Source organism: Dipodomys merriami, unplaced genomic scaffold (genome assembly GCF_024711535.1).
Source record: "Dipodomys merriami isolate MVZ:Mamm:240054 unplaced genomic scaffold, mDipMer1.0.p SCAF_2, whole genome shotgun sequence".
In the NCBI taxonomy this organism is placed as follows: domain Eukaryota; kingdom Metazoa; phylum Chordata; class Mammalia; order Rodentia; family Heteromyidae; genus Dipodomys; species Dipodomys merriami.
This window is the reverse complement of record NW_027203381.1, coordinates 6,293,796-6,430,000: the sequence shown is the minus strand read 5'-3', so window position 1 is coordinate 6,430,000 and position 136,205 is coordinate 6,293,796. Positions and strand designations below refer to the sequence as shown.

Genomic DNA, 136,205 nt, shown 5'->3' with positions numbered 1-136,205 from the left:
AAAACACTAATAACTTAATAGATCATTGCCCACAAAAAGGCACTTTGTGGAAGACATTAACATTTCATCCCTACTGTCACTTATTTTTTTAAGAAATAATCTCATTCTTGTTTCTAGCTGGTATAATTTTTTCAACAAAGACCCTTGAAAATAGTCCACTTCATTGTTAACCATTACCCAGTCCCAGGTTGTGCTTAAATGTTGTGTGTGTCGCATTGCTGTTCCTAGTGGTAACATTGTGGGAAAGGAAGGCAATTGTTCTGACAAAATGATCGTCACTGTGATCAACATGATTTTAATTATATGGCTTTAACCTTCCTTAGGCTATTGAAACTGTTTCTCAAATGCTAATTCCTTTTGACAGGCTTCAGAATAGCTATTACTTTACTTTTAATCATGTACTATTATTAGGATTGTCCACTTGATAGAACACTTGTCTGTTATGTACAGACCCTGGGTGCCATCCTCAGCACAAAACCACCACTACCACACCACAGCGACAACACAAAAGAAAAAAAATATGTTTGTAAATCTGTGCAGTGCACAAAGAAGATCACTCAGTAAGTTAAAGGATACACTGCATTTAGTTCTGATTGCATTTCTAGATCTAAGGTTAGATTTGTAATAGAAAATAGCATTGAAAGAAACCAGTAAGTTCAGAAGAGCAGAACAAAACAACTCAATAAATACTCTGGAAACTCCCCACCCCAATGGATGTAAGGTTTTCCTTCCATGATGCTCTGCCTATTGCAATTCAAGCATTGCAGCATGGGTATCTTTCTTACGGCCATTCAGGGAGCAGCAGGTCCAGGACCAAGTAAGCTGCTCTTTCTGAGGGGGATCTCAGCAAAGGAAAGCGATGGAGAAACTACAACCGACATTGCTGTAGTTAGTATCTGGGTAGCTGACACATTTGCCTTCTCTACTTATCATCCTAAATGTTCTCTTGATCAGCTATTCCCACAGCTGCAGTTTGTCTGTGATGTGTGATTGATATTCAGTACTTTAACGTTTGCTATTGCATTCAAATTTCCCTGAAGACTGTCAGATATCTATCCCAAAAGAAGCTCAGACTGAACTGTTACCTTTTTTTCTTCTTTTATTCTGCTTCTATTTTATGGTAGATTACTCCAATTCTCTCCTATTTCCCTGCTTTGTGTAGAACAACTAAACTTACTAGAAATGTAATGATTGTTTAGTGCCCTATAAGTCATTGATTCCTTGGAGATTCAATTTGCTTTTATCTGATTGGGACTGATGCTTGAAGGTGCATAAAGGCCTAGGGAAACTTTCTGGATAGGGAAATCTTTATCAGTTCTTGCCGTTTAATATTAAAATCAAGACTCTTAAAGTACTAAATATGTTTCATTTGACATCGTAAACATGGAATCACCATGGTTTCTCACTTTGAAGTTTGCTGTTCCTCTGTTTTCATCGTTGTTTTAATACAGATTTTATTTTCATCTCAGCATCTGGAATATTCTTATTTTTACCATTGTGCTTATATTTTTTCTAGATATTTTCTACTCTTTTGTTATTTAGCTTCTTTGCATGACTACTGGCCCTTGTGAATATTACAGGTATTGTGTTTTGAATATAGACATTCTAAAGGCATAGACTTTCTTCATAATATATTTTTTAGATTCTCCTTCTCTGCTGTGTTTCCCTTAGTTATTCTCTCTCTTCTACATTCATTTTCCTTACGTTCCATTATTATTTCCTCAGGTTGCATTTTCCATGACGAGCATCAGATCCAAGTGCAAAATTCTGAGATGAGAAAAAGCTGCTGTAGCTTAATGTGTGTAACTGTAGGTCTTGGATCTGACAGCATTCTGCTGACCCCCTAGCAACCAGGCATGAAGGCTACCACGAAACACATTTCTTCTTCTGGCACTCCTCTGCATTTCTTCCCCTTGCCTCTCTTTCTTTCACTCTGAGGTGAATGGGCATATAAAAAGTGAAGAACATTAACAAAATAACAAAGCGACTGTCAGAGTTAGCACTGGCGCTTCACATTTCATGTACTCCAAACCCTGAACGTTGAGTATTACTTCCTGACTCGAGACAAAGGCCGGAGCAATAATGTAGGAAATATGAGTAAGAAACAAACCGAACAACAAATAAATATAAAAAAAATTCTGAGACCAGTGTATCTATAAAATGTGCTCTTCTAAACTATCTGGCTATCTTTGTCTAACCAAGTTTCTGTTACAAGTTTAGCTTTGATTCTTGGATATGTAAGGCTGATTCTCCTATTATAGACATTATACAAGCTTAGTAAGAAAAGTGCTGAATATTGCTATAGGTTTACTTTTGATATTTGTTACTTTAAACATGTATTGATTACTTTCTTTTATTTTTGAAAAGTAAAAGTACTTTTTATTTCTGATCTTTTGCCTGTTAATTTCTTTTTTGTATGTTTTTTATTGTAAAAATGCTGTACAAAGGGGTTACAGTTACTTGAGCAAGGTCATGAGTTTCCTATTGAGCATTGTTGCTTCTTCCTTTGTTTCCCCCCTACCTTCCCTTCCCACCTACCTCCACAATTATTCCCCCCACCCCTCTAAGATGTAAAGTTCGTTTTCAACCTAGTGTCTTGTACATCTCATTGTGGCAATGATTCAACCTGTATCCTTATTTCAGCATTTTGTTTTTTCCTTTCCCCTCCCCAAATAAGAGACATGTATATACAAGATGCAGGGCACCAGAATCAAATACAGTGAAAACAGGGGTTATACTGTGGAGGAGGAACATACAAAGAAACAAAAAAATCACATGGTACCTTATAAATACATTAGACACAATAGAAAGAAAGAAAAAAGATATTTTTGTCCCTATATTGGGGTTCATTTAGCTTAACATCATCTTATATGCTAATATGTACATAGCTTTTGACCTCTTCTGCTTGTCCTACACATGTACTAGTTATTGCAAATAAGAGATATCATGGGACATAGGCTCACCCCAGTTAGAATGGCTATAATCAAGAACTCTAATAACAACAGATGCTGGAGGGGATGTGCCAGAAGGGAACCCTATTTCATTGTTGGTGGGAGTGTAAATTTGTTCAGCCACTCTGGAAAGCAGTATGGAGGTTTCTCAAAAGACTCCACATAGAGCTCCCCTATGACCCAGATATTCCACTTTTGGGCATTTACCCAAATGATCACAAACAAGGCCTTACTAAAGCTACCAGCACAACTGTATTGCTTATTTTCTAAACAAAGGGCTTCAAATAAACTGAGGTCTCAATCAAAAACTATATAAAACCCTTAAAAATTGGGGCTGGGGGTTTAGCCCAGCGGAAGGGTGCCCGCCCGGCGCTTGCAAGGCCCTGGGTTTGGTCCTCAGCCCTGGGGAAAAAAAAAACTACAAAAGACAAAAAAAAACAAAAAACAAAAAACAAGGCAAAACCCTTAAAATTTGATCACAGTAGAATGCATTATGTCCTTTAATACAAGGCCAATATGACCTTGTTCTACTATTATGGGGTATCACACTTGGGGCTCATGGCCTTTACTTTCTGCAATAAACAAAAATTAATTGGTGTAATCTTTCGTCTTGGCTCTATTTCCAGTGTTGGCTTCCAATATCAGATTTCTAGAAAAATTATTGCTATACCTAGATGTATACAACTTATTTTAAGTAGATAAAAATTATCTGTAAAATGAGTAAAAAGAAAGCAAGTAAGAGCTATAGTTTATATTTTATGGAACAGCCAACTTATCCTGTACTAGAACTACAAAACACTTTCATCTATAAATAAATGATACATGCTATTTTTTTAGCCAGTAGTCATTACTGATGATAGAGGATGATGAGTATGTTACTAAGGCATGTGTAGTCAGGGCAGAATTAAATATATCACCTTCCCTTTGCTTATTTGTTGAGCTGTATGATTATGAATACCCAGAATAGAAAGACGTATACATAAATTATTGAAGTGAAATATCATGAAATTCATATATTTCTTTCCTACAATAAATCTGTAGATTATAGATATAAAAATTGGAATACTTGATTTACTCTGAATGATAAAGGAAAACATTTTTATTTGTAATTGTAAGCCTAGTTAAGAAGAAATGTGCTAAAAAAATGAAAAAGAATATATTGACTAATCCCCATGTGTAGAAATAGTAACATCTCCAAAATAATGTATTATAATGATAAAAAACTGGAATAATAAATAAGTAGTATGAGAGCACCATGAATAATTCAACAAATTTCAAATGGTAATTCTGGATACTCTGAAGGGAAATTAAATGTAAAGGTTGACACTGAATCCTTAATTCACTTTTCTCTGCCTCAGTCATTTTATAAAACTGTATTTTCTACTTTAATTTATTTTCTACTGTACACCAGCAGCATGAGTTTATATTCGATAACGAAAACACTGGAGATTAACAGGCAGGCTTTTTAACAAACTTTAGAAAGTCAAACTGAAATAAGATAATCTTTCAGTTCAGTAGAACTGTGACTTGACTTTTAGTTGGGCTATGATGTTTTGGAGTAAAATAAGATAATGCAGTATTCTATTATCACAATAGTGATTTTTGTGATGAGCTTTGAGGCCCTGTCCAAATCTCAAGACTAATGTACTGCTGCCTTCACAATCTAATTGGGTAGAAAATTTCACTACTTGTTCCTGAGGAACACTCTAAAATTGACTATAGATGGATTTGTAACTGTATTCACTAAAATGATATAGTATTGTGTGCATATATTCACAGATGCATGGGTAGGAGTGGGGATTGATGTATTTCTTTACTCTTAACCTCCTGATTTGTGGTGGGTTTTCCAATTTTTGTCCCTCAATGGTGTTCTCCCCTTTAGATGATTTCTTTTCTATACCCTAAAAGATTGAATCATTTGAAGCTACACAAATAAAGTCAGGATAAACCGCTCTGTTCAGGATTTTCACAATAAAAATCTTATTAAAAAATAGAGTTCTAAAAATACCTTCAGTAGACACACCTAGATACTACAAAACAGTTCTTTTAAGTACGATGGTACCAACATCCTCTTAAAAATATGGATTTCATTTATATATATATATATATACACATAACACATAAGTTACATAATTTATATATAAATTATATAATTAGTTTTACTTCAATGCATAAATGATATCACATTTAATTAAGAAATACAGAAAAGACTCCACATTCCCTAGAATCTAAAACTAAAAGAAGTACTATTCTTAATGAGATCAAAGACTGTGTACCATAGCTAAATTTAATTCATTCTATGGAGATTTTTGTTTGCTTATTGTTTCTGAAGATAAATGCTATTTCTAGCTATGTGCACATAATTATCTTTACTACATTCTACTGTTGATTACATTAAGCTTTTGTAATGAAAATGGATAATTTGCATTCCAAATCAGAAACTGCCTAAAAAAGAGAAAAAACTAAGACAATTGTATTTCAAAAGTTTTCAGTCAATTGACAATAAAAATCAAGGGTATTAACTATGTACACACAAAGTGTTTACTCTTATGTCATTATTGAATAACATTACATTGATAATAATACAAAAATGGAATTTGACAACATAAGAATATATTATATGCAGCACAATTACTAAGGGATGTCAATGTTAATCTGCAATGTTAGGAAGGATTCATACTATACATGATAATATTGATTGGGAAATATATAGCCAATGATTCAAAGCCAAATTGAATTAATATGGTTTGAAAAACTTAGTAGGGTGAAATATGCTGATTTAGTTTTATCTTTGAGTACATATTAAAGACTATCGTCAGCAAACCCAGCATGGTAAAAGTTGCTGCTGAAGGTATGCTCTTCCCTAAGGCTTCCAGTCTTTGCTGAGTTTACTGTCATTAGCCACAGCATTAATTCCAAACTTCTGGGAGTGATTCTGGATTTGATCTTTCCCTTGGTATCATAATTTCAGATATCTGACAAGAATTTAATGCTTTCATTGCTTTCAATGGAAGAAAGAAAGAAAGAAAGAAAGAAAGAAAGAAAGAAAGGAAGGAAGGAAGGAAGGAAGGAAGGAAGGAAGGAAGGAAGGAAGGAAGGAAGGAAGGAAGGAAGGAAGGAAGGAAGGAAGGAAGGAAAGGAAGGAAGGAAGGAAGGAAGGAAGGAAGGAAGGAAGGAAGGAAGGAAGGAAGGAAGGAAGGAAGGAAGACACTAACCACTAGCTGCCTTCTTACTGGGGTTAAGACAATAGACTGAAGCTTTCACCTCTGGTTAGACCATCACCATGCTCTTTTTAAAATGGTATTTTGGGTTGAAAAAGCACCACAAAATGTCCAACTTCAGCAAAATGCTGCTGTCACTGTTTTCCTTGCACTAAGTGGCCTCAGCACATCGCGCTTTCCTGTGGGAACTGCAATGGCTTTCTGTCAAATAGCAAATTGATTTTAAAATTGCCTGGATGGCGTGTGAGGCAGAGCTGTGGGAGCTGTGTCTTTTTCTGAGTCGGTGTTGGGACACAAGCCTGTGTCTCTCCTGGTGGCCCTGAGGCGTGTTTACAGGGAAAAGAGACATGAAAACTTCACCTTCACCATGTTAACTGGAACTCAAGCTAATCACAGCTTTACACTAGTTCTACACAGACAAACTGTACATTCCTATGCAAAGTATATTAGAGCATTTACATTCTATTACCATGAGGCCTTTTTTTTTTTTTTTTTTTTTTGGTTAGGTTGTGACCCAGAGTCATGTCATGAAAAAGAAAAGATGGAGAAAAACACAAGTCTCCGAGTATAGCTAAACTCTTTTGCATTTTTGAATTTTGGAAAATCACAAAATATAAAGCAACACAATTAGTTAATCCTCTGAAGATTCAGTAGGCTTTAAAACAATTGTTTTCATTATACCAACTAACAGTCAGCTGTTCTAGGAAGCACACAATATGAAAAATTGAGCACGTGTGCTTCAAGAATGCATATAGTATAATTGAGTTGATCCATTAGTTTTAGTTTGTCATAATTTTGGAAGGATATCAATAACTTGGTTGTTTTATAAAAGTTTATTAGGATATTCAAGGCATTCAACATAGAGAACATGACAAAAGAAAAAGTACTGGAACTGCAACATTTATTTGAAGGAGAGAGAGGAAATTTTCTATATTCTGTATTCAACTTAAAAAACTACAGAAGAATTAGTATTTACTCTCACTTTTATAATCAACAGAATGCAAGATGTGAAATATGGAAAAAAATCAAAAGGCAATTTTGGTAAAGGCACAAAAGAATTTGTATTCATCGGGTTAGCTAGAATGAATATAAGAGAGAACTATGAAACATATTTTGAAATGGATACAGTAGCAAAGATGAGAAAAATTTGGCAAATTACAGACTGTGAATTTGGGGAGCATTTTGGAAGTTGATAGAGGAAGCTGTCTCTTGATATAGGTCTAAACAACACGAGCTAAGGATCCATTGGATAATGAAAGACCACGTGAAGCTTAGACTTCAGTGATAACAGGCAAGGTAATACGTAAATTTCTGTACCTGTCTCGGCTCATTCTTGCTTATGTGTCAGAGAGACTATGTAGATGGAACAACTTTAGACTTTATGGTTTTTCCTCATCTCCACTTCTGTCTATTTTGTACAGTCTATAGAGCATTCTGTCTATCTTGAACAGTCCTGCCATTGTTTCAGCTTTTGATAATTAAGACAGTCCAGTGTTATGTCTCAGACAGAAGTGGGTTTAGAAAGATCCTCCCTGAAGTTTTCTGTGGACATGATCGTGGCCAGGGAGTAGCCTAGGTCCCAGCAACTGCAGGTCCTTGCATGCATCTGCAGGATGGACAGATGTCTTGTTACTAGAGAAACTTCTTTCAAGTGGGACTGACTGACAGCCTAATAGCTAGCATCCTCTTTCCAACAAAAAAGTCCTGCCCAGGTGTGACGCTTCATACCCAAGCGTATCCCCAAGACTAATACAGATCTCTGCCAGCATCCTTTATGGGTTTTTAACATACTTTGGATGGGATGAGTATGGAAGTAGGGAAGATCTGTACTTTCAGTTAGTATTAAAAAAGAGACATTTTGATCTCAAAGTTATGCCTGTCTAATGTTGATTGCAGGCAAATTTCAAAACAAGCTCTTTTTTCAGTGTCTTTTATTCTCTTTATGCACTTGCACAAAACACTTGCCGTTCAACAAAGCAGTTTAGGAACACAGTGTGTCCGGATCAATGTCGCAAACTCAACATTCTCACCCACCCTTCACCACCACCCCTTCCCTCACTTTTCTTGATTTGAGGTGATGTATTGGATTTTTAAATTTTTTTGCCATTAAATGAATCAGTTTATGCATACGATGCATCTTGATCTGTGTCTCCAATTCACCACCATCCCCCCTTGAACCCACCCTTTCCCTGACAGTTCTCAATGCTGTGGTATTTACAATGAATTCCTGACTAATGCTCCCCTTCATTCCTCTATTCCTTTTGTCTCCCCCGCAACCCATCCCTCTTGCAAAGTACACATTTCCTGTTGGGCTTTGACTTAATCTTTTTTAAAGAATTATACTACTTAGGTTCTCCGTAGGATTCATTGCATTGCAGTTAATTCATTTCTAACCACTTGAATATTACCCTGTGTGTCAAAACAAGGTAATTTTAATGTAACATACAGAAGTGAATGAATTTTTAACCTTAACAAATGGCATCTGGTAACCTTATACTTTAAATAGGGCTGTGGCCATTGGAGTTAAAATTTCCTCCCAGGGTGATTAATCATTTGATCCTTGACCATAACCCATGTTAAGTGTGGGAAATGAAGCCAGCCCCTGGCCTAACATGTAAGTACTGAGCAGGCAAAGGAGAGTGAGATCGTGGGCACATACAAGGCATTACAGGTATGCATCTTTGGAACATGGACAAATTGTAACTCTCCAACTCCATTACTTGCAGAATGACAGTGGAAACTTCTTAAATGTCACATCGCACTGCAATCCTTCCAGACCGAAGTAGTTTCAGGAGAGTGAATGCTTGGTTATCTCTACTTGGAATCTGCTCAAGCCCAGGGTCTGAACTCTCCTACACTTCCCAGAAATTGAAAAAAAAATGATAGAAGCAAGAAATGCAGGGAGGATTCCAGACATTTTGAAATAATTCTAGTATTCATATGTATTCATATGTTTTCTTCTTGACCCTGTTCTAATCTCGTTGTTCATTTTTATAAAGACATTTAGAATAGAAAAGCATACATGAATATAGCTTGGAAGTAGAATTACAATCAATTTGGTTGTTAAATATAGTATTTCCATTGATGTATTTTTGTAGACTTACCCTATAAATCCTTTGACCCCATACTGTAAATCATTTTAAGCTATTGTGTCACTTGATCATCTACTTTTAGTACATGACTCAGTAAAACTTCAGGTTTCAGACAATGACATTTCCCACACTCCATTTTACTAAATAAATGTTAACATTTAAGTGTTTGTTTAAAATTGCTATTTAAAACAATCTCATCTATATCAATAAATATTTAATTCATGCTGTGTCATACTGAACATACAAAAACATTCTAAAATGAAAAACTACCATTTAATTGTGAATTCTCATGTAAGCCATATTTCTTTTCATTCTACCTTATTTTATTGTGAAGGTGATATCAGAGGGGTTACAGTTACATAAGTAAAATGATGAGTACATTTCTTGTCAAACAGTGTTCCCCCTCCCTCATTTTTCTCCCCTTCCCCCCCAAACTCCTCACCTCCCCACTAAGTTGAAAATTCATTTCCAACATAGTGTCTTGTGAGGAACACTGCTGCATTGGTTCACCCTTTGTCCTGTGTCTCACCATTTTGTGATTCCCCTTCCCTTCTCCCAATCAGATAAATGTATATACAACACACAGGGCATCAAAATACAAAACAATGACAATAGGGGAGAAAAAGGGGGGAGGACTTAATGAAAAAAGAAATAAGTTAGGCAAAATGAACCCCAAGATAAGGACACAAGTGTTTTTTCTTTCTTGTTATTGTTTTTAATGTATTTATTAGGTGATTTTTCATTGCTTTGTATGTCCCTCCCCCATCATATAACCCCTGTTTTCACTGTATTTGATGTTGGTATAATTTGGGGAGGGGAAGGGAAAAATTGTTTAAATAGGGATATAGGTGGACCCATTGCAACAATGAGATGGACAAGATACTATGTCGGGGTGGGGGGAGGGTAGTCTTGGAGATGGGAGGGCAGGGATGGTAGGGGAAAAACAAAAGAGGAGACAACAATGCTGGATAAGAAATGTACTCATTACCTTGCCCATGTAATTGTAACCCCTCTGTACAGTATTTTCACAATAAAAAACTTATTTAAAAAGAAAGAAATAACTTCACACAGTACAAGCCTCTCTTGTCAAGCTAACTTTACTCATATGCGTATACATCCTATCTACCAGACTTTGTGCTCCCTCCATGATGGACTGAAACCGCTGAATAGGAAGCACAGTTTTCTTCTCCAAGGTGGTTTCCTCAGACGTTCTTGCATAGGGATGAGATGCCTGTGACCAAGTTCCCATTATCCATGAGGCACAGTGTGAAATGGTCAACAATACTAACAGAATAATTCTACTTTTTAGTAGAAGTTGCTTAAAATGTGTGCTTTGCTTACTTCTCAAATTTTCCAGTCAATATTTTCAGACTCTAGTTGAAACTTGTAACTAGAATTGTGGAAAGTTTTCATATTTTTCAATGAACACTAATTTAAAGATTTCTGAGATAATTAATATTTTAAAAGATAATATACCTATTGATTAATATGTACATAAATTAAAAGCATATTTTACCTCATGGAGGTATGCAATTATTTTTTTCAATATGAGAATTTAAAATACTGGCTGCTAAAACATTAAGTGAAATAATTCAGAATTTCAAGTAGAGGACATGATGTAAGTATCATAGTTGATCCTACTAACATACAAGATTATTGTTAGTAATTTTTAAAATTAAATTGTCATGTAAGCATAGAAACAAATCTAAGAAGTCTTGTTTTATTGAATGAGAAAAACATAATAATCCAATTGGTTTGAAAAAAGTTCTAATGCCAGAAATTTAAAAAATTGAATAAGAATATTTGTATATCATAGATGAGACTGTAGAATGGTAGAATATTCAGTGTGACAAATTTTAAGCTCTACAAAAATTATTCTTTCTTCTTTAGCTCTTAAGTCCACCTTCTACTAAATAGAAATCTAATAATATTTAGGTCAAACACAAAGGAACATATGCATGAAATCTTTTCTGGTTTCTCTTTAACAACAGCTGACCATAAACTTGAATGACTATTGAGAAGGTTGTACATGCTCTGAAGAATATTTGCTCCTGAAAGTTTTGAAACTATAAAAAGCAATGAATCATACATGTGTCAAAATGACAGGTGGTAATCTAAAAGTCACAGGGTTCTCAACAAGAGGTAACTTGTTACTAGTAACCAGAAGAAGAGCTATGATGCTGTGCCTTTGGATAAGGAAATACTATATCTTTATACACATACCACATGCAAAAATTGAGGGAACAAACTGGCGTGCAAGTAAAACTAAACAAATCCAATAAAAACATCATCAGGTAAAAATGTGGTACAACAGTGCACTACATTTAGATTTTACAGACCTTTAAGTAATCTCTGGACATAAAATGATAAATCAAATAATGTAACTTTTATCTTGTGGGCAGTATGATGATACAGAGGAAGTGATCATCCAAAAACAACTCATAGTGTCTTGACATTATGTTCAATAGGCTATTCTCTTAAGAGAGGAAAAAGTAAATATATCAGTATCTTATTTATTGATATTGTTTTGTCTTAAATATTTATATTTATCTTATTTTTAAAATTTTTAGTTATTACAAAAGTTGATCTACAGAGGGGTTATACATACATAAGTCAGGAAAAGGGTAAAATATTATTTTAATATTTATTCCTGTGAATATCAAACAATAAATTATTGTTTGTTTTCAGATAAAAAGATATTGGAATAAATTTGTGTAGTTTTTTCCAAACACCCTGCAACTGAAACTTTGCATTGGACATATAAAGCAGTAAATATAGATTTCATAGTTTCAAATTAATTTTGTAGTACTTAGAATTAACTAAAAAATGAACATCTGAGTGAGGTTATCACTTTCTGTGATCAGTGGAAAAAATCCACTGCCACCAAAAAATACATAAGAGCTGTCTGTCTAACAGTGGGACATAAAATAAGGGAAAGCATAAATATTCTCTTTCTCTATAAGCTGTAGAACAGCATAAGATAAAAGTACCTCACAGCGTTATCAGTATTTGAAAATATATCACAGATGTAATAATCACACGATCAAAGTAACTATTAATAACAGAACTCCTCATTCTGTGTATCTAGGAATCTAAATATTCTACATGTCCTTTTATCGTGACTCGGGTGGACACGTGGTGTCTCTCATGTACTTGTGTAGGTGTCTTCTTTCCCAGGAAACATAGTCCAGCAGGCACCCAGAACTGGCTTTGACAAGCAACCAGTCCATCAGAAAATGTTTTTTTCTTTTTCTCTTCCCCAGTTGTATTCAGACTTGTTGGGAAGAGAGCTTTAACTGTGAGTGACTCTGTTGCATTAGCTGAGCTATTTCTGTTGAAGTGAAATCTGGCTCCATCATTTATAAGCTGACAATGTGTGTTCTCTTCGTTGAAATAACATTAGGGCACCATGGCACTGTCAAGCTACAGGAAAGCAGAAATCTCATTTGTGTATTTTGCTTTTCCTGCCTCTCTGGAAGACTTGCTGATATTTTTCTGGGATTTGGACACCAATCTATTTGTCTCAGGGCCAGGATAAATATGTTTGGTCTGATAAATGGCCACTCTCAAAAGCAGAATGGAGCGTACTCTGCTACCCACTTTGACTAATGATTCTGTCTTTATGAACCCTGAAGAATCTTCTCGTTTATTTTTATTGTTTGTTTATGACTGACTCAGAAGAGCTCAATCAAGAAAAAAAAGTGTGCCTCATGAGAAACAGCAAAATCAAAAACAGACCATGCATCAATATAAGATACTTTTAGGCTCTTTGGTCAGATGGAGTTATATTACTTCCCCTTAGCTGTAGGAGATGAGCTCCATGTCTCTTAGCGGAATGTACCACTGCGAGAGAAGTGAAGGCCATCTGGTTTATATTAGCATGCACCTGCATACATGATTAACTTTCATTTATACATTAGGCCGAGTAACAGGTTATCATTTTATTTATGGACTATGAATAAAATACAACAGTGAGAACAATATCTTAACAAATGCTATTTGAATTTGAACTCATGTTCTTTTTTATCATCTTGAAGTACTTGAACAAAGGGGTTTCAATTTGACATATCAACTAACAGTACAATGCATATTCTCCCCCCTTCCTCCAACTTCTCTCTCCCTCCAGTTATCAAATTCCATTTTCATATACGTACATGGAATAGTATAACGATATTCACCCACCCTTTCTCTCTCAATCCATCTGTCGCCGTTGACCTCACCCCTTCACAGAACTTCTTGGTATTCATTTGGTTAAACTATGAGTTACTTGTTTAAATGTGTGGCACCATTGCAAGCCTCCCCTGGTCATAACATACCATAGACAATATGTGTATATGTATGTGAATATAACCTTATATATGTTTATAATTTAGTTCAAACTTTACATACCTGAGAGAAAACATGAGCTTTCTGTCTTTGTGAGTCTAACTTACTTGATGCGTTTTTTTTAATTCTTTTCCTTCAAATGACATATTATTCTTTTTAATGGATGGGAGAGAAATGGCTATAGGTGTGAATGGACAAGAAGTGAAGTGTAAGAACCCGCTAGATAACATTTTTTTATACAAAAAATGAAGAAAAAGGGACAATATGCAATTTTCAGTATACTTAAATCTTTTTTCTTAGTTTCTTTTTGTACAAAATTCTATTAATAAATTAAACAGTTTGAAAGAAACACTCATAGATTAAAACCTCAGGATTGAAAGACAAAAAAAAATGAACTTGACTTCTGTAGATACACACTTATCTTCTGCTTTCTGCCAAATTTGTGCTTTATTTTCAGGCAAAGATGATGCTATTGTTGTGAAAATTATGATTACATTTTCTTGTGTTTTCTAGGTTAATTATCTTATCCACATTTGGACATTCTGTTATTCTGTAATTTATAAGGTGTGTGTGTGTGTGTGTGTGTGTGTGTGTGTGTGTGTGTGTGTGTAGTCATCTTAAAAACCTTCACTATTATCATTCAAGAGATAGTTTCTGGGACAAGAAAGGTGAACTCATGTTCAACACTGTAATTTATGTAAAAAGATTGCATCATTTTGAAAATAAGCATCAAGGTATTTGCTATTAATTCCTTTGTCATATCCTTGAGATGTTAAAGAATCAAAGATGGTAAGTGATGGTGGTTCACACCAGAAGCCCTTGCTTCTCAGGAGGCTGTGATCTGAGAATACAATCTGAATACAGCTCAAGCATAAAAGTCCATGAGATGGGTCTCCAATTAAGCAGCAAAAACCCTGGAAGTAGAACTGTGGCTCAAGTGGTAGGAACTAGTCTTGAGCAAAAAAGCTCAGGGACAGCACCCAGGTCCTAAATTCAGGCCCCAGAACCAACTGTCACACACACACACACACACACACACACACACACACACACACACACACACACACACACAAAGATTTAAAGACATTAAAAAAACAGTCATTGAGTTTAACCGAAATGCTACTTACTGCTACTCTGGTGCTAGTTACTTTATAGTGGCATATATGTGTGTGTCCTGTATGTTAGATATATTTTACATATGTCACAAGCATCATGATGCTAATGTGAGTTCTATCTCAAGCAGAAGTACCATCAAAACAGTCAAATAAGGCAGACTATAACAATAACCTATATGTTTGGTACAAGAAATCAACTAGAACTCCTAACAAGCTGACAAATTTCTACTCACTGAACAGGAACTGGCAAAAGGCTCTTTGGCACAGAGGATCTGCACTCAGATCAAACACCAAACCAAAGTCTAATAGCCTGGCTGGTCTCAAATATATTTAATTTGAGCTGTAGTCTTAAGCTAACGTTTTGAAATTGCTTTTTCTAGACAATCTTTATATGGAAGAAGGCATAAAATTGGATCTTCAAGAGAAAATACTACCTTTCTTGGATTAACGTTATAAATTAAGTTAATACAATTCAGCATCTTTTGGAAGTATTAATCTTGATAAATAACATTAAACCTTGCTTATAAATAATAAATTCTAGGTATAAAAATTTTACAAAATTTTACCAATTTGTAAATACCTCTTCACCTTTCCATTTGTTTACTGTGTGGGATGCAATCAAAGAGTTGTATTTGAGAAGCTAATGTGTATAATTGCCTAGTAAATTTCTTACGATTAGAAAAATAATTCTGTTCTTCTGAAGGAAAAGATATAATATGGTAGAAAATGAAGGCACATAAACATTCAATTATGTCAGGGAAATCAAGACTAGAATTCGGCGGGGGGGGAATTATAAAGGAAGAAGAGTTGATGATTTTTGTCTTATTTTATCATGAATTAAAAAGTGTCATGGTGAGCTGGGAAGGTGGCTCAGTGGTAGAGCGCTTGCCTTACATGCATGAGGCCCTGGGTTCAATTCCTCAGCACCACATAAGCAAAAAGAAAAAAGCCAGAAGTGGCGCTGTGGCTCAAGGGGTAGAGTGCTAGCCCTGAGCTGAAGAACTGAGGACAGTGCCCACCACCGGACCCAAAAAAACAAAAATAAATTTTAAAAAAGTGTAACCACAGCATTATTACTATCACAGGCAAACTTAAGCTCTATTTACCTCAGTATGATGAAGGCACCCAGTTTGAGAAGAAACTTATAACTTAAGAAATAGGTTTTCTTATGTATTGTGTCAGAAAGGACATAAACACACAAACACACACAGAGACACATAAATGCACACACAAAACAACCTCACTTCAGAAGAGTTGCAAAGCTGCAATTTTAAATTATGAAGATAAGATATGGAAAGATATGATACAGAATGAAAAATAATGCTTTGTATTTCAGCTTCCAAGTTTTATACTCTTGGAACCAAATGGTTATCAAAATATTTGTACATAAGTTTCCTGCCTAGGAATTACTTTGGTAGCCTAAACCTATATTAAATGTGATCTACGTAGATGCTTTTTAATTTATCCGGTTTTTCATTGTTTCACAATGTTAAAAGAACTGATGTATTGACATATTGAATAAACATAGCAAAATATTTATTTTTCAATATTATTAAGAATGGGATAGTTTCTTGAATAAATGCATTGTGTTATTGTCTATGTGAAAACCATGGTAATTGACATATTGTTTAAGAAAAAACATAAAAGGTGATAGTGAAGGTATATTTTCATAGATTAGTAATATATGTGATATCTTTCCATACGCAGGTACAATTTTGTATTTCTGTAAATTGAAAAGCTCAGGGTGGTGATTCAGTGTTGTAATACAGTATCCTGGATATTAAGGAGAAAGGTTCTGAGTTCAAGGACAGCATGGCTACATAGAAAGATGCAACCTTAAATAAGTCATAACAAAGCAAAACCAAATATCTCTCAACTTGTTCTTTTTATCATTTCTCAATCTTTGAAATGATTTCAAATGATTTTAAAAGTCTTTAAAATGAGAACAAACCACAAAGACATTGAAAATATGTTGTCTTTAGAAAGATATGAAACTGCTCTTTCCCACAATAGAGAGAAGTAAAAGAATCAAGAGAGAAAAATTAGAATAGCCAGGTGTCTCTGGCTCAAAATCCTAGGTATTTACAAAGCTGTGATCTTGAGGATCAAATTCAGAAGCCCAAATGGGCAAACATTCTGTGAACTTCCATCCCTCAAATAACCAGCAAAACATGAGGCTGGCAGAGCAAGTTCACCAGAGAGTAAGTTCAAGGTTCCAAGTTAAAAACCATTTAACAGGAGAAAAAATCCCATAAATGGAGGGAAGAAAGACTGCAAACTATGGACTTACCATTCTTCCAGCAGGTGCTCACAGTTTGCCTAGGCTGACCGGGGGGACCAGCACCCCCTGAGTTGGAAGGACAAGCCCATACCACCATGTTCAACTTCCATTGATTGAGATGGTCTCACTCATGTTTTGCCCAGGCGGCCTAGAAACTTGGTCCTCCAGCTCTCAGCTTCATGAGTTGCTTGTGTTACCGGCATGAGCCACTGTACTAGTCTCTAATGTATCTGTAATTTGTATAAAGCAGGTACTGTGACAAGTCATTCACAGAGAATCAGAGTGAGAACCAACATATTCAATCTGTAGTAATGAAATAACTGGAGAAAAGAGTGATCTGATGAATGAGAGAGAAAATTAAATTGAATAGAAAGGGAAGGTAGAGGATACAGCATTCTTGGAATCCAAATGTATCAATGGCCTTTATGTGACAAAAAATTTTGTCTTCAGTAAATAATGTGATATTGAATTATTGTTGCTGGGTTTATTTTTTTTTTTTGTCAGTTGTGGGTCTTATACTCTGGGCCTGGCTCTGTCCCTCAGCTCTTCAGCTCAAGGCTAGCACTCTATCACTTGAGCCACAGTACCACTTCCTGATGTTGAATTATTTTATGTCATCATAAAAATTTAACATTATGGCACTGAACATTCTTACCTTGCTACTGGAAATTTTAAACCTACACTTTGCGTTTTGGTTCTCTTTAGTTGTGTTCTTCAGCGATAAAAGGGAGAATTACTGAAATTTCTCTATCTTGATTTTATAAAGAATTTGTACAGTTAAAGCTTTTCTAACCTTTCTGTATTTTGGCAAATAAATTTGAGACACAGGGCAATTGCAAGTTGGCAGTGTTTATATCTTGAATTATTTAATATGTTTTATTAGAAATACTTGAATAACACAATCAGAATTTGTTACAAAAGGTGGAAAGGGATTTGTGTCTATTTAGAGGATATTTCCAAAGTACAGATCAAGTAAAGTTTTGTACAAAACACATAATAAACATATTTTTTAAAGTTACTTTGCTATCTTTTTTTTTCAGTTGAATTTTCAACAAAACCTAATTCCTTTAGGAAGTTTTCTACTAAATGTTCTTTGAAAATGGAAGAGATAGCTGTAAGATATGAAAAAGAAATGATATTGATATATCATCTTCTTTTTTCCCTAATTCTTTTTCCTGTGTGAATTGCCATTTCCTACATTCCTACTGTTAGTTTCACTTTAAAAGTAATTTTAGTAATTTCCATGTGGTCTCACACGCTTTGATGATATTTAAGTGATTAATGTGATTGTGTTCTTTTTTATCTTCGCTATTATTTCTTAATTTTATTTATTTTTAAATATCTCCTTGTATATTAATCATATACAAATTTGGTTTCTGTATGAAACATTTTTCTACCTACATATAATGTACTTCGATTATCTTTTCTCCATTACTACTTTTCCACATCTGATCCTTCCCAAGGGACATACTCACTCCATCACTGGGTAAAGCTAGAATGCTTAGTCTTTTATAAACAGAAAAAAAGAAACTAATATAAAATATAGGTGATTCATTGTCAAGATCTTATCAAATTACAATCCCAAAATACTATTAGATTTCCATATCTATCTGAATCGCTTGATGTATTTGCCATCTCTAAATTAGGATGACAGCTTTTATGACCAGTTTCATTTCCACTCTGAAAAAGCAAAGGAACAGAGAAGCTAGAACTGGCTCAAGGTCTCATGGATGGCAATTGTTGAGCTGGTAGTGCAGTCAGGAGTCAGCATCAATACGGTGTCCAATTCCTGTCACAGGAAATTGCTTATAGGTGGGAAGAAGTATGTTCATTGACTTTGCATTTTTGGAGTACATTTCATGAAATTTAAGCTGTCATGTGCATGCATAAAAGATTTGCATTAGAGAATTGTGTAAAGATCAACACCTCGTTTTAAGTAAAACAAATTTATCATTTACTGTTCAGATGAAAAGATAATGATGGAAATAATCTGGCTCTGTTGCTATACTTTCTCCGGGGATGAAGCATGTTCTAACCCTTTTAAACCATGCAGAATGTTTACATTGACTTTGGTTTTATGTTTGTGACATTAAAATTCCAATTTAAATATCAATATGAAACTCTGATATTGTGCACACTGGATACCACGGTAAGGTTTTCCTAAGTCAGGCCGCTGACTTTTATGTGATTTTTGGGGGTGGGGCAGGTGTGAAGGAACAGAGATTTGAATTCAGGACCTCACACCTTCTAGGCATTCTACCCCTGAGCCTATCTGCAGATCACCATGAATCATATTTGTATCTTTTCAGTCATGGGCAATGATGACAATGATAGTTAATATACCTACAAGACATCTGTGAATTTACTATAGTAAAGGAGACTCATTTTTGAGACCATAGGTTCATTGATTTTCTACTCCCTAGTACTATTTCAGTGACTATTTGTAGCTGTTATCTATTTGACTCATGACAAGACACAAGGATATGAGGTATTTAAGTGATCCATAAGAAACCAACCGTCTCCTCTTCTCATCCGTTACACTGACACATCAACACTTTTATCAAACTGTTTAGAAGTGCTTCTTCCTGAATGTCATTGACATCACTTCTCCAGTATAGGCCCGAGAGAAATCCCACGGGAGGCTAGTGCCTCTGACAGTCTCCTGTGTGTGCTGTTTTCTCTATCGCGTATTCACTGTACTAAGCTCATTTGTGAATACAGGATATGATCTTCTAATTCCATGTCCTTGTTACTGTTACCCATCCATTCTCTAGTCACTGTCTTCCAGTTTCCCACATATTTCTTCTCTAATCAAACCCATATTCATTTTGGGTCCAAAATACCCATCTATTGTAAGTACTCACTTTTGCTCTCATAGCTTGAAATGTGCCACCATAAGTAACTTCTTTCCTGAGATAAAGGCTAGATATTTTGTTTTCTAAATACTTCCAGAACAGAATATTGTCTTTTTATTCATTGAGAGATGGAAAAATAAGTATTCTCTCTGTGTCTCTTCATACAGCATGTTTGTATCACAGCTGGTGCAATCATTCTGAAAAGTAAATTTAATAATGAAAACTCATCCTACCTTACTGCAATGAAATCTCTGAATGAAATCATAGTGAATGCAATTGTAGTTGAATGAAATTCCATTCAACTCAGAATGAAATTTTCTTCTTCTAGCAGAGAAAAATTCATGGTCCAACAGAAGAAACATGGAAAATACATTTGAAAATTTTAAGATGGTAATAAGATATGTTAACAGTATGCGTATATAAACATATTGCATATTACATATTACCCACTAAGTCCTATGCTACACTTTATGTGTCTATATTATAGATGTATGTTTGCATGTATATATATATGTACACAGATGCCCATATAAATGTGTATGGCTATTTATTATACATATATACATACATACATACATTCCCTCAAAGAGAGATAGAGACAAAGACAGAGATAGAGATAGAGACAAATACGCAATGGCTCATTCAACTGGGTGTTGACAAGTCCAAACTTCTCTTTTGGGGAGACTGCTTAAAAGTAAGGTAAGACATGTTGTTGTATTCTTGAGACCAGATTCTTTCTTTTACAAAATATACTTTTTGTTCTGATAACCTTCAACTAATTGGTTGAGTCCTGCTCACACTACAGATTTAACTAGCTTTATTATAAGACTATTGATTTAAAAATTAATAACATCTAAATTATTAATATTTGATTAAACTGGGAGTCAAACTGTGCAGATTTTAGTCAATAATTGTTATAATGGATAGCTGCAGGATTTCATATACCAAGAAATAAAATAAAAAGTTAGTTCGATGTAAGATACTATCTAATGTAGATATAAATGGGAAAGTAAAAAAATATAAATGCTAGAGACAATATAATATATTCATTTTTAATATTTTTGCAGTATTATATTTATGGTTCCCCACTCAGGGAAAATCCTTGATTTGTGCATCTAAATCCACAAACTAAATATGATCTAAAACAAATTAATTATTTCTTTTCTCTACAAACTACCAAAAAAATTTTAAGCAAAATTGTTCTGTGTAAAGGTGGAAAACTATTATAAAACCCTGTTGAAATAAAGTATTGTTGAGATGGAAACTGTCAGTCAAGCTATTCTTCCATTAGCCAGCTCAGCTTATTTTTGCACCTTGCATATAGTCCCAGAGAATTTATACTACAACTTGACACCCAATTATTTCTGAGCATGAGTATTTAAGTGCCAGGGCTGAAAGAGCTGACCTATGATGTGGCACGATGCACACTGTGCAGAAGAAATAAACAAAAACAATTAAATGGGTCTGGGTCGTGGCAAGCCCAAGGCGCATCTGGAGGCAAGCACAGATTGCTCAGCGTCGCAGATGTGATTGAGTTGTGGTCAGCTCTGAGTTACTTGCTTCAGGTAATTGACTTCACCAAACGTCTGAACTTAAGATAAGTAAATCAAAGAAATGTCTGGCGGTAGTGACAGCCTTTAGTACGGATTACTCTAGCAATGGGTCACAGAGTTTTAAGTCAGAAGTGCAAGATTCATAGACTAATTTTAACTTTCTAGTAGCTCTATCTTATCATAAAATTTAAATAGGTAAAAATGATTGCGATTGCAAAGTATATTTTCTTTCTTTCTTTCTTTCTTTCTTTCTTTCTTTCTTTCTTTCTTTCTTTCTTTCTTTCTTTCTTCTTTCTTTCTTTCTTTCTTTCTTTCTTTCTTTCTTTCTTTCTTTCTTTCTTTCTTTCTTTCTTTCTTTCTTTTTTATCGGTCGTGGGGCTTGAACTCTGGGCTTGGGCACTGTCCCTGCGCTCTTCAGCTCAAGGCGAGCGCTCTACCACTTGAGCCAGAGCACCACTTCTGGTTTTCTAGTGGTTTATTGGAGATCCGAGTCTCACGGAGTTTTATTCCCCAGGCTGGCTTTGAACCGTGTGTTCCTCAGATCTCAGCCTCCTGAGTAGCTAGGATTACAGGCGTGTGTCACCGGTGCCTAGCTACAAAGGATATTTCCTTAAACCAGTATATCCAGCATATTGTCATTTTAATTTGAAATCAATACAAAGCTATGGACATGATAGTATACTCCAATTATGGTTCCATTAATCTTTGCAATTTTGTGTATATTTTATTTTATACAATTTACATATTTTATATGTAAACTTCTTATAAGTATTTAGCTTTCTCATGCAGACTAGCCTCGTTTCAAATACTTGAACAAATCTTTCCAGACGCTGTCATATCAGACAGACGAAGTTTGTTAGTTCTCCCAAAATGTTTGAACTATTAAACAAAAGTAATTAAGGCTGACTTCATAATCTGGAAATGAAACATGAATAATAAGACCAGTTGGTATTTCAATTTTGAAGTAGCATTAGGAAATGGACAGACTTATTCCTTTGTTTTTCCCCTCCCATCGCTTCCTTCCCCACCTCCCCAACTTCCCCCAACAAAGCTGTAAAGTTCGTTTTCAACGTACTGTCTTGTACATCTCATTGTTACAATGGGTCAACCTGTATCCTTATTTCAGCATTTTGTGATTTCCCTTCCCCTCGCCACATTAGAAAAAATGTATGTACAAGATTCAGGGCACTTTGTACAATAAAGTTTGGGGGAAAATTGGGTCATTACACATAGTTCTAGAAACAATAGCTTCTTTTGCCAATTTTACATGACATCCATGCATGGCCAACCAAGACAAGCACTGGTTCATTCCCTAATAATTATCAGTGACCACTCTGTACAAAGCTGTGTTCAAGGTACAGAGCTGATCATAGTTAAATACTGAAACTTTGGTGTCACTTAGAGTATACATCTAGAGGTGCATAAAATAAACTCTTGAACAAGAAAATATATAGTTAAATACTGTTTTAAATAAGCATCATTATTATATGCACATATTAACCTACATATCACAAACACATACAAATGACACTTGTATTACAAGTGCTATATTATCTTTTTAAAAACAGATAAGACCTATATAGTAAAGAGAATAAATTTACAAAGCTGATATGCAGAGAAATACATGAACATTGTCTTCCAAATCTGTAAATGAATGAATCTCTGTAGTGGAAATATTGTGAGTTAGAAGACAGCAATGAGTTGCTAAAGTGAACAGTAGCTAGTTCAGGCACAAACTACAAGCCATTAATACATCTTACCTGACATCTGAAGTGCCTAGTAGTAAGATATGTGATCCACTGTTCTTTCACTTTGAATGTGAATGTTTCCTGTTAATTGTCATAGGCATTTGTGATTATTCATATTTTTGTCTATCCTATAACTTTTTGATACCCAGAAAAAAACCTTTGCACAAAATTTTTTCTTAGACCTTTATCTATCCAAACTTTTAATAATTCCTTTATATAAATCTAGAAATTAAATATCTGATTTCAGGGCTGGGAAGGTGGCTCAGTGGTAGAGTGCTTGCTTTGCATACATGAGGCCCTGGGTTCGATTCCTCAGAACCACATAAGGAGGAAAAAAAGCCGGAAGTGGCACTGTGGCTCAAGCGGTAGAGCACTAGCCTTGAGCTGAAGAGCTGAGGGACAGCGCCCAGGCCCAGAGTTCAGGCCCCACGACCGAACCAAAAAAAAAAAATCTGATTTCACTTACCCTAAATATAAAATGAAAGCAGTCTATCTGTCTGTCTGTCTGTCTATCTATCTATCTACCTATCTATATACCTACCTACCTATTGATCTGTCTGTCTATCTGTCTCTCTCTCTACATATATCACCAACTCTTGTAATTTATGTTTTACAATTATAAGATTAGGACATACTATAAGGAACATTGTCTGTGGATTTTTAACTACAACAGTGCAGTTCTTGTCATATTTCCTGTGCTATTTTTATGAGTACCTTTGGGAATTAGAGATTCTGTGACAATGATATTAGAAAATATGGACATGCGAATGGAAATACCTAAGGTAAACGAACTAATTGATTATGTAAAGTACAATCCTAGTGATCTTTAATTACAGATTGTGGTTGCATTTTGCCATTCCAAGTTGTCCAAGAATGATTAAAAATAGGAGGCATGTTATCCTATTAGTATATGCAATAAAGTTCAGGGATTACAAGACTAAGTCAAGATTATTAAAGATTTTCTTCATCTTGTGATTAAACTGTTTACTATTTAGTTGTGGTTTGACATGTAAAATTCAAATGATTAGTATTTCTCTATTTATGGTATGTCAGTACAGGCACTTGACCTCAGTGACTCAATACTCTTGGTTAGTTTTATTTGCTCAATCCTGTCAGTCTAGCACTTGAGCCATACTCCCACTTACATGTATTACTTGTTTTTCTTTTCTTTTCTTTTCTTTATTTTTACAATTAATTGGAGATCAGAGTCTCACAGACTTCTTTGCCAAGGCTAGATTCAAATGGTAATCCTCAGATTGCAGTTTCCTGAGGGAAGGAATTACAAGCCTGAATCACCAGCACCCCGCCAACTCTTTTTTTTTTTAATAAGAAATCAGAAAATACGTTTACTTGGTTAGCACATTTTAACAAGTTTGACAAAGACTGAATAAAATCAACAGTAAAAACTCATGCAATACGCACACGTTATAACATTGTCTCATATATTTGGTTAATTCTTATTACCTTGCAATTGCAGGTATTTTTAGCACCCAAAGGGTAATCATCTCTATGATTTCTACTTTACTCATTTTTTGCTTGTTTTCCTCCTGACATCTGTGGGCTTTTTGTGGGTTTTCATGCTTTATTTTTATTTTGGTGTCACTCATTTTTTTAACTTAGGGCATGTGCTAAACCAAGTATCCAGTTCTGTCTTTTTTTGTAAACGTTTTTTTAACATAATGTATTCTTTTTCTAAGTGCTCAATTCTTGTCCTCATCAATCATTAATTAAGCCAGAACTATGGTTTTTCCTTGGTGACTTTTAAAGAGATGTCTGAGGCATGATGAAATAGTATCAAATTAAAAAAAACAGTAACATGATAAAACAATTATGGCCAACTGAAGACTTTTTTTTAAAAAGGTAACCACTATGTATTCATATGTCCTGCAAAATGTCGCTATGGGACCCTGCAAATGACGTGATTCACATTCAATTGCTTTTCCAAATGTACTTTTTAATGCATGTAGCGGTCTCTTGGAAAAAATGCATATGGATGGAGGAAATCCTTTAAAATTATTACAAAATAGAATTCTTCCTAATAATTCTAATACCTGGTAGACTAATTCACACTTGACTATGTTTCAAAATAAAATTGCCCATAAGGTACAGTAGTTACAGCCTGATAAATTCAGTTCATGAAAGAGTATCCATAATTCTTTAGTAAAGCATTAAAACCACTTCACTGTTAAATTATATAAGGAAAAAAATGATCTACAGTCCTTTGCTTTAAAGAAATGACAGAGGTGGCCACGACTTAAAGAAGATCTATCTCTTTTGAGCAGCACTGTATATGATAATCGCTCCACAGAAAATGTCCATTCAAAGAAATAGCTGCATTGGGAGGAATTGTGGATGAAATGTGGAGTTGTGTGCTAAAATTCTAGGTTACTTCAAAGTCAGATACTTTTAACTGAGCCAGGTTAAAGCAGAGCCAACTGATGGATGAGAAGTAAAGAACATTCTCTTTAAGAAGCAAAAAGACCATAGGAGCATAAGTGTAAGTGTGCCATGTTCATCCATTGATTCTTTGACTTAATAGTCTACCAATCCATTGAATTACGAATGAATAAACATTACTATATGTTATTTCTCAGTTGTCTTAGAACTCGAGCTGGGAAACTAGCTAATGAGTCAGTTGCTTAACTTTGTATTTCAAGTTTTACTGTAAAATATCAATACTATTAGCTTATGTATTATCTGTGGCTTTTCCACACTACAGAAGCAGAATTGAGTAATTCAATAGTGACCACATGAGCAACAAATCTACATTGTGTGACTCTTTACTTAAATATTTTTTTTCTGGCTGCTGCCCTGAAATTTATAAGAGCCACAGGCATTTTCTGTCAGTCAGAAAACAATCATAAAAATCAGGTCACAGAGTACGTTCTTTATCATAAGAATTCTGCATATTTTATTCTGGTGTCCATCTTTGTGAATAGATTTTACATGACTTTACTCATGGTGGCTGTGTTATCTTTTTTCATAATTGTATTAAGATTAAGTCATTATATAAATTTCACAATGTCATAGTATTGTCGGATAGTGATAGTTAAAGTCACAAACACATTTTTACCTTCACAAGGCAAATTTTCATCATGGTCTATAAAGTTTGAGAATTCTGAGAGCTTTGACAATACAATGTTTCTTCCACATTGGGTGATATGTACATGTCTTTCCTTTTGCTTAGTGTTGGATGTTCCCTCCTTCCCTCTCATTCCCTCCTTTCCATCCATCACTGGGTTGTTATCTTTACTGTCGCTCTAAGTATGGGAGAAGCAACTCAAGGATGAATTGCTGTCTAACGATTTCAGAGAGTTCATTCTGCAGTTGTTCAGTTCCTTGCTCCTAATGCAAAGCATAATGGACTCAGACGTGTGTGTTGGTGGTGCGTGGGCATGGCGGAGGCTGTGGACCACATGTAACCTTCACAGGCAGGACTCTAGTGGTGCACTTTTCCCATTGAGTCTCACTTCCAAAATTTCCCCAGATCTCCCAAAATAGCACTCTCATTGGATATCAAGCCTTCAAGCCCAAACACTGGTTTTGTTATGTTGTTTGTTTTCATTTGTTTTGTTTCATTATTTTATTGTTGCAGAGTTGGAAGTTGGGTCCAGTCTCATGCGTGCTTTGTCAGCCTCCTTCACCGGACTTCGTTCTCAGCTCCAGAATACACCTGATTTGAGTATATTGGGACATACATATGATTTGCCATGATGAACACGGTGATGTGTTGAAGCATAATGTGATTTCTGTATTAATCACAATTACATACTCTTGCTTAACTGTATGACCACAAGAAAGGAAAACAATAATTTCCTCCAGGAAGAATACTCTGATAAAGTTGCATTTTTAATTAATCAAGAGCATCTAGGTGATACATAAGGATATGAATATGTGGATACATAATATGTGGATACATAAAGTTGTGAAATGTATTACATTTTATGTGAGGTAAAATATATCCATAAAAGTTGCTTAATAAAATTTTCTGTATCATTGAGTCTGAATCAGCATTTACAAATCAGTACACATAACCCAATATGTTGAGTTAAGATGTGAAAGCATATCATATCAATTGTTTTAAAGAGATATTTGACAAAAATCAAGTCCTATTCAAATCAAAGGCCCCTAGCAAAGTAGAAATACAGGAAAAATTGATCCTCTAGATACAATACATGTACAAAAATAAAATAAACAGTCAGACACTGAAACCATGGAAACATAGACACCACATACTGTGTTGTACAAACTTATGCAACCAAAATGCATGGCTCCACTCCTGTTGAATAGCCTAATGGAAAGCTTATTTTCTGTGGTTTACAAAAAATTAAGATAGATACAATTTAAGAAGGAAAAGCACACTGAACGGTTGATGGTAGAGTTGCCTATATGAAAAATAATAATCTATTAATATCAACACAATCATCAGAACTGGCCAGAAAATAAAGTAAAATTCTAAACACAAAATATGATCAAAATACTCTATGAACATCTATAGAAGGGAAACAATGAAGCTTGCTGAGATTGGTTTGGAAAGAGAATGTGCGAGGATAAGAATGACAGAGGGCTGAAGGTGCATGTACCTGATGAAGATACATTGGTGTGCATGTAGGAATGTGTCAAAATAAAAACTCTTTGTACAATTAATTGAGGATAATTATCATCATGGGAGAAACTATGGTAATCCAATAAGCAAGGATTCAGTCCACATCAATAAAATAGAATTAAAAGTCCAAAAACAAATCCAGGAATAGATATTATACTATTTAGAAAATTAATCATTCATATTTAAAGAAAATAAAACAGAAAATGGATCATGTACCTAAGGATATAACTGAAAACTCTGATGTTTCTAGAAGGAAATATCAGATATACAAATATATAAAGTAAGGTTTCTTGTGCAATACTAAGACCTATGAAAACACTGAATAAACAGCATTTCCTTAAATATATATATATATATATATATATATATATATATATATATATATATATATATATATATATAAGATCAGTGGCTTTGATCAAGATGCACTCTATGCATAACCTAACATGTGGAATTGGAGTCATTTGTGCAATCAGTTAATAGTAATTTTAAAAACCTATTGTTCAAACCTTTCTGTTAATAGAATTAACAGAAAAAATGCAAAATGATGCAAAAATATCAGACACTCATTTCTTTTTTTTATTGTGAAAATACTGTACACAGAGGGATTACAATTACATGCATGGGCAAGATAATGAGTACATTTCTTACCAAGCATTGTAGCCTCCTCCTTTGTTTACCATTCCCATCCCTTCCCATCCTCCCCTCACCCCCCTCACCCAATACTCCCCGCGCCCCCCCCCCACCAAAGTTGTAAAGTTTGTTTTCGACATAACGACTTGTACTTCTCATTGTTGCAATGGGTCCACCTGTATCCTTATTTAAACGACTTGTTTTTCCCCTTCCCCTCCACAAATTATACCGACATCAAATACAGTGAAAGCAGGGGTTATACTGTCGGGGAGGGACATACAAAGCAACAAAGAAATAATCTTATAAATGTGTTAGAAACAATCTCATGAAAGAAAAAAAACATTTGAATACATATCTTAGGGTTCGTTTCTCTATCAAACATCACCTTATCTGACCTTTTCTGCTTGACTCAGATATATACTAGATATTGCAAATAAGGGAAACCATGGGACCTATGTTTCTTTGGGCTTGGCTTACTTCACTTAACATAATTTTTTCCAAGCCTTTCCTTTTCCTAACAAATGGGGCAATGTCATTCTTTCTGATGGAGGCATAGAATTCCATTGTGTATATATACCACATTTTCTTGATCCATTCATCTACTGGAGGGGCATCTGGGTTGGTTCCATATCTTAGCTCTGGTAAATAATGCTGAAATAAACATAGTTGTGCTGGTAGTTTTAATATGGTCTTGTTTATGAACATTTGGGTAAATGCCCAAAAGTGGGATTGCTGGGTCATAGGGAAGCTCTATGTGGAGTCTTTTGAAGAACCTCCATACTACTTTCCAAAGTGCTTGAACAAGTTTACACTCCTACCAACAATGCAGTAGGCTTCCGTTCTGTCCACATCCCCTCCACCATCTGTTGTTTTTAGAGTTCTTGATTATAGCCATTTTAACTGGGGGGAGGTGGTATCTCAATGTTGTTTTGATTTGCATTTCTTTTATGGCTAAGGAGGTTGAGCATTTCTTCATGTGTGAGCATTTCTTCTATTGGCCATCCTTCTTTCCTCTTCAGAGAAGTTTCTCTTTAAATCTTTAGCCACTTATTTATTGGGCAGTTGTTTCTTTGAGAATTTGTTGTTGGGAGATTTAATTTTTTGAGTTCCAGGTAGATTTTTGAAATGAGACCCTTGTCCATTGTATGGCTCGTGAAGATCTTCTCCCAATCCGTGGGCTTTCTCTTGATCTTGCTAGCTATGTCCTTTGCCATGCAGAAGCTCTGCAACTTCATGCAATCCCATTTGCCCAACCTTTCTTTGATTTGCTGTGTTTCTGGATCTCTTTTAAGAAAATTTCAGCCTGTGCCAAGGAGTCCTAGGGTTTCTCCTATTCCATCCTGCAATGTTTTCAGAGTGTCTGCTTTGACTCAGACACTCATTTCTGATAAACAATTTCCTATCCCCCAAAAATATTGATATAGAACTTAAAACTCAGAAGCCTAGCAAACAATTGAATCAAATTACGAATAAAGTTTGACATTGATGTGTTACCAAAGTTCTAAAGATCACAAGTAGACATAGAAAAACATCCACCATTTCTCATGGCTGAGAACTGCACATTGACATAATAATTGTCCTGGAGATGCAGATGGAGAGGGCAGCCCTCTCCCAGATGTGGGGATTGGAGATGGCACACTCACTCTGGAAAATGGCTTGGTATCTTCTTATCTCATCCTAAGATCCAGTTGTCACATGTGATTCTGGGGTCTAGCCAGCTTATTTTAAATTATATGTCCATGAAATATTGGTGTGGAGTGTTTGTTTCAGTGTTACTCACATTCACTAAAGCTGAAGCAGCACAGGTACAATCCAACCTAGAATTTTAAACCCTGGCACATCCCTGTAGTAGAATATGATTCAGTATTAAGATCACTATCAGGACATGAGAAGCTATAAAGGTATTTTACATGCAAGTTTATGGTGAAAGAAGTCAATTTAGATAGGCTGTGTACTGCCTGATGGAAAATATATGATATTCTAGAAAAGATGAAAGTATAAGAGAAAACAAAAGTTTTTAGTGGAGGAAATGAGCATTAAACAGGTTAAACTTGAGAAAAAATTCAAGAAAATGACATTTGTTTACAGGAGACTATATAATGGAGGCTACCTAATACTGGACAATTGTCATTATCACAGTGTTTACAGTATGAACTTTAATGAATAGAAATAAAAAAATATATTGGAGTCATTAAGGAAATAATAGTGTGAAATGCAGAATGTGGCAAAACAAAGTGACTGTATTCAAGATACATGAAGATATCTGAGGTGGCAAATAGCCAACTTTGTAACTGTGAAATGAGTGTGTCCGTGAACTTAATTAGAGATATTGTGAGCCCCATGTCTAGGCATTAATGTTTTATCCAAAATGGGTTCTTGTAGTGATCCTAATATTCCTTTAGATGCATTCTGGAACCAAATGAAGAAGTAAATGTGGACAGATACTAGAAACTAGTAATCCCACAGCAGGAGTAGAATTCAGAGAAAAGCAAGGCTAGAATGATCCATGCATTCCAATAGGACACAGAATTAAGTACATCTGTGTTTAATGCACACAGACTATTCACAGACACCTGAATAGACATGATGCATAGAGTAGTGGACACACACACACACACACACACACGCACACACACTTTTCTTCCTTGTTCTGTCATTGGAGAGCATCTATGTAGATATTCCTAGTGCCCAAGTACTGACTTCTATTATTATGCATCATCAAACTAAGCCAGTGCTTTGGAAAAAGAGCAAATCCTTTGAGTGTGGCAGTAACTAAGCAAGGTTACCTCGGAGCACTTACAGTGTGAGAAATAAGGGATTGCACACACACACACACACACACACACACACACAGAGGGAGGGAGAGAGAGTGAGTGAGTGGGAGAGAGAGAAAGATGGAGATAGATTGAGAGAGAGAGGAAGAGAGAGAGAAAGAGAGAGAGGGACTTACAGAGAGGGAGTGTGACAGAGACAAGGAGGGATAGAATGGGAGTTTAGAGTTATGACAATGGAATACAAGCTGGAAAAATTTGAACACACTAAAATGTTACTGGTTATAATTAAAAATAAATACTGATGAGTTTATATTGACTAAACAAGTGTTTGAATAAACAAGTGAGGGGAACACATTACTGTGTGCAAAAGAATTCTAAAAATGCTTGCTGTTATTATGTTGTCAATGAAAGAGAAAATAATTTTCCTCACTTTAGTTCCTTCCTTCCAAATGCTAATACATGGAAAGGAAATAATAAAAGAAAGAATGATTGTATAGTAAATGGAACTAACTAAGTCTGTCTCAGTCAGGAAACCAAAGCCAACTTTTGGTAGCAATAAGTGATATTTATTGTATAGCTTCCTTATACAGTGTGAATAAGATGGCATTTTTCTCTGAGGCTCTATCCCTACAGGACTTTCCCTCCTCTTAATCATTAGAAAATGATCAAGTGTCAGCACAGCAGCAGTCTACCAAATACTTTGACAAGTACCATTGAGAAGTGACAAGGTCATCAAAAGTAATAAAATTCTGAGAAACCATCACAGCCAAAATATTCCTAGGGGAAACTTGAAACCTAAAATTAAAACAAAAGACAGTAGGTAAACTTTAAGTAAACCTGGATAAAGTGTGGGTTTGTGAAGAATAATAGTGCATCATTTTTGGTTCATTACTTGTCATATGTGAGCTACTCTGATATAAAATACAAATAGAAAGAAAAATATTTGTCATGATTAGAACTATGTACTCTCCATGAATTTTTGTAAAAATGAAATTGCTTTTATATTTAAGACACATTGAAATTGGGCAGGAGTTGGGAATTTTAGAAACATTTTTCTTTGGAGTTGTTTTATGAACCAAGTAACTCCAATGTTAACTGAAAACAATGGTTCTCAGGGAGTAAATCAGTATGGCATCCACTTCCTGCAGTCTAATGAGCTACCTCCCATCTACTTTACATGAACTGACTGCAAAACTACAGCCTGGAAATTGCAATTTTTTCTCCGTGTGCAAGCTGAGCTTTCAGACATTGCTTATGAACCTGCAATTGAGCAGCTTGACATGAGAATGCTCGGTCTCCATCCATAGAACTGGCTGGAAGGTAAACATGTATGAGAAAGATCATACGTGTAAAGATCAGTACTCATTACCTTACTCATGTTCTGTAACCTCTCTGTACAGTATTTTTACAATAAAATATATACACAAGAAATCACAACAAAGGCTTCTCTCAGTGGTACTAAACTCAGCTCAGCGCCTATCTTCTCACAAAACTCTCCTCATTCACACTTCTGTACCCCTACAGGCCATGGCTCATAATATAAAGACTCTTCTTTTGTTTTATGAATATTTTCATATTTATCTTTGTGAGTATCTCTCCATTGTCTTACTTTGTTACATGTCCATGTTCTGATTAGAATACCTTTTGGTAATGAGACATTAGGATACTTGTGTTGGTGCTCCCATTTATTAACTAAGCACTTGCTTTGTGGCAAGTAATCTTTGAACACTTACTGGATAGATAAACACATAAGTGTTTGAATATTTATACTGGCTTTATTGGGATTGGTGATTTTCATTATCTTGTGCCGTGACTTTAATTCACCGTGGAACAGAGGGGCAGCATCTACAGTCACACACTACCTCACATGCTGTGTTGAGAAAATGCAGTGGAAATTACTGCTGGAAATGGTGTGTGTGTGTGTGTGTGTGTGTGTGCATGTGTGTGTGTGTGTGTGCGTGTGTAAAACTCACAACTTTGTGATACAAAACTGATGCTTGTATATGGAACACAATAGGAATTACATTAATAAACTATTTTTAAAAAACAATAGTATTCAGAAGCAAACAAATCCTTAAGAAAACCATTCCAAAGTTTGACTTTTTACTTATTTCACTTTTTGTAGTTAAGTGACACTCTGAATATATGTAATTTTTAGAAATAACATTATTGTCTGTTAGCCTATATGTGATTTAACTTTTAAAATGTTAAGACATCTATTTTCATTCTCTATGGTCTCAAAGAATACATATACCTCTTACTTGAGTATTCTTAATCAATATTACTTGATTCCTTGACTCTTGCATTATTAATGCAACACAGAAGAGGTAAGTTATTTTGAAATTCATCACTATAATTCTGATATTCTTAAATGTGATGTAAAGTCTTCAGGCAAAGGCTAAATGTAAATATGTGTGTACACACACACACACACACATATAGATGGTCATTTATATGAGCATAAGGGAACTGCTTAGAAAAAAAAGCATATTAAATTGCTTTACAAAGTTAATGCTGTTGAGGCTCATGATTCTCAGAGGGACTATGACCATGTTTAACATAGTTAATACTTCTAAGCATTCTACCTTTTAGGAAAGCAATTAGGGGTCATAATGGAATAAGGTGATTAACTTAATGCTCTCCACTATATGAAAATCAGTAAGTGTGATTAGGAAAGGGAAATCTGGGGGTGGAATTCAGCACAGGGAGTCATATATATGCCACAGAATGTAGCACTGAGGTTTTAGAATTGTGTGTAGGAAAACAAGAGGCAGCACAGAATGGAAGGCTCTGCCCCCAGGAATCTCTTCAGAGTTCAGATCCCAATGCTCCTCTAGCTTTGTGCAATCTAGTTTTAGTTTTTATTCTAGAAGTGAGGGCACATTATGACAGAGGGGATGATTTACAAGTGCAGAAGCCTTCTGAATTCTGGAATTTAAGTTCATCTATGAGGATTCATTCACAGATGCCTAAGCCATTACTCCCTGTGCTAGTTATGTCTATATATTTAATACATCTATTAATCCATGGTTATTAATGTTAGAAACAAAAGAAAACCACTAGAAATTATCAGAGATTTAGTATGCTAATGTAGTTGATACTGGGTTGGCACTACTTCAATCACATATTTGATGATTTTCTCTTTCTCTAAGGTGGCAATGATAACTGTTGTCTTGGCACAAAATGCAAAAAGGTGCCATTGCCTTCCATCTAAACAAAAGTGGATAGAATACACCCCCTGCTGGGGCATATGTGATGAGTCCACTTTCTATTTTTCAGCTTTGGCTAGATCCTGCCTAAATGCCAGTTGAGCGATAAGGGAAAAAACACACTCTAGTTCAGCAGTAGGAAAAAAACAAACTAACTACACATTCTAATTTCTTAGGTAGATTCAAATAAATGTTTCAATCAAAAGTATGCCTGTATTATATTCTTCTTTTTAAAAATATCAACAAGAACAAGTTTTAGACTGCTTTACAGCACACAGAGGAGGAAGAGAATGGAGATCAATGAGTCAAGCTTATTTGCAGTCTTGAAAATGTGTCTTGGTATTCAGCAATTGGTTTATTGTCTTTTCTTTTTGCTTATTTCAGGTTTATTATTTCTGAGGTCTGCATGACATTTTTGTTCCTTTATTGTATCATATTTAAGTAGCTGTGCTAAAGCTACCAGTTAACCAACAGCTTATGAATACCATATGTCTTAATCAATACCACCCCTTCACTCTCAAACTGGGGCAGAAGATATTTATAAATGTAAACTTTTAAGTCAAAAAAAATCCACTCATATTGCTTTAGGTTGTCCACGCTTAAAAAAAATCTATGCTCTATTTGAATATATAGTTTGGAAGGTGAATCGTTCAGATATGCATAATAAAGACTAAGCCTCATTGTTTCTCTCTGTCATTGATTTGCATCACACCTCAACCATTTTGCAGTAACTCTGTCCCTTCTGTGTAAAATGCGGGGTTCACACGCTAACCCTAACCTACTTGGATATAGGATCGCCAGAGCTAAGAGAAAACATCATTGCATTAAGTCCCATTCACTCAGTTTAAAGGTGAGAGTATGACTATATCCCTTATCTAGTCTGAGTACTAGTAAGAACATGTTTCTTTACTCACAAAACAATTGGCTATATAGCCAGAGTTGTGCACAGAAACCAATGGTACACATATCTACCATCTACAGATACATTTTCAATGTATCTACAGATACATTGCCAGCTAGGAAGCCAGGAAATCTTGAACTGGACTTCAGCAAGTCATAAAAACCGAAATTAGCATGTGCGATATGGTGAGGAGCATTGGAATGGGTCCCAGAAAAGGTGAGTAATATGCTAGCTGAAGAAGTGAAAAAACGACTCTAACCTTCACCACCTTGTTGCTCTGGCCCTTGGTGTATTGGATTGATGAAGGTGGATTGCCTTTGGCAATATGTGCTCCCATGATGATGGGGCCTACCCCACATACATCCAGGCAGAGACATCATTTTACCAACTGTCTGGGCATGCCTCAATCCAGGTAAGGTGTCACAGGCATCCAGCATCACTGTCTGCATAATGGCTCCCTTAGTTAACATGGGTGGGTCCGACATCTCTCTCAACATGGAGGAGTCAGCTTGACTCCAGTTATTTACATTTTGATGTCATGGGAGCTCACTGCAATGTGCCACTTGGCGGGAATACCTTCCAATTTTCTAGGAAAATACAGAGCTAGGCCAACTCCCTTTCCTCAATATTTTCTTACTCTATGTCTCTTAACTACGCATAATTTTAATTACAAAAGACAATGGGGAAATATGGTGTGGACTTTTATACTTTTACCTGAGTTTCTTTGTTCTTTATGTGTATGTTTGAAAATACCGTACAGAGGGGTACAATTACATGAGCAAGGTAATTAATATATTTCTTTTTTTTTGTTCTTTTTTTTGGGTCCAGTTGTGGGGCCTGAACTCTGGGCCTGGGTGCTGTCCCTCAGCTCTTCAGCTCAAGGCTAGTGCTCTACCACTTGAGCCACAGCGCCACTTCTGGCTTTTTACTTTTTCTTTATGTGGTGCTGAGGGGTCGAACCCAGGGCCTCAGGCATGCAAGGCAAGCACTCTACCACTGAGCCACCTTCCCAGCCCCATGAATACATTTCTTATCAAGCCTGTTGCCTCCTCCTTTGTTTCCACTTCCCATCTCTGCCCTCCCATCTCACCCCCCCATCCCCACTCCCATCGTTCCCCCCCCCCCCGTCAAAGTTGTAAAGTTCGTTTTTCGACATGACATAGCATCTTGGACATTTCATTGTTGCAATGGATCCACCTGTATCCCTATTTAAACGATCTGTTTTCTCCCTTCCCCTCCACAAGTTATACCAACATCAAATACAGTGAAAACAGGGGTTATACACAATGGAATTCTATGCCTCCATCAGAAAGAATCACATTGCCTCATTTGTTAGGATATGGAAAGACCTAGTAAAAAATTATATTAAGTGAAGTAAGCCAGGCCCAAAGAAACATAGGTCCCATGGTTTCCCTTATTTGCAATAGCTAGTATATGTCTGAGACAAGCAGAAAAGGTCAGATAAGTTGATGTTAAGTGAAATGAACCCCAACATAAGGATTCGAGTGGTTTTTCTTTCTTGCTATTGTTTCTAACATATTTATAAGTTTCTTTGTTCTTTAGCACATAAAAACATTGAAACTGTGTGTCTGAAACTTCTTTGAAGACTAGCTTCTGAGGAGAGCCTAACCATGACAAAGGATCACATTGTTACATTTCAGAATTCACCCAGCATTTACAGAGTATAGAGAAGACACATAAGGCATTTAAGATGCTGTTCTACATTTGTACAAGGTATTTTATTTCAGTCCATTACCTTCCAAAAAGTTTCAAAAATTCAATTTTAGCAATCCAGTTTTTTTTTATTGTGAAAATACCATACAGAGGGGTTACAATTAACATGAGCAAGATAGTGAGTACATTTCTTATCAAGCATTGTAGCCTCCTCCTTTGTTTCCCCTTCCCATCCCTTCCCATCCTCCCCCACCCCCCCACCCAAACCTCCCTTCCCCCCTCCCACTCACCAATGTTGTAAATTGTTTAAATAGAGATACAGGTGGACCCATTGCAACCATGAGATGTACACGCCGTTATGTCAAAAACGAACTTTACAACTTTAATGAGTACATTTCTTATCAAACATCGTTGCCTCCTCCTTTGTTTCCCCTTCCCATCCCCCCTAACCTGTACACCCTGCCCCCCTACCATGCGCCAAAGTTGTAAAGTTCATTTTTCGACATAACATCTTGTACATCTCATTGTTGCAATGAGTACACCTGTATCCCTATTTAAACAATTTGTTTTTCCCCTTCCCCTCCACAAGTTATACAAACATTAAATGCAGTGAAAGCAGGGGTTATAATGTGGGGGAGGGGCATACAAAGCAACAAAGAAATCATCTTATAAATATATTAGAAAAATAGCAAGAAAAAAAAACATTGAGTCCTTATCTTGGGGTTCATTTCACCTAACATCAACTTATCTGACTGTTTCTGCTTGTCTCAGACATATACTAGTTACTGCAAATAAGGGAAACCATGGGACTTATGTTTCTTGGGGTCTGGCTTACTTCACAATATAATTTTTTCCAAGTCTTTCCATTCCTTAACAAATGCGGCAATGTCATTCTTTCTGATGGAGCCATTGTGTATATATACCACATTTTCTTGATCCATTCATCTACTGAGGGGCATCTGGGTTGGTTCCAGATCTTAATTCTGCAATAAATATAGTTGTGCTGGTAGCTTTAGTATGGTCTTGTTTGTGATCATTTGGGTAAATGCCCAAAAATGGGATTGCTGGCTCATAGGGGAACTCTATGTGGAGTCTTTTGAGGAACCTCCACACTACTTTCCAAAGTGGTTGAACAAGTTTACACTCCCACCAACAATGCAGTAGGCTTCCCTTTTGTCCACATCCCCTCCACCATCTGTTGTTATTAGAGTTCTTTATTATACCCATTCTAACTGGGGTGAGGTGGCATTTCAATGTTGTTTTGATTTGCATTTCTTTTATGGCTAGGGATGTTGAGCATTTCTTCATGTATCTATTGGCCATCCTTCTTTCCTATTCAGAGAAGTTTCTCTTTAAGTCTTTAGCCCACTTATTTATTGAGCAGTTTCTTTTAAGATTTATTTATATTCATAATACAGCTCAAATTTCCTTTGGTCTTTCTCTGTAGAAAGATAGATTTTCTCTAATCTATTAATGTGATGTTCACATATCAGGCACTATAGAAAAAATTCTTTTATATTTCTTTTTCTGAATATTTTATTATCTTTAAGTAGTTGTATAAAAGAGCTCTCTACATGTTAGTTAATATAAGTAATTGTATAAAAGAGTTCTCTACATGTTAGTTGATATTATCCATCCTAATACAGAATTACTCAGTTTTACACAGTGATATATGTATGTGAGTCTTTTTCTCTTTCTCTCTTTTCTATTCTTGTGGAAAGAAAGATGTGTCTGTGGAACCAAAAGATTTCACCTGGCTCTCAATTGAAATAGTGGCTATGACCTTGAAATTTGGAGTCTGCAGTGTGTGAGCTGCTGTGTCTTTATTCATCAAGAAGGGCTGTACTTCCTATGTTAGACAGCTCGGGAGTCCAAATTCCAGACTGGCACACTTCAGGGTGTATAGTGCACATTTTATCTGCCTTAGGTTTCAGGGCACAAATTATTGTCCAATAACTTAAGAAATTAGGTCTTTATGCAAATTTGCATAGTTAACATAAGTAACAGGTTTTACTTAACTTAAGGAAAAATGATTTGTTTATTCTGTGAGTCTTGGAACTCAATGGTCTCACAGATTATTACTTAATAACAAGGGATTCTTATATCTAGGTGAGGATGTATGGGGGAAGGAAGGAGAAGTCAGTAGCAGAGTATTGCATATATGTGGTAGGGTCTGGATTCTCCCATGGGAAGTTAATGGGTTTGTTCTATACTTTTGTCTTAACTTATTTTCTCATGATTATTCATGATCCAAAATTATGTGAAAACTAGACACAATGATTTTTCCATCTTCCTTTTGTTAAAGTATTATCACTTCAGAAAATAAACAAAAATTAAATGTGATTACTAAATAAATATACTGAGTTTGTAGGTTATTGCATGATACTACAATTATTACTTGTGTCATAATATTTATTAATCACTAATATTTATTCATTAATCTTTGTGAAGTTATCGTTTGCTTAATACTTGGGATGTGTAAATCCAAGCCTCAAAACATTAATGATTTCAGAATTCACATATATTCTTTGGAATACTCTAGGCAATAAGTTCATTTGTAATAAAAAGGTATTCTGATAAACATGGAAAGATTATACTGTGTAACAGGACATATTGTTTTAGTGGTGTGCTACAATGATGAATTATTATGAATAAATGATTATCATAAAATATTAATTTTACTTCCGAATAAACTTTGAAACATTTTCAAATAATTAGGTCAGATCTTGTCAATGTATTTTTAATATTTCAAATACAAATATGTGGGAATTTTCAGAAGAGATAAAAATAGGTAATTAGCCTTACAGAGAATAACACAAAGGTCATGTGAGACAAGATTGAATTTCCAAAAAGTGAGGTGTTGTTTGAGCTGGACAATTGCCTGGAATATACTTGAGCCTAAGACTGGTTCAGATATGAGGAGAAGAGAAAGTAAAAATGTAATTTTAGAGAAACATATGGCAATGTGCCCTCAAATAAAGAAGATACAGAACATAGGAAAAAGTTCAGGAATTAGCTTTTTGTTTTCTCACAGAAGCTAAGAATACCCTGCTTTGCATCTGAGTTTTTATTTTTTATATAAAATTAGAACTGGGGCTCTTACATACTAGATATTAACACATTTGAAAATGTTTCTATGTGATCCACTATTAGGTCTTATTTAAACATTTTCTACTATCCACACCTAAAATAATGTAGAAATAGTGATAACTTTCTCCAGTAGTTGAAAAATGAGCAAAACTGGCTGCATTTTATGAAAAATTGTCTTTTAGATGCATCCTAAAAAAAATGAACAAATAACTACCCTGTATTTATCTATTTTTGAATACAATTATTCCAGATTGGCATTCTATATTAATATACAATGAAAATCGTAAGGGCATCTCCAATTGTCCAAATTAAATAGATTTGGGCTCAATATTATATTCACTTAGGCAGATATAATGGAGCAATGTTACCCAAATCCTGCCCTTGCTAGATTTACATTATGAGAAACATAACAACAAGTACATGTTATACTAGATTTACTATTTTGAGTATAATGTATTAATTATAGTATCCCAAAAGGGAAATGAGAGACAAAACAATGGCAGGATTGTGGCAGAAGAGGTCTTTCTTAGAAAAGAGGTTCCAGACCATCACAGCTGAAAAAAAGTAAGATAATAAAAGTAAAAGAGTTAGAGAGGAGATTGTTTCAGGATAAAACATAGAATTGCAAGAGGAAATGAACAGAGAAGGAGGAAGGAAGGAAAGATGGCAGAAATAACAGGACAGGAGAATTTGTGGTGTGTGTGTCAGGTCAACAGTTGAAACGTACTTCAAAATTGCTTTGAAGCCATTGGAACCACTCCAAGCTAGGTAAGAAAGGCTTTCCTGCACTCACAATGGAAGGTGAACTGTTACAATGATGTCGCGTTACTACTTCCTGAGACTTACATTTGCCATGTACAGCCTATACTATTGATAGTGCATGCCTTATTGATTATTCTCAATTGTAATAATGCAAAATAGTAATAGTGGGCCTCGTTTAATAATTAGCTGGTCGATATATTTATCTTATTTATTTTAGTGCTAGGATCAAATCCTCAGTCATGGGCATGGTGGGAAACTATTCCATCATTGAGCTACCACCACTAGCGTCTAGACTTCATGTTACAGATTACAAGGTGAGGCTATAAATACAGAGCTTTCATACTTTATTTTATATTCAGATTATAAAACTTGGATTAAAGATTACTCTCAAGAGATCAAATAAAATTAAGATGTGTGTTAAAGCTCTATACCCAAAGAGTCTAGCATTTCCTCCCTTTAACATGTAATAAGCAACTATTGTAACTCATTTAATATTCAATAATTAAAAAGACACTGAAGATTACCCATATTCTAAGCTCTTACAAGGAAAAAGAAAATTTGAGATTCCTACCATGCTTTATGTATATGAATATTAAGTCTGTGTACTTGAACACAATATTTAAGATCAATTCTAATTAAAATTTAAACCCAGACTCATTTCATATACCTTTTTTTTTTTCTTTTATTTTGTCGATAGTGGGGCTTGAATTCTGGGCCTGGGTGCTGTCGCTCAGCTCTTCAGCTCAATCCGAGTGCTTGCTCAAACACTTGAGCTACAGCACCACCTCTGGCTTTCTCAGTGGTTTATTGGAGATAAGCGTCTCTTGGAATTTCCTGTCTGGACTGGCTTTGAACTGTGTTCCTCAGATCTCAACGTCCTGAGTAGCTAGGATTACAGGCGTGAGCCACCGGCGTCCGGCTCATTTCATTTCTATGAGATTTACAATTTTATGTCGATATGAAAAGTAAGTATTTGGGGTCACATATGAAAATAACTTAGCAAACAATCTCAGCACATTTTACTCTCCTCTCTTGGATCAAACAATACTATACAAAACAGTGCAAATGTATAATATATAACTCTGATTTATTCAGATGCATTCAATATCTATACAAACTTGAGGTTAGTTTTAAGGAGTGGTCTTGGTAAAGATCATATATATATATGCATATATATATATAAATATATATATACATATGACCCAAGACCCCTTGCCAAGAAATGTACCCCTTCCCTGACTCAGATAACTGTAACCCCTCTGAACAGCATCGTTACCATAAAATAATATATATATGTTAATCATCTTTATGCAACCCCCCCCCCCCTCCTTCTCCAAGAGGCTCACGTCCATCTCCGTGTAGAACCGTGGATTTACCACCGTAGGCACTGCCCTTGGCTTTGCCAAAGATCAAAGTTTGGGTGAATGAAGTCACCTTCGGATGGCCCCAGGCCATGCCTTCCTCGCAGGTTCCACTTCAGATGATTCGAGAAGGTGCTGTGGTCTGGGAGGACTGGAGATTCCGGCCTGCCCAGCTGGGGATCACCGTGGGGCAGGGCAGCGCCCCGCCCCGCGCCAGCAGCGCGCCTCCTCCACGGCTCGCTGGCTAGCCGTCGGGAGTTTCAGTGGCTCCACGGCCCCGTGGAGCCCAACAGGCTGGCCAGCCTTTGAAAGCGAGGCCCCAGCTCCTGGAGGTCATCGAAACCGTCCTCCTGGTCAGGGGTGGCCGAGCCCAGGGAGCTCAGGGAGCCGGCGGGGGACCCGGTCCCCTCGAAGGCAAAGGTCTGCAGGGCGTCGAAGGGCGGCGCGCAGGGGTCGGCGTCGGCCTCCGCCAGCTTGTCCCGGATGAAGGCCCCGAGGACCGCGCCGTCGGGGCCCGCCTGCAGGGAGCAGCGGCCCCGGCTGCGGCCGCGGCGCCGGCCCTGCGCCCCGGAGCACGCGCGGCTGGCCGGTGTGTCCCGCGCGCCGGCGCTGCTCCCCAGCTCCACCACGTCGAAGGCCTCCGTGTCCTCCTCGCCGCCCCCTTCGTCGTCGTATTGGAATATGTTCTCCCTGAAGTCCTCCTCCTTCTCGGGGAACAGAGTGGGCTTCCTTCGCTGTCTCAGCGCCAGCATCAGAAGGATCACGCCTGCGGGAGAGAGCACACGGGGCCGGAGTCAGTGGGCGAGGCAGGCTCTCCACTGCGCAGCACCGGATCCCAGCACCGGATCCCAGCTCCCAGCTTCCCGAGCCCGGACTGGACAGTACCCGGAAAGATGGGCAAAATGAGGGAAGAGGCAGCGCGACCCGTGGGCAAACGGTTTAGGGCTAACACCATAAAAACCCAGAGTGATGTCTGATCAGCTTAAAATTCAAGATCTGGTTCATCTTTTTTTCCTCCGATATTGATGGAGAACCAGGTAAGAATAATGGGATATGTTCCCATTGGATTACATTTGGCAATCACAGTGGCCAATGACCCGTATTAACCGAAGTTCGGAAAGAAATCCTGTAATAGTCCTCATTGCAGCAGATGTCTCTGGGAGACATATGTCCTACGTTCGTGGGCCTTGTCTGCAACATAAATAGGAAAATTTTTCGAAAACGTTACATGTATTTATTGATTTGATTCCTGTGAAACCCGTGCGTTATCGTGTCCTATTAAAGGTGTGAAAAATGGAGCATGGAGAAGTTAAATCACAGCATCAAAAAGATACAGCTGCGGAAGTGAAAGCTCATATTCAGCACCAGAAAATTAATTCAGAACCAGTCTTCTGTGATATCACATCAATTTCAGCAATGCCAAGGTGTCATCTATTTAAATCATAATACTGATTTGTGTGGAATCAATATTTATTACTTAAGACAATTTTTAAAATGTACACAGATGGAACACTTTCAGCACATTTTTAATTAAGAAAATAAGTGTGTGTGTCTGTATATATCTTTGTGTGAGTGTTTTTATGTGCAAATAGCCCAATCCATACTCAACCTCAGATTTTATGGAGCTGTTGAGCATTTTACAGTAATTTTTGAAACGAGATGTGAAACAAGATGTGAAACGATATTAAAATCACAAAAGAACCAGGTGGAACCAAATACAAATAGATAAATTTAGGAATCATTACAACCAGAAGCAGAGAAAAGACTTACACAAGAGTTGTGTAAGTTTGGAGCAAGGAACTGGGCACACCAGGAAAACTTAGCTAACTCCTAATAAATATAATACTCTAAGGAGAAATTAGAATTAAACGGACAGATAGTAGGTAAAGAAATTGAGTCAGTGAAGAAGAAATATACAGTAAATATCACTGGTGGACACAGATGAAACCTTATTCAAGTACAGATGGAAAGTGGGTAACCAGAGGAAGAGGAGATGTTGTTCAAAGAGTACCTGCCAGATAGCGAGGAGGAAGAAATTCTGGGTTCTTTTTGCACAGCAAGGTGACTGTAGCTAAGAATAATGTATTTTACATGGTGAAATAGCTAAAAGAACTTTATATAACTTCAACACAAAGACAAGATAAATAATTGAAAGAATGAATGTTAATGTTTCTGTTTTTATCATCCCACAATGCATACAAGTATGAAACATTATGTTTTAGCCTCAATATGCATTCAATTATCTGCCAATTACAAATACTACAGATGCTAAATAAAAATGCTAAAACATTTAAAAAATACCCTACATGAAAAATATTGAAATAATGGTCTTTACAAACATCAGCCCATCATGTTCAAATTTAGGTACTATATAAGGTTGAATTAGGAAGAGATCTGTGAAATAACTGTCCAATATACATTAGAGTATTTATGAAATCTTCAAAGAAAATTGCTATTAGTTTTTCCATACTTCTGCCTTATTTCTTTTATATAGAAGACTGATCTCAAGGTTCTGCACTTACCAGACTAGTACTCTTCCTTTGAGCTAAACCCCCATTTCCTGGCCCACATCCTTAAACAACAAATATTTCTCATGTATTTTTTAAACTATGAAGCTGTTGATGCATTTGGTTTAGTTCTATTAATGAAAGTAATTTAGCCATTGAATATTGAATAGAAGTATGTTTTTACTACTATTTGTTTTTCCTATCTAAAGATATAGCCTTAATTAAGTTTTATGAATAAATATAATTAGAAAAAATTGATTCTGGGTCCAAAAATTGTTGCTGTTGGATGGAGAAAAGTGAAGGGCTGGCTCTGAATCTTCAACAAGGATGAAGACAGGGAGGCAGAGCAAGTCCTGAGCGGCCTGTCAACTCCAGAGGGCAATTTAGAATTTCAGATCAGGAGCTGAAACTGAGGCGCTCAACATATAAACATCACTGTCTGTAGGTGCAGAATTACAAGAGCAGAAAATACTGTGCATAAAGTGTGGATGTTGGTGTGAAAAAAAGGGAAACGTTTAAGATGGATGAGTCATTTATAGCTTTTAAAGACTAAGACATTTTATAGTTAAATTGCTTTATCTGTAAAATGATTGTCACCTATTCATGAAAACAAAGAGAATAAATGAGAAAATAAAGTGGGCAAAGTGTACTGAGATTTCTTCCTTCTCAGGTTCTTAATTGAAGAAGATTCTAATTTACATTCTTCATATCTAACATTTATATTACTATTTTACCAAGAGTTTCTTTCAAATATCAAATTCTCATGTTATACCACACAATGTTCTAATTTACATATATATATATATATATATATATATGTTTCTTATGGAATGAATATTCAAGCCACCTAACATAGCCACTCCTTTCATTAATTATAAATTAAACTGACATGTAAATATATTCCCATGCTCATTACAGCAAGGTTCAAAATACCCAAGGTATGAAGTGAATCTAAGCATTACTTTAGAAACAGATAAGCAAATGTGGTAGATGTATATAGTGGAATATTATTCATCCTTAAGAAATGAAGAAAATCCTGAGAATTGCAGTTCAAAGCCACCCTGGGCAGGAAAGGCTGTAAGACTCTTATCTCCAATAAACCACCAGAAAAACAGAAGTGGCATTGTGGCTCAAGTGATAGAATGCTTGCCTTGAATTGAAGAGCTGAAGGACAGCATCCAGGCCCAGAGCTCAAGCACACAACCAAAAAAAGAAAAGGAAACAGGAAGAAAGTCCTTCATTTTTGACAACACAGATGATACTGGAGACCATACTGTTAAGTCATGTGAGTAAGGAAAGAAAGAAAAGTACTGTACAATTCACATTTATCTTCAAACTCTTATTATTGCAGAAGAGAATGGGGCTACTAACATGTGGAGGTGGTGAGGTCATAAGGTAATATATCTAAAGGTTCAGGTCAACATTAGAAATGAATTTGAGAGACCTGTTATCCAACATGGCAATTATACTGTGCAACAAAGGCCTATAATGTCACCGTGGTAAGGGTATACTTTGCTGTCTTTGGAGAGCACTGTTCTTGGGGTGGGGGTGAGGCTCTGGTCCCTGCAGTATAGTATGGCAGCGTGGCTTGCCTTAGTGATGGAATCTCAGCTACTCACGGGCTGCATATCACTTGATAATGTACATGACTCCATGGCCATCAGTTTTTCCGTGTAAACAATCTACTTTGGGTAGGACTCTACCTGTTCCTCTACACAGTGCAAGAGAGAATCATGGCTACTTCATCAGGTTGTTCTAAGGAGTAAATTGCATATGATCTACAAAGAACTTAGTATCATATCCTTGGCACAGGAAGGGATCCACAAAAGATTATAGGTCTAATCTGAACTCCTAAATCTTTCATATTTATCACAAGGCAACAGGTCAAGAGCATTCATCAACATTCTCAAAGATAGAATCCCTGATTTTCAGATTCAAAGAATTATTTATCCATTCAGTTCATTTTTCTGACTCATTGGGTTAAGATTTACAGTACATTTAGAAGACCAAACACCTCTAGACACTCAGATCATTGCTATCATAGGATGATCTCCTTTACATACATATTCATCATCTTCGTTTCCAAATTCAGCATTACTTACCAAACATTACCACAGCACAGAGCAGGATAGCTATGATTACTTCTGTCCTGAATCCCAGCGCAAGCAGCAGTGTCTGCTCAGCACAGTCCCGAGCACCCCCAGTGGTGTGGCAGTCACAGAGAGTTATGGTCAGGGTGTTTGTACTTGTGAGTGATGGAATTCCATTGTCCGCAATTAAGATGGTCAAGTAGAAAACAGAGCCTTCTTGAAGGCTAAAGCCGGGTCTATTAGTCAAAATTACAGCTGTGTTATCTAAAATAAAAATCATATTCATAAATTTTCAGCAATATAAACTAAATTTATGTATACTACATACTAGAGGCAATAGTAGAAATGACCATCTAAGTTTAAACAAAGTATTTCTGACGAAAATAAAACTAAAGCATCTACCCCTGAATCATTATTGCATTAGCATGGTACAAATTCTCATGTTTTGCTTAGACAAATTATTTGAATCAGTTCCAAAATGTCTTTGATAAATATAGACATTATCTTTGTCCAACATATGAGCTAAGTTTTATAATAAACATTACTCTTTACAATACATACTAACATTGAACTTTTTATTTCAGTATTACCTTGATAAATCACACCTAACTGCTTTTTCTAACACTAAGAAAGAATTAATTCCACAGATGCTGGAAATGCAAAAGATTTTCAGTTATAAGGATAATAGCAAATAATCTCAACTACTGTTCTATAATAGAAAAACATAATTTAAATAATAATAATGATGATGCTAGAAAATTTCAGTGAATTTAACATTATTCATTTTGTAATTAATTATTTGTTTTCTATTTAATAGGTGGAGACTTTTGAAAGATCTGTCTTTTCTTTTTTTTTCTTTTTTTTTTTTTTTGGTCGGTCGTGGGGCTTGAATGTCTTTTCTTTTATTCATGTAGAGAGGCCATTCAGAATATTGATAAACATGAACATAATGCAAAGTATTATGCAAAAATAGTTCTTCCCTAAATCACAAACTTATCTAATGATCTTTTTGTGTGTAACTTCTTGTGACTAAAAACTAGATTTTTTTCCTGATTTTCTTTGTCAGATTAAACATTTTAACTCTCCATCCCAATATGTTATAAAGCCATCAGACAAATTACAGAAGACAGCAACTCTAAAGTGGTAGGAAACTCAAGCTTTTGAGGTGCAGATGTACTTAGAACATTCCTAAAGTCATTGTTTAAAAACATGATACTAGTGAAGTCCATAAAGATCCAGGTAAATGTAATCACAATGTAGATTTAAAAGGAAAAAGAAACAATTCAAATTGCTCATCTGTTTTATTAAATAATTCTTACTCCAACATTAATTCAAACATTTTTTTCTCTATATTTCAGTATAGCTATTTTGCCTCAGTAACTTAGTCAATATTAATGTAAAATATATAATCTACAATATATAGATTATAAATATAAATATATATTTAATATTGATTTGTAAAAATGTTTTACCCTATATATGGGTATTATCTTCATAAGGGAGTTTAGAATTAAATGAAGAGAAATATGTGTCCTTATGCTCTCACGAATGATCTCAAGTTCAGAACTCAATATCAATTGTAAAGAAGAACACCAGGTGGTAGGTGACAGATATTTGAGTAATTAATAGAATATTGATTAAAAAGAAAATTAAAATTAAAATCCATACTAGATCCAAAAATATCTTCCTGAAACAAATCAGAGTGGCTCTGTATAGTTAACCCACTCCTGCAAGAGACTGATGAAATTGTACCTCACCACACAAAATTTGTCAAAATATTGCATTCTTTAAATGATGCAAGTTTTTCTCACAATAAGAAATTAGACAATCTAATTTTATATCTTTACGGAAATTAATTGAGACTCTAGATATCTGAAAACCAATCAAACAGTTCTTATCCTAAGACACAGATTTAAGAGGACGTTAAAGGCGATGTAGAAGGACATGGAGAGAGAGCTACATTACATTTACAGGACCAATCAGTCCCTACAACAGCTAAGAGCTACAGATGACTTCAAACATTTCTTCTAATTCAATCTTCCTGCAACTTGAAACACATTTTCCATGGGATATTCATTCTTTTCATACACTCATCAACAATATCATGTTGCACAAATATAGAACTACATGCCACAGATTATCTTGAAACCAAACTCAGTTTATAAAGAACAGATTGAAGAGACAGTTAGTAGTGAATGATATTACCTTGATTATCTATAAGTGTAAAACTAGAGTTGCTTGTGTCTTCTGTGGATAGGTTAAAATAAAAATGGTGATCTTCCAGAGATTCATCTCTATCTATGGCACTGAGTGTCTGAATTATCTAGAAACAAAGGTATAGATTTTTTTTTAAATCATGTAAATGATCACTGTCATTTATTACTTTTCAATATGATTAAAATCTTTGATTAAAATTTAACAAATATCATTGAAGGGATTGTGGAGAATAATGTCAAATTAATAAAAACATTAAAATATTTTCTAAGAACAAAACTATGTGCACGTATTCTGTCAACAGAGGGTTGTCACATTACATACCTAATGCACTCTTGTGCATGAATGAGAAAGAAAAGTTTATTATACACTCTCAAAACACGGTTATAATATATCAAAACTTGTCCTGACCCTATCATCCTTAATTTTTCACCCTCATCTGAATTTCAGTCGTTTTGATTTGCTGAACTCACAAATTTTCCCCCTTGCTCTTAGAGAAAATTTGCGGCAGAGTTATTGGCTTTCTAAAGTATTTCCTAAAGTAATGAGTTTTTTAATTGATTTTTTTCAGAAATAATGCATTAAAAGCTTTAGTGGGCAATGCATATGATTTCCTTTGATTCATAAAGATTATAGGAAAAGTCTTGCACATCTATGTTTTATTAGGCATTTCAGATCACACAAAAGCAAAGCGGCGAATTCAATGCAGATATGAATGGATCCGTTTTCAATTAGTTATTTTATTTTAAGACATGAATGTGTCAGTCAAGTAGCTCGTTATTGTCAGAAAAAGAAGACATACTTGTCAAGATCACATAGTGAGATTGTGATTAATTCTGGAAATTAAGCAAAATTGATTGTGGAAATCAGTGTTTTGAGTTTGATAGAGTTAAAGTGCCTTTAAAAATGGGGTGCGGTAAAACTCTCCTTAGTTTCAAGATGACAGATCCAATTTGATAAAAGTTACAGTTCATAGAACATACATTTCTCCAGATGCATGATGAACACTGAAATTAGCTCACTCTGTATATTATTTCTGTGCATTTTATACCTATCCTCATAGCACATTTCCAATTAAGTCATAATCATTCTGTTAGCTAAATCATATAGGGGAAATGGAATTGCCTTTCGCTTATGCTCAAAATAATAAATATAAGTGTATAATGCTGCATCAGGATAAAACTCTTAGTTTAGATTGGCCTATGATTTAATATAGACTGAGTAAGAGGGTGGGCTTAGGAGACTGCTAGCTTGAATCTTAACTTTGCCACTTTACAAATTTTTTATTCCGAAGAGCTGGAGGTAAGAATACTTAATTTTTAGGATTATATCACTGAGTTTATCAGAGAGTTTCATGTGTAAGTGGTACATATGTAGTATGAGATTTCCAAGGAAACATCCTTCTGGTTTTTTCTAAAATTTACATAGAAAAAGGTGACATATTTGTAGTAATTGAACTGGATCTGTATTTGTTGAGATACTATTGATAATAAATCATACACATTATTTTTAGCTTGTTGGCATATACATTCTTGCTTTTCAGACAAAGAGGATCTTTTAAAAAAAAAACATAGACCTCTGTGCAGATGCTAGAAATGTTTCTTTTTTGTGTATGAAGGCTTGAGAAAACTGCAGACACTTTGACCATGTATATATATTCAAATAATGTAAAGTTATCATGGGCTTCGTATCAGCAAATCAGACCTGCAGGGTTTCACCACCTTCTTCTCAGAGAAAACCAAACTTACACCCACACTTACATTTGCTTCATAAACTGATCTCCCAGTAAGACATTATTTACTGTCTTCCACTGCTTTAAGAAATAGAAATGACAGACGTGAAAGAATTGGACACATGAGCTTCCTAAAACAGTCTTAAGTTAAACTTAAACATCCACACTTTATTTCTGTGATAACAAAAACACCTACAATATGGACACCATTGATGACGGATCTTCAGCTTTTCTTAGAATGTAGAAATTAAAATGATTTTGTCTCTATGTTCAATTAGAATTACAAGTCAATTCATGTTTGCAGATTTGGATATATTTTAGAGGGATTTATGTGGATTTGCTTAACTAAACATACTGATGTCATAAATTTATGGCAGGAAAAAATTAGCAATTTTTAGACTAATATTTCAGGCAGTTAGTTCTGGAAGAAAAATCATAAATTAATAGGCACAGCATGATTCGGAGCATGGCATAATAAAATAAGTAGAAATAAGTAAAATCAATCCTTTGTGAGTAGAATATGACCAAATATTGGCAGTTTCAGAAGTTTCAGTATAGATATTTTATAGCGCTGTCAACTAGATTTGACTTTGAAGATAGCCATGGGAGGAAAGGTGGCCATTTTTCGAGTGTTAATCATTTTTAGTCTATATTTTGATAACAAAAAAGAGGCACAAATGAGCTCATTTATTAAATGTAATTTTTAGACAAATTATTCTGGTAGAAAATAAATGCAATATTCACTATCCACAAATCATAGGTATGGTCTTCATTAAACCCATGTTTCTGACAACTTGTCTAAGAATTTACTGTTGTACACTATGATTCTGAGAAAGTATTCATTTGAGGCTTTCTTTCTCTGCAGAGTAGATAAAAATAAAACTCATATTTAAGTTTTGTGTAAAAAGGCTTTGCTGAATAAGATTATAAACTATATATAAGAATAAAATGATCAGCTAATATATTGATACTGAATTATTATACAAAATTTATTTAAAAAGTTCCTATTTCCAATTTTCTTAATAAGCAATTCTTATCAATACAAATATGTTTAAGAAAAGGTAGGAATTGCATTAAGGTAACAAATTGGAAGATGCTGTTAAAATCTTATGAAATATGTATTTGGTCTAGGATGCTTATACTTTGCACCACATTAAAAATATAAATGCTTCCCACTATAAATAATCTATAAATCTATAATAATCTATAAATAATAATAAGTTCATTATGTTGTATACATTCTACTAAAATGATTTCAAAATATATTACTTTGATGAAATAATTTTGGGGACTCAGAAAGATTGTTAAATAGCTATTAAAAAGTCAAAATGCAGCTAGATGCTGGCGACTAACACCTGAAATCATGGTTAATCAAGAGGCTGAGATTCTAAGATCACAGCCTAAAACCAGTCTAGGCAGAAAACTCCATGAGACTCTCACCACCAATTAACAAGGAAGGAAGGAAGGAAGGAAGGAAGGAAGGAAGGAAGGAAGGAAGGAAGGAAGGAAGGGAAGGAGGGAGGGAGGGAGGGAGGGAGGGAGGGGAGGGAGAGAGGGAGAGAGGGAGGGGGGAAGGGGAAGAGGGAAAGGGAGGGAGGGGGAAGGGAGGGAGAGAGAAAAAGAGAAAAAAGAGTAAGAAAGAAAGAAAGAAAGAAAGAAAGAAAGAAAGAAAGAAAGAAAGAAAGAAAGAAAGAAAGAATGAATGAATCACACTAGAAATGCAAATGTAGTGCAAGTGGTAAAGCATCATCCTTAAGTGAAAAATCCAAGGAAGATCATGAGGCTCTGAGTTCAACCCAGTACAGCATAAAGAAAAAAAGCCAAAACTACTATAAATGAACAGAGATAAACCAAGAACATCTAGATCATAATGTCTGTGTTCTTTGTGTCTGTCTCTGTCTCTATCTACTTTTCCATATCTTTCCTTCTTCTTAGAATTTCATATTCAAAGGGCTATTTTAAGAAACAGTGTTGCAATCATTTTGATTTGGACAGAAACAGACACCTTTTCAGTAATCATTTCACAAAGTTATATTACCTAAAATTAATGGTTATTATAATTTTTCAATCATTTTAATCAATACAACTATTCTGTTAAATATATAATTCCTGATGTCCATCACTCTCTCATATGTGTTTATATATGTGTGCATTTATATATATGCAATTGTATGGACATATACATATATGTATATAAATGCATGTATATGTGTTTTGTGTGTATTTATGCACATTTACATGCATATATACATGTATAGATAAATATATATATGTATGTGTATGTATATGTGTACATATGTATGCATATACATATATGTGTCTATTCTGACCTTAAATTCCTACAATGAATTATTTTTCCAAAGCTCAATTCGCGTTGTTCTTAATAGCAGTTGACCTAGTAGAACAGTATTATTTGTAGCAGTTTCTGTGTCAGTATTTTGGATGGTCACTTTTGTCATTTTATTTTCTTTGATGTATGTAAAGGTACTTGAATCAAAATTTCAAGATCTTTTTTAACATTTCTTTAAAAATGGATAGGTGTATTTTATAATTTTGAAAATATTTAATTTGCAGTTCTTTTAACCAAAAATTTTTCAGGAGTTTTTCTCTAATATATTAATAAACATATCTATATAATACTAATATGTATGTTATATATGTATTGTACATTATATATAATATATTAATATATATAGCTAAATAATATTACTGATCATAGTTTAAATATGCTTTCTTATTTTTCTATACAATTTATTTCCTGTTTTACTTCCATTAAGCCCAGGTGGCTGAGTTTTGTAACAGTATTTTTAAACAACAATAGATTTGCAGAAAATTTCAAAAACTGCACATTGATTTTTCTAAACACTTCATTTAGCTAAACTGAAGTTGTATCTCATGTGACTACTGCACACAATCAATGCCAGATGCATCCAATAAAACAAAATATCATATCCAAGCAACCTAATACTTATTCTAAAATTCTTAACTTTTTGTACATACTAGACACACTGTAGCACCTGAGGGAATATGAGCCTAACTTATGCAATATATATTGTCTTTGTTGTGCCTCTGCACTGCAAATTTAAAGACACCTTTAAGCTCATTCAAATCTCTTTAGACAAGGATAACTCCATGAAATAAATCATAAAGTGTAGCTTGATGCTTAAGAACTATTGTAGCAAGAAAATTACATTTAGTGAAGGTGTCTTCTATTCATTTCTTCACATAATTTTATCCAGATGAAATCTTTATAAAGTGGGAATGGAAGAACAGAAGTTTTGCTGTTGCTTTTCACACAAAGGATTCGAGTTCTGTATATCCAGATCATTGTTTAACTTGAAAAGAGTGATGAGTAATAAGCATTCCTTGTTACTGTGACAATCTTCCAAACTTTTGTTTGCTGTTGTTTCTTATTTCATATTCCCATATTGCATATACTTGAATTCAGCTTATAGACACATACCCTTGTGATTTTTAGAATACTAACCTATCCCTACAATGCTCCAAAATAAGCATTAGAAAACAGATGTTAATTATGATCTTTTCTATAAAACAAGTTGCCTCTTCAGAAATGTGGGTTAGAGCAACAAAACAAAACAAGGAAACAAAAGAAAACTTAGAACAAATAAATAAAAGGAGTAGAATAATTGTGATACCCTATTGAATTTACTCATAAAATTAAGAAAGCAAAACCACCAACTGTGCAAGGATATACACAACTCTCACAGGAAAGCTGTGAATATTCTTTGAATTATATTTCATAATTCAACAATAAGACCAAAATATTAGAAAAAAACTTTATACTTTTGTCATCATGTTGATTACTTGGAGGACGAGAATAATATTTACTTGGAAATTGAAGGATTTATCTCTTCATTCTCCTAATATTATAGCACAGTTAAGCCACTGCCAATACCTTAAAATAAATCCACCATTATATTTTGCCAACTATTTTTGCTGCCAATAATTATTGGTAAACTATCATTTATATTGATTATATCTTTAAGAAAATCCTACAATGAAGACATACTTATCTCTGTTGAAATGAATACAAAATCTAAGATAGGCTATCAAAATAATTCTATGCATTATTTATTCTTCATGATTATTTTAAAATATTATATTTTGTCCTCAACTACATTCAAATTTACATTGAGAAAACTAAAAAAATCAACAACAAACTGAAGAATTTCACCAATTCAAATTATTTTAAATTAAACATTTACAAATTCAAGTATAATATCTAGGTAGTTTTGATTTGATGTGAACATGAAAGGGAATAGATAAATGTTGCTTTTCTGGGATGATTTATTGATTGTTATAGAATCTAATTACCTCAAATTTTGTTACTTCAAGAGTCATTAAGTTGGCTGCTCTATTACATTAGAAGCCAATTTGAAAAGCTACTCTTATTTTCTTCATTTTAAGATGCTTTATTAGATGAATGGCATTCAATAACACCGTTTGATTTGGTTATTATTCTTAAGTTAAATAAATATCCATCAATCTAAATTATATTTTATACCCATTTTACATACTTTGTTAAAATCCATATACATAAAGAATCTGTCAAATATCCTTTGTATAATGCACTGAAAGCACATTAACGTGTCTATCTCCTGTGAATACCAGTAATAAGTACTCTAATGTACAGTAATGTATTGCTAATTGCTTATGACAAGGATATGTTCTGAGGAAAGCATCGTGATGGGACTTTGTCTTTGTGAGAGCATGATAAAGTTCATTCATGTAAAGATAGATGGTAAAACATTTATTTCTTGTAGTACACTTGAAGAAAAATCTTGCAATTTGAAAATAAAATCAACCTAACTTCAAAAGGAACAAACTAAAAATCATGTGGCAAAAATCCTGACAATCTAGGAGACACTGTGTCTTCATTCTTAAATATGGTGATTTGATTATTAAAATGAGTCCATATGGTGTAAAAAGAAGATCTATACATAGATTACACTCAATAACATGGTTAATGATTTATTTAGTAAATTCTAGTGTATGTGATAGCATGGGGATTATTGTTGATTCTCCCTCTAATTATCTGGAGAAACATAGATAGCCACATAGCCTTCTTTCAGATACACAAAGGAATTCACCATAAAAGGGTGAGATTCTGAATTTGACCAGGATATATCAAAGAAAGGAAATGAAGATCAAGAAAGTTGTGGTTTCCTTGGCATTTAAAACCATGAATGTAATTTTGTCTGCATATGTGAAGATTAAATCTTGTTTTCCTCCTTTCTCATTAAATGATGCCTGGCAAGAATGATAACTTCACAGACATTTTTCCTTATCATTTCATATATCAGACTTTTAAAAGAACACGGGAAATCTTATTTCCATTAAACTCTTAAGATGAAAATGGAAGGCAAAGAATCAGCCAAATGATAAAAGCAACAAAATCACAGAAGTCAGCACACACTGTCCAGTAACAATGCTAGAGCCAGTAATCCTTGTCAGAAGGCTGAGATCTGAGGATCACAGTTCAGAGCTAGCCTGGGCAGGAAAGTCCACAAGACTCTTATATCCAATTAAATACCAGAAAATAGAAGAGCTCAGGAATAGCATCCAGGCTCAGAGTTCAAGCCCTATAACTGATAATAAATACATAATAAACAAATAACAATGCTAGAAAGTAATAGTGTTCACCTTCAAGACAAAGACATTTATGGGATAATTGGATTCTGAAGAAAAGATTACTTGTTGTCTGTAAGATATACACCTTACTAACAAAAAGCACACAAAAACACCAGGACTGATGAACAATATTCAAAATAACGAGAAGCTAAAAGTTAATAGCAACATTCCTAGTAGCAGCATTCATATATCTCTAGGTAAACTGGAAGCTAAAATTTTAGAAGAGATAAAAAAAGATCCCTGCAGCTGGGTGCTGGTGGCTCATGCCTGTAATCCTAGCTACTCAGGAGGCTGAGATCTAAGGAGCATGGTTCAAAGCCAGCCAGGGCAGTAAAGTCCGAGAGACTCTTATCTTCAATAAACCACTCAGAAAACCGGAAGTTGTGCTGTGGCTCAAGTAGCAGAGCACTAGTCTTTAGCTGAGGGACAGCGCCCAGGCCCAGAGGTCAAGCCACGACTGACAAAAAAGATACCTGCGTATTAATAAAGGGAAGAGTCTATCAATAATTTTTCCTTCACCAAACAAGCTCTACTGGAAATAGAGATACATACAGGTCAAAATACAATAATGGGCATTATTTCAAACTTATATGTGAATTGAAATAAATATATTCTTGAAAGTAATCTGTGCAATATATTGCATGAACCACATACGATAAGTATTATATACTGTTGTATATTATTTATAATAAATGGCACTATAATATATTGCTTAGACTTAAGTAACTTTTTTGTGTCTTACCTGGCCAGACTCTGTATTTTCGCACACATAAGTCTCATAGTATTGAGAAAACTCAGGAGCATGATCATTAATATTAAGAACTTGAATATACACAGGAATTGAAGAAATCTGGTGTTCATTTTCTATAAAATACACAGAATGAAGAAAATAACTAATACTTTAGTAAATGTGTTGCATAAATTCATTAGAGTTATTGAAAATATCTCGAGAAAGCTTTTTTTCAAGCATGCATGAAAAAACAGCTTTTCTGTTAGTTTCTAATTTTACTCCATTGTGGTCAGACAGGATATACTATGTTATTTCAATTTTTGTAAATCTACACACACTGGCTTCATGACACAAAATGTGCTCTAATTTGGAAAATGATCTGTGCAGTGCCAAGATGAATATATTTTCTGTAGCTTCTGGTTGAGAATTCTATAGCTATTCATGTCCATTTGGCATAAGCTCCCAATTCAATGTGAGGTATCTATGTTGAATTTTTACCTGGAAGTTATATCCAATCATAAGGCTGGAATGTTGAAACTAACAACTCTTTCTGTGTTTGGATCTGTGTATAATTCTTAAGTCAGCTAATGTTTGACAAAATTGGATACTCCAACACTTGGTGCATAGATATACTTATGTCTTCCTGCTGGACAGTTCTTTTTATTAAATTGAAAAGTCTTTTTTCATCTCCTCTTACCAATTTTGATATAAAATCTATTTAATCAGGTATGATTATTGCTACCTCCACTTGCTGATGAGGATTTTTTTAGAAGATATTGTTCCAATCTTTCATCTTAAGGAAATGTTTTCATTTTTTTTTTTTGTAGATGTATCTCTTGTAGACAATGTTGATCCTTGCTTTTGGATTCAACTTGCCATTCTGTGTCTATAGATTAGGGGTATTGAGGCCATTATTACTGAGTGGTAGAATGGAGAAGCATGCAGCTGAAAAGGTAGGATGGGATAAATTTGATTCACATTTTTATCTAAAATAGTCAAGGAAAAATTAGCACATTCAATTCATGGGACATATATTTGGCAGCTTTAATTTGTAATAAGCTGTAGTAGGAGATGACTAAAAGTAGGAAATGATAGCTCTAGAGACAACGTGCTGAAGTCTAGGATACTGGTAGCACTTGTACTAATCACTTACTTCTAATGGCATGTATAGCACCACCTCCATCCCAGTTTCTCTGACAGAAACATGAGGAAATCACCTAGGGTTAAATACCACCCAAGGTCACAGCAGAAGTCAGAATAACTGAACAACAAGCTAGCATCAGTGTTACCACACTCTAAAGCTCAGGGTGGAGCTTTGAAAACCAAACATGATTCACATGTTTGTGAATACACTTGAAAATAATGTGACCACATCATATCAAGGTGAAGTCATTTATAAACATTAAGCTGATAAATATTCTAAGTGAGTCAAGAAATCTACCAAAAAAGTAAGAAATGACTAAATATGTTTTTAAATAGCAAAAAAATAATGTAAAAATGTCAAAACAACCAAATGGTCAATTGACATTTTCAATACTTTTCTTTGTTGTTATTTACAACATCTGAACTTTGTTTGCTGTCTTAAAGTATATATATGCAGTCAGAATATATATCCTGCTAGATTTAGAATTTCAAATCCAAATTGATTATTTGTTTATTTATTTATTACTTACCTTGGTAAAATAAAAGTTTTCATTAAGATCTTTAGAGCATTTTAATCATCTCCTGAAGTCTGATTAAATCACTGTATTAATAGTCACATAATGTTTTATGGTGAGATAAGTCAAACTTCTTCAGGAAAGAAACACAGAGGCATGGTAGGGAAAACTCAGGATCATGCTTGTAGACAATATTGTCATTTGGTTAGGAAAAAAAGCCTTACTCATCATCTGATTTAGTTCCTACATTAAGAATTTTAATTGAAATAGCATTACTCTTAAATTTAAGGGTACCAAAGAAAAGAAGTGGAGACCAAACAAAGTGTGGTTAATTCAGAAAACAATTAGTGAAGCAAGTAACATTATTCTTATTCATAAACAATGAGAGAAAATATGGTATAAGATTATTCATAAACAATGAGAGAAAATATGGTATAAGACAAAGATAATATCATGCATTAGTCATGCTAGCTAACTAGTTTAGTAAGTCTTTTGGCTTTGAAATCCTTATTCATTGTTGATCTCTGCTTCCTTCATTTCGAGGTTTGGAGAGTAACCTACAGAGGCTTCAAGCTTACCTTACATAAAACAGAAGCCACATTTATCTCAAACTTTAATGTGAACTTTAAAATGTCCTTTTTATCATTGTAAGAAACACTGGGATGTAGATAGAAGATATTCAATGAAATAAACAGGGTAATTTCTCAAGACTCACCATAACTCTCCAGTCGTCTTTCAAACTAGATATTTTATAAGTGATTGTGTGAAATTATAATTGAGGAGATTGGCTATGTTTGCTAGTGAACAATCACAGTTTTCTTTTGTGTCATTGTTGTTTGGCTATTTTCTCTAACATGCTCACCATAGAAAGTCTCTAGTGAAAGTCTATGGAATTCTTTAATACAATAATAGAGTTCTGGTGTCTGAATGGTTCATGCACAACTGTGGGGAATATTTGGTGTCAAGTTTTTCCCTTCCTACACTGGATGCTATTGATCAGTTGGAGCCTGTGAGGATGGTTTTTGAGAAGATAGCTTGTTTGTGTGTTGGTGTGCTAGAGATTAAATACTTGATAATCACTTTTGAAGAGAAAACATGAATATAGGCTTGTGTTATGCAATTGTCATGTAGTTGAATGTATGTAAGCACACACAATTGTTTGATTCATCATTTCTGTGGATGATAGATATAGCAATTTAATAATAGATTTCTTCAGACAAAAAGCTACCATCTAATTAATGGGACAGGTTGTAATTACACTATCTGCCTAACCTTAGTGACATTCATACAATTGTTTTCCAATTTCACTCCAAAAAGACTAGCATGTTTTGGATTTTACTATGAAAACTATATTATTTGAATAACTCTAATAACTAATAATTCATATTGTTTATTTGCCTAATTTAAAAAGAAAATGCTAGATTTTTTTACAAAAACTTCTAATATATGAGCTTCAAGTGAAGTCATTTTTATAAATTCAATAAAATTTCATGTTTCAATAGCTAAATTTTAATAGCTCAAATTCATATCTTATAGAAAATCATTTTGTCAAAGACAGCCAGTCTTTCCTTAAATCAATATGAAATCGTTCTCACAGTAGCTTTGTAAAGCCTGACATTATAAACTTCTTGCTCTCAGAAATAGTCAATGAATGAAGGCTGCCTGCGAAAGTAAACATCTTTGTATTCTGACCCTAATACACTTGGCATTTCTTCTTTTCCAAGAGGCCTGTAGCACTGTTACAATTTCTTTTTCACTCTTGGTTGCATAGCCAGAAAAACTGGCATCCAGACTCAAGTCCTGTTGTGTTTCCACAGAGCAGTTCATTACACTGCAAACGTTGTAGGATGTGCCTTTTACTGAGCAGTGCCACCTGCAAACTGTCCAATAAAGTGGGGGATAGAACAGATACATGAAGAAAGCCCCAGGAAATCCAAGAACAAGCAAGGTGGTTGAAATTCCATGTAAGCTAGTTATAAACATGTGTGATAGAAATTTCATCTTTACTTCTAATATGTCAGAGTGACATAATAAATCTAAGGACAAAAAATAGGAATCATGGACATCTTTTATTTTGTGTTACAGTTATTTTTTATTTAATATGATTGATTGGATAACTGAGTCATAAATTTATGTCAATAATTGGCTTGATTTTGATTTTTTTTCTGCTTCAAAATAGAAATATATGAAAGAATGAAACAATTAGTCTTTAAAATTCGACCCTTTGAACAGATTAATTTGAATACGAAATACAATTGTTTTTATATCTACAACCAATTAATATGTCACTCATACACTTAACCATGTTGCATTTGTTCACCCTTGTTCCATCTTTCCTCTACCCTCCCACCTTCCCAGATATAAACTAACAAACAAGACAAAGAGAATTGAAAACAAAAACAGCAACATCAGCAACTGAAATAAAAATATCTCTTATTTCCTTTTCTTGGAGTCATTTCATAATATATTATAGAATCAACACAGATGCCACTCAGTGGATGCATGGCTAAAGAAAATGTGGTGTATACACACAATAGAATCCCACTCATCCATCAGAAAGAATGATACTGGACCATTCATACAGAAATGAAAGAAGATATGTATTTAAATGTTTTTTTTCTTTCATGCATTTGTTTCTAACGCATTTATAAGATTATTTCTTTGTTGCTTTGTATGTCCCTCCCCCACTGTATAACCCCTGCTTTCACTGTATTTGATATCGGTATAATTTGTGGAGGGGAAGGGGAAAAACAAGTCATTTAAATAAGGATACAGGTAGACCCGTTGCAACAATGAGAAGTACAAGTTGTCATGTCGAAAACGAACTTTACAACTTTGGTGGGGCGGGGGAGGATTAGGTGGGGGGGCGGGGGGAGGCTGGGAAGGGATGGGAAGGGGAAACAAAGGAAGAGCCTACAATGCTTGATAAGAAATGTACACATTGTCTTGCCCATGTAATTGTAACCCCTCTGTACAGTATTTTCACAATTTAAAAAAAAAAAAAAAGAAATGAAAGACTTGGGAAAATTTATATTAAGTGAAGTAAGTCAGAGCCAAAGAAATGTAAGCTGCATGGCTCCCTTTTGTTGTAAGAACCTAAATGTGCCTGTAAACCTATATGTAAAGCACACTGTTGGTCTCCTGAACATGTACTCACCGGTTTCCATGGCTACGACACTCAGGTTGAACCATGCCGTGTCCTCTCTGTCCAATGGCCCCGTGGTGATTATAGTACCACCTTCGTCAATAAGGAATATTTCGCTTTTGGTAATAGAATACCTGTCCCCAAAGGAAAGCATTCTTTAACGTTATCCTTTTATCAATGTAGCAATATTAAGAAGCCATATTACACACTTTTAATATATAGTCAATGGGATACCAAATCGTTAAATGTATTCCTGTGTCTAAGATCCAACTCAGTAGCGATAATTTTAAAAAGTGGTCCTAGATTTTAAGTGTCTACCATTCACATTTCCATGAAGAACTCTAAATAGTAAACGACTTGGTTAAAAGCAAATGGCAAAGATCATGTGTAAAGTGAGGTATGAATAAGTCATGGTAAATATAGATGTTGGTAAGCGTATTATACTTTTAATGAAATAAGTCTATTCTGCCCTTCATGGCCCCTGCTCTCTCTCTTAGACCTCATGCCTTGCTAGCTACTGAATTCTATCATATTTTCTTGAAAGTTGATTCACAGAAAATGTTTATTTCTGATTCTTTACACCAGACGTGATAATAGATGATAAAACAAATTCTCTCTGCATAGCAGATTGACCTTTAATTCTTTCAAGAGCTACATAATGTTTTGGACACTAGAAATATTTCAGATCTACTCTCTTACTTTGGATATACACATGTTGATTACATATATAATGCAGCATGCCTGGAAGGAACTGGAGTAATAAAACTCCCTCATGCAACACGTCAGAAAATGATCTCCAACCCACAATGAAAGAAGCCTTTGAAGCACTCCGCATGTTTCATCAGCTTACAAAAGTTTAATGATAAAAATCGAAGAAGAGTAGTGACTAGGGTTCAGTGACAACTTTTCGTTTGCACGTGCATTTCTGAAAACTTTCATGAGACTTCAAGGAGATGGCCCTAATTACATGGCAAAGATGAGAATATTATAATCTTAAATTGGCAGGCTTCAAAAATATTATACTAATTTGCAGCTTGATGTTCAAGGGAATATTAAACTAAAAATTAAGGAAACTGAAGTCTTAGAGGAGTTCAATTTTAAATAGTTTCTGTTTCAAACATTAAGTACTGTTTTATGGAACTATCCACTACCAGCTGTATTTTCCACTGAATAGATGGGTTGGAAAATATGAAACTATTTTAACAGATGCTAATTTGATATTAAGCATTTAATCATTTTCCTATAAAACACTATTCTTCTCAAAGGATAGAAAACTTTGGTAAGAAGTTGTAGTGTCTGATGGCATAATAATAACCTGTTAGGAATTAAGAAGAGTCATGGTTAAAATAAATAGGTGGTCCACTAGAAAATTCAAATGGAAATTAAAACCAATATGACCCCCCTAAAATAAGTGCATTAGCTATCAGTGATCTGTGGTTATATTATTTATCTTTATTCCTCATTGAAAAACATTTTGTTTGATTATTTATAGCTTTATTTAATTTCTGTATTCTCTTTATATGGTATAATATTTCTAGCCTTGAAATGAGTTATAATTATCTGGTTTGTGCATACATACATAAAGTCAATTTATATAAGTAACAAGACTGAATAATATATTAGTATAATATGTATTTATGCATGTGTATAAATTATACATATGGATATATTTACTATATATATTATGTGTATACAAAGAAAAATTAAGATTTTTAAAGTCTTTAATAGAAAGCAGACATAGGAGTTGATTATAAGTAAGACATTACTTTATTTTGATTTATAATATTACCACCCAGTTCAAATTAGTGATTGGTGCTTTTCTCACTGGTTCAGTGAAGGACACAGAATGGGGGGAAGTTCCAGTCAGCAGCAAGAACCCTGCCTGTGAGCAATCAAGCCAAACCAGGCTGCCAGGCAATGTGCTCAGTCCCTGGCAATGGCAAAATAGAACAAGACAAAACAAAGAAAAACAAACAGATATTGGAACCCATTTATTCTCCAGAACTGCTGTGAAAATAGTAAAGAATTACCTATGTCTCTGATCCAGGTTTTTCTATGAAAACAATATATATAAACATAACTATATTACTGTTCTAAAAACAAATATAATTAATTATAATTCTATGAGTTCAACTACAACTATAGTTGGATTTTGCCAGGCTTCCTTCTAAAGTTCTCTCCCTTTTTCATGACCTAGTGTGGAACTTCAAATGGCATTTTTCTCCCATGTCTCCTTCTCCAATGTCTCCTGAGTTCCCTTCCTAGCTTCTTAGTATCTTTGGCTTTCTGTCTCCCATGCTATGAAAAGCTCTGGAGCATTCTGTTCTAAAACATGTCCCAAACAGATGAATGGCAAGAATAACAGCAGAGGACTGCCTTTCACTTTGAACAGATGGACAAGGAAGAAAGAGAGGGCATTCTTTCATCATCCACTTTTACCTTTCATTTTTGGTGCCAAGGAGATACCACATGTTTAGCCCTTTTGCTTTACATTTATTTCTCATCTAGTCACCTTTCAAGGTTCTGTGATAGTCAGATATGAGAGTCAAAATTGGAGAAATTTGGATAAAGCTCATATGTAATTTCTATGTCATGCACACAAACACACATATACGATATAGATCAAATATGCAAATGCATATGCATATATAATAGATGTATATGTGCATATACATATGTAAATGAATATCTTTTTCACATATATACATTATCATACATATGTGATATTTAGGAGTGGGAACTATGCTACCCATGTTGAAAGGTATTCAAAAGTAAAAGCTTACAGTGGACACAGAAACAAAAATGTAGTATGGCTCCATCTAAGTGTGTTGTCACATACCCATAGTCCCAATTAATTGGGAGACAGAGATAGGAGAATCACAATTTAGAAATAGCTTAACTGGAGTTAGTGAAAACCTTTCTCTAACAAATAAACAAGCCAACAAAAATCTGTCTGTGTTTATGGTATTAGGTATTTTCTATCACATATAAGACCCAAGGTTCAATCGCCTGTAATTCACAAACATACATGTGCACACACACACACACACACACACACACACATAAACAATAAGCATAAAATAAAATTAAATGGCTGAGAATGTGGCTCAGTGGTGTACTGCTTGCCTTGCATGCAGGAAGCCCTGGGTTTGATTCCTCAGTATCACACACAGAGAAAAAGCTGTAAGTGGAGCTGTGGCTCATGTTGTAGAGCACTAGCCTTGAGCAAAAGGAAGCTCAGGAATAGTGCCCTGGCCCAGAGTTCAAGCCCCAGAACTGGCAACAAATTAAATAATTTTCATTTAATTTAATTAGCAATCTTCTTCTTTGTATAAGCCTTAAGTCCAAAGAGAAAAGCACAAGTCCACTTCTTAATCAATATATGAAAATTTGGAATTTTCTAGATTGTGTGTTAAAAAAGCAAGTAAAAAGAAAATTGGTAAAAAGGAACCCATAATTTGTTTATAGGTCAAATCAGACAACTCACACAATGAGAAAGAAAAAGAAAAATAATAACCCTCATTAAAAAACAGACTATTTTAATGGATTAAATTTTTTAATCTATTTAATTTGAATAGGAATATATTTCTAATCGAACATATCATCTTACTCCTCTTCAGTCCCAGAAATTTTCCTCAATTTCCAGTAACATTTCAATTATACAACATTTATATGCATCAACGATTTGCCAGCTTTGTTTTGCTGTCATTTTAGAAAAAAAGAAGTTTTTTTTTCTTTTTTTTTTTCCATATTTTCCCCCATTTCCCTCCCTACTTTAATCACTTGTCCATTTCACTGAATTTAGTCAGGATGCCTGTTTTAAATGTGGCCAGTCAGCTATTTCACTGCATGTTTAAACTGACAATGAGGCTCCTTGATTTGGATGGTTTGTTTCATGGTTACAAATCCATCAAAAACAACTAGAAGTAGAGATGAGTAGCTTTTCTCATGGTTATATGGAGATTGCTGGTCATGGGATTCTTGACTTTACTCATGTTCATGGATTTACCTAATGGGAGATTTCTTTTGATCAGGGTCTCTGGCTGATACTTCTCCAACGAATGATCCCCTTGGGTTTTCTTCCAGAATTTCAAACACATAATACGGGAGGGAGAAAACTGGAGGCTCATCTGCATCTTCCACTTGGATTGCAATGAATGTGGTGGAGGGCTCAGCATGGAAGTGGAGGAGATGTTCATCAACACGAGGGTTTCGAACTCGTACTCTGATGCCGTAATGGCTCTGCTGTTCAAAATCCACCTTCTACAAAGAAAGGCATTGTACACAGGAGAAAGAAAGGCATTGCACACAGGAGAAATACCTTAAGGAACCCAAAGGATTAACTAGAATTGTTTTTTATCTTTCAGCTAGAAAAATTTAAAAAACAAGCAATTCTTTGTCTAATTCCAGAAGCTTTATAAAAACAAACTCCTTTATCTCCAACCTAATTTTCTCCTTAAGCCACAAATCATGAGTCCTAATTTCAATTACTTAATGAAACAAAAAATCTAAACAAACTGCACACACACACACACACACACACACACACACACACACACGCATGCACGTGAGCGCATGTGCGCGCACACACACACACACACACATACACAAACATGCCAGGTATGTATGATTTGGTTCCACATTGCTCTGCAAAGCAAATAGTTTTAATAACTTTACCTTTTTCAATATCACTATACCCTCCTGGGTCTCATTATTGGTGATGATGTCGAATGTTTGTGAATTATTGTCTTCAATGCTGTAATGCATTTGTGCATTCTCTCCTACGTCATCATCATAAGCAATAATTTTTCCAATGGAAGTCCCAGTAGGTGCTGATTCAGAGACAGTGAGTCGGTATAAACCTACACAAACAAAATGGGTTATCATAGTCAAGATAAGCAACTCTCAATTATAAAATTTTTATTTATGAGATGCTAAAGATTGGCACTTATTCTTCTGGTCACTTGTTCTAGATGTCATGTTCTGTTTTTTTTTTCTTTTAGAAAGTGTATGCATGTTTTTGTGCTTCTGTATACTTGCACACAATTGTGTGTATATACTTTCTCCTTTTACTTGGTAATCTAAGTATTTCTCTCACATGCTTCCTGGATATCTACCATTCATTCTTCAATACATCTTACCAATCTTATCATTAGAATATATGGCCTCAAAATTTCATGTTTATGCTCATCTACTTGACAATGTGGTTTATTCTTTGTGTGCCCTGTAATGATCCAAACTAAATTTGATAAAAAGAGAATTTTCACTTTCACTTGAATTTTCCCGATACCTAATGTTAAAGAACAAACCCATCTATACAATAAAGTTAGGGGATTCTGAACTAGCTGAATTCTAGTTACAATAATTCATTTGTGATGGGAGGTTATAAACATTAGCTAAGTTTGAAATATAAAGAAAGAAAAAGTTAAAATTTAAAGTGAGAAGCATAGATAATGGTGGCAAATATATTAAATACATGAAAACAATTACAGCTTATTGGACTGTTTTCTTTTTTTTTTTTTCAGAACGACAAGCTAAAACCTAATAAATATCTACACTATTATAAACGTACTACTTATACTATTCGCTGAAATGTAAAAAATCATAAGCATAGATACTGTAAAGTATGTGACATTCTAAGATTTCAAAAAGAAGAGTTTATAATAAAATATTTGCAGAGGTATTTATTTCTTTTCAAAGCCACAGCAAGTTACTTCACATGTGTTTTAATATTTTTGTCATTGTTTTAAATAAGGGAGCAATGATACTGAATTATTGCTCAAATTTTACTGCATAATTTTCTTCTATTGGTAAAAATTTCAATGTTCACTTATTTAATTATGGAAATTACGAATTACCATTTATTATGGAGAAAACAGTGACAAAATTAGAAACAGGACAAAATACTTCACTTAACTATTATCAAGTTTATACTAAATTATGTGAATTGAAACTTATGAGGAAATATATTTACATTCTTCCTAGTCTGTGCATTTTCCATACATTAATACATAGCTTTACAAAATAAATTAACAAAAACCCTTTACCAAGTCCATTATGGTGGGTGGGCACACAGGAAGAAACACAATGAGAACAGAATGCCCTCAGAGTATTAGTGGAAATGTAGAAGAAATAATTGTGTAAGTATGAAGGCAATGTTATGATACATTTTTGCTAGAATTTGTTCACGGGAGACCTGGTTACTGGGTAAGATCTGAAGGCAAGTAGTGAGTACCAGAGGACACTAAGTTTCATGAAGGTAAAAACTCATGCCTTGTGTATTCTGGGAACAGAGAAGCATGGCTTGGGTTGGCGTTCCCAACAGAGAGGGCATAATACATGTAGATGAAGTCTGGCTATGACTGAGCAATCCAGGGAAGTTTGGGAACACAGGATCAATTAGTTTACACATAGGGTTTTGACCTTTGCTGTAAGATTCGAAGACATGGATGAAAAGATCTGACTGGTATTTTAACAAGATCACTAAATTTGAGTGGAAATACAGAAAATTTTGTGCTATGGAACGCAAGCATAGAAACTTGATTAGAGCCTATGGCCATATTAAAAATAATTAAACATTAAAATGACAGAGCAAAGATGGAAAAAATAAGTTGAGACCAAGCATGCAAGTACGTGTAAAGCCCACAGACCCAACAAGATCTCCGGAGGACTGAGGTTTTGGTATAAGCAAGGAATGAAAGAAAAAGAAAAAAAAAACTTTCCAAATTGTCTTTGCAAAACTGCTTTTTCCATGATCATGACATGATACCTGTATACGGATGTATATGCAAATGAAGCTTTCTTTTCTATAAGGATGGAAGTAAATTACTATCTCAAATATTTGTGTTGTGGAGAATGACCCCACAAAGACATCCCATCGTTACCCACCCAGTTGCACGACTACATTTCCCTCCATGAGAGGAAGAAATAAAGCTGCTGCTGGAATTCAAAGTGTTCATCTATTCATTCAGAAATGGAGTATTTATCAGGTTTATCAGGTTCCAATTTAAAAGCATGATTCCTTGAAAGAGATACGACAGTGTCCGAAGCATCTGATAGTGCTAGCTGCTTCAGGGATGTGTGGGCTGGTCATGAACTAGCCTGTGAAAACCACAAGGTCAGGATGTCCCTGACCTAACAGCCAAGGAGGCCAACTTTCCCTCCTTTATGGAAACAACTGTAATCTCCTAAGAGTAAAAGAACAAGGAAATTGAATCACCCCTGCAAGTTACAGAGGGAATACAGCCCTGAAGAAAACTCATGAGCAACCAGTAACAAACATTTTAAGATAATGGAAGCTTTGATAACTGGCGACCCCTTACTTTAGGAATGTTATTATTAGTATAATAGCAATATATTTTTCTTCACTTCAAATTGACTTTTCACGCTACTAAAAAGAATTACCCCTCATCTTATTCTAGTTATTCTAATTCTTGTGCCAAAGCAGTGCTTCATTAATGTCATCATTAACAAATGTAAGTATCTTCAAACTACTTGTATTCACATTACAACGGGATTTCAAATTTCTTATACTTACTTTCTTTAAATATTGGTTTATTGTCATTAATATCTGAAAGTTTGATTAATACACTTGTGGTTGCAGACAGGGATCCAGGCTGACCGAGCATGTCTTTGGCTTGAATAATTACCCAGTACTCATCTTGTAGTTCTCTATCCATTTCAGAAGATATTCTTATGACTCCTTTAAATATGTAATACAATTACAATTACAAGCATTATTTCATCATTAACCACATGTCCTCCTAGGTAACTTTAAGCCAAAATTTACATAAGCATTCCTTTGTTATCCACTGAACAGTGCCACACAATGCCCACAGGGTACGCGATGTGAACCTCAACTTTGCACAGAGTAGTCTAGGATGGTCTTCATAAGAAGAAAAGATGATCTAAACTTGAGTGCAGTTGATCTATCAGTTCTAACTCTTTCCCATTGTAAGAATTTCTCTACTTTCCCTGATATCCTGGATGGTCACCCACACACTCTTCCCTTAGCTCTGGATTCTGGTTTGATGATATCTTCAAATACAACTTAAACTGGTCCTCACTTATTTCTAGTATTTAAGCTACATTGCTTTGCTTCAAAATCACTCAGGTGTTTATTGATATCTACATATTCCCTTTAAATGCCAACATCAAAAAGGCCATGTTTCTGGATTATTTTTTTTATCATGCCTAGAAACATTCAGTAATTTGGATAATTTGTGGTATTTAGTCAATCATTCTCAACTAGGACTGTGTGAAGAAATTAAAACACAGTGTTTCCAAGAACTATTGCATGTAAATAAAACAGTGTTTCCTGAATCATAAATATGCACACTGTCATTGAGGGAAGTGGGAATATAACTACTCAAATTTAATTCATCAGAATTTGCTACTCTCATGAATTTTTGATTAAGAAAAAGCTGAAGTATTTAATATTTTCTCTAAGAATTAATAAATAATTGCCCAGGATCCAACAAAGTTAGTTTAATTCTTTATATCACTTAAATTAAATAGTATAGAAATAATAACTTCTTCTAAATAACAACCAGAACATTTTAGTTCATTGATATTATTAGTAATTAGTATATTCTGATATTATTTAGTAATTAGCAAAAATTGTTTTATTTATTTCTAAAGACTATTAGTTTCTTAGAAAAAGACACATAGGCTTAATCTCCATTTTGAACACAAAAATATTTTAAAATATTTTTCAATTAAATCACATATATACCTATAAATATATACTACATATGTACATACTATATACAGTATATACATATACATATATAGATATATGTATATAAGCATAATATATATATAGATATATATTCTAAATAGTTCAGGACATATCCAACTAGTTAGTCCAAATAGATGAAGCCGTGGCTAAAAAGAATTAAATCAAGTATAATATGACTAAAAATACTACAATACTGAACTTTCTAAAATAGTTTGTCCTAAATACACCTAATTCAACCTTATATTTAATCCATCATCTTGCAACAATAGTTCTCTGTAAGATTTTTCTTCCCAGATGATAGTTGGCATTAAAGGCTTTTCACCTGTTTACAGATTTTTCCTAGATCACTTTTTGCCAATTCCTTATGTCTTTTCTTCATACGTTTAAATTGACTTGTTTGTCTTTTAGTCAAGCACATTACTAAGAATTCTGACATGAGTTTTATACCACATGTGTGCCCTAATTTTAGAAAAGCAGTTTAAAAACTACATGTAATTTACAAAAAAATGCATTTATTTCTTGAACCACTACATGTCGTATTGCACTTTGTTTTATTCAGAGATACCTGTATTGCACTTTGTTTTATTCGGAGGTACCTGTTGTTGGCTCAGTAGAGAAGTACGCTTGGCCCTGCAGCAGGCTGTACAGGAGGCGTGCATTATTGCCAGTATCAGGGTCATCTGCGTCACTTGCGGTCACTCGGATGACAAATGTTCCTGAGCAGCAAACATACATTATCAGGAAATTAAAACTTAATTTGTAAACAAAGGATTCCAGCTCACAAAGCACTCTTTACTTGACACAATGACCTATCACAATCTCCTAAGTTACCCCTATTTATGAAATACTGATGCATGTATGCTAACATTAGTTGACTACATTACACTTCAGAGACATTTATCCAAGTGGACATTTAAATGACTAATTATAGCTTTCTCCTTAGCGCTTGAATCTTTAAAGCTATCTGTTACACTTTCTTTGTTTAGTACATTTCATGCAGTCACATGGCATAGGAAAACCTCATTAAAAAGACTCAGACAGGGTGTAAACTTGTGCCAAGTACTTTAGTGGAAGACATCGGTTAATTTCTTTGTAAACTGCCATTATGTTATGCTTCTTCCTTCTTTTGATACAAATGAAACATTACAATGAAACATAAATGGTGAACTAGCTATTGTTTTAAAGCAGCCTGAATGATTCTCATTCACATGTTAAATTCAACAATGGTAAGAAAACCTTGCTAGACGATGTTGTCTCATCTCTCATAGAATGTTTTATTCCCTGTGATCAAGAAAAACGCCCAAACACATAAACATAAAAGAGGGATAGGTTTTTAAGTGACTACTACTTTAGATACCAGGCAGGTGAGAAGAAAGTCACCCGCAGCATAGACATTGTGTAATTAAAGCTTACATTTAGGACTCAATGCTGAAATGTATCATTGAATGTTCCAGTTTATTGTTTGAATGGTCAGATTCAAACAAAAGATTTCAAGGCGGCTCATTTTTTTTTAGAATGTAATATTTTCTTGATTTTTAATTCAGTAGTGTAAAGGTTAACAAGATTTCCTTCAAGTTAAGATGTAAATCTTCTAATAAGAATGCTACTTAAACCTAAATGCCACTGGTTTCATGAATCACAAATAATTCTTTGGGATGTTTTGTTCAAATTTAAAGCACAATAGGTTAAATATTATACACACCCTAAATTTGTGATTTTGGCAAACATAAAATGTGTATATGTTTCTTTAGATAATTAAGTGGTCATATTTCTAGATATAGTTACATAAGTTCCTCTAATTAGCCTCACAGTGAGACTGAATTTTATTAGCATCAAGGCTGTTGGATAAGCAGGAAATACTGAACTGACCCATAGTTACTTCATTTACATTTGAAAGACAATTACCAAACAACCTAGAATATCCAAGTAAAACTCAGGAAATTGATATTTTCAAATTTAACACCTTAATTCTGAAAACTATTTTCCCAATTATTTTTTGTTTGTCTGACTACAACCACCTGAAAATGAGGTCAATGTTATTATTTTTGTGTTGTATCATTTATACTTCTCCTTTTAAAAATCTGAGATTTTAGAATCTAAGCTAAACCAATTTAACCGCATATAGGAAAACTAACAATATATTCAGACAACCTGGGAATAACAACTTATTCAAGCTTCTTCTCTTCATGTGTCTAAGGTATAAAAACATTAGAAACTAATTTTATGGCACCTTACTTTCGATATCATTTTTTTATTTTCAAGTAGTTGTTCAAAGGAGTTGTCCTTAAAGCAGTCTGTGTACACAATATATCTTGATCAATGTTTCCCGTTTCAAGACTCTCATCTAAGTGGTTAAGGTGAATGACTAGCAACTAATTTTAAAACATAAAGAATTTCAAGTAAACCCTTTTTAATTTCCTGAGAAATAATTGAAGTTATTTGAATTTGTGTGCATTTAATATATTTAATCATTCTACTGTAACATGATGGTAGTATTCAATTGATGATAAATATTATTCACTCAAAATTTCTGTCTGTCTCTAAACAGTGAAATAGATAATCTGATACATTTCCCTAATAATTATAAATTTCAGTATAATCAACTACATCTGCACTCAAATCTGTAATGTTTTTTAACTCATGAAGTCTCTCTGATAAAAAACATTCTGAAGTTGATGGTAAGTAAACTGATTCATTTAAGCATAAGAAATGTTAGACATAATGTTGAAATGAGGTGTGCTTCTACTATGAGAAAGTTTAAGAATAGTATCTATCAAGTAAAGCACCAATAAATGAGCTGAGAGAAGACAGTAACAATCTTTCCTCCTTATTTTCTATAGGCAGAAAAATCTAAAATTAAATTTTAAGAGTAGACTTTAAATTTTTTATTTTATATACATAATACATAAATGATACCAATACCAATTATCATCCACAATAAGTTAATTATAAATATTTACTTAATATCATTGTTTCATATACAAATTGACCTAATGTTAAACTATAAATAACCCAATTATACCAGGAATTTCTCTGAGCTGTCCAGACACATTATCTGTGCCTAGATTTCAAGTGTCATCTTGAAATCAGTGCTCAGTGTTTATGTCAAAATGCTTCTCTGCAGAACTGTGGCTTTTTACTGGCAAAACCAACCAATGGAGGTTGAGTTAATTATTAGACAATGTACTAACTTAATTTTGATGTCCTCTTTGTTATTACACCAAGATAATATATATAATAGGTACTATATATATGAATAATAAAATATATGCAAAATTATTATCAAGAAAGAGAGGGCTACCTAGTTGTTAGAGTATTGTTTAGGCACCATTAAAGTGCATAAAATGACTGCATACTTTAATTGACAAAAGTGAGAATTATGAGTCACTATTTAGCAATGAATCTGCAAACCCTGGGGTCAGGAATAACTCAGCTCACACAGTAGAACCATTCTGTAATTCACATTGATACTACGTTTCTCCCAACCTGTTTTAACTCTTCTGCAGTGATTCCATCCCTCTGTGTCTCCCTTCGCTCCCTTATTTAATCATGCTCTTCCCAGGAACCCTGTGTCTCCTGGTCTAATGTGTCATGTAGTTTTGCATGAAGAAAACAAAAGCTTTGTTACCCAGAATGGTAATTGGGAACACAATATTATATCTCCTTTCACTTTAGAGTTCATGTTTGGAAGCAAATACATTTCAAATATAAAGGCAATCATCAATCCCTAAATTATATGTAAACCAATGAATGTATAATACAAGAGTGTGTACAGAGACAAAAATATCTCGTTGAGACTCCTACATAATTATAAATAGTGTATCAAAAATAATTCAGTAAAGCCACTCTAAAATGAAGCTGGCTGCTCTGGATTGCTTTCTTCACAGTTCATCTCTTAAAATGTGCCCTGTTTCCCTACAGAATTAATCACCATCATATCCGCTGTTACTTCGCAGCTGTATTTCATATCTTATCAATTATCACATTTTTACAGTTAGCTATTTCTCACTTGTTCATTTAATACTAAATACTAGAATATAATTGTCATTTGTTTATATAACTCCATTCTGATATTCAATGAAAAATATTTAGTACCTATTATGATGAAAGTATGTTTGCTGGAACAAGGATGAGGATAAGAAGAATAGAGATGAAAATAGAGGCATACGCATTATCCTGCCCATGTAATTGTAGCCCCTCTGTACAGTATGTTCTCAAATAAAATAAAATAATATTAAAAAAAAAGAAAATAGAGGCATACAAATATATGCAGAAGGAGAGGGGAAGAATGAGGAGTGGAAGGTTTACAGGAAGAGGGAAAGTACAGAACTATTTCCTGACACAGCTAATGACACTGGATTTTTTAAAACATTTTTCATATCTGATGATAATTAGTTTCGATTCAGGGTGCACAGCTAAATTTGCCCATGGTCTAAATAAAGAGTGAACTTCTATACAGTGGCATCTTGAAATTCCTACCTGGATATCAGAAAGAGAAAAAAACAGGCAAATACATAATTCAATATGAATTTTTAGAATCATTGGATAACAAATCAGATATCTAGGTAATGCAATCTTAAAGCATGTTGGCAAAATTTAAGGTGATATTGATACATAATATTAGGTTGTCAAGATAAAATATTTTGGAACTAAAGTGTCCTATCTGCTGTTATCATTTTTTTTTTACCAAGTGGGAAAAAGACTTTTGCATAACCATGACTGTTTCCTTTGTGCAAATGCATCTCTGATTTTCAAGACAGTCAATTATTATATCTTACAAAATTAGTATCATCTATATGTATGACATTTAAATGATTAATGACAGCAACATAAGAGTTGAAAAGAAACTTGAAATAAATGCAGCTATACAAAAGTGTTCAATGCTTGTTAGATTTGGGAGTTTTATACCCCACATTTCTTTCTTTTCTTTTCCTTCCTTTTCTTTTCTTTCCTTTCCTTTTCCTCCCCTCCCTCCCTCCCTCCCTCCTTCCTTCCTTCTTTCTTCCTTCCTTCCTTCCTTCCTTCCTTCCTTCCTTCTTTCCTTCCTTCCTTCTTCCTTCCTTCCTTCCTTCCTTCCTTCCTTCCTTCCTTCCTTCCTTCCTTCCTTCCTTACCCCTTTTGCTTCTTTCTCTCTTTTCGTTGCTATGCAGGTAATGAACTTTGAACTCAGGGCCTTTCGCTCTTGGTCACATTTTTCACTCACACTTGGTTCTCAATTACTTGAGCCATACCTCCAGCCCTACATTTTTTTCTCATTAATAAGAGAACTCTTAATCTTAATCTTGAGAACTCTTCTGCCCTGAGCAGGCTTCTAACTTTGATTCTTTTATCTCAGCCTCAAGAGTAGCAAGGATAGCAAGTGAAAGCCTCCGTACCTGGCCTATTCTGTGGTTTTGATGCATACAACAGCTGTGATAATAAGCACTGCATTTCCTTATTTTTATGTGCATATCTTGTAGAATTTTATCAGTTGTTCAAATAAAAAAGAGATCTAAGCTTTGATTTGGTTTCAAGTCTGAGATAAAATTTAATAACATATTTAATTAATATAATTGTACTACACCATCCACCTTTGCAAATGCTTTTCTTGAACAGATTTGTAAGTGCTCGTGTAGCTCCTAACCCATATAACATGGACTCAAAATTTCAAACATGTTGTCCAAGCTACTATCTGTGATGTAAATGAATATGCAGTACCTTCTGGAGACATCTCGGGTACAGTCGCCTCATATGGTTCCTCTAGGAATTTCGGTTCATTGTCATTGATATCAGATACACTGATGACAAATTCAGACTCAGGTTCCACAGCCTTTCCGGTGGTGGTGTCTATTACCTGGGCTTTCAGCCTATACAGGGGCCGTTCCTCCCTGTCAAGCTTCTGCTTGGCATAAATGTCACCTGTTCGTTCATCAATGACAAAAATACTTCCAGCTCCAGCCCCCGAAAGCTTGTACAGGAAAGAGTTGTTTCCATTGTCTAAGTCAGACCTTAGCTGCAAATGCAAAGAGAAGTGATTGAGTTTCTGGATTTAGTGTAAAGGCAAGCAAAGGCTTAATTGTTTGGTTTTCATGTGCTTTCATCATTCCCCATGTTCAAAACCCAGAAAATGTTTAGCTGAAGATATTTATTTCAAAATCACTATTACCATCAAATGGGATACAGAGAGTTAAATTTCAATAGGGAGACTTGCATAGGTTTTTATGATTGTGAACGGGATTGTGAACGAGTAATTCTAATGAAGTCATATAGTAATTGAAAAACAATCCTTAACGATACACAGTTGTAATGATGTACAATGTATTTCATTGGAATGTGTTTTGTGACAGCATTCTTAAATACTGGAGCCATATTCTCATATACTTGTGTTCATTTGTGGCCTAGAGAAAAGCTGGGACAAAAAGTTATTTGTATATTTAAACAATGGATGTTCTGTGTCTTGGCTGAAAATACACAGGAAACAAAAACAGGAAGAAAGTCAAGGAACATGATGAGCAAATGATTATCTCAATAAACCTTTAGAGATTTATTGCATGAATTTTATGTACAAATTGACATTTGCATTTTTAAAATAATCATATTAGGAGATATGGCTTATTCCATAGGAAAAGAAAGAATGAAAAACTATAACTTTCTCAAAGGCACAAATTCCTATAGATTTATGCTTTGGTATCTGGTATATCTAATTCTAGATTATGTCTTGCTTATGATTAAGACCAAAGTTTAAACTTTGACTTTTAGCTATAAAATGTATTCTCTTTTGTTTAATTCTCAATTATATGTAGGTTCATTTTATTCAGTATTCAGAGAATTCAGGAATTATTTAAAAAGTTAAATTTATATATAAAAATATTTGACATAATCTTTAGTATCACTACTGAATTGGTTCAATTTGATAAACCTTAATTATATTCCATGAAGGAATTTTCTATATATGATGTTAAGAAATTGATGAAATTAAATAGTCATTCATTAGTACACCAAGTGAACAATGAATGATTCACACTTTCAAGTCATATCATACTGATACCATTTGAGAAGCATTTCAATAGTAGTATGAAATATTAAATTTAGTAATAATAATTTAGAATAAATTCACTTAGTCTATTTATGATACAATTTCAAAACAACGAGTTGGATGTTTTTAATAGCTGGGATTTATTTAAGAAAAGAAAAACAAAATATTTACTTGTGCTTTTGCATCAGAATTGTTGAAGTTTAACAACTTGGGATCTCCCACCCTCTGGTATGTATTTTGAAATTTACCATGCTTGCACTCGACCGTATTTCCACAGCTCAGCAGCTTATTTGTCTGCCCCCAAAATCCAATATTTACTTCATTGTACTTAACAGTTGTATTCATTTTGAAGAGTTATCTGCTTTATATCAGCTACATTTATCCTCTCTAGTTAATTATAGGCATGAAAACATCCTTTACACTTGTTTTTAAGCAGTTATTTTAATATCATATAAGCCACATGAGCTGGTTTATCAGGAAAACATCTCTTGAAGTCTTTTCCTCAATATTTTTGTATAATAATAGAGTCGGCACTCATTTATGCTACCACGCATTTGATTTGCCTCCACACAAGGTAAAAACTAAAAAGAGTGATATTATTTATAGCAGGCAATTGCACAGACACACACACACACACACACACACACACACACACACACACACACATTTTTAAAATCCGTTTGCCTAAGATCCCAATATAATCATCGGGTAAATGGGATTGTGCTCATAGTAGCTGGTGGATTGGGTGAATAACTACATTAACAGAAACTCTCCAGAATCAAGAAAACAAGTGTATTCGTTTGCTTTACTCTTTGGGCCCAATTAAATTTTAATACCAGCTAAACCTATTTCAGTACATTCATCTAGACAAAAGCTTCACAGAAAAGTACCTGGCATTGCAATTACCTATGTTTGGCAAAATAATAATAAACCCCTAGCCAAAAGAGGAGATATTCTGTCTGATTAAGAAAAATGATAGAATTAGAAATTGAAGTTATTTATTCCTTGTACTTCATCTTCACTAACCAACAGATATATGTGTGTGTGTGTGTGTGTGTGTGTGTGTGTGTGTGTGTGTGTGTGTGTGTGTGTGTGTGTGTGCTCCAAGATATGGAAACAAGAGATCTCTCTCTCTTTTAATTTTTATTTTTTGACGATTCTGTCTTTTTTTTTATGTGTGGTGTATTCAAATGCAAGTTTGGGAGAGGCTTGGGAGAATTGGGAGAACTCCAGGGAAAAGGGGTGGAAAGGTGCAGCAGTGGGGCTCACTGGACACTGAAGAAAGTGAAGGATACATACAACAGGTAGGTGGAGACAGGAGGGAGGGACTGAGAGAGAATGAGAGAACAGTCCTGTCTATCATCTTTGTAAGAATAAATTATTTTTAAAAAGAAACATTCTTAAAACAAGAAGCAAATAAACCCTACTGAAAAAAATGAACCCCAAGATGGGAACACAAGTGGTTTTTTTCTTTCTTGCTATTGTTTCTAACATATTTATAAGGTACCATGTGATTTTTTGTTGTTGTTGTTGCTTTGTATATCCCTGTTTTCACTGTATTTGATGTTGGTATAATTTGGGGAAGGGAAAAAACAAAATGTTTAAATAGGGATACAGGTGGACCCATACAAGACACTATGTTGAAAAAGCAGCTTTATAATTTAGGTAGGGGAGGGTAGTTGAGGAGGTGGGAGGGAAGGGATGGTACGCGAAAAACGAAGGAGGAGGCAAGAATGTTTGATAAGAAGTGTACTCATTACCTTGCTCATGTAACTGTAACCCCGCTGCACAGTATTTTCACAATAAAAATTTATTTAATAAAATGAAGTTAAGAATGGTTCTGAAACATCAGCTTTAAAAGGAGAGTATTAATCTGAAGAGGATAAACTATCTTCTAATTAGCCTAACACAACATGCAAGTAGGCTAAATGCATTGGTCAATGATCCTTGACCGGAGAGCTCCTTTGACCCTTCACCTTACTAACACGTAAATATATAAATACTGACAAGGAAAGCCCCTGCTTTCCTTCAGGAGCCTAAAGTGAAATGTGAAAAACAAAAGTTTTGGAAGTTGTTTTCAGAATCCCAAATAATCGTTCCTGTGTGGGAGTCTCATGGTTTCTCCAGTCAGTACAGAACTCATCAAACCCCGGAATTCCCCGAATAACAGGTTTAGGTGACAATAAGGTAACTATAACCTTTGGGGGAAATAAATACCCGTCCAATGTGATGACTCGTGTTCATTTCTTCCGGGACAGAAAAGTGGCTCCACACCCAGCCGCGCTTCACTCTCAAGTGAGACCCCCTTTCCTTCTCCTCCCTCTCAGTTCTCGCGTTCTGCCAGGCTGTAAGACAAGAGCACAGGAAAGGAAATCCCAGCACGAAAGCCGGCCATGCCAAGGTCTTCATTCTCTCCCCTCTGGATGTGAGCTGGCCCTCTTCAGGAAGAGGAGATGTTGCACCAGGAAAACGATATTCCTTTAGGCTCCTGCACGAGTCTTTGATATTCCTAAAGCATAGGAAACAAAAGAAAACTGAGTTATGAAATAACATTTTCTCACACGATTGCTAAAGATAAGTTACAACTTTTGCAACTGAGATAAACGGGATAAAAGCTACATTTAATTTATGTCCAATTAACTTAGTTGTTTACATTTTGTAGCTCAGCAGTAATTTCGTGAGGATAATTATAAATATCTACTCAGACACCATCTGATTTAAACCATATCATGATTTTCTCTGCAGTTTTCAAAGTTACTCAATGTCCTAGATTGACAGCTGATACTGAAGGAGGTTTTTTTTCAATGTTTTTAACTATTGTTTAATTGTTTAATGTGCTTACTCTCTCTTGACAATTCTTGAAAACTCAAACCAACTGATTAAAATCCTCATCAGTACAAGAGGAAAAACAATCATTATTTCTCCTCTTTAACGCAATAGAAATAAGTTTACATTCTCAGTCTAGGCTATTTTATGTAGTTAATTACATTCACAAAATTACAAAATGAATCCGCTTAAAACCTGAGAGACTTAGTAATGCACTTGATTGGTGCTATAAAATATTCTGATTACATGCCCATGCAAGCGATTTACTCTTTGATAGTTCGCAAAGATGAGGAAGTAGTTCCTCTCTTCTCAACTTATAGGGATGTTTTTAGATGAAAAACACTAAGCATTAGTGCCCAGTCAAATCTTATCGCATGTAAGGTTGGTCTGAAGAGTGTCCATTAGTGTTTAAAGTATTAAAACAAGAATCTCAGCCTACTGACTGAGGTTGAGAATCTCTTATTATGCCAAGGAATGGAAATGGGTACTTGAAATGGGTGGGGATGGAGTCAAGTGGAGGGTCGTAAATGAATGAAGAGGGAGAATGAAGCAAAAAATTCAACATACAGCCTACAACATGATGAAAAGGAGAGGAGGGGTGAGTTGGGAAAGAAGGTGGGGATATTGAAAGGGGTGACATCGTACTCATAAATTGCTTTATTGAATAGCAACAACTCCATTTTACAAGTACTTGAAGATAATAAAAAATAGCTTACAGAAAAAGAGAATGGAAATGATTGAGAACCCCCCTTTAGCTCAGCCTCATTTCCACAACTGTCTCCATCACAGCTGGTAATCCACGCCCCACCAATCGTAAGTTATCTTCTACCACATCTGTTCAGAGCTTCCCTGATACCAAATTGAGTTTATTTCTTTGTCTCACAGGATGCAAAACAAATTATTGAGACCTAAAGGAAATGTTGAATATAATATAGTCATCAAGGAAGCCATTAGCAGCCAAGAAGTTTTTCTACAAGATCTTGTTTTGAATATTCTGCACATGTCTTTGAACAGCTCCTGGGAGGATTTTGAGGTCTTTTGCCCTTGTTATAAAGGGTTGTTAAAAACACCTAATTAAGAAAGAACACAGAGATTCTGGGTGGCCTCTTTAGTCTCCTCAAGCAGAGGTACTTTTTGTGACTAGTTCCTTTAAGAAAGGTCAATGAAGAAATTCAACCTGAGTTGATAATTCAGGAAGATATTCAGACTTAGGTTGAATATTAGAAGTTCATAGAATGCCAAGTGTTTAGATATCATTAAAAATGCATATTTCCATAGCTGGTGAATAATTGCCCTTGCTCATGTACGATTTTTTGAAAAAAAAAAAAAACTATCAACTGGAGAGGGAATTAAAATGTACTTTGATAGTTTAGTGAATACTTTCATTTCTGCTAACTCCTATAATTAGTGAATTATTTGTGAGTTTCATAGTTTTAAGGCAACGTCTTGCTGCATATTCCCTGTTGACTCAGAACTTACTTGATTGAAACTGCCAGACAATTTAGGGACACTAAAATGCCATTTTTCTATGTTGAAGAAATGAGAAAAATATTGAATATACCAAGTATAGAAATTTTTAAAAATAAATATTGAAACTATTTTAACCAGACTTCTGGAGAAGTATAAATATTTATGAATAGAAATGAATTGTGTATGCTTAAAACATGATTCATTGCCTAGAAAAATCCTAATAAAATGAAATACATAGAAATTTTTAAAAAAATATTAAATGCAAAGTGAAGGATGGAAACATTTTAAAAAGTAAACTTCATTAGTAAGCTTAATTAAGCTTCAGTGAGTTGTGTTATAACTTCGGACATCGTTTTATATATACATATATATGCATGTATATATGTGTATATATACATACTCAGATATCTCACAAAATTTAGACATGGCAATATTTAGAAAACCACAAAGCCAAATATGTTCACAAATTCCAGCACATATATGACAAATAATTTCAAGGGACATCAAGGTCAAATTATTGAAAATGTATCAAAGAGGGAATCTTAAATATACTCACAGAACTGAGATGCTTTAGAGAGAATAACAAAGGAAAGACAAGATCAGATTGCTTATCCCACATAATGGAAACTACAAGACCTTATAAATTTACTTTCTCAAATAGCCAAAGTAAGAGAAAAATACAAAGGAGCTTAATGCTAAGTCATATTTTATCAACTGATCAGAGTAACTTTTTTAAGAATTGAGTTGAGAAGAAGAGCTTAGTGGGTAAGCATTGGAAAAGCTAGACTAATGGAAGTCTGAAATGCAAGAATTCCATCTGTTGTAACATACATATCAATCTCGCTGACAACCCCATGTTACTTTGTTCCAAAGGGTAGCACAGTATTCAAGAGTTGAGTAGATCAACAAAAAGTGCTCATGTCATTGTGGGAGATCCCTGGCCTTGAAGAACTCAGACATGTCCATGGATTAAGAAGTCTACGTGTGGGGCTGGGAAGGTGGCTCAGTGGTAGAGCGCTTGCCTTGCTTGCATGCCTGAGACCTGGGTTCGATTCCTCAGCCCCACATAAGCAAAAAGAAAAAAGCTGGAAGTGGTGCTGTGGCTCAAGTGGTAGAGCGCTAGCCTTGAGCTGAAGAGCTGAGGGACAGCGCCCAGGCCCAGAGTTCAGGCCCCGCGACCGGGCCCCCCCAAAAAAGAGAGGTCTAAGTGTGTGCATGTGTGTGTGCGTGCGTGCGTGTACATGTGAGTGGGGTAAAGGGTGTTGTTCTAATAGAAAATGCACAGTTTTCCATTTCTCTCCTAACAAGGAGTCCCTAGAAAAAGGACTTAAGAAAGACATCTGTCAAAGGCTCCCAACACATCTATCCATCAGTGTCCTGAGACTAAGGATTTAATCAAGGCAAGAGCATGGTCAGGTAGAAGGACCTATGTCCTCCCTTGTGATTCCCTTCAGAGACAGTTCGGGTAGAACTCTGCATCAACTCTGGTGTAGGCAGGGCAACATTTCTCAGTCCTGCTAGATAAAGTGTTCAGAACTGCTGGTAGCAGAGTCCAAGGATGGCACCAAAAGCAACATTCACAGAAGGCAGGTGAACTCTTCTATGCAAGATTTTAACACCAGCAAACATAATAGGAATAATTAATAAGATCCTTCAAGAAGACAGGGATAGAATATGGAAGGCTGAATTAATATAATTACCAAAGTATATGTTAAAAAATAAGGGGAAATTGTGGAATCAAAAACAATAATAAGCTGGAAGTCAGTGGCTCGCACCTGTAACCCTAGGCAATCAGGAGGCTGAGATCTGAGGATCAAAGTTGGAAGCCAGCCTGGGGAAGAATGTTTGTGAGGTTTTATTTCTGATTAGACAAGAAATAGCAGTAGAGGAAATGTCCTTCAATTGGTAAAACACTATCCCAGAGCAAAAAACACACAGATCCGAGTTCAATTCCTGATACTGGCATACACACTCTCTCTCTCTCTCTCTCTCTCTCTCTCTCTCTCTCTCTCTCTCTCTCTCACACACACACACACACACACACACACACACACACACACACATGTAATCTTGATTGTATATTGGTTTTACATGCCAAGATTAGCAAATATTTCAGTGAAAGAGAAGAGAATGTATATAGAGACACAGAAAGAGATAGAAATTGATTTGATATTGGTACTGAAAATTGACCTTGAGGGCAAGCCCTCTACAACTTAAGTTATGTGGCTAATGAGGTAGCTTTTCCTTCAAACCCAGGCCGGCCTGGGCCCATACTCCTTCTTGTGGATTCTTTTGTTACAGAGCACTATGATAATAATTATAATATATGACTAGTTTTGATATTTTTTAGAGTTTCCTTTAAAAATTCTTATTAAAAAAACAAACTTATGTGTTTCATAGAAAACACATAGGAAATACATAGGAAATAGCATAATGCTTGAACTATGCTTTAAAATATTTCACAATGACATTAGAAATTAGACGAAAGCCTTGTGGCAGTAACATTTTGTGGCAGTGCATTTTGATAAGCATCCTTTTATATCATCATATGCACACAGCTATTAAGCCCCTGTGATCCTCTCCTAAGAATATCCTCCTGTGGTCTCACTGTGTGAATCTTCAGTGTCTTGTTTAATTAATCGTGGCCAAGTGTAGATTTTTTTTTCACTATCCATTGGGTTTCTTACTTGCATTTAAAATACACATTGTGCTTGGGTGAAGTTCTAATGTTGCATTTGGGACCTTATGCTAGCTAGGCAGGTGCTCTACCTCTTTTCTCTATTCCCAGGCTTTAGTTTGAGATAGGGTTTTGCTTTGAAGCTCAGGTCTGACTGGAGAGTGATCCCTCTATTTATGCTTATTGGAAAACAGACTGGTAGCACCATGTCTAGTTGTTTCTAATGTTTCAAAAACATCTTTATCTGTGTGCTAATCTTAAACCATATCCATCCTGTTCTGAGCCTCACACATAACAGGGGTCATCCACTATCTCCCACTCTTGATGGAGATAGTGTCTCTCAAATAGTTTGCCTAGGCTGTCTTGGGATTTTTGCTCCTTGATCAGGAAGGACTACATAATGAGGCTGTAGTTTCATGTTTTGATTTTTTTAATATTTTATTTTATTTTATTTGAGAACATACTGTACAGAGGGGTTACAATTACATGGGCAGGGTAATGCATACATTTCTTACCAAGCATTGCAGCCTCCTCCTTTGTTTACCCTTCACCTCCCTTCCCAGCCTCCCCCCTCCCCCCCACACAATCATACCCCCTCCCCCCCCCCACACCGACATTTCAAAGCTGGTTTTGACATGACAACTTGTACTTCTTATTGTTGCAACAGGTCCACCTGAATCCTTAAACGACTTGTTTGTCCCCATCTCCTCCACATGTTATACTGACATCAAATATAATGAAAGCAGGGGTTACACTGTGGGGGAGGGACATACAAAGTGATTTTTAAAAAATCATGAAAATAACAATTCTAAGTTTGAATCAGCAAAGTAGGAAAAAAAATAGCAAATAATTCCAGTCGTTGGTAAAAATGAGCAGAAAGCAAAATGGTATACAATACTCATGAAATAGAAATTTTGGAGAAATATTCTTTAAGAACACTTTGGGTAAAAAAAGAATACTTTGGGTAAACAGCATATTTAAAATCCATTACTCTGTAAAACAGCAGGGGCATCTTACCTAAATAAATGCTTAGAATTCTAGACTAGAAACAAATGTAAATTGGATAAACTTGAAAAAATATTATAGAGAACGATTATATTATAATGCCATATGATAACCTTTTCAGATATTGTTTCAAAATTGCCAAGCAAGGCCTATGATATTATTGAGAATGAAGATGTTTTGGTAGAACAATAAGTGTTGGGATAAAAAACTGAACAGAACTTTTTTACAGTTGGTACCATGACAGTAGAAAGTGAAATTGGTTTAAAAGTCAAAGGTCAAAAATTTTTATCAAAATTTCCTCACTCTAAAATATGGCAAGCAGTGATAATGATACAATCTATATTTGAAATATTTAATAAATTAAAATAAAAAGTTAAATATTGTTATATAATTCTAAGCTGTATCAAAACAGATATGAATGTCCTTCTGTTTAAAACTTCAAGTATACATGACATCTACAAGAAATGTGAATGAAGGCTGGTATTATTTATATCCACCATGAACTATGACAGCTTTGTTTACTGTTTTATATTTTTAAGATATAATTGTATTGTGGCCAAGTGGTTTAGGGGAAGGAAAAAGTTCTAATACTGATCCAGTTCTGATTGAGGGCTGGTGGCAGCTGTCAGCAATGCTGGCTGAGGCCCACTCCAGGACAGTCCAGGTAACTCAGGAAAAATGCTGACAGCTAATTCTGTGTGAAATGGTCCCGCTGTCAGCTACAGTGGCATATCTGCCCTGCATTTGCTATCTTGAATATATTTTCCCAATCAAGTGGAATTAGTCATTAATACCTGAAGAATATTTTGATATGGGCATCAAACATGTTAATTCTCTGTCTCAGGATGGTTAGTCTCATTGCAGTGTGACTATTATGTATGCATACTAGGGTTTCATGATTAAGTTGTAGCATGTTGTCCACTCTAAAGTACATAATGAATAAAAACAAAAATAGTGACTAACATAATAAATATGTTAATATGTTTATATCAAAAACAACATCAATCATTCTATGTCCAAACAAATCATATGAATTGAGTAGTAAGGAGAATTTTTCATCTTAAGCACTACACCATATTATATAATACTACATTCAGCAACTTGGAACAACTTATCTAATGCCAAGTATTTAGTTAGGAGTAAAAATTGGACTAAAGTTCACTTCCTTGCTTTACTGAATGGAAAAAGAAATGCGCAGATTTCAACCATTGTGACACCTGTCACTAATGTTCCCATCCATTTTATTTACACTGTATAAAGATCTAGAAGGAGCTTTATTTATTTAACTCATGAGTCATTCTTGAAAGTCGATATAGTAAAATGTTTTGCATGGTCTTCTTTTCAGACAACTTTCCCCCTGGTTCTGAAGACTTGAATCAAGTGAAAAGGAAGAATCAGTCAGAATGAAGTATTTGGTGGCTGTATGGGGGAAGATAAAAGGTGAGGCTGAGAAAAGCGGATGGGATAAATATAGAAGCATAATCCTGTTTGTGATCTCTTAGAAATCAGGAGACACGTGGCTGCTTCGCGGGTGACAGCGCACAGGCACAGTGTGACTTTCTCAGACACACGGGAGTAAATCCCAATAGAAGTGTGTGTGCAAAGAGCTTGCATATGTCAGTGGGAAAGACACAATATTCTGGGCTAGAAACTGTGATAGAGCTTATCTCCAGAGCACTCATTTCAAAGTCCAAGGAAATGAATGACCCTTCTGTCCTATGTTTGACCTCTCCTGCACAGTACTTTACTTTTTGACTGTCACAGAAGAGCCCTGTGCCACAGCTGCAGTAACACAGGACCAAATGCCATTGTTAGAGCTGTAATCTCTTGGACATCACTCAGACTTCCGGTTGCCTATTTCTGTCTTTCCATCAGAAATGTAGGACAAGTGGCTTCATTGCTAGGCTGGATGTCTGAGCTGCATTCTTGAACAGTGGGGAAAAAATGTGGACTAAAAAGAACTGTGTTTGGAGTGTGGAAAGTTACCAACAGAGAGCATGAGTGTGAAAAATATGTAGGATAATATGACTGATTTCAGTTTAGGAACTATAAACATCTTAACTCCTTAATTCCTCTAATCCTACCTTTCCATCCTTTCCATAATCTCTCAAAAATTTGTTTTCCTCAATCCTCTGAATCTACCTATTAGGAAAAGATAGAAAAACAATTATCTCACAGTTGAAAAGTACTCGAGAAAATCAAACCCTTGAAATTTATGCTAACATCTTATCATTCAGCCACTAAATGTAGTGATGTAAAATCATCTTGTTAGATGAAGGGCTGGAATTAAGCATTCAAAATTATTCTCCTATTTTAAGAAAAAAATATTGCAAACAAGTGTGGACAAGTTTGAGGGACAATGTAAAAAAAAAAAAGAATAAGTTAGACACCATCTTGAATAGGAAGGAATGTAATAGATGAAATTCCCTGGCATGATTATTTGTGTATCTATATCTATATAATTAATAAATGCATGCACATAATTTATATGCTTTTCTAGGGTTGTTCTCCAATTGTCAGGAGTTGAAAATATTCTTCCAAAAGCAGCTCAGTAGAGCTGAGATAACCACCGTGGTGTAAAGATGACCAAACAATGAAATTCCTTCTTCACCTTCTCAATTGTCTGACCTTGGGTAAAAAGCTCCATGTCTGACACCTCAACTCATATCATGTGAAATTGGGGAATATTAATGTACATCTAGCAATCTATCAGATGATTTGATGCACTCAGATTTTGCCTGACACAATTTATATATATATATTATGTTCACTGTAATCAATCTCATAGACGATTAGTGGTAGGTGAGTGTAAAGGCCCCAGAAGTTCTGTTGCCAAAATATGAACTATACAGCCATCTCTGAAAACAACACATGCATGTACAAAATCGTAAAACACGCCTTTGGTAGATTTAGTTTAATACATGGGCAAGCTATTTTTTTTCCCTCGACATGAATAAGTGACAATTACCTAAACTGTCATCATGTTTGGACTAGGACAATTCAACCCAAAACAATCCTGGGGTGACTCAGGATCAACTCAGTTTCAAAGGAGAATAATCATGAATTTGGGAATGAAAAAATATTATATTCTATACACTTCCACAATTCCAAACTGAATCTAATTAGAAATTATCTTTCAATAACCTCTTCTTGGTTGCATAATGATAATTATTCCATCTGTGAAAACTTATAAAATATATAATGGATTTCTGAAGGCTGTTGTAAAGCTGAAATACTGATTGCCACTAAGCCTGAATTCTTTTGGAGCAAAGCAGATGGCAATTAATGTAATGGTCCCATCTTTTGAAAATCATTGAGAATGTTTGGCCAAAATGATGCATGCAAAAATCTATATTTTGTAATCTCTAAGAAATTTCCAAGCTTTAATAAACCTTAAAAACAATCTCTTCAAATATGTTTCTAAAATACTTCTTGATTAAGAGGAAAAGTTTCACTCCACTGAATTATTAAAATAGGATTTGAATGTTTGAGGGAAACAATCACTCCAAAACCTCATGGGAAACAAGACACTGTGGGGCAGAGAGATGGTGATATTTACTTAGGGATGTAGTTACAGATTCTTCCCCTTTTCTCTTGAGTGATTTTCTATAAAGAAAAGGATGGAAAAGACAACAAAGAGATTCAAATTGCAGCCCCCTGCCCTTAATCTCAGAAACAACATAGAATACCCTTACAGCAATTCCTCAAAGATCTATTTAGTATTGCCACAATACTTACTTCAAAAAGCTTCTCCATATTTGTGTAAATTGATATAAATTATTATCTGTGTACTTAATTACAGTAACAAAGAGAACATAAAATGTGTTAGGAAATGGAAAAAAGTAAAAACAAACTGTTCAAATGTTCTGTGTAAATATGTTAAGGCATCAATATTACTTCTTGTCTTCTAATTCATTTCAACATCCTGTTTAATATTTAATTTGTTACATCATTATTGTTTCAATTGTAGTTGCACTGCAATTTAATTTTCATTAAAATAATGTTGATCTTTTCACCAATGCTTTATAGAAGGATCTTCAACGCCAAGACATTAAAACTACTGTCCTATGTTCTCATAGACTGAATCCAAGGCTATCTATCTATTGTATTGAATTCATGGAATACACAAATGAATCCTCATCTTCAGAAAGGAGTAATATAAACAAGTCAAGTGAAAATATAAAAGAAAAGAGACGATTGGATGTCAAAAGAGCTTGCTTAGGTAAGGAATATGAAACTTTAAATTCAAAGTGAATAGATGTTAAGAAACATTCAAGCTGGGCATGTTGGCTCACACCAATGCCCCGAGCTATGTCTGAGGAGGAAGTTGGGAAACTGAGGCTCAAGGCCAGCTCAGGCAATGCTAGCAGGGGACTCCATCCATGAGGCAAATTAAAATGCCAGGACCTGAGTGCATCCCCAGTGAGAAAGCATTAGAAAACAGAAGAAAATTTACATGTGTTTAGAGAAGGTGCTTAGTACACTTTTATTCCACATGAAAGGAAACTTGTAGAGATTGTCCTACTTTTCCAGCAACCTCATGTCTCTAAAGAAAAGCTTAGCTCAAATTCACAAATTTTCACTTACCTCTAATAAGAATGGAGATGTTCTGTGGTAGAAATCTTGTATTTTTATAGATCGCTTTCTTGCAATTGGACAGTGTTATGTGACTAGTTGTTTGTTTGTCTTTTAATAAGTTCTTTATTATGAAAATACCGTACAGAAGGTTACAATTACATGAGCAAGGTAATGAGGCATTGTTGCCTCCTCCTTTGCTTTTGCCCTACCATCACTTCTTTCCCATCTCCACGACCCCCCACCCCAAAGTTGTAAAGTTCATTTTTCGACATAGCATCTCATACATCTCATTGTTGAAATTGGTCTACCTGTATCCCTATTTAAACAATTCTTTAAGCAAGAATGAGTAAAAGTGCTATCTGCTCCATCAGAATCAAGAGGTACAAAGAGTTATGATTCTTTAGTCTTATTTTTCTTGATTTGGACAACCACATGAGGAAAACACACCATGTCTGAGCACTTAGTGATGGGGAAACCTAGCGCTGTCTCCCGGGAACCTTTTGTGCTGCTGCTTCTGAGGGGGCTAAGTGGTTACTCTAATACAGCTTATGTCTTGTAAGGGAGGTGGCTGCATCCACTTATCGTATAGAGAAGACAGCTGCCTTCCCTAACACACGAAATTTGTTATATCACCTTGATTCCAAATGGAAACATGTACAAAAATAGAATATTTTTTCTGATTCTTCTAATATACAAAACAGTAAAATGTGCCTTTAGGAATTTGGTGTAGTTAAAAATAGTAATTAAAGAAAGAAAACATTCATGAATATATTTAATTTGAGGTACAAAAGTGAATAACAAAAGAAGCACAATAAGCCTCTAAGTCTCAAATATCTTCAAGTTGAAGTTGATACCCAGTCCAATAAATGTAGCTCCTTCAATGATTAGCATTAAGTAAAATCTGGATGGATTCTAAATAGATTGCTGAATGAATGTCTCTTTTTCCTCAAAATTTTAAATTGTGTGAACTACAAACTCATTTAAATATGAACAGAGAAAGTTTTATATGCTCTGTATAAAGGAATTATATTTTATGTAAAATAACTCCTCATTATTTTCTTTAAAATCATTATGTCATATAACAAAATGTGGCATTATCCCTTTTGCAGATGATAGATAGATCCTATCCTTAAAATACCTGGAGATTCTCTCAGAAGGTTTTCACATGAAGTATTTTCAACAAAGTATAAAGATACAAAATCATCATATAGGAAATAAAAGGTTATTTAAATATACTGATAACAAATGCAATGCAAAAAATGAAATATAATATTTCAAAAAGCCTCAGAAAATTATTGAAATACCAAGGCCTAAATTTATCCAAAGAAGTAAAAAGATCTCTACAAGAGCCATATAGTCCTGAAGGGGGAAATGAAGCAAAGATCAGTAGGCAGAAAGATTCCTACATTCATAAAATGACAGACTTAATATTGTGATAATGTCTATACTAGCAAAGGAAATGTACAGATTCAACCGAATCCTCATCAAAATTCCACTGGCATCCTTTGCTGGAATAGAGGGAATAAATTCCAAAATTATATGAAAGCACAAAGACTGCTACCTAAACCTAGCTTGAGTATAAACAACAATCCTGGAATTATTGCCATAATCCCTGAGTCAAAACCATACTGGAGAGCCACAGGAGCAGAAATGGCAGGGCACAGACACAAAATCAGACAGGCTGACAGATAGAATAGACTAGAAGATTTGTCAGTAAAACCCACAGCTACAGGGCTGGGAATGTGGCTTAGTGGTAGAGTGCTCGCCTAGCATACATGAAGCCGTGAGTTTGAGTACTCAGTACCACATAAACACAAAAAGATGGAAGTCGTGGTGTGGCTCAAGTGGTAGAGTGATAACCTTGAGCAAAAGAAGCTTAGGGACAGTGCCCAGGCCCTGAGTTCAAGTCCCAGGACTGGACAAAAACAAAAACACCAAACAGCTACAATCATCTGATTCTCAATTAAGGTGCCACAGGACTACACTGGGGAAAAGACAATGGCAAGTGGTATTGGGAAAACTAGATTTCCAAAAATGGAAATCAAGAATAAGTTCTGGCAATGTTAAGGTAGAAGATGAACTCTTACCCAGTTAATGTAACTGAACCCAGCCTTTATGTAAATTAGTATAACATTTCCTCAAAAAACTACAAGCTGACTTATATGATCCAACCATACACCTCTACCTCTTCTTGGCATATAGCCCCAAAAGATCAGTCAGTGGAGATGCTGTGATGTGAGCATGGCCGTCTATATCATGACACTCTTCATTAAATAATAGCCAAATTATGGAATCTTCCTTAGTGTTCCTCAGTGTTGTGTAAGTCGAAAGTTGTATGTATGCTAACAGACCTTGATTCTGCCATCAAGAATAACATGGCAGCATTTGCCAGAAACAGGGTGGAACTGGTTTGCATCATGTTAAGTGAAACAAGCTTAGAATCAGGAAGACAAATATCTTATTTTCCCTCACATGTGGAATTCAGAGGGTAGGAATAAAAGGAGATGAGAATAAAAGGTGCTTTATTGGAAATTAGGAAGAGAAAACAGGAGAAGGCAAAGGGTAATAGAGGGGAATGTAAGCTAGAAAATCAGCCAGTTATGTGTGTATATTAAGATGTTACAGTGACACACAGTACTTGGCACAATTATTATGCACTAATAAAAATGTCACACATTCTGATCAAAGCCATATGATGAATTTTGTGCTGTTTTTTGAACATTTCCCTGAAAAATTCATAGATCAAGTTTTTCACAAAGGTGCACATACCTACAAAGTACCAGATAGTTTTAAATATTTAAATATAATTGAGACAAAATTTAATATTAGTAGCTTCATCAAGTACTTATTGTATAAAATAATAGGACACTTTAATAAAAAATTAATCAGTTAACTGTCCAGTGAATATACAACTACATTTTGAATGACCTATCAATAAACAAATATATAGAGTACTCTAAGTACATATACATGTATATAAACAGATTCTTATTTTTATTAGTCAATGAATTTGAAGTCAAACACTGACATGCTGTCACACTGTACAAACACTGGTTAAAGAGAGAACAGAATTACCAATAAGAAACATTTTGTTATGTAGTTACAAAGAAGAGTAGTACTTATGTGAGATACATTCACATCCAACTGAAAAATACCATTGTAGTCTATTTCTATTCTATCATTCTCCAAAGAGAAGGGTTTACAGTCTGCTTCACCTCATCAAGAATGATCTCAACTAGTCTAGAATTTGCTTACAGACAAATAGGATCATCAAATTCAGTATTCGCATAGATGTATCTATATCCTTTTCTCTTTATCTTTTATGGTGTTCTACTGATGGTTTATGTTTGCCTGTATATCCTATAGTATTTGTTTATCAAAGAAAGTCACTAAAGATTTTTAAGATTAAAATGAACAACAAACATTGGAAAAAATTAACTATCATCTGATTTTAAGGTACAAAATAGATGCATTTTCCTCCTCTATGATTTATGCACTGATTGTACATTTCCAACAGAAATGGCATATCTAAATTTTTCACATAGAGAAAAATAGCTGGCTTCTTTTAAGGAATGCCTGGTGTGCTGAAATGATTTCTGTTTTACTGCATTTTGCAAGTGCACGAATTCTGTTTATCAGGTAAAATCTTAGAATGAAAAGACAGAGAAAATGTGTATTGTTGCTCTTCTTTGTTAGTCACTGTGCTACATTTCAAATTTATTTGCTATATCAAAGTTGAGTTTCTGAAAATTGAAAGTTTTATTTCAATCTTAACACACACTGTGATGGCTCTGACTGTTCCCACCGGGTAATTCATGTGAGAAATTCTGCTAAAAAAAACATTCATGCTTCACTAATTCTGGAGCATTCTGCAAAATGAGAACCACGTCATCTTGGTAGATTCTATCAGCTTTTTCAAGAGGGCATAGAACCTTTGAAAAAGAAATTAATCTGCAACAAGTTCTGGATGACAGCTCTTATTGCCAGCAGCTGGAGTCCCTGTGTGTGTGTAGTGGGGGGAGCTGGGGGTTGCTTGGAGCACCCTCTGAAGTGTGCTCTAGTTTGCTTTTTCTTGAAAGAATCAAACACCCTTCTGGTCAATGTGGTAATTTAATGCAGTTACCGAATCTTCATTTACCAAATCTGCAAACTGCCTTCACGTAGCAGAAATTCTTTTGCTTTTAATTGGTTTATTTCAGTTACACAGGGATGAGGGAAAGCTTTCATCATTACATTTCCATACTGCTGTATTCAAAACAATTACACCCCTCTCTTATACCCCTGCACTTGTCTTTTAGAAAGGATGTCACCAGGGCTGGGAAGGTGGCTCAGTGGTAGAGTGCTTGCCTTACAAGTTTGAGGCCCTGTGTTCGGTTCCTCAGCCACACATGAGAAGAAAAAGCTGGAAGTGCTACTGTGGCTTAAGTGGTAGAGTGCTAGCCTTGAGCTAAGGAGCTGAGGGACAGCGCCCAGGCCCAGAGTTCAGGCCCCACAACCAACACAAAACAAAAAACAAGAAACAAAAAACAAAGGATGTCACCATAGATTTCTACTAGAGATGCTTACTAGGCTGTGTATAGTGCCATGCTCCTGTGTATTTGTGTCTCTATTATATCACAGTGAATATATCCATGTGGAAAGACAATATATTATATGTTATATGTATATACTTATATTATTATTAACAGTATAGAGAATTTATTACATAAACCCACACCTAACATATGTACATAGGCAATCTTATTGAATCAGCAGTTGTTTAATCCAAATATCATCTTCCTTACAGAGATACAAACTCAAAAAGAGTAAATTCCTAGAGCTAAAGTATACATTTATGAAATGAAAACATTTTCTGTTCTCTATGACTACTTTTATAGTTGCGCATTGCATGTGATTTTATTTCCTACCTAAATGTACTGAGTATTTTAGCAAATTTAGTTTGAAATTCACAAAATCATAAAAATCATGAAATCATAAGTCATTTAGTTAAATAAACCAAAAGGATTGAAACAAAATTGGATATATTTCATATCTTGGATTTTTCTTAATTTACTCTTTTGACCTTTTTATATTAGATGGTTCTCTTTTTTATTGTGTATCATTCATATACATGTACCTATGTATCTCTTTTTATTTATGTGAATTATGTAACTATTTTAAGAATTTTAATGAAAATAGAAAGCTGGATAGTCAAAAATCATATTATAAGAAAAAATAAGTTAATTGCATGCTAATATAAAAATAAATTATTTTAAATAAAATGTTTAGTGACAAAGGAGGAGGCTGCAATGCTTGGTAAGAAATGTACGCATTATCCTGCCCATGTAATTGTAACCCCTCTGTAGAGTATGTTCACAAATAAAATAAAATAAAATTTTAAAAAAGTGTTTAGTATTGAAGATCTTGAAAATTCCATTATGAAAAATAGTTATTAAGAAATAAATATTTGTCTTCTAAGTAACTTTAATCACAATTCTAAACGTCACAAATTCATGGCCTCAGAGAACAAAGTGTAGGATGACATATAAAATAAAATCCTGGAGAAAGAAGTAGCATAACAACTATCCATTCATCCAACAAATGTAAGTTTTAAATGTCTTAAAATAGACTATTTCTCACAAGCACTTTTCTCAGAGGAAGTTGAATTCACAAATTTCCATTGCATTTTATTTTTTAAAGAATGGTTTCCTTACAAAGATCAAACTAACCACCATTTCTCAACTTCTTTGTTAACTTCTTTTCTATCTAGTCAATAAGAAATTATGTACACAATGCAAAATATGAAGAGTTGCCACCGTCTTCTTACCTTGCTTAGCTGCAGGCTCCTGGGCCTCTGAAGAAACTGAACTTCAGACTTTGATGAGAGTCACAAGAAAGTGTAAGGAAGAGTTCTTTAGTGAGCTTCAGGGAATTCTGAACAAGCATTGCTCTGAGTGCAGACATTGTGTGCTGAGGACAACACGGTCAGTTTGTCACTGCTTACAGAATGCTATTTTCGCTTCTCTGAGTAGAGTCCTGAACACTGAGCCTTTGTGCAAAAATATCATAAGGGCACTGTGAGGTTCGCTCATACTCTAGGATTCAAACACAGACAATTGAGCAAGTAGTATGAGCTAATTCTCTGTGATTTCTTTCCTCTTGTCTTTTTTCCCCCTAAACAACAAGCGAAAATAAAATATAAGCACTTACCAGCTTGAGGTAAAAAGGAAGAAAGTTATGTAAGAAAATTTTGCCACTAGAAAGAACACACCCTAAAAATTACCAGTTTAAACAAGCACAGAAATCTCTGAAGGGGCAAAATATCTCTATTTCTATGTCTTCCACTTGTTTTTAATTGAGTTACTTATGCTCAAGACCAATATGAGTAACAAGTGGTAAATTACAATAACCAATATTTTCTATAAAATATATATCTATGTATTATTTATATCCATATATACATTTAGTTGTAAAACAGTTACTTATTATGAAAGACACAACATTTTATAGTTTCCTTGAAGCTGTTTTTACAATTTTTTTAAATCAAATCAGAGATAGATTAAAATATGAGGAATTCCTTAAACCATAATAAATTTATTTAAAGCAATGTTTTAAACTTTAAATATGCAATTATTGTAAGGAGAAAGTCTGTAATTTCAACGCTATAACTAGGACTACATGCAAGTCAATTTTTTAAATCATTTTAAGGGAAAAATAATAGGAAAGAGATTAGATTTCAGCTAATAGTTGTTGGGAAGTAGATTATATGATGACGGATGTATTTAATTGAACAGCAAACAATTTTTAGTTACAATTTCCCTAAAAATATCAGGTGCCACTGTATCAAGAAGCCAACCTGACAGATATACTCTGTCCTCTGGCATCTTTATAGATGCCTTATTATTATCCTTATTATTCTATTCATTAATTATCCTATCTTTTGGGGATAAGTAGAATTTATTTTCTTTGGGAACAGGTATGTGAGCAGTGAGGACATCCCCCTAGTACTGACAGCTGCTGTGACTGGGGAGCCCTCTTCCTCACCCATGCCCAACTCAGCTCATTATGTTATTTCTAATCAATTTTGAGCAACTGAGAAAAATGCTAAGGGTTTTTTTTTTATTATCAGTCATGGGGCTTAAACTCAAGGATTAGGAACTACCCCTGAGCTTTTTTTGATTTTTTATGGAGCCACAGCTCCATTGCTAGTTTACAGGTGTTGATTGGAGATAATAATCTCATGGATTTTCCTTCCAGGGCTGGCTTCAATCTGCAATCCTCAGGTTGTACCCTCTTAAGTAACCAGGAGGCATGATTCAGGGAAAGTATTTTAAACAGACACTTTCATATATGCTTTGATTCATGAATCTACTCAGCAAGATCCTTAATTCCCCCTTACTTTTCATGTTGTCCAAATAACTTTGCTATGAGTCTCAGTGTATCATCCTGCTTTCAGAAATCAAGCAATAATTCCAGCATTTCAAAGACCTCATGCTTACCTCTGAGATATAGCTAGGGAACACACCACTTTGAACATACAAGCATGACTCTTCATATCAGAACTTCTATGTGTGGTTTTCCCTCAAGTTCTTCCCCACCCAGAAGTTTAAATATTCAGAACTTTTGTCTTGATATCATCCTGCATGTTGTTCTTCATTCCTTTATGTGAAATACAAAGCTCAGAAAGTGATTAATACTAATGTTCTTGGAGGTTGGAAGTTGAAAGACACAATTACGTTAGTAAAGCAAATGATGTTTATTCACCTTGAACTTCCAAATCCACACCTTTGCTCTGAAAATATATTGCAATGGACTCAGATTTAAAACATTAGTCACTCAGCATGGTGCTTTGTCTGTGTTTATCTAGCTGTAAGACAACAAATATAACCCACACAGTAACATCACCACCTGAAAAAAAAGCAATCAGATTTAAAACATATGATTATCTTAAAAAGTTCCCTAATTAGCTCATACAGCTGAAAATATGTCTAAACACATCATGAACAATTGTTGAGAATACTCTTAAAGTTCTAATGGAGGATCTTCATTAACCTTAATTATTAAATCTGTGCCTTTCTCCAGGTCTCCACTTGATATGTGCCTTGGTTACACATTTTTCTGACCTAATCAAGTTTGCAAGTACATTTCTCTTATTTTTGCCCCTCAGTTGTAATTTGGGTTGTTTTTGCAGTCTTAATTTGAGCATTTGTTTAAAAATTATGATTAAATTTAATAAGTCAGCTGCCAGTGGCATAGGGCTATAGTTCTACAGACTCAGGAGAAAGATCTGAGGATTGAGACAGATTGAAGGTTGAAGCCAGCCCAGGCTGAAAAGTCTTTGAGACACTTTATTTCCAATTAACCACACAAAATCTTCAAGTAGAGCTATAGCTCAAGTGGTAAAGTACGGTGAGCAAAAAAGGTCAGATTCAAGCCCTAATTTCAAGCAACAGGACTGGCTCTCTCTCTCTCTCTCTCTCTCTCTCTCTCTCTCTCTCTCTCTCTCTCTCTCTCTCTCTCTCTCTCTCTCTCTCTCTCTCTCTCTCTCTTCTCTCTCTCTCTCTCTCTCTCTCTCTCTCTCTCTCTCTCTCTCTGTCACACACACACACACACACATACACAATATAATTAAACTTACTGTTATCAAACTGTCAACACATAGGCCTGTAGCACTAATCAATATCAGACTCAGGGTAGCTGCTTGTTTATATGAATAGTAACTTAATGAGTTTACTCGGTAAGAAGTTCACCCTTGAATTTTAGTATTTGTTGCTGTATGATTTCTATTTGTTGTTCACTGAGGTACAAGCATAGTGAACAAAGTAATTGCATAGTTAACATAATAGGCTTATTTGTCCACTGCTTGGGTTCCTGCATTAGACCCACCAGGATTCATTATTCTACACATGTTATGTAAAGACATTATAAATACAGTGATAAGATTAGGCTGCTTTACTCAAAATTCAAAAAATTAAGTCACTGGCATGTTGGCTCCTTCAAATTCTCTTATTTGCAAAGAAAGAAAAAAGCCATATTCACAGTAGACTACACAGATACACACACACACATACACACCAATACACGCCTACACACATAGACCCTATGTAAATACACAACTGTACCTCCTGTGCGGTTATGCCAATTAGGAGATATAATGGTTTGTGGACAGAAATGTATTAACCAAAGAAAAATGTGGTATATTAAAGGCAAATTCAAATAGTGTAATTCCTTAGAAAGGAAAGTCAAAGTTCAACAAAATAAAACACTGGGAAGTTAGTGCAGTGAAAGGGAAAAGGGCAGAAAAATTAAAAGGCGAAGAAGGCAAAGTTCACTCAAGAATCCAAAATCTAAAATCTAGCCTACAAATTTAAGAAGTGATAGGTAGAGGAGTGACGACATTTATCAAGGTATATTTCACTTATAATCTACTTTGTTATATGGCAACTTCTTTGTACAACTACAGAGAGAAAGAAAGAAAGAAAGAAAGAAAGAAAGAAAGAAAGAAAGAAAGAAAGAAAGAAAGAAAGAAAGAAAGAAAAAAGAAAGAAAGAAAGAAAGAAAGAAAGAAAGAAAGAAAGAAAGAAAGAAAGAAAGAAAGAAAAAGAAAGAAAGAAAGAAAGAAAGAAAGAAAGAAAGAAAGAAAGAAAGAAAGAAAGAAAGAAAGAAAGAAAAGAGGGAGGGAGGGAGGGAGGGAAGAAGGAAGGAAGGAAGGAAGGAAGGAAGGAAGGAAGGAAGGAAGGAAGGAAGGAAGGAAGGAAGGAAGGAAGGACACATTGCACAATCAGAAGCACTTATTGTCCTTATGAGAATCAGAGCTATGTCACAACAGCTATGTGAGGGTTTCTCATAGAAGAATAGACATGAGTTAGGGTGGGCAATTCTTGAGACAAAAATGAATTTTCATCACTGCACAGAACATTCTGGTAAGTAAATAGCAACTCTCATCACAATTGGGGAATTGTACAAATATCATCTGTGAACAGGCTGAGAGACAAGTTTGATGTTTTAGATGTCAGGATTGTGAGATAATCTAAATAAAAAATATATTAAATATTATAATTCATCAGTGCCCTGAAGAGCCACCATTTTTTTCAAATCAAATGACTAAGGAATGTAAATGTAATGAGGAACTGTAGACACGTCGGCTAACAGAGTTCAGACTTATCTTGGCAGGCTGAAGTAGGAAGTCAAACGTCATGCAAATTCCAACCCTTCCTAGGAAACCTGGCCTTTAATAAGGCAAGATGTTAATTTCTAATACTTTGCATATACTGTCCAGTGACTGCATCTAGATATGTTAGTTTAGTCCAATTCATTTTGTTGTGAATGATATAATATAGTCTATATCTTTATCATAGGCATTTGAAGCACACTATTTGTGAAATGAAAATGATATTCATATAGAATGCTTCTGATATATTAAAAAAGAAATTTGTAATGAATTAACTAGAATGAACTCTGTATATCAGAATTATTTTTTGGCTGTAATCAAATAATGATGCCAAAACCAAATTTAAAACTAAAAAAATGAAGAAATGTGATGCATATTCATAGAGATAAAGAACAAAAAGGGTAGTTGATTGGAAGATAACATTTCTTGTGTTATATATCCTTTGTGCTATCAATATTTTTTTGCAATTACCACTAACTACTACTATTAGAAGTATCACAATCTGTTAGGTTAAGTCCTCTGTTCTTTGACATTGGGTCTTCTGAGAGTAAGCACTTTTTCCTGAAAATCTCCCAAATAGTTCCTTCTTTGTCTTATTAAATCGTAACTTGTCTATATACGAACAAGGTATATACATATATACAATTTGATATGTATTGACACTATATGAATGTTCTTTATATAAATTCTATCTATATGTATGTCCATATGTATTCTACCTTTAGCTTTAATAGAGAGAATATATAGAGATATAGATATCTAGATTTAGATAGATATTCTCTGTATTGAGATACCTATATTCTATCTGTCTATCTCTATCTCTATCTCTATTCTCTCATGTTAGGTTTAAAAAAGTTACTGAGGAACTTTCCCCACAGTTGCATAGATAGGGTTTAGTAGTAGAGTCAGAATTCAAACAAGTAAGAACCAAGGTTGTATAGAATAGTATTAAGTCATTGGAAGTAAAAGTGAAAGAGGAGTATGTGTGTTTACTTCAAGACATTTTCTTCATTAATTATGCAATAGAAGATCTATTTCCAATTTGCAGCATAACAACAAAATATGTAGAATAAGTGACCATTAAGTCTGTTCTTGGATCTGAAAGTAAATGAAGCCATCTGAGCACTCTGAGTCTCTTGATTCTGTTTTAGGCCACAGGGTACCGACTCTCTGGGACTGGAACATAGTTGTCCTTATAATTATTGTTATTGTTATTATCATTGTCCAGGATCAAAACCCAGGGCCAATCTCAGTGCATTAAGCTTGTTAAATTGGTGTTCTACTACATGAACTATATCTCCAGCTCTATTATTTGCTTGTTATTTTCAAGACAATGAAAACTTCAGTCCATAATGACCTCCAATCTCCATCCTTCCATTCTGTCTCCCAAGAAGCCAGGATTACAGAGGAGCCCCTAGGATCTGGCCAGAAGTTTACTTATAAGTAGTCTTGGAATTGCACTGACTCTTCTCACAAATTCAGGTCTGTTTACAAATGCTCTAGAAATCTCAGTTTACTACAATACTGACCTGCTCAGAACTCATGAGGATCATGATGGGTTTCAGCTGTCAATTAACCACGTAGTATATTCCAAATGAAAATATCAAGATAAAAACAAAGTTTTCACTTCATACCTGGAGCATATTTCTTTTATTCTCACATTAGAACCATCATGTGTGTTGATTGTGGACAGAGGTCTCTGGTGTCTTCATTCTAACTTCACTGTAACTACCTTATCTCAATAAAGTTACTTCTAAAGACTTCCAAAAATACATTCTCATCTTGGTACTGAGGGGTAGGGCGTTAGTGTGTGAGTTTTGGGAATAATTCTACTCTTAATGCTTAGTATTCCTGGCTTAGGACAGCTGAGTTTCTGGTGTTGATATAAAGCAATTTTTTTTATCGTGATATGGTTCTGAACTATTATATTTAAAATAATTGAAAGTGAATGTTTCTCAGGTTTGTAGAAGTCACAATTAAAATAGTAAAACAAAATACATAAAACCAAACAAGAAAAGCATGAAAATGCTTGCCTAATGTGTGAGAATCATTTTAGGTCTCTAGGTCAAAAAATAAAACCTAAGAAAAATGAAAGAAATCACAGTTTTTACTTATTTTATTTTTCAAATGCCTAATTAGAAAATTATATAATGAACACTTTTATTTACATGTAAAAGATTTTAGTCGTGAGTTTTTTAAATACGTTTTTTATTGTAAAAATACTGTACAGAGGGGTTAGAGTTACATGAGCAAGGTCATGCGTACATTTCCTATCAAGCATTGTTACCTCTTCCTTTGTTTAGTCATGAGTTTTAAAAGGTCAATCTATACCCAATTGCTTTTGTTTACAGAGAAACATTATAATCAAGCTTCTTGATTATAAAACTAGGGAATTTATTTACTGATTAAAATTATTGGGAATTATTTCAGAGTGATTGAAGCAGAGATTTTTCTACATATTTTCCTCTTGTTAATATTTAACTTTTTTCAATGAGAAGGTCACAGAATGAGAGTTTTGAGTTTTACAAAGCTGAGTTAAAGTACTGACAGGAATAATTCCCTGCATACCTTAAAACCAGCCAAAAAAAGTAACCATTTTTAAGACACATTAATACGCCAACTTTTGTAGCAAAAAAAAAAAATCATGAAGTAGAATCAGAGGAAATGGATTCCTGCTCAGGAAATTTAGTGTGGATTTATTATACCTTTCAATGTTCAAATGTATAAAAAAGAAACGAATAAAACAGCATGAACAATCCACTCCATTAAAAGTAAACCAGTGAAAGGAAACAGACAAGCCATTTTGACTTCCAAGTAAAAAGAGAAAGGCTCCCAGAGGACTCACCAGGGTTTCAGCCAATGACAGGGCAGCCATTCAAACTTCCAGGTCAATTAACTTGCAGGATGCTGCCAGCAATTTTCATTGGTTATTCTGTCGTAAGAGTTGAACTAGACTGGTCCAAAGGCCGGGTGCTGCTCCCCATAAACACCCCAAATGGAAATGACCATTGACAATTATTAAAATTAAAGATTCTATTCCAATACATAATTGACTCTGGTAATAAACAATGGAAATAGTAATCAACATTTAGGGTGCTATCTTGTTATATTCACAATTCGTTTCAGGATAATTTCTTGTTTTTTCCTTAGTAGAACTGTCTCAGAAAGGGTAGCCTTGATTTATTATAAAAGAAGCTATTTTCCTTGTGAGTGTGATGATGTAAATATGCATTTAATATTTCATTTTTCAAGGGCAATCCAAAATTATCTAATATCTAAATACCAACTCAAATTTCCCCTTATTATGTGCTTACAAAACATGCATTTCACATGGGAAAAAATAATATGGAGAAGCTATCATTATCAATAATCCAGGGCCTTCAACTACTTTAGCACTTACTAATTTTATTATCTACTCTCAGAATTCTGTAATCAAGAGCCTAATTTTGACAGTCAATTTTAGTGTTCACATGTGATTATTATGAGTAATTATCCTTCATATAAAGGACTTTTTTCTAATTACAGAGGTTATTAGATTCATAATCATATGATTAGCAAATAGTTGTTTATTTATTTAATTCATTTATTTTACTTAGAGATGTTATGATGCAAATTATCAATGTCGAAGGTGTTAAACTCCACAAGATTTCATATGCAAATTACTTCATAGAGAAATCATAGCCCTGTGAATCCAAATCCAGACTTTTTCCTCTTTCCAGCCATGGGTCCCCTAGGACAATTCTGCATGTACCCTTTGGCTAAAGCATGTTCTGAATTTAGTTCCTTGAAAATCCTTACATCCTTGATAGCTTTTGAAAACCCTTACATCCTGGATATCTTTTCTCAATATAAGATCAAATAGGTTAGTGGAACTTTTGTTGTTGTTTCTTTTGTGTGTTCTTCCCCCATGGTATAACCTCTGTTGTCACTGTATTTGAATCCAGTGCCCTGCATCTTGTCTATACTTTTTTCTAATTTGGGGAGGGGAAGGGAAATAACAAAATGCTGAAATAAGGATACAGGTTGACCCATTGTAACAGTGAGGTGTACAAGACACTATGTTGAAAATGAACTTTACAACATGGCGGGGGGAAAGGGAGGAGTTGGGGATGTGGAGAGGGAAGGGATGGTAGGAGAAGAGGGGGTAACAATGGAAATGTACTTATTACCTTACTCAGGTAAAATAAAAGACCAGATAGGAATATTGCCTCTGAATTTTCCCCATCACTTTATGCATTTGAATTCTGCATTAAATTCCTACAATCTTATATTCACTCAACTCCCTTTGTGCCTGCAAAGTATGACTCATTAATAACCCAATTTTACTCTTATATACTTCCCTCGTGCCTTCACTCAACAAAATCACATGCTAACTCCCTTGGCCAGGGGGAGGAGAGTATATCTTGAGTGTAACCTGTCACGTCTTCTCCAGGATTAGGCAAAGCTACAACATGGTCCCTGCTTCCCTGAGGAGTATGGAATCTCTGCCATCTGTCTGTCCCTCAGATGTTCTTGCACATCTCCAGAGTGATTCCTTCGGCTGGGTTCTGGCACAGTAACCTTTCATTGCGTTCCTTTTGTAAGGATTACTTGTTCAACCTCTCACTGTCCTGGATTGGTGCATATCCAAATACCAGATGTTCTTCTCCATTCAGACAGCACGAGCATTCTTTTGGGCAACTATCATCTCTGATATCATCAATATTTCCAGTTCACTATTTGCTTTTCTGCTTGGCCAATAAATATGTACTTTAATGTCTCATCAACAGAGCAAGAAACTAATGTATAGAATCCCTTCAGACACTAGTTATTTAAATATATTCTCTTATTTTGGCCTGTTCTTAACCTATTGTTAAATGATTAATAGGTTCCCCAAATCAAGGGCTTTTTTTGTTTTTATATTTTTACATTACTTTTACTCTAATTGTCACTATTAATATTTTAAATTGATAATCTTGTTTCTTCCTTTTTAACAAGAAGTCTTTCATTTTTTATTAAAAATTTTTTACGCAATAAATATCTGTTTTAAAAAGAATGTCATATATGCTTTATATTTCCCTTTTTTAAGGGAAATAGCCTTGTGGTTACCATCTTCTCCAAGTGAAATGCTTTATCATTAAATGAGAAGTAGCCCTGCTTTTCATCTTTCTCAGTAACAGCTTCTTAATCAAAATTTGAGGCAGGTTTTCTTTGAGCAATTACTTCAGATTTTATTTTAATTTTGTTTTCCTCTGTCTTTTTAAATAGCAGACTCAATTATCTTTTAACATTTACAAACTGTATAATTATTTTGTTCTCACAATTCAATTTGATCTTTGAAAATGTTTTCAGATCAATATCTTGGCGTATGCTATTATTCTTATGTCGCATTTCTTTGATTGAGAGGACCTTGTTTTGAACCTTTCATCCAGGCTAACTCTGAGTCCTGTTATCTTGGGTAAGCAGCGTGATCTCCATCTACTCTTTCCTTACTCTTCTTCACGATTCATTATGTGGAGGTGATGTTCACTTCTCAACTTGTTCATTCACACCAAATTCCCTCATTTTCAATTTACATTTCATTGCTCTTTGCATGCTGGGGCTTGAACTCAGGCATTACGCTTGCTGTGTTGACTCTTTTGACTGGGCTCTATAGCTTGGGATATGCTTCAGTCCAGGTTTCCCTGGAGTGAGCTGCGCTGCCCTACTATTCTTCCTCTCTGCACAGAGGCTCTTTGGTTTTGATTAGTTGTGGTAGAGGTGGTGGTAGTTGTTGGGTTTTGTTTGGTTGGTTTGGTTTACTCAGGCTGGCTTTGTGTTGCTTTTCTTTTGGGGTGGAATCTCAGGATTTTTCTGTGCAAGCTTTCTTCAAAATGAGGTCCTCTGGGCCACAGCCTCCCGAGTAGCCAGGTTCATATGCATGAACTTACTAGCACCCACTGTGACTTCCATCTTAATCTGAAATTTTTTATGATGACACATACATAGTTATATATTCACATATAGACTTATACACACATAAATAAGCATATCTATGCATATAAACATTATATAACAAAGCACATAATATATGATATAGATTCTATTCTTTGATCCTATGGAACTCTGTGCCAGACATTAATCCTGAGTTGTATTTTTGTCTACACTATCCTTAAGCAAAAAAACTTGTGTAAAAGTATTTAACTTCACATTTCAATTTTTATTCTGTCTATTTGTAAGTCATCCTTTTCCCCTGATGAACTTAATGTGTTCTCCATACTGACCTCTTATTAAGAGGAATGTATGCATGCATAGGAGCCAGTTCCCTTTGCTCTACTTTATACCCTGCTGCTCCAGGGGAACGATGGATAGGGGAGAAGCAGAGGTTTTGTTATTCATGGGGGGAGTTGTCACTCATTTAACCTGTTGTTGTTCTTTTTCCTCCTGTCCCAATATATGTATCTAACCAAGTTCACTCCATTTACTCAGAAGTATTGACTGTACTACTAGCTTTTCAGGTAACTGCAGACTTTATAGTAAAAATCACGTCATTTTCATTTACTAATCAGGATATTCAGTTTAAATTTAGCTTGCAATATTAGATGTATCACACCTGTCAGGGAGACTTGTTCTATGATACATTCTTTGTTGTTATTATTTTTTAATTTGCTAATATTTTCATCAACACACATTCCTCAATTTGAGTGTGTCTTATGTCAGAGAGAAATATATAACATATATTTATATATTATATATTATACTTATATTATATGTAATATTCACTATATATTATATATCTGTATATAATATATAATCACAAACTAGATCACTCTATGAGCAATTGCTTTATGAAGCATATTTTTTGAAATTATATGAAAACATTTTAATATCTTAAAATGTTTCAATGGATCTTAGTTATTGCCTTCTATTACCTTAGTATTTAAATAATAACACTTAAAGTGTTTTCTTTTGTGAAACAAAACATTTATAACTGCCATATTTGTGAAGAGAAAATTAGTAGATATTTGACATATGCTCACTGTCTTCCAAGCTGATATGGCCACCAGAATGTGTTCATGCATTCTTTAATGACTGATATAATGGAACCAGTGTTTTGTCTAGTAAAGGGCACACTTAATAGGGAAAAATGCAGCTAAAATTTGTACTAGTCTCTGGGCACTTGGTGGCTTACACCTTTAACATTAGCTACTCACGAGGCTCAGATCTGAGGATTGGGATTTGAAGCCAGCTGGGGCAGGAAAATGCATCACACTTTTATCTCCAAAAAATCACTCAGAAAAAGCCAGAACTGGCTCTGTGGCTCAAGTAATAGAGTGCCAGCCTGGAGCCAAAGAAGCTCAGCTATCTTGCCCAGGCCCTGAGTCCAAACCCCAGGACTGGAACAAACAAACATACTGACCAGTGGTAAGTTAACCAATCTTTGAAATAGAGTATGATGGAATGGAAAATCTTTGATGTGAGTTATAGTCACATTTCAGAGTCTGCTCTTCCATGTATAAATCTCATTGTTTTTATAGTCTGTGAAATGGATAGGCTTGCCAAAAATACTCAAGTACATAGCATAAATATAATCAATATAAGCATCAGGCTAACAAATTGCCACTTATTGCTCAGCCAAAAACAAATAATTCACTGTCAGTATTCTAAAATTTGGGACTGTGCTGAACACTGACTTAAGATCATTTGCTTGACATTGGGATTTCCTTTAGTTAGATGTCCTTCATTGAGGCAGGAACAGATGCCTCAGGAAGACCCCCACCTGTTCCAGAATGGACCTGCTATTGCAGTGAGGAGAGATGCCAGAAGCTCTGGGTAAGGACCTCTTCTCCAGTTCCATTTTCCTTCTTACACTACAAGATGTGTAGGGTGTGGGGTGCTCCCTTGCTCTTAAGGATCTGTCTAAATTCATGACCCAAGATAACAGGATCCAAGATTCACTCCTCTAGATGCAGTTATCTGGAACAATTAGGTCATTTCGTGTGTGTGTGTGTGTGTGTGTGTGTGTGTGTGTGTGTGTGTGTGTGTGTGTGTGTGTGTGTGTGTGTGTGTGTATCCAAGCAAAAGTCAAAAGTCAAAATATTTCTTTACCTCTTCCAGTAAATGTCATGTCTGAAATACATCATTTCCAAACCAGGTGAAAATGCTCCATTGTTTTCATGTATCCACACTAATACCTGAGCCCCCCAAGCTGATTCAGACATTAGTATTTCATGAAGCCTTTGTGACAATCTCCAGAATGTGTATTCCTCATTAGGATGCTTTGCAGCACAGCAAATAAATATGTCTGAAAATAGATTTCAGCAGTGGTGTTTTAAATATTATTTACCAATAACACCCTAGCCTTTCATGTGTAGGTAAGAAAGTATTTAATGGTAAATCAATCAATCATAGGGTTTGTTCTGGCCTGTGCTAGCATGATGTAGAATCAATAACAATCAAAGACAAGTCTAGCAACTGTTCCCTCTTAGGATTTAATCATGGATGCCCGTGTTTGCTGGGGCTTTTATCTCCCAGGGTTAATTAGATATGCTATCCAGTCAAGGGAAGGAAGGCCGGCAGAAAGCAGGACCATCGGGGTGTAGTGCTAGCCTGATGCCTGTGAGTAGGAAAGAAAGGGATTGGAAAGGAGAAATCTATCATTGTACACACTCTGGTCACTTGCTCTTCAAACCCTGGGAGGTCTTGGAGGGAGAACAGGCTGTCATGGAGCCTGTGTTCTCTAGGAAAGGAACAATAGTGACCTGCCATGACTGGCAAATCACCCACCTGAGCGAAGGAGATGGCGGATCATAAATCAGAGGAATGTGAGCGGGAAATGAGTAAACTAGGCTCCTGGTTCTAGATGCGGAGTAGGGAGATTTTTATGGCTACCACAACGACCACACTCAAAGGAATCTGCCCTCGTCACCTGAATCGCGTAACTGCAACCTCTCTGCACAGAAAATAAATACAAGCAATTGCTACCTTTTGTTTACAATATTTAGTGATTCAGATTACATATCAAGTATCACCTTTGGCAAACCTTCTGAATTCAGATCATTTTATTGTCCATTGCTTATCTTATCTATGTTTTCTTGTCTATTGTTTCTTTGTGTGCTTATTTATGTTTGCTCCAGATCTAGGGCTTGAACTCTGTTTAGCCTCACACTCTTACTTAGCTTTTCCTCTAAAGACTGGCACACTTCCCACTGAACTGTATCTCTGCTTCTGACTGCTTTCCATTAATTAGAGATAAGAGTCTCACCATAGTATTTGCCAGGCTGGCTTCTAACCATGATCCTCATATATCATCCTCCTGTTTAGTTAGGTCTGAGGAATTTCCATCCTGCATTATTGTTCACTAATTATGTGAACACACCCATATTGTTTTAGAAAACAGAAAATTAAGAATGCATCTCAAACAGAATGTCTCCTGCCTGCTCCCAAAGCAGAGTGACAGGTCTCCTGTCTTTACTCTCGGTGACTGCTGGTGATCCCTTCCATCCTGATCTCTAGCCGATCAACGGACAAAACATTCCTTTATGGGAAGGGATGGGAAGGGGAAACAAAGAGGAGGCAACAATGCTTGATAATAAATGTACTCGTTATCTTGTCCATGTAATTCTAACTCCTCTGTACGGTATTCTCACAATAAAAAATTGTAAAAAAAAAAAAAAAGATTCTTTTATGTCCAGTACTAGAGAAATGGTATAATAAAGGCTATTTCCCCCTTGCTCCTACTTTAGACTAATTTTTTAAATGCATACATAGGCCTTCACTTAAAATTTGCTTTAAAAGTGAATTGAAAGTCAGAAAAGATGGAAACTAAGAATATGAACATCCTGATGTTTTCCTTAAGATAGTTTAAATACTTATATTTTCCTAGTCAATTCTGTGCATCTTTCATTTCTGAAGAAGCTTTTAAATACACATTTTTACTTACATCGCAATCATATATTTATTGCAATTGTGTTTGATGGCAAGGATTGTCAAAACCACTTTCCCTTGTGTCAATAGTTCTTCATCAACTTAACCTGCATTCCAGATGAAAATGACTGCAATGCTTCATTGGGATATACTGAAGGTTCTACACAAGTGAATGAATGTCTAAGTTTAGTACACAGAATTTTTGCTCTTAACCTTTGTAACTGAACAAGAAGCATTTTACTTAGTTGGATGACACAGATGATTAAATTCTTTTAATAATGTCCTGCATATTCAATGAAATGTCAAAAATATGAAAGATTATAGGATGTGATACATGCTATTTGTATAACAAGCTATGACACCACTTTTATATGTTTGATAGTGGAGTAATGAATGCACTTAGAGTGGTATGAGATCACACAACACAGTGAACATTCTAATATGGTGGAATCATTTTTGTGATCACCTCTAATGTGCCTGTTCAAGCTTATCAATAGTTACACTTTGGGGAATCATTTAAAATATTTGAAAATTATAGCACTGCATCACTCATGTTGACATAAATTAAAAGTGACTTTATGAAAAATAAATGGAATATGAGACCCAATTACATTCCCATAAACATAATCATATACCCTAGTGAACTTCAGCTTCACGCTCATGTTAAATACTGTAAATACATATTTTATGAAACAGCATTTGAAGAGGTTTTGATGTTAAATATCTAGTCAACAACATTATCACTCAGCATATGGTTTTGTAAAGCAAAACATAAAATCATTTAAATTAAATGCTAGTAGTCTCTTGGTATACTAAATTTCACCTCAGTGCTCGGAACTGCCTGACTTGTCTTAGTAAATTTTCCATTCAGGATGTATCATAAATAATAAATCTGTTCTTAGGAAGTGACTTGCTTGTAAAAGATTGATTTAGGTCCAAATGCTTGCTTCCCCCCCCCCCAGCATTTCAGCACATCTCTTGGAAAATCTCAAGAAGGACATTTTGTTGTAAAGAAAATCTGTAGCAAAAGTATTTCTCACCTAACCCAATGAATGGTAGTTGCTCCCTTTGCCAATAAAATTGATAGCTACAAAGCCAGCTGTATTTTTTTGTGTTGTTCTGTGCTCTCTTGGTAGGTATTTTATTTATTTTTTACAACAAGACAACAATTGCTTCACTGATTGCTTCTCACTGGGAAACAGTCTTAAATGCAAAATGTGCGATGTAAGTAATTTCTGTCCCTAGGAACAAAATTATCATTGAGGGAAATACATGTAAAAATGCAGTACTTTGACATTTTTATAAAATTCTACTGCTATAAGCAAGGGGGTTATTCACAGGAATTCACAATACACTCTGTTTTTCTGGTTTTTATAATGAATTTTCCATTTACTATGACTGTTCTTTAATATTGACTGCAAACTCTAGGTCTTATGTTGACATGTCTTTCTGCATGCAATGATAATTACAAAGGTATAATCTGGGAATTAATTTACCATCAGCCTTAGGACAATGACAAAATTAGTTAATATAAAATTATAGTTCTAGGTCGGCATGCTTTACCCCACATTAAGTGAATAATTGATAACTGGTTGTATCTATGAAGACCGAGCAAATTAGGCTGCATCCTAAAGAAAATCGAAAGCATTTAATTTTTAGAAAACAAAGTCATTTTTCTTTCCTTTCCCACAAAGTGACAGGACTCTGTGCAAACTCTCTCCGCAACTCAACTTAGCCGTGCAGACACCGGCCTTAAGTGAATCGATGTTTGCCTGGTGGATCCTAGAAAACAAAGACTGAGCATTTCTGCCCTCACTCTTGATTTCCACCTACACCTGACAAATGTCACAGCTGCTGCTATTTTATGGGCTTCAGTAGAGCAGGACAACACAATCATATCAGACCAATATTAGGACGATACTAGTGAAAAACCCAAGCTACTCAGATTTGAATCCTGTTCTTATCAATCAATTAAATCTGGTCTGAAAGAGGAGAGAAAACTTTTTTTTATTGTCAAGGTGATGTACAGAGGGGTTACAGTTACATAAGAAAGGTAATAAGAATGCTTCTTGTCAACCTTATGACCACCTCCCTCACTTCCCCCAACCCCCTCATGTTGTAAAGATCCTTTCCAACATACTGACTTGTGAGTATCGCTGCTGCATTGGTTCCCCCTTGTCCTTTGTCTCAGCATTCTGTTGTTCCCCTTCCCTTCCCTAATTCAAATAAACATACAATACCAGGGTACCAAAATTCAAATACAGGAACCATTTTATAAATTTTATTTTATTGTAAAGATGCTGCACAAAGGGGTTACAGTTACATGAGTAAGACCATGAGTACATTTCTTGTTGAGCATTGTTACCCCTCCCTGCTGTTCTCCCACTCTCCCTTCCCTCCCCCACCTCCCTTACTCTCCCCCACCCAGGGCTGTAACATTCATTTCCAGTATACTTTCTTGTGAGTCTCATTGTTGCAGTGGGTCATCCTGTGTGGTTGTTTCAGCGTTTTTTTTATTCCTCTTCCACTTCCCAAATTAGACAAATGTATATACAAGGAAATATTTTTAAGAGAAAAAATTTAAGATATATTTAGAAATAATTAGAATCCCGCTGATTTCTAGTAATACTTCAGTGGTCACCTACAATGAAGAGTAGGGTTTGCAGCCTTTCAGAACTCTGCAAAGAGTACATGTAGGTAACCAACGCTTCAGCGTACACTGATAATGAAAATTTGCCTGGGGAACCATATGATACTGGAATTTTTTTTCTCTTGTTTTGGAACTTCTCCAACCAGGACAAGCATTTCTATGATAGAGATTTATTTTAATTACTGGATTCTTTACTTAAATAATTTTTAATGTTTTTCAACTAAGAGTTTATAACATAGAGCTGATCCTGTTTCTTCAGTGTTAAAAGGCCAAGATAATATTTCTTCCAGAAGGCTAAGGCTATAAATGAATGGAAAATAAATGCAGTTATTATACTGTTAATTTCCAACAAAGAGTAGTTACTTTCATTATTTAGCACAGAGAGAATAATGAGAAGTTAAGTCTTAATTCTTCTCAGACAAGTTTCTCAAGCTTTGACCAGATTGACACTTGGAGCTGAAGAGTTCTGTGGGCCACAGGCTGTCCAGATACCTGACAGGTGTTTGTGATGAGAGAAGTATTAATTTGCTCTTTAATCTAATTTCAGAATAAATAGAAAACTTCCATTAAGATAAACTGATATTGCCTGTACCTTTTTCAGAGGGGTTGCTACACTCTAAATTTAAACAGAGGCAAATGGGTTAATTTTATAAATACGATCTTAAACTTACACATCATTACAATTATATAATAGATATGTTTTCCTTTTTATTTTAGAGTGGAACAGTTAAATAGGTGAGTAATTAAAATGGGTCTTTGCCCTTAGATTATACTTTCAAAATGACGTTATAAGAGATGTTTTTAGTAGAAACAGTGTCTTCACCTGAGAACCCCCAAATAGACAGAAAGACAGACAGACAGATAGACAGACAGACAGATAGAGATAGAGATATAAGGGGCATGAACTCAGCCTGTATGCTGTCCCTGAGCCTCTTTGTGCTCAGGGCTAATGCTCTACCACTTGAGCCACAGTGCCACTCCTAGCCTTTTCTGAGTAATTTATTGAAGAGTTTCTTGGACTTTTTTACCTGAGGTACATGAGGTGGCTTCAAACTGCTATCATCAGATCTCAGCCTCCTGAGTAGCTAGGATTACAGGTAGGAGCCACTGGTGCCCAGCTGAAAATATTATATGAGTAGGTCAAGAAAGAACAACATGATAATTTTAAATGTACAAAAACAATCTCCATGTATATGGAATTAAATTGAAGATGCTTCCAAAATCCATTTTATTTATGTGTGAATTTGTATAATAAATATATTTTAGAAATAATGTGCTTGAATATCTATTTTTTTCTTTTCCAAAAGAATTACAATCTCTGAATTTTGGAGGTACGTATAGTGCAAAATATGAGACTTGGGACAATTAAGATTTGGATTTCTAAATCCACATCATTTACAGTTATAGTACATGGTTTTTAAGTTAAAGGGGCAAGAACTTAATTTCCCTGATAGAAGTAAAATAAAGCACACCTATGAAATGCTGGTCTCCAGATAAGAAATGTCGGGCTGTGAGAAACAATGAACGTCGGGTGACTGGGAAATTGGAGGTAAGCGCAGTGAGCTCCTCCACTCTGAGTGTGAAGGTTCCACACATGGTCAGCTCACAAGGAGACAGTGTGAGTTTAGACTATGAGGTCTCTGAGTAATGATCACTCATGGCAAACAGAGCACTCAAAGGGGCTGAGACATACTACGTGTCCGCAGGCAGAGGACAACCTTGTCATTCACGGAAAACTGAGGAAAGCCCCACATTGTCAGTGCTTACCACTGGACTTCATATCTGCCTGATATCTGCTGTGGTTGAGATTAAAATCCGAACAAGTGGGCCCTTCCTTTACTTGCCAAAGTAAACCATACAGGGATATTTCAATGCACTGTACAGATGTGTTTGGCTATTCCTGTTTGTTGCTTCTCCTACTTACGTTTTTTTTAATCTTCAAAATGTAATAGGATGGCATTTTAGGAATGACATCGCCAACTATGAACTAATTACCCTGCTGTCGTCAGGATATTTCCTGTGTAAGTGCACTCTCCAGGTTGCTCTGCAGCCTTCCCTACCGCAGCAGCTCAAGGGCCATGGCTGGCTCTCACGAGCGTGAAATAGACCAGTCCAAGGTGACCTTCCCACAGCCACACCACGGGTTCAGAAACTACGATACGCTCTGGAGAATTAATGACACATCATCGCCATTACCCTCGCAAGCACATCGCTGCTGTAATTTGTACAAACCATAAACTGGGTGTAGGATGCCTGCTGAAATTAAATTGACCTTGGATGAAAGTGAACATGGAGACCCCTGTCCAGGGCTGTGTGCATCTGTGTCTTCCTTCATTTTAATAAGTCATTAAAGAGGAGCATTTTTTTGACGGATAGGTATTTGGTATTTATGGGCCATCTGAAATAGGGAAAAGTTACGGTAAACTTTCTGAAAATGCTCCTGCCAGCATTTTCAGAACTTCTGTGCAGTGATGCATACAAGGAACTTTTCAGGCTGATAGAAACTTAACTGACAGACTGTCAAGCCACTGGGTATTGTTGGTGAACTTCTTGGAAATCAGGTAAACAGAAATGAGTCTTTGCTCTTTCATTTCACTAATCCTATTAATTTGGGGACAACAGATATTGAGATGTCTTGACATCTCAATTCATGGTGTCTAAAAAGGTTATCTTTGGTCACAACTCTTCAGTTTTCTCTTCCTATTAAAGTAAAATTGGATGTCGCTAATCATTCAATTAGAAAAGAAAGACAATGATGATTCAAGTTCAGGGGAATGCTGGCAGAGGTGGAGAGCTGGCAGCATACCTGTGCTCATAAATAATCGCAACAGAAACTAGATGAAACAAATACATAACAACAAATGCAAAGCATGGATGGACCAGGAGGATGAAGATTCTCAAGAGGAGTTCAGCTCACTGAGGTGAGTCCAGCATCCTGACATCTTGTCTTTTTTCCCTCTAGGACATTTCTGAGTCCTGGTATGATGAAGGAGGTCAGGTGATGATTGCCAATGGCTTTGGGGCACGGCTCTCAGATCTTATGCACTGTAATACAAACCTGCAGTTTATTGGTTCCAAAATAAGCAGGGATTGAAAGACTAAGAATATGAGCAAGAGGAGAGAGGCAGATAATTGATCTTGGTTTCCGGAATTCTTTTTATTTTTTTTCAAATTTTTATTGTGAAAATACCGTACAGTGGGGTTACAATTACAAGGGCAAGATAATGAGCACATTTCTTCTCAAGCATTGTAGCCTCCTCCTGTTTCCGTTTCCCATCTTCTTCCCCCCATCCCCGCCCCGCCAAGAATTCTTGAAGTGTTTATGATTCTTATGATATGCAGAGAAGAGCAGTTGACAATCAAAGTAATTTCATTTCCTGCTGTTGGAAAATTGAAATTCGAACTGAGAAACCTCAAGGAACAATTCTCCGAGATAATTATCCTGGACTCTTGATTGCAATTCTAGAAAACCTCCTTCATTGGGGGAAGTGTGAATTCATGGTAAACTGAGGCAGGAAGATTGTGTAACAACTCAAAGCAGCTTGAAATCTGATCTCAAGAAGAGGAATATTCATTCTTAGTCCAGCTTCCAACCAACAATCGCACTCTGAATCTTGATGATTTTATAAACAAGAGGAGTAGAATTCAACATATTTTATGAAATTCTAACAGGATTTTAGGAGAAGATTATAGCACAAATCCAGAGTTAACCTGTGCATTCTTTTCATACAAAATGAACTTACGGCCAGAGGAATAACTCAGTGGTAGGCCAGATACTTAGCATTTGTGATAGCCACAGTTTAACCGCCCACACCATCTTCCCACAAATGAAAGTAATTACAATGAATAATTCTTAATATTATTAATAATTAAGTATAACAATTAAGTGCGGTATTATTAAGTATAATATGAATTCTTCTGTTTCTGTGTTAGTTCTGGGCCTTGTACTCAAAGCCTGGGTGTTTTATGTGAGTTTTTGTGCTACAGGCCAGCACTCTACCACTTAAGCCAGAGCTCCACTTCTGGATTTAAGTAGTTAATTGGAAAGAATATTCTCACAGTCTTTCCTGCCTGGGCTGGCTCTCCAATATGGTCTTCAGATCTCAGCCTTCTGAGTAGCTAGTGTTAGAGTGGACTTGAGCCACTGGTGTCCAGCCATTGGAATATTTTTTGATAGCCAAGAAACAAAAATGAAACACACACAAAACAACAATAAAAGCAAAACAAAATAAAATCGAACTAAGTAAACATCTGCAAAGAAAAACATGTTTGAGAATGCAGTATTTTTTTCTTGGACTATACATGTGACGGGTCTGTAATACACAGAATGATGTATTTTTCTCCTGATTTACATAAAACATTCAGTAGTCCCATATGGATATATATGCTTATAATTTTTTTCAGTCTTGAACTTTACTCTTGTGCAGAAATAATCTTTTTGAATGATTTAAAGCACACAGAGTGTGTATATTTCAGAAATGCAAGACCTATGGAAATGTGTATTAAAAGAACTACGTAGGTTTGGTGTTCATTTGTATTGCCTTTTACCTGTGAATATAAATACTGGTACATAACAACTTTATGTCTTCTATTAGGATTGAATTGGGACACTTTTCATACTAAAAGTTTATATTTTGTTAATAAATTTTCTTGTATATTCTCTTCATGCTGTTAGTTTATTTTATGGAAATTTTTGCATGGGTTCCCAGAATATCTTATCAATGCATTTCACTCCCTGATCCAACATGGTGTCTTAAAATGATTTAGTATCACAGAGGTAAAAAAAAAAGTCATCTGTCACTCAAGATCAGTATTTAGATGCTTTAGACAACATCAGTGCCATCAGTGACCCCTGGGAAATGTGGGATCGCATCTGAGCAGTCTCCCATAGACTTGTGAGCAGAACTTGCCTTAAGGTGCATTTCAGCGCTTTCTTGAACTCAGTGGTGCTTGAGGGACTCTGTCGGGAGCCAGGTATCCCCCCGTTCTACTAACAGTTTTATCTTTTATATTTTGTTAATGTTCCAGTTCCCTTCCCTTCAAAACCGGTTTCCCATGCTCCGATCTAAGCCCTTGGAATTTACCATGACTTCATTCTCCTTAACATATGGACGGAGTCCTATTTCCCTCAAAAAAATCTTAACACATTATTATCCATGGCCATATAGTTCATGGAAGAAGTGGTGCTTCTAAATTACTTCCTGTCTTGTTTAGTGAGAAACTAATTATATTAATGATCATTGCTATCTCACTTAGGACTGGCAATTCCTGCACTGATCATTTACAGAACTCACACCCAACGCAGCCACTGGTGCAGAATGACTGACAAGAGCCCCAGAGAGAGGCCCAGGCTTTGCTTCTCACGCAGAACCCACTAGAGCAGCATGATTCGGCTCCTTGAACCAGTCTCAGGGCTTCTTCCAGTCCGCTGTCCTCCAGCTTCTCCACGCCCGATCCCAGCATGGAGGCGCTTAGCTTCCCCTCCCGTCTACCTTTCCGTTTCAGAGAGGCAGTGGCTGACCCTTCCTAGAATAAGCCTCGACAGTAGCCCTTGCTTTCTTTCTGCTTGTTTACTTCATTGCCAACATCTTTATTTACACGTTGCTAATTTAGTGATTTGGTAAAAAGCAAGGTCCTAAATTGGATGATATTCACACCTTGGGGCCGGGGCTAGGGTGCAGCGGAGGGGACAAGGATGACATGAATGGAAACTGGGCGATTTGATCTTCATGTTTAGCTCTCAATACTAAGAGCTCCGGCTCAGAACCAGACTCTTTTAAATACTTAGAGTTTTTAGTGTATGCAGCCAGAACCAGAGCTACATCAATATGATAGGATTTATAAATTTTAGAATTGAAGAAGGTATCTCCTTCTTTTTCTTCCTTTTTCCTCCTCCTCCTTCTCCTCCTCTTTCTCTTCCTCCTCCTCCTCTTCCTCCTCTTCCTCCTTTCTTTTCTTTTCTTCTCTTCCTCTTCCTCTTCTTCCTCCTCTTCTTCTTCATCTTCATCTTCTGTATTACTCTTTTTCTTAATTATTTTTGAAAATGTGTCATCTGCCTTCATTCAGCTGGATTGCTGAATACCAATAAAAATAATATTTGTACTGTGGGGGCAATCATTTCTAGAAAATTAATTTCAAAATAGCATGCTATTGCATTGTATTTATGTCTGAGCCATTTTCATAGCAAACTGTCTTCCAGTCCATTTGCCATAGTTAAATAATGCAATTACATAATGTAATAACAGACACCAGAGGGGGGAAAAAGGAGATAGGGTTTCAATGAGATTTGAAATGGCAGCTTTGGAAATGCAGGCAGATAGACCAAGCAGGTTCCCAAGACCAATCACTCCTTCAGAGACCTGAGAGCGATGACTTTGCATGAAGTAACACCACAGGGATGAAAAGACCCTGTGTGCTTTTGGAGAGGTCAATTTTTAATAGGCGATTTCAAGCTATGAACCAAAGATGGAGAGAAAATATATTGTTATCTCTGAAAATGCAGCACCATGTGGAGTTAGATTTTTGTGTTTTATTTTGATTTTCCAAAATCCTTTCTGTGTAGTAGAATGTATGCCATCTGCCATCCCTCTGGGGTCGAGGTAGTGAATACCTAGCTGAACCTGACATGAGAAGGAGCTATGAGGCAGTGGAGAGTGCAGAACTCCCGTCTAAGTTGTTAAAAAATTATTATTTTCCCACATTTTGGAAAGAACAAAATTTCTGACTATGATCACGGTATATATTTTAGGAAACATCCACCTGAAACAAGAGCATAGGCACATGCTGATAAAGTACCCTCCCGTCACTGTGAATAAAGGCTTGTGTTGTTTCTTCCATCATACCCCATGGTAGAGACTTCTGAGGGGCGAAGGGTGGGCTTGGGTTTCCTGACATTTAAAGCATGGGGTAATTATGTAGGAAAACAGTTGTGAGATTTGGAGGAAATTTTTACCTACATCCACATTCATGATATGAATTATTGTATTAAATAAACACTACACACAAAGAACTCTTTAGAACTCTTAAAACTCAAGTATAGCAAAGAAAAATATCTGAATGTAAAATGATCCAAAATACACAAAAACTCTTGAAACTCAAGTATAAGGATGACAAATCTTTGAAGATAAAAGCATCCAAAGACCTAAACAGACACTTCACAAGGGAAACCATAGCTGGCACGAAGCATGGAAAGTGATGCTCCCAAGACACTGGGTTGCAGACAGGCAAATGACCAGCACAACCAGAAATAGCCTTCGTGAGAACGGCCAAACTCCAGAGCACTGACAACCACAACGGCTGCTGAGAGCAAGGAACAGGAATCTCCACTGCTCTTGAAAATGCAGGGTGATCGAGCCACCCCTGGAGACATGTGAGCATCTTCACACTGAACTAAATATATGTAATATATTTCATCTAGCAATCACACTTCCTGTTACTTCTACCAAGCACATGAAATTTTATGACTAGTCAAAACGTGCAGTTGTGTGTGTGTATGATTGTATATGTGTGTCTGAGTGTGTGTGTGTGTCTGAGTGTCTGCTTCACTGGGGATTGGACCATCGGTCATACACATACTTCCAAGCCCACTATTCCTGAGCTATGTCACTGGCCTTGGTTCACTGTGACAAGCACCTTGTATGTATTGAGGTGATTGAAACCTTGCTCACTTGTAGTCCAGGCTGTTCTCAAACTCGCAATCCTCTCACCTTTACTTCTGGAGTTGCAGATTCGACCTTATCTTCATGGTCATGCAACAGGCATAGCACATTCATCATCCTCGCTGACTAAGAATGCTCAGTGCCACTGGAATCATAATAATTAGCCAACAAATCCTTCAGCTTGTTTTATCATGAGCATGCTTTGAACTATTTGATTTGCACAGAACAATCAAACAAGAACAAGAGCTTTAGAATATACTAGAAGTTCAGACTAGCCATCTTGTTACCTGCCCAGCTTGCATCTGACACTCATTACCAGACATGGGCAAATGAACGTTTATGTATATATGTCCAGATAGTGGAATATTACTTAATACCTAAATCATATAGTAGACTAAGAATGACTTGGGATAATATTAAATTCATACAACTAATTAAAAGTGGAAAATCTGTAAAAGGATGTTTGCTCTATGATGTAAACTGAATAACACTGTAGAAAAGGCAAACTATGAAGACCGAACACACAACGAGGCTGCTAAGCAACAGGCTCAGTCGAGGGATGACCAGAGCACAGAGGGTTTTTAGGGGAGTGGAACCACTAGCTTGTATACTTAGAGAACGTGTGCTGACTTATGCAAACCGTATACACTGGGTGATAAATCAGATTAAGTTCATCAGTTTTAACAAATTCAATAATACTTGAGAGAATTTGTTTATATATGGATATATATGCTATGGGAGAGTACATTAGTTTCTAATCAGTTTTTTCTGTGAACCTGAACTTCTTACCATAAGGTCTGATAAAAAGTACATAAGACAATAACATACATAAAAAGCCCAACGGCTGCTAATCTAATTAGAAGGCAATATTTAGTTCTACTCTGATTTCCACTGAACAACCCTCCTAAAAAATCACTTCAGTTTCTACTGGCTTTAAATTCTATAATTCTCAGCACTGGTAAGCAACTACTAAATGACAATAATTTAAAAATAATTTTGATCTTAATCTTACTTTTCAAACATTGTTATATGCTATGTGTATAAATAATTCACCCCTTCCTCATAATTGTCTATTTTTGCAGAAGAGAACAAATACATGTTTTCCTCAGTAAATGAAACTATTTATTTCCTTCCACTACACTTTAGCAAAAGAAAATACATATGCTTGCTCCAAGGATACTATTTGAAACAGAACTAGTACCTCATTTTATACCAAGAAACATACTCATCTGAATGTTCTTTGGAATGAAACTTCATTACAAATACAAAAAGGCCAGCCAAGTGCCTTCAGATCCTACAAGGAAATCTGTTAATGAAGATGAGGTTTAAATGATCAGACCTGAAAATCCTACACTAGTTGACTGTACTCTTACCAACAGTAGCCGACATTTGAGTACATTCACTTTGATTTAATCTGTGGAGATATCTGCAGACTTAAACGCATTTTACCAAGACAAACGGAGTGAGAAATGCAATAAATGAACTCTGTATTATACAAGAAAATACATTTTTGACCAGGACTGACTGAAAAAATAAAGCATAAAAAGGAATAAAAAAAACAACAACAACACAGCAGCCCTATCCATCTTTACAAAAGAGAGGCTCAAAAGACCCAGTTTGGAGAAGGCGATTCTGAAGAAGTTTCAGTCATTGCAGAGCCGAGGATCTTATGACTGTGGTTGGGGCAGGTCCTCTCTTTCCTCCTTTCTTCTTACTGGGACGCAGTGGCAGATGCTGCCCTGTTGGGGAGAGCCAAGTCGCCCTGTTTCTTCTGAGGGGATGATCTGCACAGGAAAGCAGTTGCTTGGCCACTGTATATAGCATGTTTGTGAAGATTTGACTTTCACCAAAAAAGAAAAGAGAAAAACGTCAGAAGGTCAGAATGGCAACGCTTGTGCCTGGCCCAGCTTTGTTTTGTGCTCTTGACATCTGGCACCCATTACCAGAACAAATTAGAGCAATTCCAAACCGTGGCCTGAAGTGGTCAAGGAAGAGAACCTCCCATACAGACAGCACAACCACCCGAGTGACACAGGAACTGAGGCTCAAACAAAGCACCCAGAGAAAGCTTTTCTGTCCCTGGTTCTGTGGAATTACGGACTCACCCTCACAAAACCGGAATTAAAATAGGTGTTCTGTCCTGGCATAGGAACACTATTCATGGCTCTACTGTACTTTATTTCACGGCTTTATGGAATCCAAACTAACTATATGGTTGGGGTTTTGCATTATTCCGTTTACCAAACCAGAAGAAAATCCATTTAATGGAGGTAATTTGATTCATACTCTTTGAACACTCCAAAGCAATTTGGTAGCATATGAAGAAAATTCATCGTTTAATAATTCTTCCTCCTATTTAATTGCTCCCTTTATTGTAACACAGAATGGTAGCTTTCCCAAAATACCCCCTTGGATTTTTCATACCTTCAAATCTCATTAGAAGTTGCTGAACTCCTTTTAATATTTGTGTTTCTTCTTCACAGGTTTTGTTCAATATCCATAAAATTATATTTATGCAAGAAAAATCTAAGTCTTTTATGTAATTTTACAAAGGAATGGAGCAAACTACATTGTTCTGTGGGAATAGAAAAGTTAAATTTCCAGGTAACTTACTTGATAATTGTGCCAGTTCTTTTGTCTGAAATTTTTTGATATTATGTATGCAAAACAGAAATCTGAGCCATGAAATAGTGTTCCAAAAGTAAATGCATCATGTATTAAGGGACTATGTTTAAAATTAAATAGACTACTTGTAGATACTGAGTATATGTTTGATTTCTATATTGTATTATGTATTAAACCATATGAATAGGTTTTTACTCTAAAGGTGTGCAGAAATAATATTCATTCTTGACTTTATATGCACCTTTTAATATCATTATACAGTAATTATTGTACTTATGCATACAAATGTGTATATGGAAATATTATGAATATGTATTTTTCTCCTTTTAACGATTTCCTATTGTCAGGCACTGGTGGGTTATGCCTATAATCCTAGGTACTCAGGATGCTGAGATCTGAGGATTGTGGTTTGAAGAGAGCCTGCACAGAAAAGTCCCTGTGAGACTCTTACCTCTAATTAGCCACTCAAAAACTGGAAGGGCTCAAAGTACTAGAGCACTAGCCCTGAACAAAAATGCTTAGGGACAGTTTCTAGGCCGAGTCCAAGTCCCACGACCACACACACACACACACACACACACACACACACACACACACACACACACACACACACACACACACACACACAAACTCCTATTAATAAATCTTATATGTCTTCTGGTTATTATATATTTATTTATGCTTGTTTATGTCAATACCTAAAATTACGGGTTTAACGTAAATATACCATTGTTATTACACGTAGTTATGTTGTTGTGACATGGATGCTCGTGGACATAGAATATCTACATGTGTGAGCATACATGTGTGTAACAAAAATTGTCCAAATGATAAGACAAGTTATCTTCTCAAGTCTGATAATCAGCCTTGTTGATCTAGTGAACACTTTGGGTCCCCCAAGGGAATGTTACACAATGGTTTTCAGTTGGCATGTAGAATATGTGCCTATATTAAGTGCAAGCCTATAAAAGAGAAACAAAAATGTTGGTGGATGTTGATTACTTCACAAAGGACATTGGAATTGTTTTAAAGTGGTGGAGAATGGAAAATGTGATCATCTTACAGGGAAAGTTCAACATTGTCTGAATGTCCAAAGAGTGCTGGCTGCTTTATGTGTACTGAGTCTCTAGGGCAACTCCCCCAGGCTGCTCCGAGATGCGTGTGGTGATTGAGGGCTCAAGCCTCTCTCTGCTGTGCACTTTTTCCCTGGGATTATTCCTGATTCACTTTTATGGGAATTCTGCCTCTGCCTCACAATTTGTATCTATCTCTTTAATGCTTACCTGGGCAGTTAGAACACTCTTCTTCCATCTTGTTATGAAATTTCTAGATAATCAACACTGAAAATGACAGAAAACACCTTCCCCCAAACAAACAAACAAATAAAAACCCACAGTTATTTACAATTGAAATTTACATTTTAATGTTGATGTAATTATTAAAGATTCCAGTCATACAAATATCTTTGAGAAATAACAAATAACTACATTTAGTTTAAATCCAGGTAAAATAACTTAATTAGATTTTGTTTAAGACTGCCCTGTAAAACAATTTTATAAAATATAAAGATAAAGCACATATACTTGCCCAACTTGGGCAAATGAAATGTAATGTGATTTATTATGACTCTTTATGTTGTTATGTAGTTAAGACCATAGCATCATTTACATATACACATATGCCTCTGATTCACATATTCTTCGAAAGTTCATATAACTGAATTAAAATTCAAAAATTTTTTTGCTTTTTTTTTTTTGCAAAAAGCATAATAGAATCTTTTTTCTTATTGTCTTTAAGCAATTGTACTGAGGAGTTGACTTTCAACAAAACAGTTTATGAATATAAACAGTGTCACACCTCCCAACATTCTCACCCACATACAATGGATCTATCCTCGCCTTCTTGTCTTCATTTGTCTACCCCTTTCTTCTTAACCCCATGGCATCCTGGTGATACATTTTGCTGAACTTTGATTCTGCCTTTTTATCTTTCATATAATTCTACTTCATTAAATTGCCCAGAATTTAAACTTATAATTATCTCAAAATGTAACCAGAAAGACACTTCTTTCCCCCTCCCCCCCCCCGAATTGTACTTAGTCAATAAAAAAATAACTAGACATGACTAAATCGTATCACTGAAATAGAAAACCATTCAAGTCTAGGACAAAAAGTACTAGTATTACACTGAACCAGTAGTAGGAGAAATTGTTACTTGTTTTCAAATTCATAGGCTACACCCTAAGCTCTCGTACATCGATCGGCATGCTGGGCGTCACTGTGAATCTTCTTTACTAGCGGTATCTATGTAGCTTATTATTGTCTTATTTCTTTCATTTTTATTGTTTTTGTAATATGGAATTGTAGGTACGTTTTGATCATGTTGATTGTGAAAAGAATGTTTTCCATACAATGATAGTGAAGTCTATATTCTGGGCTTAACCCATGGTTGCCAAGCCAACACGGAATTCCAGGGAGCCCCTGGGGCAGAACAGGAAGGGTGCGAGGTGCCCCAGAGCCATGCTGTCCTGGAGACACCCAGAGGGGATGTTTGCCAGGCCCAGCTGGGCAGGGACCTGCGAACATCCCTGCATCCCGGGGTTCGTGTCCGGGACCTTGGCAGTGAGCAGACTCTCCCGGGGATTTCCGAACCCGAGATGTTTGATTTCATCAGCGGCCCCTGGGAAGACAGGGCCAGCCTACTCCACAGAGACGTCCCCCGGCCATGCGCAGGTGCTCCTGGTGTCCTTCCTGCGGGCTACACCTCTGTCTTCAGCCTTTCCTCTTTCCTGATTAAACCGATGTCTTCAAACCCAGTTCATTGATGGTTATAAACAGAAGGAAGCACTGTTGTTATTGTTGTTGCTGTTTTTGTTGGTGGTGGTGTGTGTGTTGGTCCAGGAAATTGGATTTAGGATCTGACTTTGTTGTGCTCAAGACCAGTGGCTCGTCCACACCGCCACTTGCAACAATTTGGTGGTTAATTGGCGATGAGCGTCACAGACTTTCCTGCTCCAGCTGACTTTGAACTGCCATCTTCAGGTAACAGTTACTGAGTGGCTAGGATTACTGACATGAGCCATCAGTGCCCAGATTTTTATTGTCCAGTATTTTTTTTAATTTTTATTTATTTTTTATTGTGAAAATACTGTACAGAGGGGTTACAATTAGATGGGCAAGATAATGAGTACATTTCTTATCAAGCATTGTAGCCTCCTCCTTTGTTTCCCATTCCCATCCCTTCCCAACCTCCTCCCGGTCCCCCACCCAATCCTCCCCGCCCCTCCCCCCCAACAAAGTTGTAACTTTCTCGACATGACAACTTGTACTTCTCATTGTTGCAATGGGTCCACCTATATCCTTATTTAAACGACTTGATTTTCCCCTTCCCCTCCACAAATTATACCAACATCAAATACAGTGAAAGCAGGGGTTATACAGTGGGGGAGAGACATACAAAGCAACAAAGAAATAATCTTATAAATGCGTTAAAAACAAATGCATGAAAGAAAAAAAAACATTTCAATACGTATCTTAGGGTTCATTTTCCTAACATCACCTTATCTGACCTTTACTGCTAGACTCATACATATATTAGATATTGCAAATAAGGGAAGCCATGGGACCTATGTTTCTTTGGGCCTGGCTTACTTCACTTAATACAATTTTTTCCAAGCCTTTCCATTTCCTAACAAATGGGGAAATGTCATTCTTTCTGATGGAGGCATAGAATTCCATTGTATATATATACCACATTTTCTTGATCCATTCATCTACTGAGGGGCATCTAGGTTGGTTCCAGATCTTAACTATAGTAAATAATGCTGCAGTAAACATAGTTGGGCTGGTAGCTTTAGTGTGGTCTTGTTGGTAAACATTTGGGTAAATGCCCAAAAGTGGGATTGCTGGGTCATAGGGGAGTTCTATGTGGAGTCTTTTGAGGAACCTCCACACTACTTTCCAAAGTGGTTGAATGAGTTTACACTCCCACCAAAAATGAAGTAAGGTTCCATTCTGTCCACATCCCCTCCAGCATATGTTGTTATTAGAGTTCTTGATTTTAGCCATTCTAACTGGGGTGAGGTGGTATCTCAATGTTGTTTTGATTTGCATTTCTTTTATGGCTAGGGAGGTTGAGCATTTCTTCATGTGTCTATTGGCCATCCTTCTTTCTTCTTCAGAGAAGTTTCTCTTTAAGTCTTTAGCCCACTTATTTATTGGGCAGTTGTTTCTTTGAGGATTTGTTGTTGGGGGATTTAATTTTTTGAGTTCCAAGTATATTTTAGATATGAGACCCTGTCCATTGTACAACTAGTGAAGATCTTCTCCCAATCCGTGGGCTTTCTATTGATCTTGCTAGCTATGTCCTTTGCCATGCAGAAGCTCTGCAATTTCATACAATCCCATTTGTCCAACCTTTCTTTGATTTGTTGTGTTTCTGGGTCTCTATTAAGAAAATTTCGGCCTGCGCCAAGGCGACCTAGGGCTTCTACTATTCCATCCTGTAATGTTTTCAGAGTGTCTGCTTTGACTCCGAGGTCTTTGATCCATTTGGAGTTGATTCTGGTGCAGGGTGATAGATAAGGATCTAGCTTTAGTTTTCTATAAGTTGTTAACCAATTTTGCCACCACCATTTACTGAAGAGGCTGTCTTTCTTCCATTCTATTTTTTTAGCTCCCTTATCAAAGATTAGATGGCTATAGGTCTGTAGGTTCATTTCTGGGTTTTCAATTCTATTCCATTGGTCCTGAGGTCTGATCTTGTGCCAGTACCAAGCTGTTTTGATTACTATGGCTTTATAGTAGAGTTTGAAACTTGGTATTGATATTCCTCCAGCAGTGTTCTTTCCATTGAGGAGCGTTTTTGCTATTCGGGGTCTTTTATTGTTCCATATGAATTTTTGGATTGTCTCTTCTATTTCCTTGAAGAATGAGGTTGGAATTTTGATAGGCATCCCACTGAATTTGTAGATAGCCTTGAGAAGTATTGCCATTTTCATGATGTTAATCTTTCCAATCCAGGAGCATGGAAATTTTTGCCATTTTCTAAGTTCTGTTTTGATTTCCTATTTCAAGTTTTTAAAGTTTTCATCATAGAGTTCCTTCACTTCGTTGGTTAATTCCTAGGTATTTTATTTTTGTGGGGCTACAAATGGAGTTGCTTTCCTAATTTCAGCCCCACTTTTCTCATTGTTGGCATACAGAAAAGCCATTGATTTTGGGGGGTTAATTTTATACCCTGCTACTTTACCAAAGTTTTGAATCAGCTTGAGTAATTTGGGAGTGGAGTCTATGGGATTCTTTAAATACAAGATCATGTCTTCTGCAAAGAGGGAGAGTTTTATGTCTTCTTTGCCTATTTGGAACCCCTTTTTGTTTGCATCTTGTCTTATTCCTGTAGCTAGACATTCTAATACTAGATTGAAGAGAAGTGGAGACAGTGGACATTCTTGTCTTGTTCCTGAGTTAAGAGGAAATGGCTTTAGTTTTTCACCATAAAGTATAATGCTGGCTGTAGGGTTGTCATATACAGCCTTTATTGTATTGAAGAATGTTCCATGGATTCCTCATTTTTCCAAAACCTTCATCATAAAGGGGTTTTGGATCTTGTCGAATGCTTTTTCTGCATCTATTGTGATAACTATGTGGTTTTTATCTTTGCTCCTGTTGATGTGATGAATAATATTAATTGATTTGCGTATATTGAACCAGCTTTGCATCCCTGAAATGAATCCTATTTGACCATTGGTTAATAATTTTTTGGATGAAATGTTGAAATCGATTGGCCAAAATTTTGTTGAGAAGTTTTGCATCAATGTTCATCAAAGAAATGGATCTATAGTTCTCTTTCTTTGATGATTCCCTGCCTGGTTTTGGGATGAGGGTTATGATGGCTTCATAGAATGTTCTCGGTAGTGAACTTTCTCTTTCCATTTCATTGAAGAGTTGGAGGAGTATTGGTGTGAGCTCTGCTTTGAAGGCCTTGTAGAATTCTGCTGTAAAACCATCTGGTCCTGGACTTTTCTTAGCTGGAAGGTCTCTTATTGCTGTTTCTATTTCAATGCTTGATTTGGGCCTGTTAAGATGGTTTAACTCATCTTAGTGTTTAGTGTTGGCATGTCAATATTTGCTAGGAAAATTTCCATTTCTGCCAAGTTCTCAAACTTATTGGCATAAAGTTTTGAGAAGTATTCCCTCATAATGTTCTGAATCTTGGTTGTTTTTGTTGTGAAGTTTCCATTCTCATCTCTGAGTTTATTTATTTAGGTGTGTTCTCTTCTTTTTCTGATAAGATTTTCTAAGGATCTGTCAATTTTGTTAATTTTTTTGAAAGAACCAACTCTGTTTTGTTGATTCTTTCTATACTTTTTTGGATTCTAATTCATTTAATTCTGATTTAATTTTAATTATTTCTTTCTGTCTACTGGATTGGGGTTTATCTTGTTGCTCTTTTTCAAGGAGGTTCAGATGTCTCATTAAATTGTTGGTTTCAGATCTCTCCAATTTGTTGATGTAAGAACTCAGAGCTATAAACTTGCCTCTGAGTGCTGCCTTTGCTGTGTCCCAGAGGAACTGGTAATTTGTGTGCTCATTTTTGTTGAATAGCATGAATATTTGAATTTCCTTTCTAATCTATTCCATGACCCACTATTGATTCAGCAGTGTGTTGTTCAGCCTCCATGTGTTACCAGACTTTCCGTGGTGGCTTTAGTTGAGTTCTAATTTTATTCTCTTGTGGTCAGAGAGAATGCAAGGTATAACTTCAATGTTTCTGAATTTGGACAAGTTTGCTTTGTGGCCTAAAATGTGGTCTATTTTAGAAAATGTTCCATGTGCTGCTGAGAGAAACTTGTATTCTGATCTTTCTGGGTGAAATATTCGGTAGATGTCTGTTAAATCTACTTGATCTATGCAGTTGTTTAGATCTGCGGTTTCTCTGTTGAGTTTTTGCCGAGTTGATCTATCTAGTGGGGAGAGTGGTATGTTAAATTCCCCAACCATTAATGTCTTTGGATCTATGTGGGTTTTGAGGGAAAGTAGTGTTTCTTGGATAAATTTGGGTGCTCCGGTGTTTGGTGAATAGATATTTAGGATTGTAATGTCCTCCTGAAGGAGAGATCCCTTAATTAGTATGTAGTGACCTTCTTTATCTCTTCTCACGAATTTTAAGTTGAAGTCTATTTTATCTGATATTAGGATTGCAACTCCTGCCTGTTTATGGGAGCCGTTTGCTTGGTAGATTTTGTTCCAGCCTTTAACATTGAAAATGTGTTTGTTTATATGGGCAAGATGTGACTCCTGAAGGCAGCAGGTAGAAGGATCTTGTTTTTTAATCCAACTAGACAATCTATGTCGCTTAATTAGAGATTTAAGACCATTAATGTTGAGAGATTGGACTGAGAGGTATTTGGGAGTTCCTGCCATGTTACCCATCTTCTTGGGCGCTGTGAAAACTGGATTCTTCCTATGGTTCTTTTATTATCAGGTTGGGTGCAATTTCTTGGCCTTTATTGTGGTCTTGTTGGTTTCCTATATGTAGGACATCTTTAAGAATCTTTTGTAGAGCTGGTTTGGTGGAGATATATTGTTTCAATTTTTCTTTGCTATGGAAGTTTTTTATTGGCCTTCAGTTATGGAGGAGAGTTTAGCTGGGTACAGTATTCTTGGTTGATAGTTGTTTGTTTTTAGGGCATGGCATACATCATTCCAGGCTCTTCTTGCTTTGATTGTCTTTGATGAGAAATCTGAGGTGATTCTAATTGGTTTCCCTTTATAGGTGATTAATCTTTTCTCCTTGACAGCTTTAAGGATCTTTTCCTTGGTCTGAATTGATCCTGTGTGGATTATAATGTGATGGTGAGATGTCCTCTTCTGGTCTGGTCTATCTGGAGTTCTAAAAGCTTCTTGTATTTGAATAGGCCTATCTTTTTACATGTTTGGGAAGTTCTCTGAGAGGATCCTGTTAAACAAATTTCCTAGACCATTAACTTCTGTTTCTAGGTGCTCCTCTACACCCATTATCCTTAGATTAGGCCTTCTGATGGTGTCTTCCAAGTGTTGGATAGATCTATCATATTTTTTGGACTTGTCTTGGATGGTTGTATGTTCTTTCTCTATAGTATCTAGGCTGTCTTCAATCCCCGAGATTCAATTTTCTGCATGGTCTAACCTGCTGTCAAGATTTTCTACTTTGTTTTTTCATTTCTTTTCCTTCTAATTGGTCAGCTTTGATGGCTTCAAATTCTTTGTTGAAGCTTTGTTTTAAATCTCGTATGAACTTTTTTACTTCCTTAATTTGGTGTTCAATGTTTATTCTCAAATCACTTAGTTGATTGGTTATGGTTTCCTTGGACTCCCTTTTCTTCTGTTGGGTTCCTTTCAGCATTCCCTTTATGGTCTCCCTGACTTCCTTCAGCTCTTTGTTAATGGATTCCATGAATGCCTTTAGAGATCTTTTTCTATTCTCATCCTGGTCTCTCAGTTCCTGTATTACTCTTTGCTTAGCTTCCTCAGATTCATGCCATTCCTGTAGTTCCCTTTGAGTGTTCTCAGCCTGTTCATGCCATTCCTGCCTTTCTCTTTGAGTATTCTCAAGCTGCTCATCCAAATCCTGTATCAGTTTTTGAGTAGCTTCCTCATGCTCATGATATTCCTGTATAAACCTTTGGATTGCCTTCTCTTTCTCCATATCAGGCTCTTACAGTGTCCTTTGTATGTTTTCAATCATTTCATTTATCATGGTTCCCAACAGTGTTTGTAGAGCTATTTGGGAACTCTCCTCTGGATTATTCATTTCTGTTCTGTCCCCTGATTATCATGAGTGGGAGTTGAGATACCTGGACTTGTCATTTTTCTTGTGCTTACTCTGCCTATTTGGGATGAAAATAACATCAGATTTGTGCTAGAACACTATTTTAAGGCAAGCATCAACCAAAGTGTGTATTTGTACAGTCAATAGTCTGCAGATACAATCTAGTTCAACAGATACATCTATTCAATATCAAATAACTATATATTAATGGGCTACCAACCACAAAGAAGAATTTGGTAAGCCAGAAATTATTAGGTTTATGGAGAGATGAGGGTAAAAAATAGGAATAGAGTGATGTGGGAAGGCACAGGGTGAGTTAACTTAAAAGTCCTAATCTCAAAGCAGGAAATAGGTTGAATAAGATGAAGTAGAGAGAAAAAAAGAAGAAAGAGAAAGAGAAAAAAAGAGACCAGAAAAAATAGAAAAGTAAAAAAGAAACAAAGACAAAATAATTCAGAGAAGAACATGGATATAATGAGAGAAGGGGAGAGATATAAAGGAGATGTGAAAAACTTAAAAATAAAAATACTTAAAATATTATATAGGTATAAAGAGGTAGTACTACTATTAAGGAATTTAAGTCAAAGAGGTTTTGAATTGAGTAATAAATTTGTGGATTAAGTGTGTACACAATGGGGGATAAGGTTTAATAAGCGATTACGTGTTTATCTGAGGATGTGCAGGACAACAATTAAGTCACATAAAGGAGAACGAAAGAGAAGAAAAGATGAAAAGGATAAGAAAGAAACAAAAAAAATCAGAAGTTCAGTAGAGCTAAACAAAAAACAAAAAAAAAAAACAAAAGAAAGAAAAACGTACACACACATATACCTCTAAAAAATTATGAGGAAAAAAAAGTTACTAGAAAACAATTTTTTTCAAAAAAGGTAAAAATTAAAAATTAAAAAAGTGTTAGAAAAAATATTTTTTATAAAAGGTACAAAAAAAGGAAAAAAAAGTTCTTTGATTTTTTTGGGAGGGGTGGGAAAAATCCTGTATCTCCCTTGTGTCCGTAACCAGCCTTTGTTGGAGTCTCTGGTCTCATTGTGGTGTTTGATTTTCTGGTGGCTTGGTTGGTTTCTTAAGTCAGTTTGTTTGAACAGGCACAAAAATGCTCTGCTTTACTCAGGATTTTGTGATCCTCCTCCCAGTTTAGTTCAATGGGAAGGAGATCTGCTTTGAGTATCACAAAAAAGGGAGATGGCTTTTTCCTCAAGTTTGGAGATGCTGTGATGAGGCTAGGTTCTGGGTAGAGTTGAGGCTTTTCAGCAAAGAGTAGATTTTCCCAGGGGGATAGTTTGTGAGAAACTCACAGAGCCCAACCTGGAGCCACTCTCAGGGTTTCTGTTTACTGAATTTCAATTGATTGTCAAGGCTGCTAAAGGGAGGGGCAGCCTCTGGATCTGATTACCCAGTGAAGAAAGACACTCCTGTGGCTGGTGCCTGAGCTGGGTGACTTTTCGCTGGGTGGAGCTGAGTCTGGCAGGTCAGATTAGGTTCTTGTGACCTGCTAAATGGCTCTTGTTTTCTTCCAAGGCCTGAGTTGGAGCTAGCAGCTCTGATGAGCTTTGTCAGTATCCAAGATGGAGATCTCCAGTACTGGGGGGGAGGGATGGCCTTCCCTCCTCTGCTCCCTGAGAAGGAGTGAGGACGTTACGCTTCTACTAATGCCGAGTCTTGGTTCCTGGGTTGTCTCTGGTCTGCGAACTGCAGGATGAAGATGTCTGCTCCTTGTAGGTTCTTGCTGGTGTTGAGTAGAATCCGCTTGACCGCCATGTCTGGCTCCTTCGTCCCGGACTCTCTGTTTTGCAGGTATGGCGGCTGCAGCCACCACAGCCACAGCTGCCGCCGTAATGGTGGCTGCTGGCAAGTGCTCAGATCTGTCTCCTTGCCTGGATTTTCCCTCTCTGGCCTAACTCTCTGTAATGTGATAGCACACTTGGTGTGATTCTCTGGCTTAGGACTGTTCACTGGAACTCTAAAACTTCTTTCTATGCAAGAGCTTGTTTACCCTCCAGCATCTTCTCCACCATCTTCCCCCTCTCTCTCTATTGTCCAGTATTTTAATCAAATACCTTAATGCTGTGTATTTCAAAAGTCCTTTCAACCATGGGAATATTTTATCCCTATTTCTTTTTTTCTTCCAAATATTTCTTTTTTTTTTTTTTTTTTTTTTGGTCCGGTTGTGGGGCCTGAACTCTGGGCCTGGGCACTGTCCCTCAGCTCTTCAGCTCAAGGCTAGCACTCTACCACTTGAGCCACAGCGCCACTTCCAGCTTTTTCCTTTTTGCTTATGTGGTGCTGAGGAATCGAACCCAGGGCCTCATGCATGCAAGGCAAGCGCTCTACCACTGAGCCACCTTCCCAGCCCTCTTCCAAATATTTCTTTATGGAGATTAAGTGATTACATAAATTTCACAGTAATTTTTTCTCTGCAATAATGTTTTTCAAGGATACTTGGCTATAATGACCAAAGCACTTCCAAATGCTGGAAGTGTGAGATGCTCACAAGGAACAACTTTTGATTCCATACTCAAGTATTGGCAGCCATCCTTAAGCATTTTGTAGCACTCAGTAAAAAGCAATCTCAGTCCAGGTGTAGTGGCGCAAGCCTGTCATTCTAGATGCTGGGCAGGCAGAATCTGAACATCATTGTTCTTGAATACTTCTGAGCACCTTGTCATTTGCCTGTATCTCAGCTACAGGAAACTCCACTCAGCTGGGCATAGTGGCACACATCTTTTGTCTCCAGCAACACACAGAAGTTCAAATAGGAAGATGGCAGCCTAGCTTGGCGTAGTCATAAAGTGAGACCCTACTTCAAAAATACCCAAGGCACTAAGCAGCTGGAGTTGTAGCTAAACAAGTAAAGTTCCTATCTAGAAGGGCAAAGCCCTTGCTTTGAGCTAGTATCACTGGAGAGAAGGAAGAAAAGAGGAGGAAAGAAGCAACATTAAAAAATCTTGTCCAGGGGCTGGGAAGGTGGCTCAGTGGTAAAGTGCTTGCCTCGCATGCATGAGGCCCTGGGTTCGACTCCTCAGCACCACATAAACAGAAAATGCCGGAAGTGGCACTGTGGTAGAGGACTCGCCTTGAGCTGAAGAACTGAGGGACAGCACCCAAGCCCAGAGTTCAGGCCCCATAACTGACAGAAAGAAAGAAAGAAAGAAAGAAAGAAAGAAAGAAAGAAAGAAAGAAAGAAAGAAAGAAAGAAAGAAAGAAAGAGAGAGAGAGAGAAAAAATCTTGTCCACACTGCAGTCACTTCATAGTAAGTCCAAGATGAGCTTTTTTTCATGTCATTTTATTGTAAAGACTGTGCAAAGAGGGGCTACAGTCACCTCAGTGAGGAAATGAGTCCGTTTCTTGTCCAGCATGGTTACCCCTCCTTTTTTGTTCTCCCGCTCTCACAGTTTCACTCTTACCTGTCTGTTTTCTGTGTGGATTTGAGGACTGTTTGCTGAAGGTTACATTTCCCCATGTTTTCCTGTGTTCTCATGCATGTGTTCAGGACTAAGCAAAAGCCAGAAACCCTGGAGGGTCCCACTCTGCGCACAACACAGTGAGCTTATTTGAAGTTCATGAGGGCAGAGGAGAGGGCTGCTTGTTCTCTGGAAGGAGAGCAAGTCAGGAGAGGCTTCCATTTTCTCTCTACTCTATGTCTAGTCAGAGGTGGGTTCAGGGTTTTAGAGTCCAGGAGCACATGGAAGATCTCTCCCTTAAATCTCATTTTTTAATTTTGTTAAGTTTCACTTGAACCAAATTCTAATTAACATACTAAATGAGAATTACCTAAGTGTACAATTGTATTCACGTAAATATACATACATACATACATACATCACATGGATGCATACATGACATAATACACATATTCCATATGGGCACATCTACACACACAGATACATAGAATTTGTAAAATAATAACATTTTCAAGATAATGAATCTATTTGCAGTGGCAAAAAAAGAAAAAAACTTCTCCAAACTGTAGTCACTTCATAGGAAGTCCAAGATGTACCTTTTTTCATTTTATTTTATTGTAAAAATGCTGTACAGAGGGGATACAGCTACATTAGTATGGAAATGAGGACATTTCTTGTCAAGTATGGTTACCCCTCCTTTTTGGTTCTCCAATTATCCCATCTGTGTCCCAAATGTAATTACTCAGAGCACCATCTAAGCAACCAAATCTGCCATGTTTCATTAAAATTAATGTGTATTTCTTCTAATTTTCTAA

The 136,205-nt window shown here is 35.6% G+C and overlaps 1 protein-coding gene and 1 long non-coding RNA gene across 2 annotated transcripts; both read right to left on the bottom strand.

The window, feature by feature from the left end:
* Positions 1–37,230: 37,230 nt before the first annotated feature.
* On the bottom strand, positions 37,231–96,150 carry Cdh19 (cadherin 19). Its single transcript, XM_070028985.1, has 12 exons — positions 95,998–96,150; positions 79,853–80,144; positions 76,318–76,612; positions 71,217–71,336; positions 69,418–69,582; positions 66,558–66,742; positions 65,890–66,143; positions 61,893–62,014; positions 57,090–57,211; positions 48,955–49,072; positions 46,762–47,013; positions 37,231–42,918 (listed from the first exon to the last, which is right to left on the bottom strand). The coding sequence occupies exons 2-12, from the start codon at positions 80,042–80,044 to the stop codon at positions 42,413–42,415; spliced, it is 2,331 nt and encodes a 776-aa protein (XP_069885086.1). The 5' UTR covers positions 80,045–80,144; positions 95,998–96,150; the 3' UTR covers positions 37,231–42,412.
* Positions 96,151–122,144: 25,994 nt separating this feature from the next.
* Positions 122,145–125,493, bottom strand: LOC138831544 (uncharacterized). The gene is made up of 3 exons (XR_011373370.1): positions 125,414–125,493; positions 124,443–124,519; positions 122,145–122,374 (listed from the first exon to the last, which is right to left on the bottom strand). It is a non-coding gene; the product is annotated as an uncharacterized lncRNA (long non-coding RNA).
* Positions 125,494–136,205: the final 10,712 nt, after the last annotated feature.

Coding starts and splice junctions, on each gene's coding strand:
- Cdh19 (XM_070028985.1), bottom strand. CDS start 80,044: ATGAAGACCTTGGCATGGCCGGCTTTCGTGCTGGGATTTCCTTTCCTG. Junction 71,337..76,317: donor ACCCGAGATGTCTCCAGAAG/GTACTGCATATT, acceptor TTTGCTGCTCAG/GAACATTTGTCATCCGAGTG. Junction 66,743..69,417: donor TAAACCAATATTTAAAGAAA/GTAAGTATAAGA, acceptor TTGTTTGTGTAG/GTTTATACCGACTCACTGTC.